Source organism: Bos grunniens, chromosome X (assembly GCF_055505025.1).
Source record: "Bos grunniens cultivar Pamir isolate PY7600 chromosome X, Bosgru_T2T1.0, whole genome shotgun sequence".
In the NCBI taxonomy this organism is placed as follows: Eukaryota; Metazoa; Chordata; class Mammalia; order Artiodactyla; family Bovidae; genus Bos; species Bos grunniens.
In genome coordinates, this window is record NC_141194.1 from 1652906 (window position 1) to 1797084 (window position 144179).

General features: G+C 48.4%; 1 protein-coding gene and 1 long non-coding RNA gene across 11 annotated transcripts; both read right to left on the bottom strand.

The window, feature by feature from the left end:
* Nucleotides 1-40484: 40484 nt before the first annotated feature.
* Nucleotides 40485-103505, bottom strand: PRKX (protein kinase cAMP-dependent X-linked catalytic subunit). 10 transcript variants are annotated; one of them, XM_086386177.1, is made up of 9 exons: nucleotides 103364-103505; nucleotides 77847-78015; nucleotides 65857-66120; nucleotides 57629-57748; nucleotides 52481-52576; nucleotides 50621-50678; nucleotides 48680-48757; nucleotides 46683-46831; nucleotides 40485-45681 (listed from the first exon to the last, which is right to left on the bottom strand). In XM_086386177.1, exons 1-8 carry the CDS (start codon nucleotides 103449-103451, stop codon nucleotides 46706-46708), a joined length of 999 nt encoding a protein of 332 aa, XP_086242303.1. In that variant the 5' UTR covers nucleotides 103452-103505; the 3' UTR covers nucleotides 40485-45681; nucleotides 46683-46705. The 10 variants fall into 10 exon arrangements, with proteins under 10 accessions (XP_086242303.1, XP_086242301.1, XP_086242302.1 ...); XM_086386175.1 differs by lacking the exon at nucleotides 103364-103505 and adding an exon at nucleotides 99931-100656; XM_086386176.1 differs by lacking the exon at nucleotides 103364-103505 and adding an exon at nucleotides 99931-100619 and having other exon boundaries at nucleotides 40485-45677.
* A 20206-nt stretch (nucleotides 103506-123711) lies between these two features.
* Nucleotides 123712-124540, bottom strand: LOC147339694 (uncharacterized). The gene is made up of 2 exons (XR_015158333.1): nucleotides 124302-124540; nucleotides 123712-123981 (listed from the first exon to the last, which is right to left on the bottom strand). It is a non-coding gene; the product is annotated as an uncharacterized LOC147339694 (long non-coding RNA).
* Between the last annotated feature and the right edge of the window lie 19639 nt (nucleotides 124541-144179).

A 144179-nucleotide genomic window follows, 5' to 3' on the forward strand; every position in this document is an offset into this window, starting at 1 on the left:
CTAAAACATCACCACCAGATTGAGATCCTATAGCTCTTTTTAAGTGTCTCCTCATGCCAGGAGAAAAAATGTTTAAAATCATCGAGGTTATTTACATATTTCTGACATGTTTTCACGAGGTTACACAGGATTTCATAAGAAAAATCGATGCTTCGTGTAACAGAATCATATGTAGATTGAAAAAAACAAACGTGTGTACATTTCGTGCGATGCCAAGGAACCCAAATTTGACATTCTCCTGAAATAAAAGGGACTCGAGAAATTCTTTTCTCCAAGTTTAGAAACCATTCAAACTTGATGAGTTTGCTGTTTTGATCATAATTTAAATTTCTTCCAGATTTGTACCCTTGTGGGGGGGGCGGAATATGGCTTCATGCTTTTAACTAAGAAAGATCAAAATAGTATATTAAATGCTCTCAGAAGACTTTTTTGTACATAGAAAAAATATTCAGTGAGTTAATACAAATCAGAAACAGGCTGATTCTCCCTGAGATTACACAAGCATTTCAGCGTTAAGAAAAGGAAGGGTAAAAAAAAAAAAAAAAAAGATCAATAAAAAAATATCAGCTACCCAAAGAGCAACACCTTCTCATCTTTCATGGAGAAGATCAATGAAAACATATCAAATATGCAAAGAGAGAGACCTCAAAAGCTTTCATTATGGTTCAGATGCCCAACTTCCAAACAAAAACCAAGGTGGCCATGTCTCTGCTCCCTACACAAGGTGAGATCATAATCATGCGTACATGGAGGGGAGACCTGGCTGGGTGAGCAGGTTGGATTAAGCCACAAAGTCATCTGATGACTTTATCCAAGTCAAGTGATAAACAAAATCTCATCTGAAACACGTACATTCCTTCCCCACAGTCCAACGTCCCCTAGTCTAAGGAAATCCCTCCAGAAATCGAAGCGGACCTTGGTTCGACTGTTCAACACGGCCACTTTGGAGAGACACGACCTCCCCTGAACGTACCAGCTTCCACCTGCCAACAGGCTTCCCAGGGCCATCATGACGTCCCTTCAAGACCAGTGGCGACTGCTCGTCCATGTTCGAATTAATTATAAACAGTATGTGAGTTGCTCAGTCGTGTCTGCCTCTTTGCGAGCCCATGGACTGTAGCCCCCCAGGCTCCTCTGTCCATGGGATTCCCCAGGCAAGGATACTGAGGTGGGTGGTCATGCCTTCCTTCAGGGGCGCTTCCCCACCCAGGGATCAAACCCACGTCTCTTTACATCTCCTGCGCTGGCAGGCGGGTTCTTAATCACAGCACCACCTGGGAAGTCCAACTATACTTGGACACAAATTAATTTTAAAAAGTCCTTGAAGCTCCATTCTAGATCAAATGTCCTCCAAAAACGGGAGGCATGAGAAACCGAAGGCAGGTGATTCTTACAGTTTTTTCCATTAAAACGTGGACGGCGCGTGCTTATCACACTAACTCTATTGAACTCATGATGCTCGTCCAAACGAAGGCAACGTGGCTCCCTGGGGAGGATTCGATTTTGCTCAAGGTACAGACGACGCACGCAGAGTCAAGTCTAGACTTTAGTCCTCCTTTTCTTGATCCTGAGATTCATGACACGACCAGTATGAGAGGAAACTCTCACAATTAGGTCTAACACAAAAACCAGAGGGCTCTTGAAAAAGAAAAAGAGAAGGAATACTGTGGGTTTTGTGAATTATGTGCCTGCTCAGTTGTGTCCGACTCTTTGCAACCCTACGGACCGTAGCCCGCCAGGCTCCTCTGTCCATGGGACTGTCCAGGCAAGAATACTGGAGTGGGTTGCCATGGGCCTTCTCCAGGGGATCTTCCAAACCCCAGATCAAACATGCGTCTCCTGCACTGGCAGGGGGATTCTTTACCACGGAGACACTGGAAGGGAAGCCCTTTGTCTAATACAGAGAAGGGATCTCTTTACAGGAGGTTAGACAGGAGCTGTCTTGAAAGAGCCTCCACGTGGCAGAGGGGAGTTGAACAGACAGGACTGCAGCAGCCGCTGTGCTGGGCTCATGGGTTGTGCGGACGTGCACAGCTCTCTACGTAGCTGAACCCACATTGTTGGCGACAGACAGGCTCCCCCTCCGTGGCAGCCTTCTGAGCGTTCATTTCTGCTGTGGAAGCGAAGCTGCTGCATCTGGGTACCACGTGTCCAGAAGAACGTAGAGACGGGCTCTGACCTGGATGGTGTCAACTGGTGGGACTCTGGGGCTGTCCTGTTAGCCACGAACATATGCAGGGTTCACAGTCAACTGCGCAAACGAGGTCCTAGAAGCTGGCAGGTAATAGCTGGGTGTGGGGTATATATATTAAAACCATGCACAGTGGGAAATGGAAATTGTCCAAGATGGGTCCACAGAGGAACGGCCGTTCACACTCAAGTGTTGAAAGCTGGGTTTCATTGGTAGACAAGACCCAGAGAATCAGCAGTGTGAGAAAAACTCATGCTGTGAATGACGCGAGGCATGAAATAACGTTTACGGAGAAGCAAAACCATCTAATTCAGGTGTCCCAGAGTGCAGGGGACTGCAATCATATGCTGTTCATACGAGGAATATCGTATGTCATATCACTGTCAATCATAATGACGAATGGATCAAGAAGAGAATACACAGACACAGCAGAATATTACTCAGCCATGAAGAAGGACAAGGTAGTGCCATATGAAGCGACATAAACATGTACCCACAGATTTTCACACTGAGTGAAGTCAGTCAGGCAGAGAAGGAGAAATGCCGTATGACATCGCTTATACGCGGAATCTAAAAAAGAAATGAGACAGAGGAAGGTGTTAGCGAGATAACAGAATTACATTTTTGGCTGACCAAAATAAAAACCGCCAGCCACAGACGTCAGTTTCTGCAAAAATCCACCAGTCAATGATGAGTTAACATGCCAATGTCTTCTCCAGATGTTATCTTCTTGAAAGACGTGAGAAAGACACGGTGCTTGTAAACTCATTCACACGTTCTATCCATTTGTTGCTTCTGTTTAGTCTCTAAGTCATGTTCGACTCTGTTGCAACCCCATGGACTGTAGTTCACCAGGCTCCTGTGCTCTCCACCATCTCCAGAGTTTGCTCAAATTCATGTCCATTGAGTCGGTGATGCCATCCAACCATCTCATCCTCTGTCGTCCCCTTCTCCTCCTGCCCTCAGTCTTTCCCAGGAGCAGGGTCTTTTCAGATGTATCAGCTCTTCGCATCGGGTGGCCAAAGGACTGGAGTTTCAGTTTCAGCATCCGCCCTTCCAATGAACATCCAGGGCTGATTTCCTTGAGGATGGACGGGTTGGATCTCCTCACAGCCCAAGGGACTAGGAAGAGTCTTCTCCAGCACCACGGTTGGAAAGCGTCAATTCGTCAGTGTCCAGCCTTCTTTACGTTCCAGCTCTCACATCTGTACCTGACGACGGTCTCTTCAGTCTCTCCCATGACACGGGGTTGATCAAATCCTAGTTCAATCAGCCTCCCGAAATATTTCAGGGGATGCTATCTGGCCAAGGCAGCTCTCTCGCTCTGCAGACAGGGATCCACATTCTTCCAGAGGGGAGGATCAATTGTGGTTTCCTGGGCAATCTGGAGCCTCACAGGATGTCGGATGAAGACAGTTGTGGGTTTCACACCCGGATGTTACAGCTGATGGGGAAACACAGATGGCGGGACTCATGCCGTTGTTAGGAAAATAAAGTCACTGCAAACAGCACAAAAGGAAATCAGAGTGCTGTTTGCAATCAGGGTGAGATGCTGGGTCCTTCTCCTTGCATATGGCCACTGACCTTTCCCAAGAGTGGTTTATAACAAAGTCAGCATGATGCCTTTTTCAGGACTGACCACACCTAACGTTTGCTAACTGGTGACTGTGGCTCGGCGGTCTGCAGAGGAGACAGCTGTTTGCCGTTAAAGGCATCGCCCGCATTTTCGGGGTGTCATCATGCTCCCTCAGGCTCCATTCCTGCAGCTCGTTTCCTCAAGTTTAGGGGCCAGCATGCAGCTTTCATGTCCCAGCACACAAAGGTCATCCCATTGGACACACACACAAAAAATTACATTTATACTGGATCAATTTGGAGAAAAGGATACTCTTTCCAAAAAAAAAGCCCTATTTTTAGTTTTCCTCTTTTTAGCAAACTGTTGAAGTAATCTCCTTCATTAGAGAAAGTAATAAAAGCAACAGTTTTTTATTAGCATCAGCATCTTTCTCCACAGAAGGATTTCATCAAAAACATGCTGCTTTTCGTCAAATACAAGGCTGAGGTGGGATATATTCCTGTTTGTTTGGTCCGCTGCTTACAAGGATATCTGCCTTTTTGAAGCCGAATTAAGAGACAAATAATAATATTTTTATCTCTTTTTAAAAAGTTTTATTATATATTTTTATTTTATATATTTAAATACACATATTATAAAATGACGGAGAAGGCAATGGCAACCACTCCAGTACTCTTGCCTGGAAAATCCCATGGACGGAGGAGCCTGGTAGGCTGCAGTCCATGGGGTTGCGAAGAGTCGGACATGACTGAGCGACTTCCCTTTCACTTTTCACTTTCATGCACTGGAGACAGAACTGGCAACCCACTCCAGTGTTCTTGCGTGGAGAATCCCAGGGACAGGGGAGCCTGGTGGGCTGCCGTCTATGGGGTCGCACAGAGTCGGACACGACTGAAGTGACTTAGTATTATAAAAGTTTTATTTAAAAGTATAGTTGATTTACAATACTGAGTTAGTTCAGATATATAGCAAAGTGAATTAGTAATATATAGATGTATAGATATATATATCACTAATTCACTAAAAACGAATACATATATATACACGCACATTCTCTTTTAGATTCTTTTCCACATACGTCATTACAGAGGATTGAGTAGAGTTCTCTATGCTATGCAGTAGTAGGTCCTTATTAGTTATCTGCTTTATATACTGTAGTCTGTACGTGTGGGCTCAGTCCCTCAGTCGCGTCCAACTCTTTGCAACCCCATGGACTGTAGCCCCTCCAGGCTCCTCTGCCCATGGGATTCTCCAGGCAAGAACACTGGAGTGGGTTGTCATTTCCTCCTCCAGGGGATCTTCCCGACCCAGGAATTGAACCCAGGTCTTCTTCACTGCAGGTGGATTCTTAACCAACTGAGTTACAAGGGAATCCCCATGCTATACGGTAGGTCTTTATCAACAATTTTATCAATCTATTGACATATTAATTAATTAATATATAGCGTGTATGTCAACCCCAATCTCCCAATTTATCCCTCCCCACTTCCCCTCCTTGGCAACCTTAAGCTTGATTTGTACATCTGTGATTCTATTTCTGTTTTGTAGATAAGTTCAAAGGACAAATAATTATCAAGCCTTGCCTCATCTTGGGCACAGTGTGGAATAAATGTAAGAATAGAAGTTGACATAATTTGTAGTGTGTGTGTGTGTGTGTGTGTGTGTGCACACATGCGCACTCAGTCGCTCAGTGGTCTCTGACTCTTTGCAGCTCCATAGACTGTAGCCCACCAGGCTCCTCTGTCCATGGGATCCTCCAGGCAAGGATCGTGGAGTGGGTTGCCATTTCCTCCTCCAGGGCATATTCCCGACCCAGGGATCAAACGTGCATCTCTTTCGCCTTCTGCATTGGTAGGGGGATTCTTCACCAATAAAGCCACCTGGGAAGCCCAATTTGTAATGTATATAGGGAGATAAGCGCTTTCCTGGTGGCTCAGCTGGTGAAGAATCTGCCTGCAATGTGGGAGACCTGGGTTCGATCCCTGGGTTGGGAAGATCCCCTGGAGAAGGGAACAGCTACCCATTCCAGTATTCTGGCCTAGAGAACTCCATGGGTGGTGCAGTCCATGGGGTCGCAAAGAGTCAGACACGACTGAGCGACTTTCGCTTTCATAGGGAGACGTTCCTAGGAAAACATCAACCAACTTCTACGTAAAATTTTAATAAGCACGAGTTTGGGTATACAAGCCTAAAGACCCTCAAATATCGAAGTGGGCAGAACTGCAACAGCCTTATTTCCAATATGCCAAAGAATTTACAGGGTTTAGAACTTGGCAGATAAAACTGTACACAAGGTGGTTTGGAGAGGCTGCAGAAAAGAACCAAGCATGGGGTGAACACGCAGACACCCAAAGGCTAGAACAGTGGTGTCTTCTATTGTTGCTACACTGGGTCTTTTTCCTTTGAGCAGGCTTTCTGTAGTTGCGGCAAGCGGGGGCTACCCTTCAGTTGTGATGCTCAGGTTTCTCTTTACAATGGCTTCTCTGGTTGTGGAGCACGGACTCCAGGCACACGGGCTTCAGTAGTTTTTGGACATGGGTTCAGGAGTTGCAGCTTGCGGGCGCTAGGGCGTGGGCTCAGCAGCTGTGGTGCACGGGCTGAGCTGCTCCGCAGCGTGTGGAATCTTCCTCGACCAGGGATCGAACCCGTGTTCCCTGCACTGGCATATGGATTCTTATCTGCTGGACCACCGAGGAAGTTCCTAGAATAGTGGTATGTACTTTCTGGGTGAAGATAGCCCTAACAAAGCTCCCTTGGCAACCAATTCTGTAAACAGAGGAAGAAAAACAAACAAACAAAAAAACACTCCCCATCCAAAGGAGAAGGGGTTGCTGAAGGACTTCAGAAGGTGAGAAGAATTGGTTACTTCTGCAACCCATCTACTGGAAAAGCATGAGAAATGTTCTGAGAATGGGATGGAGCACATGTACGCAGGCTAAGTCGCTTCAGTTGTGTCCAACTCTGTGCAACCCCATAGACGGCAGCCCACCAGGCTCCCCTGTCCACAGGATTCTCTAGGCAAGAATACCACAGTGGGTTGCCACATGAAAACCCAGACACTCAAAAATGAATGACCATGGAGCGGCACACATCTCAGATCACATCCTACAGAAAATCACCTCCGAGAGGCAGAAGACAAACTCAAATGAAAACGTACAACCCAAAGGAAATGTTTAATGCAGTGAAAATGGGAAGAGATTTGCTGCTATTTTGTTTGAATATAGAGAAGAGATTGAGCTCCTCCATGTAAGAGGAATCACTCAAGAAGACAAGCCTATTCAACCAAAAGACAGTCCAGGAAGCATAATCCAAGAAAATCTTCCTGAGTTGGCAGACATGAACCCACAGAAGACGTCCACTGAATTTTAAAAAGTGAGAAATAAGTAATCCATCAATTCTGCCCCACATCAGAGAGCTGTCCAGCCCCAAATGTCAGTAGTACTGAGGCTGAGAAAGCTTTACTGAGCATGAAGCCAAGATTTTATCTATCTAATCTATCCATCCATCCGTCTCTATTATGTATCCATTCATCCATCTATCTATCCATCCATGTCGATACATCCATCTATCCATCATCTATCTCTACTATCTATCTATGTAGCTATCTGTACCATCAATCAGCTATCAATATACCTAGCTGTACTATCATCTATCAATCTATCATTTCTATCAACCCACCCACCCATCAAGTATCTATCCATCCATCCACCCATGTCTACTATCCATGCATCATCGATCTCTACTATCTATCATCTACCAATCTCTACCACGTATCCATCATCTGTCTGTACTATCAATCAATCTACCATCTATCAAGCTATTTAGCTGTACTACCTATCATCAAGCTATCATTTCCATCAATCCATCCACCCATCATCTATCCATCCACCCATGTCTACTATCTAACGTCTACCTCCACTATCATCTATGAATCCATCTCTATCTACCATCTATCGACCTACCATTTCTATGAACCCATCCACCCATAATCTATCTACGCATTCAGTTATCCCGACTATCTACATATCCGTTCACCCATCGTCCACCTATCATCTCGCATCAATCTATCTATAAGCCCACAATCAACCTATCCATCTATCTGTGTGTACAACCTGCCAATCCATCATCTATCTCAACTATTTATCCACCGTCTATCTCTACTACCAACATACCATCTATCAATCGGTCTGCCTCTACCCTCTATCACCGACCAACCTATCTATCTGCACTATCACCTATCAATCTACCACTTCTGTCTATCAATCCAGCCACCCATCAACTATCTATCCATACATCTATCCACCCATTCAACCATCTGTCTATAATGTCTCTCTATCCATCCGTCCGTCTCTACTACCTACCTATTTCTACTATCAATCTATGTAATCTATCACCTATCCATTTGCCTGTCTCTACTACCTACTTATCTATATGTCATCTACCTAATATATCAATCTATCTATGTATCTCTCTATCATCTATCCATGTGTCTACCTATTTGTCTATTTTTATATCTATCTATGTGTCTATAGCTGTGGTTCTCAACTGGAGATGACCATGCCCCTCAGAGGACGTATGACAAGGCATGGAGACATTTTTTACTGTCAGAACTAGAACAGGGGTTTCCCCTGATACCTCATGGGAAGAGCTCAGAGATGCTGCTCCACACCCCACAACACACAGGACAGACCTTCCTCCCCATAAAGAATTATCCAGCCCCTAAACATTAGAGGTTCCAAGGTAGAAACACCCTGAACTAGATCTCTCATGCTATCTTAACCTCTCAACTCTTTTCTGCCTCCATTCTGCGTTGACCTGACTAAATGCCAGTTATGCATATATTTTTGTGGTTGTCATCAGTTGGACTACAGTCTCCAGAAGTGAAAGTGAAAGTGAAGTTGCTCAGTTGTGTCTGACTCTTTGCGACCCCGTGGACTGTAGCCTACCAAGCTCCTCTGTCCGTGGGATTTTCCAGGCAATAGTACTGGAGTGGGTTGCCATTTCCTTCTCCAGGGGATCTTCCCAGCCCAGGGATTGAACCCTGGTCTTCCACATTGTAGACAGACGCTTTACCGTCTGACCCACCAGGGAAGTCAATAGTTGAATGATCCTTTAAATTTTCCACCACTCAGAATGGAGATTTCTCAAAAAGCTAGGAATAAAACTACCATATGAGTCAGTAATCTCACTACTGGGCATATACCCTGAGGAAACCATTAACAAAGACATATATAATCCAGTGAAAAAGACACTGGATTGAAAAAGACATATACAATGCAATGTTCATGGCAGCACTATTTACAAGAGCTAGCACATGGAAGCAACCTAAATGTCCATTGACAGATGAATGGATAAATAAGATGTGGTACATATATACAATGGAATATTACTCAGCCATGAAAAGGGACACATTTGAGTCAGCTCTAATGAGAGGGATAAATGCAGAGCTTATTATAAAAAAGTGAAGTAAGCGAGAAAGAGAAAAACAATTACCATATATCAACACATATATATGGAATCTAGAAAGATGAACCTATTTGCAGGGCAGCGATGCAGATGCAGACACAGAGGACAGACTTATGGACATGCTGGGGGAAGGAGAGGGTGGGATGAAGAGAGACTAGCAGGGAAAGAAGGACACACAGCATCTGTAAAACACCCAGCCAGTGGGAAATTCCTGTATGACTCTGGGGACTCAAACCAGGGCTCGGTGACAACCTAGAGGGGTGGGATGGGGTGGGAGGCGGAAGGGGGGTTCAAGAGGGAAAGGACATGTGTATACCTATGGCTGATTCATGTGGATGGATGGCAGGAACCAACACGGTTTTGTAAAGCAATTAATTACGCTTCAAGGAAAATCAAGTAGATTTTTAAAACGGCCACCACCCGTGGCAAGATCATTCCCTTGTTGACTTGTCTTCAACCTTCACGTGATTCCTCCCGTCAGCCCACACAGCCTACGTTTCCCTCCCCCAGCCTTGCAGTCTGCTTGACACATGTCTTCCACGATGCCTGTGGCTTGTCAACCCCATCACACTGCTCTGCGAGGATGTGGTTCTCATTTATATAAATAGGATGGTGCTGTAAATCTGTGTTTGCTAAATGTCCCTCACTCAGCAAAATGCTTTTAGGACCTCATCACAGAGCCGAGCCTCCATCTGCGGGGCTCAACGTCCATCTGTAGTATCCGTCTAACACGCTCTGCGAGGGTCATGGGGTGAGGACCACCTCCAGGCAACCTGGAATTCCCTAAGCCATGGGAGAGACCTGAGATGTGTCTGTTAAAAATTCCTGAACACAGGTCTGTTAAGAATTCCTCTGTGCTTTACACCCACACGGGGTATGGCTGGGTCATGAGACAGTCCACTCGGGGGAAAATCTAAAGTCTGGCCAGAACGCTCTTTAGGAGGGCAGCTGTGATGCTGAGTGTCACTCTCAGCGTGGGGGTGTTCTCAGCTTCTCAGGCCCTTGAGAACATCAGATGTGTTTCCATTGTTCACATCTTGCAACATCAAGGTGCACAAAAATCTCTCTCGCTGTTGCTTTCCTCTGCAATTCTCTGCTCATTAACTCATTGAATAAGGCTTATTCTTTTGTGCAATGGAAACAGTGACAGACATTATTTTCTTGGGCTCCAAAACCACTGTGGATGGTGACTGCAGTCATGGAATTCAAACACACTTGCTCCTTGGAAGAAAAGCTATGATCAACCTAGACAGTGTATTAAAAAGCACAGATACTACTTGGCTGACAAAGGTTCGTCTACTCAAGGCTATGGTTTTTCCAGTAGTCATGTATGGGTCTGAGAGTTGGACTATAAAGAAAGTGAAAGTGAAGTTGCTCAGTCGTGTCTGACTCTTTGCAACCCCATGGACTGTAGCCTACCAGGCTTCTCTGTCCATAGAATTTTCCAGGCAAGAGTACTGGAGTGGGTTGCCATTTCCTTCTCCAGGGGATCTTCCCGACCCAGGGATTGAACGCGGGTCTCCCGCATTGAGGGGAGACACTTTACCATCTGAGCCACCTGGGAAGCTGAGCGCCAAAGAATTGATGCTTCTGAACTATGGTATTGGAGAAGACTCTTGAGAATCCCTTGGACTGCAAGGAGATCCAACCAGTCCATCCTAAAGGAAATCAGTCCTGAATGTTCATTGGAAGGACTGATGCTAAGGCTGAAGCTTCAGTCCTTTGGCCACCTCATGCAAAGAGCTGACTGACTAAAAAAGACCCTGATGGTGGCAAAGATTGAAGGCAGGAGGAGAAGGGGACAACAGAGGATGAGATGGTTGGATGGCATCACCGACTCGATGGACATGAGTTCGAACAAACTCCAGGAGATGGTGAAGGACCAGGAAGCCTGGCGTGCTGCACTCCGTGGGGTCACAGACGACTTGGGACACGACCAAGCGACTAAACAACAGTTCCTATACTTCACCTGTTTCTTTCTTTTCTTTTTTAATAGAGCTTCCAATGTGCTTTCCCCATTAATTTGCAGGAGTCTCACGTGTCTTCTAGATAAGAATCCCTTTTTCTGTTTTTATTTTTTGAGCTCATTTATTTATTTTTCATGGTGGTGCCACGCAGCCTTTGGGATCTTAGTTTCCTGACCAGGGATTGAACCCATATCCCCCCGCACTGGAAGCACAGTGTCCAAACCACCGGACCTGCAGGGAATCCTCCTTTTATATATTTGGATATCACAAATAACAGGTACCAACCACCCTCTCAACCAGCCACTAAACTTTGCTTATGATGCGCTTCACAGAAAGCCTTCATTTTAATTCAGTTCAGTTCAGTCACTCAGCCGTGTCCAACTCTCTGCGACCCCACGGACTGCAGCACACCAGGCCTCCCTGTCCATCACCAACTCCCGGAGCTTGCTCAAACTCAGTGCATCACGTCAGTGATGCCATCCAGCCATCTCATCCTCTGTCATCCCCTTCTCCTCCCGCTTTCAATCTTTTCCAGCATCAGCGTCTTTCCCAATGAGTCAGTTCTTCACATCACATGGCTAGAGTATTGGAGTTTCAGCCTCAGCATCAGTCCTTCCAATGAAGATTCAGGACTGATCTCCTTTAGGATGGACTGGTTGGATCTCCTTGCAGTCCAAGGGACTCTCAAGAGTCTTCTCCAATACTACAGTTCAAAAGCATAGCTTCTTTTTAACATGCTGTCTAGGTTGCTCATGGACTTTTTTTCCAAGGAGCAAACGTCTTTTGATTTCATGGCTGCAGTCACCATCTGCAGTGATTTTGGAGCCCCAAAATATAAAGTCAGCCACTGTTTCCACCGTTTCCCCATCTATTTGCCATGAAGTGATGGGACTGGATACCATGATCTTAGTTTTCTGAATGTTGAGTTGGATTAAGTGAAATGCCTCTGTTTTTTTTCTTTACTCATTACCTTTTTGTTATGATTTTGTTGATAAAATCCCACCAAGGGACTTGCCTGGTGGTTCAGTGAGTAAGACTCCAAGCTCGCAATGCAGGGGGCCGGGGATTCAATCCCTGGTCAGCGAACTAGACCTCACATGCTACAGGTAAAGGATCCTGTACGTTATAACTGACCCAGCTCAGTGAAATAAGTAAATATATTAAAAAAAAAAAAAAAAAAGGAAATATTCGCCTACTCCTAGGTTAGAAAGATTCTGCTCCTTCAATTTTCCAAGACTAATTTTTCGACCAAAGTACAGTCGATTTAAAACGCTGTTAATTTCAGCTACGCAGCAAAGTGAGTCAGATATATAAATATATACGTGTATTTTCACATTGTTTTCCACTCTAGGCGATTTAACAGATACTGAGTACAGTCCCCTGGGCCATACAGTACATCCTTGTGGGTTACTGTATACATTTGGTGTTTATTCTTTTTTAGCTGCTAAGTCATAGCTGACTCTTTGAGACCCCGCGGACTGTAGACGCGCCAGGCTCTTCTGTCCATGGGATTCTCCAGGAAGAATACTGGAGTGGGTTGCCATTTCCTTCTCCAGGGGATCTTCCCAACTCACGGATAGAACCCACATCTCCTGAATTGGCAAGTGGACTCTTTCCCACTGAACCACCAGGAAAGCCCATTTTATACATGCTCCCGATGTTCAGCTGCTAAGTCGTGTCCGACTCTTTGCGACCACACGAACTGCAGCACACCAGGCTTCCCTGTCCTTCACTATCTCGTTGATCTTATACAAATTTTACATATAGTGGTTTGTTTACATTAACCCCAAACTCCTAGTTTCTTCTTCTCCCCTCTCCCCTTCGGTAACCAAAAGTCTGGTTCCTATGTCTGTGAGGCTGCTTCTGTTTCATCAGTAACTTCATCTGTGTCATATTTTAGAGTCTGTTCTGGGACTCAGGACCGCAACAGCAAATAAAGTATGGGGACATCATAAATCCTAGAAAACCCGGTGTCCTCTGGTTCAGAAATGGCAGGAATGTAAGGTAATTAACCAAAAGGCGGACGGATCCCATTACTGCAGGCCCAAGCTTCCTGTCTGTTCATTTAAACCATGTTTTTGGTGTTTGAGCCATGAAATCCCTATGTCTCCCCGGTAGGGGATCTCCAAGAGAAGGCAGTTACAGAGTCCACTGCGGTCCCCAAGAAGGCATTTCAGCACATGCCTGTCTACAGAAAACCATCATGGGCAACGGTCATCCGTAAGGAGTTTCCCTGAATACAGAGCCTGGCCCCGCATGCAAAACTCTGAATCCTTCAACCCATGAACGGAAGTTCTCTCAGTGGTGACACTAACTGCCCCCTTGGCACATTCACCGTCCGCTTCCTTACGTTCATCCCACGAAATTCTGGATGTTTGTGAATCAAGACCGTCATGTTAACTAGACCATGAACTCTGTATGAGTATGTGTGTGTTAGTTGCTCAGTTGTGTCCAGCTCTTTGCGACTGCATGGACTATAGTGTCCCATGGCTCTTCTGTCCATGGGATTCTCCAGGCAAGAACACTGGAGTGGGTTGCCATTTCCTCCTCCAGGGGATCTTCCCCACCCAGCGACAGAACCTGCGTCTCCTGCATTTGTAAGTGGATTTTTTTTTTTTTTAACCACTGTGCCACATGGGAAGCCCCAGACCCTGAATACCTCTCACCAATATTTATCTCCTTTCCATTCCTTTTATTAAGAGCAGGAAGGTGGGCAGACAGACAATAGGAAGGTGCCTACTATTGTCTGGCTTCCCTGTTTCCTAGAATCTCAATGAAAACTTGATTGTCTCCAGAGTCCCGTGGATACACAGTTTTCTCCGTCCCAGTGATGTTGACTGCAAAGCAAACCAGAACAGGTAACCTACAAAATTTAGCAACCAGGACCTGGTGCATTTCTACTACGTTTGTTACAATGTAACAGCTGGATCATTAAGAAGGCTGAACACCAAGGAATTGATGGTTTTTCAGACTGAGGTGCTGGAGAAGACTCTTGAGAGTCCCTTGGACTCCAAGGAGATCCAAGCAGCCCATCCTAAAGGAAATCGCTCCTGAATATTCACTGGAAGGACTGATGCTGAAGCTGAAGCTCCATTCCTTTGGCCACCTGAGGCGAAGAGCCAACTCTTTGGAAAAGACCCTGATCCTGGGAGAGACTGAAGGCGGGAGGAGGAGGGGACGACAGAGGATGAGATGGTTGGATGGCATCACTGACTCGATGGACACAGAGTCTGAGCAAAGTCTGAGAGACGGTGAAGGACAGGGCAGCCTGGCTTGCTGCACTCTGTGGGGTCACAAAGTATTAAGAGATGACCTGTGTGCTTCTGGGTTTGCAGAGACGGTGCAAGGTGCTGGGGGTTTCGAGACAAAATGCTAAAACCGTGTGACTCAACACAGACTTTTGCTTTCGAGGCCGCTGCTTCATGAAAACAGAACATCTCAGAAGATGGAAAGCCTTCACATGTGTTCATTCAAAACGTTTTCCTTTGCCTGCAGAAACAACTCCCACCTGTGTAAATATTAGATGGCCAGGACACGACTGTTTACTTATCATTAAGAGAGTCTTCAGGACACCAAGAAGAAGAATGTTGAGTTTATTTTCCAACATGAAGTAACACTTGAAAGCCGCTGAGATGGCAGGATGAGACGAGAGAGTCTACGTGGATAGGAATAGTTACAAAATTGGTACCATAGCCCAGATGTATCATCTGGTATTCACTGTATATGATGTTGAAACCACTTTGGTTTCTCCTGGGTAGGACTGTGTTGGGCTCAGCGAACAGCTGGCCCCGACAGGAACTGAAGCCCAGCGAAATTTTTTTTTTTTTTTTTTTTTTTTGCTCTCTGGCATTCAGAGTGTTGCCGACCGGGGTAAACGCCAACTCACAGAAGAGAAGGAGATTGTCAGCCAAGAACCGTGAGGGTATCTTGGGTGGACTGACGATGTCATTTCTATTTTAAAGGACTCTTTCTTTCTCTGCCAGTCCCCTCTCTTGCGATGAATGGGAGCCTTGTTCTCTCACTTGTGAAGGTTTGTTTTAAGGCAATCCTACTGAGACTTCCTTCTGAGTAAAAGCATCTGGGGACGGCGACATGATTATGCATCTTGTCATAGACGATCAGCAGCAGGAGCGCCCTATACCGACGGCGGCTGGTTTCCCGTCCACGGGGGCGAGTTTGTCCCCGATACTGCATGTAGGACACACCAGCACTTATCAGCAGTGGTGACCACCAGTTAAATTTGAAGAGGAGATAAAACAGTGAACGATTTTTTTTTAAGCACGTATGTGAATCGGGGACAAACTTAGGATTTAAAAATTCATTCAAAGAGATACGGAGTTTAAGATGGACATGGACACACTGCTGTGTTTAACATGGAGAACCAGCAAGGACCTGCTGGACAGCACAGGAACTCTGCTCAATGTCACGTGGCAGCCTGGATGGGAGGGGAGTTTGGGGGAGAATGGATACGTGTTTATGTATGGCTGAGTCCCTTCCTGTCTACCTGAAACCATCACAACATTGATAATCGGCTATACTCCAATACAAAGTAAAAAGCTTAAAAATAAATCACTCACCATTTACCCCAACTTGAAACGTAAGCAAGTTTCTTGTATTTTTATTGAGCTCCCGTACTTCTATGAACTGAAAAAATACCTTTTCCTTTTACTTTTTCTGTTAAGAAGCAGATTTGTTGTTCAGTCGCTCAGCCGTGTCCACCTGTTTATGACCCCATGGAATCCGGCAGGCCAGGCGCCTCTGTCCTTCACCATCTCCTGGAGTTTGTTCAGATTCATGTCCATTGAGTCGGGGATGCTACCGAACCACCTCATCTTCTATCAGCCCACTCTCCTCCTGCCTTCAGTCTTCCCCACCATCAGGGTCTTCTCCAGTGAGTCGGTTCTTCGCATCAGATGGCAAAAGTATTAGAGTTTCAGCTTCAGCATCAGTCCTTCCAGTGAGTACTTAGGGTTGATCTCCTTTAGGATTGACTAGTTTGATCTCCTTACACTCCAAGGGACTCTGCTGCTGCTAAGTCGATTCAGTTGTGTCTGACTCTGTGCGACCCCATAGACAGAAGCCCACGAGGCTCCCCTGTCCCTGGGACTCTGAGCTAGATTCAAGTACACACATGGTTGTCCAGTGCCTAAGACTCCACGCTCCCAATGCAGGGGACCTGGGTTCCATCCCTAGTCAGGGAACTAGATCCCACATGCGTTAACTATGAGTTCATAAACCTACCTGCCAATGCAGGAGACGTGGGATCGATCCCTGGGTTGGGAAGATCCCCTGGAGAAGGAAACGGCAACCCACTCCAATATTTTTGCCTGGAGAATCCCATGGACAGAGGAGCCTAGTGGGCTACAGTCCATGGGGTTGCCAAGAGTCAGACACGACTGAGCATTCAACACAAGACATGCTGGACCTAAAGATCTCACGAGCCGCAACTGGGAGCCAGCACGGCCAGATAAATAAATGAATTACCTTAAAATTGAAAACAAACAAACACACACACATCTGATGACAGCCCCCACTGCAGAGCTTCCTGGAGGAGGTGAGGCAGCGATGGAAGTATAAAGAACTTGGAAGATGCCTTGTCCCCTTGAGCCTGGTTGCCATGGCAACCCATTCACAGCAGAGGGATAAAATCCGACCAAGGCTGGTTTGACGGGGACAAGAGTAAACAGACTCACGTCAGTTGATCTGCATTCTCTTCTTGGACCCAAACACATTAAATCATTTTGTCTGCTTCTGTGTATGGATGTGAGTGGGACTATAAAGAAAGCTGGGTGTCGATTAATGGATGCTTTTGAATGGTGGTGTTGGAGAAGAGTCTTGAGAATCTCTTGGACTACAAGGAGATCCAACCAGTCCGTCGTAAAGGAGATCAGTCCTGGGAGTGCACTGGAAGGACTGATGCTAAAGCTGAAACTTCAGTACTTTGGCCACCTGATGTGAAGAGCTGACTCATTGGGAAAGACCCTGATGCTGGGAAAGATTGAGGGCAGGAAGAGAAGGGGACGACAGAGGATGAGATGGTTGGATGGCATCACTGACTCGACAGACATGAGTTTGAGTAAACTCTGGGAGTTGGTGATGGACAGGGAGGCCTGGCGTGCTGCAGTCCATGGGGTCGCAGACCATAGGACACGACTGAGCCGCTGAAATAAACTGGACGGTGGTAGATCAAATAAATGGAACAGAGATACTTCTAATAAGCTTCTCATTCTTAAACGGGGAAACCCTCCTTTGGGCCTTCCAGGGGCAAGCTTTCTAGAATTGGATCCGATGACAAAGAGCAGATTTTTCGAATAAAACAGGGGAGAAATGGGGCTTTGGTTCCCGTCTTATATTGTTATATAATGACGTGGGCGAGATGTTGGGAACATGCGCCCAGCCACCACCAGCTAATCATCCAGTCCTGAGTGGAAGAAATATGCCTCGAGCCTTTTCTGGATTCCCAAAAGCACTGGAAAAAACCAGCATGTTGCCGACATTTATAAATAATGATAGGATATACTGGTGATGTTGAAATTATTTACTTATGTGCTGCCCCTAGCAGCCTGGGGCAGTTCCTTCAATTCCTGGTCACGGCTAATCCTTTTGAAATTAGCTACACAGACCTCTTGGGATCAGCCCTGTCCGTGAACCCCACAAACAGTGCACTGTTGTTTTATTTTTCAATAACTGTGATTCTGGTCTCTCTGACCGATGTTTGGTCTTTATTCTTTTGTGGGGGGGCGCTGTGCTGGGTTTTTGATGTTGCGCATGACTAGCTCTACTTGCAGAGAGCGGAGGCTACTCTCAAGTTTCAGGAGCTACTCTCTAGGTGCAGGGCAGGGGCTCAGAAGTCGTGCACCATCTTAGTTGCTCCACAGCATGTGGAGTCTTCCCGGATGAGGGATCGAACCCAAGTTCCTTCCCCTGGCAGGAGAATTCTTATCCACTGGACTGCAGGGGAAGTCCAGTCTTTGTTTTTTTGTAGCCAGTGAATGGGGCAGAAGAGAACTGTAGTTAGGAAGGTTCTTTTGCCCAGTGAAAGATGATAAATTCAATCATGGAAAGCTTTGCATATTCCTTTGGCTGGTAACAGCTCCCCTGATTGCTCAGTTGGTAAAGAATCTACGTGCAATGCAGGTGATTCGATTCCTGGGTTGGGAAGATCCCCTGGAGAAGGGCAAGGGTACCCACTACAATGTTTTGGGCTTCCCTGGTGGCTCGGCTGGTTAAGAATCCGCCTACAGTGCGGTTCGGTCCCTGGGTTGGGAAGATCTCCTGGAGAAGGGAAAGGCTACTGACTCCACTACTCTGGCCTGGATAATTCTGTTCATGGCTTCAGATACGACTGAGGGCTTTCACTTTCCCTTGGCTGGTAAATATTCTTTTGAAGTTGTCTTCATTGTCTACTGACTGTTAATTGCTCAGCTGGGCTTGGCTTAAAAAGAAAGGCTTTTCACCGACAACAGCCAAGACAATCTAAATGTCCGCTGACAGAGGAATGGATAAAGAAGACATAGTAGATATATACATCAGAATATTACTTGACCATTAAAAAGAATGAAATAATGCCATTTGCAGCAACATGGATGGATCTAGAGGTTGTCACGTTGAGTGAAGTAAGTCAGAGAAAGGAGAAATATCGTGAGGTATCCCTTATATGCAGAATGGAAAAAGAAATGATACAAATGAACTCATTTACAAAACAGAAACACAGTCACAGACTTAGAGAAAGAAATTTTGGTTGCCAGAGGAAAAGTGTGGGAGGAAGTGATAGTCAGGGAGTCTGGGCTGGACATGGACACACTGCTGGATTTATCATGGAGAACCAGCGAGGACCTGCTGTCCAGCACAGGCAACTCTGCTCAATCCTCTGTAATAACCTTATGGTCATCACGGTTAAGGATGGGGGAAGGGATAGTTAGGGAGTTTGGGATGGACATGGACACACTGCTGGATTTATCACGGAGAACCAGCAAGGACCTGCTGGACAGCACACAGAGCTCTGCTCAATGTCACATGGCAGCCTGGATGAGAGGGGAGTTTGGGGGAGAATGGGTGCATGTGTATGGATGGCTGACTCCCTTTGCTGTTCACTTAAAACCATCACAGCATTGTTAATCGGCTATACCCCAATACAAAATAAAACTTAAAAAAAAAATAATAACAAAGGCTTTTCTATCCAGTTCCCCAATGAGAGATACCGTGGAGCAATTACATACTGACATGTGTAAATTTCAGTCCCTTTCTCCAAGTAATAGTAACTCAGAAAGTGATCTCACATATTTTGTTTTTTTTTACACCTAAACCATGCGTGTGCTCATCTGCGAAAAAGGGTGGAATTCGGAATACGCTCAAGCCCAAGCCCACGTCAATTTTTCACTCACATCTCAGAGGGCTGGCTCAACCACTGCGAGGAGAAAACCACATCTTCCAACCACATGAGTGAAGGCTTGAGATGCAGTCAAACGTATTTCAGAAATATACGATGCCTTGGCGTTCCAGAATTTTCAGAAATAAATCAAACCATGCGACGTGTCTCACAGGCCACAGACACCACACTGTAACCTCTAAACAGATCCTACAACGGTCTGGGCAAGAGGCATTTATGAAATAATGAGCAGACTTGAGATGCGATGGCCCCATAAAAAAAATTAGAAATCGTAAAAACCTATAATAATAATTTTCTTTCGTGAGCCAAAACTCAGAATGGAATCACTCCCCACCCCCCGACAATTTGTAATAAGCGGGTTGCAAACCGTCTTCTCTTACGTGGAATCTGTCATTATTTGGACTGAAATTTTTAATAATAGTCATTTTCCTATTATTGTGATTGAAGAGGGGTCTGATGCCTATTTTTAAGCATTGTAATTTATCCTCTTTTTTTTAAAATTTCTTTGCGCATGCATGATTATAATGCCTAACACATGTGTGTCTCTCAATCTTTGCCCCCCACCCACCCCCCCCGAGAAGATGACAGGGCTGTAAAAAAAAAAAAAAAAAGTAGGTGTTCAACTCAACTCTGCTAACACCGAACAAAACAAGTCATCAAAGTAAATGCACAGGGTATTTTTAGAACGCACAAGGGGTTCCCAGCATGAGGCAGGGGCCACAGGGCTGAGAAGGAAGTGATATCTTCCGGGAAGAAGCTTTCAATCCGAGACAAAGAGCCCTCAAGCCAACTCCGAGAGAGAGACAGAGAGAGAGAGAGAGAGAGAGAGAGAGAGAGAGCCCGTCAGGGTCGTGGTGAAGGAGCCGCTGAAGGCGAGGGGGCGTATTTCAACACAAAGGGAGGCTTCATGGAAAAACGCGACAAATTGGAAAGCAACTGGACTTCAAGAAGGAATCTGGAAAGTGGCATGGACTGATCTACTTGTGGGACAGATGTGGAGATGCAGATGTAGAGAACAGGACCTTCTGGGGGAAGGACAGGGTGGGACGAATCCAGACAGCAGCATGCAAACATACACGGGACAGTGTGCAAAAGAGACAGCCGGGGGCATTTGCTGTCTGCCTCAAACCAGGGGGCTCTGTGCCCACCCAGAGGGCTGGGATGGGGAGGGAGCTGGGAGCGGGGCTCAAGAGGGCAGGGACCTGGGCCTCCCTGTGGCTGATGCAAGCTGGTGCATGGCAGAAGGCAACACCTATTACAAAGCAATTATCCTCCGATTAAAAACAAAGACACTCAAATTAAAAGGCAAGGAAAACGCTGTATCAAGAAAGGTTATCTACTCTTGGGAGATGACCAGGCACCAGCAGAGCTGCACTCTGGAATCCTACGTGCCAAGAGAAACGAATCCGCCAGAGAAAAACAGAGACGTGAAAACAGGCCCTTCGAAAATGCTACCACGGGCGGTATAAATTCTGGCGGGCGTATTTTAATGTGGGGTTTGCTTTCCAAACTCAAGCCACAGAGGCATAAAAGGGAATAAGCCAAGCATTTCTGTTTACGATTGCCTTCAATTTTCCCCTAGCTCCATGTGTATCCTCCTACATCTTCCCTACGGATCTGGGTCTACAGACACATCCTGCTATTTCATTTCCAGTCGGTAACTCATGTCTGACTCTTTTGCGACTCCATGCACTGCTGTAGCCCAAAAGGCTCCTCTGTCCATGGGATGCTCCAAGCAAGAAGAGTGGAGTGGATTGCCATGCCCTGCTCCAGGGGATCTTCCCCACCCAGGGATGGAACCCACGTCTTCTGCACTGCAGGCAGATTCTCCACCACTGAGCCACTCAGTCATGTCCAACCATCTTTGTGATGGCATGAGCTGTAGTCCATGGGATCCTCCAGGCAAGAATACTGAAGTGCGTAGCCCATTCCTTCACCAGGGGACCTTCCTAACCCAGGGATTGAACTGGAGTCTCCTGCTTTGCAGGTGAATTCTTTACCAACTGAGCTATCAGAGAAGACCGAGCCACCAGAGAAGCCCCCCAACCCCCATGCAGATGCTGAAAAATGTGTAGTTCCCAAAGACATATCACTGTTACCCCCAAACACTGCAGTCATTATTCTGCAAGTTGCCTGTTGACATACCAATATGTCTTAGAAATCTTCCCTCAAAATACAGGGCTTCCACCAATGTTTTTTTAAACTCTTGACGTTTATTCTGTACATTGGTTACACTCTGATTTATTTTCAAATCCCATCCTAATTGTATGATTATTTCTCAGGCCACTTTTTTCTTCTTTTGGTTGCTAGTCTATTTCTCAGTATGCTTGATACAAGAGTCGAAGAGCTCAAGCTCTACGGCGACTGCATTACAGAGACATTTTTGCTGCCGTTGTTAAAAATAAGTCGTGTACGCCCATGGCAAGAAAACTCCAACTGTATGGAATCCCTTCCTTATCATATGTTTTCCATACATCAATTATTAAGATAATTAACGGAAAGAGCAGATGGCTTTCCACCGATTTTAAAAGCCACATGAACAAAATTATATGTTACACATGGGCAGTGCGGTTCATCTAAAAACGTACGTCACGGAGGAGGAAATGGCAACCCACTGCCGTATTCTTGCCTGGAGAATCCCACGGACAGAGGGGCCTGGCGGGCTGTATAGTCAGTCCATGGGTTCACAAAAGAGTTAAGACGTGACTGAGCACACACACAGCAGAAGACAGGATCACAGAACGTGGGACAGTATGTCAGACGACATAGAAACTGAGTATGGTACGGAAACTGAGTAACAGATATCCGTAAGAATGGACAAACGGGAAAGACAATTCAGGAACACAGGGAGAAATAAAAAAGACCGCCCCTAACCTCCAATTAAAAGAAATAAATTTATATTAAAAAAAAAAAGACCCCCCCAAAACAAACCAAAGAAAGGACATCAGTGACTTGGAGGACACTGAATGAATGAAATGAGTCACAGACAAACGAGGGTCCCTTGGACTGCAAGGAGATCCAGCCAGTCCATCCTAAAGGAAATCAGTCCTGAATGTTCACTGGAAGGACTGATGCTGAAGCTGAAACTCCAATGCTTTGGCCACCTGATGGGAAGAGTTGACTCACTGGAAAAGACCCTGATGCTGGGAACGATTGAAGGCGGGAGAAGAAGGGGACGACAGAGGATGAGATGGTTGGATGGCATCACCGACTCAATGGACGTGAGTTTGAGTAAAGTCCAGGAGTTGGTGATGGACAGGGACGCCTGGTATGCTGTGGTCCATGACTGAGCGACTGAACTGACTGACCACGTATATGTGGAATCTAAGAAACACAAGACACTCATGAATAGAAGAGAAAAGCAGCAGACTCAGAGATACAGAGCAGAAACTCGCAGTGACCAGGGAGGAGAAGGAAGGGGCAGGGGCTACACAGCAGGAAGGGACTCGGAGGCACAAGTTACGATGTGTAAACTGCATAAGCTACAAGGATATACCTTGTATATCACAGGAAATACAGTGAGACACGTGCCTCACAGGAAACGGAGCCAATCTTCTGAAATAACTGTACGTGGAGCATAACCTTTAAAACTTGTATAAAATGTAAAAATTAAAATAGAAAGCACTTGAGAGAAAAATAAAAAATGGTTTTAAATGCCCATCAAGGGAATTTCCTGGTAGTCCAGTGGTTAGGACTCTTGTGATTTTGCTGACAAGAGCCCAGCTTCGATCTCTGGGTGCGGAATTTAGACCAATTCTGGAACAGAAGATTGTTATTGCTCCTCAGTCGTGTGCAACTCTTTGCGACCCCATGGACTGCAGCATGCCAGGATTCCCTGTCCATCACCGTCTCCCAGAGCTTGCTCAAACTCGCGTCCATTGAGTTGGTGATGCCATCCAACCATCTCATCCTCTGTCGTCCCCTTCTCCTCCCCCCTTCAACCTTTCCCAGCATCGGGGTCTTTTCCAATGAGTCCGTTCTCTGCATCAGGTGGCCAAAGTATTAGAGCTTCAGCCTCAGTCCTTCCAATGAATATTCAGGGTTGATTTCATTTAGGATGGACCGGTTAGAGCTCCTTGCAGTCCAAGGGATGCTCAAGAATCTTCCCCAAGACCACCGTTCAAAGGCAACAAGTCATGATTAACTGTACCTAAAACAATCCAGACGACGCTGGTCCGAGCACCGATGACCAATTTCAGGATGACTGTCAGAGCTGACTGTGCTGTTTCTGCAAGGAGCCCCCTACCTCTGCTGGTGGCCTGCCTGAAACTCCCCTTCAAAAGTTCTTGTCCACTGCTGGGCAGAGGGGAGATGGCTTTTGGACTTGAGTCTGTTTTCTCCCTGAGGTGGCCAGCATGCAAAATTAAACCAACGTTTCCTTCCAATGAGCACGTATCTCTTGAGTACTGCGTTTTGATCAGTGAGCCTGACTTCAGTAACACCCCTGTTACTGAATACAGGATCCTGTATTCTCGGTTCTTGAGAGAACCCACAATAATTACGTAGCGGGGGAGTATTTATGGCATTCCTTATGCAGTGGAAACAGTGTCAGACTTTATTTTTCTGGGCTCCAAAATCACTACAGATGGTGACTGCAGCCATGAAATTAAAAGACACTTACTCCTTGGAAGGAAAGTTATGACCAACCTAGAAAGCATATTCAAAAGCAGAGACATTACTTTGCCAACAAAGGTTTGTCTAGTCAAGGCTATGGTTTTTCCTGTGGTCATGTATGGATGTGAGAGTTGGACTGTGAAGAAGGCTGAGCGCCGAAGAGTTGATGCTTTTGAACTGTGGTGTTGGAGAAGACTCTTGAGAGTCCCTTGGACTGCAAGGAGATCCAACCAGTCCATTCTGAAGGAGATCAGCCCTGGGATTTCTTTGGAAGGAATGATGCTAAAGCTGAAACTCCAATACTTTGGCCATCTCATGCGAAGAGTTGACTCATTGGAAAAGACTCTGATGCTGGGAGGGATTGGGGGCAGGAGGAGAAGGGGACGACAGAGGATGAGATGGCTGGATGGCATCACTGACTCGATGGACTTGAGTCTCAGTGAACTCTGGGAGTTGGTGATGGACAGGGAGGCCTGGCGTGCTTCGATTCATGGAGTTGCAAAGAGTCGGACACGACTGAGAGACTGATCTGATGCCTGGAAAGCCACTACATGGTTTTCTAAATGTGATCAGGATGTGGCAGATGGTGGGGACTGTGGAAAAATAAATGAGGAACGAAACTCGCAGAAGCCTTCCAGGAAACACTCTTGAGTTTGTTGAAAGCTTCGGAAACCAAACCAGAAGACCCAAGACCTTCCCTGTAAATTTAGCAGGCAGCTGCCTCCCATGGGCAGCTTTCAGGTCAACAGAAAACAGAAGAGTCAACTCGAGAACAGGAATAGTCTCAATATAGAACAGAATACACTGTGAGCTCCATTGTTCGGAACAATCGGCAGGAACAACGATACCATGTCTGAAAACATCTGCTAGCCGACCTTCACACGTTATAGAAATATCTTAGACCTACGTCTGCTCACGTGTATTCAAACGCTGCTCATGGACTGTAAAAAGCTTAAAGTGGGTGCTAGTAATAAAAAAAAAATAAAATTAATACAAGTTTTATGTGGCATTAATAACCTAAAATAATAAGAAAGCCCCTTTCCATGGGATTATTTGCCAAGTTCAGAAGTTGAAGAAACAGGGAAAGGTGACTTTTATGACTTTTAATGATTTCTGTAAAAATTTTTTGCCCCAACGGAGAAGGAAATGGCAACCCATTCCAGGATTCTTGCCTGTAGAATTCCATAGACAGAGGGACCTGGTGGGCTACACTGCATGGGATGGCAAATAATTGAACATGACTGAGGCACTTGCAGTTTCATTCATTAAACTGGTTTTTACTATACTGACTTTCTTTTATGAATAACAGACTATCTCACGCTGCTGCTAAGTTGCTTCAGTCGTGTCCGACTCTGTGCGACCCCATAGACCGAAGCCCACCAGGCTCCCCCGTCCCTGGGATTCTCCAGGTAAGAACACTGGAGTGGGTTGCCATTTCTATCTCCAATGCAGGAAAGTGAAAAGTGAAAGTGAAGTCGCTCAGTCGTGTCTGACTCTTAAGTGACCCCATGGACTGCAGCCCACCAGGCTTCTCCGTCCATGGGATTTTCCAGGCAAGAGTACTGGAGTGGGGTGCCATTGCCTTCTCCCTTACTATACTGACTTTCTTTTATCAATTACAGACTATCTCATCAGATCAGATCAGATCAGATCAGTTGCTCAGTCGTGTCCGACTCTTTGCGACCCCACGGACCACAGCACCCTAGGCCTCCCTGTCCATCACCAACTCCCGGAGTTCACTCAGACTCACGTCCATCGAGTCGGTGATGCCATCCAGCCGTCTCATCCTCTGTCGTCCCCTTCTCCTCCTGCCCCCAATCCCTCCCAGCATCAGAGTCTTTTCCAATGAGTCAACTCTTCGCATGAGGTGGCCAAAGTACTGGTGTACCGTAAATTGGTCAATACACATTTTCTTTCCCCTTAAGGGAAAAAAAAAAAAAGACATATACTTATATTCAACCATATGAAAACACGGTTTTGTGTGTGAAATGTAGGCTATCTTTAAACTGACAGCAACCTATGAATCTTATGTTGAATAAACTTAAATGTAATTAAAAAAAAAAAATTTGCTCCAAAACAGGACTCCATTTGAGTGAAGAGAAATGAACTCTCAGATGTGTTAAGGGTACAGACTACAGACAGACTCATGGAAGCAAATACAGAGACTTAAATACTTTGGGAAGCTATAATGTGGAAAAAGTTGGTTCCTTACACAACAGGGAAAAGATGCACTATTTAGTAAGTGGATTGGGAAAATCCATCCATCATAAAAAAAAAAATCCCTACCATACTTCACCTATCAATGAATGACAAAGGCTTTAGCATTTTGATGTAAAAATAAATAAAACCAGAAAGCATGTTGAGCATAAAATAATTTGGATGAAACCCTAAGCAACGCCTGAGTGTGAGAAAAGATAAATTTGATGAAGTTAAATTTTTTAGAATTATATATGTTGTTACATGCATGCAGAGATACATAAAGATACATAAATATTTTGAGAAAAAGTATGTATATATATGTCATTGTTCAGTGGCTCAGTCGTGTCTGACTCTTTGAGATCCCATCAACTGTAGCCCGCCAGGTTCCTCTGTCCATGGGATTCTCCAGGCAAGAATACTGCAGTGGGTTGCCATGTCCTCCTCCAGGGGATCTTCCCCACCCAGGGATCGAACCTGCGGCCCATGTATTGGCAGGTGGATTCTTTATCGCTTAGTACCACCTGAAGACAGAGAAGGCAATGGCACCCCACTCCAGTACTCTTGCCTGGAAAATCCCATGGACGGAGGAGCCTGGTGGGCTGCAGTCCATGGGGTTGCAAAGAGTCGGACATGACTGAGCGACTTCACTTTCACTTTTCACTTTCACGCATTGGAGAAGGAAAGGGCAACCCACTCCAGTGTTCTCGCCTGGAGAATCCCACGGATGGAGGAGCCTGGTGGGCTGCCGTCCATGGGGTCGCACAGAGTCGGACACGACTGAAGCGACTTAGCAGCAGCAGCAGCAGCAGCAGCAGCACCTGAAGAAGTGAAGTGAAAGTCACTCAGTCATGTCCGACTCTTTGCAAGACTGTGGGCTATACAGCCCATGGAATTCTCCAGGCCAGAATACCGGAGGGGGTGGCCTTTCCCTTCTCCAGGGGACCTTCCTAACTCACAGATTGAACCCAGGTCTCCCTGCATTGCAGGCGGATTCTTTACCAGCTGAGCCACCAAGGAAGCCCAAGAAGACTGGAATGGGTAGCCTATCCCTTCTCCAGCGGATCTTCCCGACCCAGGAATCGAACCAGGGTCTCCTGAATTGCAGGCCGATTCTTTATGAACCGAGCTATCAGGGAAGCCTCGTACCACCTAATAAGTAAGTAATGAGAACCTACTGTTTAGCATAGAGAACTTTACTCAATGCTCTGTGATGACCTAAATGGGAAGGGAATCCAAAAAAGAGAGGGAACATATGAATATGTACAACTGACTTGCTCTGCCGCAGAGCAGACACTAACAAAGCGTCGTAAAGCCACTATATACTCCAGTAAAAATTAATTAAAAAAAAAAAAAAGAAAAGAGAACCCTCCCAGGCATGCAACACTCCAAGGTCTGCACAGATCTTCAGTGAGAGCTGGAGACCTCTCCTGGAGGGGCTGGCTGCCCCTTGGCTGTCCCCGGCCGCCAAGAGCTGACAAAGACCTTCCACCACCATAAGGAAGGCAAATCCATCCAACCAGTATCCCAGAGCGGGTCGTAAAACATTAACGGCCGCAGGCTGCGGCCCTGGCAATTTTGACCCAACGGTTGTAAAAGAAGGAAAAAAAAAAAAAAAACAGAACTAACTCCCCCCACCAAAAAAAAAGAAAAGAAAACCAACCCTGGACCAACTTTTGGTCAAAGTACCAATGTTGAGAGATTGTGAATACAGGCTGGAGAAAACCATGACTCCCCACAAAGACAGCACGGTCATAAACATGCTCTAAAATGCACAGATGACTGGTGCGTGTCACGGTGAAGAATGGGAATGAAGAGAAGAAAAGGATCACGTTTTTAATGCACAGATGTGCTGGAAAAGAGACCCTCGGTTGCCTTCTGCACGTATGCTAAGCTGCCAAAATCGTGTCTGACTCTTCAGCAGCTCCATGAACTGTAGCCCGCCAGGCTCCTCCATCCGTGGGATTCTCCAGGCAAGGAATACTGGAGTGGGTTGCCATGCCCTCCTCCAGGGGATGTTCCTGACCCAGGGATCGAACCCGGGTCTCCTGTACTGGCAGGCGGGGTCTTGACCACCAGTGCCACCCAGGAAGCCCGCAGCGTTCTTCGAGCCCCTCCCAACCATTCGGTCCCTCGTGAAACGGGAAACACAGAGCTTGGATTTTATGTGGGAAGAGAAAAAGATCTGGAGCAGTCACGTAGAGCATTGCCACAAACACAAACCAAGGTCCATGGCTGCGTCCGGAACGGTTCTGCCCAATGTGCCAAAGCGGTCTTTCACCGGGACCACAGTGAGAGGTCTGGAAAGCACGAATTACGGGTTCTCTGATAAAGGGGACGACGGAAAGAGGACATGGTTGGATGGCATCACCGACTCGACGGACATGAGTCTGAGCAAGCTCCAGGAGTTGGTGATGGACAGGGAAGCCTGGCGTGCTGCAGTCCATGGGGTCACAAAGAGTCGGACACGACTGAGCGACTGAACTAACAGAGCCCTGATTCTCTTTAAAATGACATTCTGAAAAACAGCCTAAAAGTCTCACTATTAGGATACCAGAGGCCCCCGTCCTCCGGGGTAGCAGGAAAAGACAAGAAATTCCAAGGAAAAAAAAAAAGCCAAGGAGCTAAACATCTGGCCACTGGAAGTGCAGAGCTCTTGGGTATCAGGATGTACTCTGCAAGAAGTGAATCCTACCCTCCTACCTTTCAGGCATCTGGGCCGAGATTCTCCACGTGGACAAAAATAAGCACAGTGCACAAGAAGTGCCAGAATTCAGAACTCATTGGGCCAAATTATTCTTTGTTCCTCCCTCACTTACTGGAATGACATCATTTAAAAAGCGCTGCCTTTTCTGGATTTCTTCCCCAACCCCCCACCCCCCCACACCTTCCTCTAAGACACTGGTGTTTAAACAGCCTGCACACAGACTCTGATTCATGAGGAAGAATGATTGTTCAGCCAGTGGCTTTCCAAGACACGGCCCTCCCGCCCCCCACCCCCACCCCAGGGGAACCGTAAACGCTGAATTTGCAGCCGGCTCCAAGCCAGACCTTTGTAACCCAGATACCAAAAGCTGGAGTCTATTCTCCACGATGTTCTTGAGAACTGAAAAAGGTTTCTGGGGAAATGTGAAACCCGGCCCCAGTGGTGGCTGCCAGGGTCAGCGGGTAGAGAGGAAAGGGGGGGGGGGGGGCGGGGGGGAGAACGGGTCACTCATATAAGGTTTCAGTTCTGAGTACAATGGATCCTCAAGAGCTGCTGGCCAACACACCGGTCTATGTAACAGGGAAGAGGCAAATCTGATTCCATATTAAATCTGTTCTTTTTTAACTTTTGTGTTTCCTCTGCTTTCTCGGGCTGTCTCTGCACCATCTGTAAAAGAATTCTGTCTCTAGCCTGAAATATACATAGTAGCACATCCTCAAGGCTCTTGACTTTCAGAGTGTAACAGTGTTCCACTCCTAAAGAGATAAAAAGTTGCAGAACAGACCATAACATTTGTCCCATTGGAGGTTTACAGGAACACGGGGCCCTGACCCACTGTGGACAGCCCCAAGAACAAAGGATTCCAACACCAAGACTTTTGCAACAAGTAAGCACACTGTCCCTTCCTCCTGCCTTTAAAACTGCTTTGCTGACACCATTCCAGGAGTTAGGGGGATTTTTTTGACCACAAGCTACTGGTCTTCTTGCTCAGCGCCACAATAAAACCCTTCTCAGCTCCAAAGTCTGACATTTTTTAGTTTGTTTCGCCTCACTACTCGCCGGGCACATAAACTTGTGTTCAGTAACATCTATACTTAACAACTGTCCATCCTAAAGGAAACCAAACCCTGAATACCCACTGGAAGGACTGATGCTGAAGCTCCAATACTTCGGCCACCTGATGTGAAGACCCAACTTGTTAGAAAACACCAAGATGGACACTGGGAAAGACTGAGGGCAGGAGAAGCAGCAGGTAACAGAGGATGAGATGCTTGGAAGGTATCACCAACTCAGCGGACGTGAGTTGAGTAAGCACCGGGAGATAGTGAAGGGCAGGGAAGCCTGGCTTGCCGCAGTCCATGGGGTCGCAAAGAGATGGTCACAAGCTACTGGCTGAACAACAACAAAATACGTAACACTCAACACTTTATTGAGGGTAGATCTCATGTGATGTGTTCCTTACTGATTCTTCCCTAAAATCGTAGGAACACTTCAGGTAATTTTAACTAGAAATAAGCAAAAATAAAAAACGAGGATATATTCAGACAGAGAAAGAGAAATATTGTAAACACTACGTGGAGTCTAAAAAGAAATTATACAAATGAACTTAGTTACAAAACAGGAACAGACTCACAGACTTAGAGAAGACCTTATGCTTATCCGGGGGAAGAGACAGTCAGGGAGTCTGGGATGGACATGGACACACTGCTCTATTTAACATGGAGAACCAGCAAGGACCTGCTGGACAGCACAGGGGACTCTGCTCAGTGTCAGGTGGCAGCCTGGAAGGGAGGGGAGTTTGGGTGAGCATGGATACATGTGTATGTCTGGCTGAGTCCCTTTGCTGTCCACCTAAAACTATCATAATATACTTAATTGGCTACACCCCAATTCCAGTTGAGCTATTTCAAATCCTGGAAGATGATGCTGTGCAAGTGCTGCACTCAATATGCCAGCAAACTTGGAAAACTCAGCTGTGGCCACAGGACTGGAGAAGGGCAGTTTTCATGCCAATCCCAAACAAAGGTGATGCCAAAGAATGCTCAAACTACCGCACAACTGCACTCATCTCACATGTTAGTAAAGTAATGCTCAAAATTCTCCAAGCCAGGCTTCAGCAATGCATGAACCGTGAACTTCCAGATGTTCAAGCTGGTTCTATAAAAGGCAGAGGAACCAGAGATCAAATTGCCAACATCCGCTGGATCATCAGAAAAGCAAGAAAATTCCAGAAAATCATCTATTTCTCCTGTATTGACTATGTCAAAGCCTTTGACTGTGTGGAAAATTCTAAAAGAGATGGGAATACCAGACCACCTGACCTGCCTCCTGAGAAACCTGTATGCAGGTCACGAAGCAACAGTTAGAACTGGACATGGAACAACAGACTGGTTCCAAATAGGAAAAGGAGTATGTCAAGGCTGTATATTGTCACCCTGCTTATTTAACTTCTATGCAGAGTACATCATGAGAAACGCTGGACTGGATGAAGCACAACCTGGAATCAAGATTGCCGGGAGAAATATCAATAATCTCAGATATGCAGATGACACCACCCTTATGGCAGAAAGTGAAGAGGAACTAAAGAGCCTCTTGATGAAGTGAAAAAGGAGAGTGAAAATATTGGCTTAAAGCTCAACATTCAGAAAACTAAGATTATGGCATCTGGTCCCATCGCTTCATGGGAAATAGATGGGGAAACACTGACTTTATTTTTCTGGGCTCCAAAATCACTGCAGATGGTGACTGCAGCCATGAACTTAAAAGACGCTTAATATTTGGAAGGAAAGTTATGACCAACCTAGATAGCATATTAAAAAAACAGAGACATTACTTTGTCAGCAAAGGTCCGTCTAGTCAGGGCTATGGTTTTTCCAGTGGTCATGTATGGATGTGAGAGTTGGACCACAAAGAAAGCTTGAGAGGCAAAGAATTGATGCTTTTGAACTGTGGTGTTGGAGAAGACTCTTGAGAGTCCCTTGGACTGCAAGGAGATCCAACCAGTCCATTCTGAAGGAGATCAGCCCTGGGATTTCTTTGGAAGGACTGATGTTGAAGCTGGAACTCCAGTACTTTGGCCACCTCATGCCAAGAGCTGACTCACTGGAAAAGACCCTGATGCTGGGAGGGATTGGGGGCAGGAGGAGAAGGGGACGACAGAGGATGAGATGGCTGGATGGCATCACTGACTCGATGGACGTGAGTCTGAGTGAACTCCGGGAGTTGGTGATGGACAGGGAGGCCTGGCGTGCTGCGATTCATGGGGTTGTAAAGAGTCGGACACGACTGAGCGACTGAACTGAACTGAACAACATAAAATAAGAAGCTTAATTTAAAAAGTTTAATCATATACACGTTACTGTACATAAAACAGGCAATCCGAGTCTACTGTATAGGCCAGGGAACTGTACTCAGTACTCTGTAATGGAAAAATAATTTTAAACAGTGGATACATGTTGAACAAAACATAAATCCTAAAGTGTGGCCTAATGGAAAAATTGTGGGTGGAACACAAAACCCTGTTTCTGTCCTTACCTCGCTCAATGACCCTCTTATTTTCACATCAAAAGCAGTATCCATTAAAGGCTGAAGTGTTAGGGAAGGGTTAAAACCATCATTGAAAATTTAAAGGAACAGGGGCTATTAATTCCCTCCAACAGTCCCTACAACACTCCTATTTGGGGTGTAAAAAAGTCAATTGATAAATGGAGACTTATTCAAGATTTACGAATAAGTAGGGTCTAATCTTTATTGTCTGAAATTCCTGAACGAGCCAAATATTTTTCATTCGCTGATTTGAAGCTTGCTTTCTAGAGTTGAACCTATACTAAATTACCCTGTACCTGTGACTTTTAAGACAATTGAGAGGTTTCTTGGGCATTATAGGCTATTGCTTCAATCCCCATGGAAAAGAAATGTCAAAAAGCAAAATGGCTGTCTGGGGAGGCCTTACAAATAGCTGTGAAAAGAAGAGAAGTGAAAAGCAAAGGAGAAAAGGGAAGATATTCCCATTTGAATGCAGAGTTCCAAAGAATAGCAAGAAGAGATAAGCCTTCCTCAGAGAACAATGCAAAGAAATAGAGGAAAATAACAGAATGGGAAAGACTAGGGATCTCTTCAAGAAAATCAGAGATACCAAGGGAACATTTCATGCAAAGATGGGCTCGATAAAGGACAGAAATGGTATGGACCTAACAGAAGCAGAAGATATTAAGAAGAGGAGGCAAGAATACACAGAAGAACTATACAAAAAAGATTTTCACGAGCCAGATAATCACCATGGTGTGATCACTCACCTAGAGCCAGACATCCTGGAATGTGAAGTCAAGTGGGCCTTAGAAAGCATCACTACGAACAAAGCTAGTGGAGGTGACAGAATTCTGGTTGAGCTATTTCAAATCCTGAAAGATGATGCTGTGAAAGTGCTGCACTCAATATACCAGTAAATTTGGAAAACTCAGCAGTGGCCACAGGACTGGAAAAGGTCAGTTTTCTTTTTTTTTTTTTTAATTTATTTTTTAACTTTACAATATTGTATTGGTTTTGCCATATATCGAAATGAATCTGCCACAGGTATACCTGTGTTCCCCATCCTGAACCCTCCGCCCTCCTCCCTCCCCATACCATCCCTCTGGGTCGTCCCAGTGCACCAGCCCCAAGCATCCAGTATCGTGCATCGAACGTGGACTGGCAACTCGTTTCATATAATATACATATTTCAATGCCATTCTCCCAAATCATCCCACCCTCTCCCTCTCCCACAGAGTCCAAAAGACTGTTCTATACATCAGTGTCTCTTTTGCTGTCTTGTATACAGGGTTATTGTTACCATCTTTCTAAATTCCATATATATGCGTTAGTATACTGTATTGGTGTTTTTCTTTTTGGCTTACTTCACTCTGTATAATAGGCTCCAGTTTCATCCACCTCATTAGAACTGATTCAAATGCATTCTTTTTAATGGCTGAGTAATGCTCCATTGTGTATATGTACCACAGCTTTCTTATCCATTCATCTGCTGATGGGCATCTAGATTGCTTCCGTGTCCTGGCTATTATAAACAGTGCTGCGATCAACATTGGGGTACACGTGTCTCTTTCCCTTCTGGTTTCCTCAGTGTGTATGCCCAGCAGTGGGATTGCTGGATCATAAGGCAGTTCTATTTCCAGTTTTTTAAGGAATCTCCACACTGTTCTCCATAGTGGCTGTACTAGTTTGCATTCCCACCAACAGTGTAAGAGGGTTCCCTTGTCTCCACACCCTCTCCAGCATTTATTGCTTGTAGACTTATGGATCGCAGCCATTCTGACTGGCGTGAAATGGTACCTCATAGTGGTTTTGATTTGCATTTCTCTAATAGTGAGTGATGTTGAGCATCTTTTCATGTGTTTGTTAGCCATCTGTATGTCTTCTTTGGAGAAATGTCTGTTTAGTTCTTTGGCCCATTTTTTGATTGGGTCATTTATTTTTCTGGAATTGAGCTGTAGGAGTTGCTTGTATATTTTTGAGATTAGTTGTTTGTCAGTTGCTTCATTTGCTATTATTTTCTCCCATTCTGAAGGCTGTCTTTTCACCTTGCTAATAGTTTCCTTTGATGTGCAGACACGTTTAAGGTTAATTAGGTCGCATTTGTTTATTTTTGCTTTTATTTCCAATATTCTGGGAGGTGGGTCATAGAGGATCCTGCTGTGATGTATGTCAGAGTGTGGTTTGCCTATGTTCTCCTCTAGGAGTTTTATAGTTTCTGGTCTTACGTTGAGATCTTTGATCCATTTTGAGTTTATCTTTGTGTATGGTGTTAGAAAGTGTTCTAGTTTCATTCTTTTACAAGTGGTTGGCTAGTTTTCCCAGCACCACTTGTTAAAGAGATTGTCTTTAATCCATTGTATATTCTTGCCTCCTTTGTCAAAGATAAGGTGTCCATATGTGCGTGGATTTATCTCTGGGCTTTCTATTTTGTTCCATTGATCTATATTTCTGTCTTTGTGCCAGTACCATACTGTCTTGATAACTGTGGCTTTGTAGTAGAGCCTGAAGTCAGGCAGGTTGATTCCTCCAGTTCCATTCTTCTTTCTCAAGATAGCTTTGGCTATTTGAGGTTTCTTGTATTTTCATACAAATTGTGAAATTACTTGTTCTAGCTCTGTGAAGAATACCGTTGGTAGCTTGATAGGGATTGCATTGAATCTATAAATTGCTTTGGGTAGTATACTCATTCTCACTATATTGATTCTTCCAATCCATGAACATGGTATATTTCCCCATCTATTAGTGTCCTCTTTGATTTCTTTCACCAGAAAAAGGTCAGTTTTCATTGCAATCCCAAACAGAGGCAATGCCGAAGAACTGAAACTACCGCACAATTGCACTCATCTCACACGCTAGCAAAGTAATGCTCAAAATTCTCAAAGCCAGGCTTCAGCAATATGTGAACTGTGAACTTCCAGTCATTCAAGCTGCTTTTAGAAAAGGCAGAGGAACCAGAGACCAAATTGCCAACATCCGGTGGATCATCAAAAAAGCAAGAGTTCCAGAAAAATATCTATTTCTGCTTTATTGACTCTACCAAAGCCTCTGACTGTGTGGATCACAATAAACTGTGGGAAATTCTGAAAGAGATGGGAATATCAGACCACCTGACCTGCCTCTTGAGAAATCTGTATGCAGCTCAGGAAGCAACAGTTAGAACTGGACATGGAACAACAGACTGATTCCAAATAGGAAAAGGAGTACGTCAAGGCTGTATATTGTCACCCTGCTTATTTAACTTATATGCAGACTACATCATGAGAAATGCTGGGCTGGAAGAAGCACAAGCTGGAATCAAGATTGCTGGGAGAAATATCAATAACCTCAGATATGCAGATGACACCACCCTTATGGCAGAAAGTGAAGAGGAACTAAAAAGCCTCTTGATGAAGGTGAAAGAGGAGGGTGAAAAAGTTGGCTTAAAATTCAACATTCAGAAAACGAAGATCATGGCATCCGGTCCCATCACTTCATGGGAAATAGATGGGGAAACAGTGGAAACAGTGTCAGACTTTATTTTTCTGGGCTCCAAAATCACTGCAGATGGTGACTGCAGCCATGAACTTAAAAGTCACTTACTCCTTGGAAGGAAAGTTATGACCAACCTAGACAGCATATTAAAAAGCAGAGACATTACTTTGTCAACAAAGGTCCATCTAGTTAAGGCTATGGTTTTCCAGTGGTCATGTATGGATGTGAGAGTTGGACTCTAAAGAAAGCTGAGTGCTGAAGAATTGATGCTTTTGAACTGTGGTGTTGGAGAAGACTCTTGAGAGTCCCTTGGACTGCAAGAAGATCCAACCAGTCCATCCTAAAGGAGATCAGTCCTGGGTGTTCATTGGAAGGACTGATGTTGAAGCTGCAACTCCAATACTTTGGCCACCTGATGGAAATAACTGACTCATCTGAAAAGACCCTGATGCTGGGAAAGATTGAGGGCAGGAGGAGAAGGGGACAACAGAGGATGAGATGGTTGGATGGCATCACCGACTCAATGGACATGGGTTTGGGTGGATGCCAGGAGTTGGTGATGGACAGGGAAGCCTGGCATGCTGTGGTTCACGAGGTCACAAAGAGTCAGATACGACTGAGCAATTGAACTGAACTGAAAGTTCCTAAGTTTACTAATGGGCAAAATCTTACCATACTGACTTCTCAAGATGGAAGTGGGATCTTCAACTCTCAACTTCAGAGCAACAATGTTCCACCTTTAAAGCTACTGTAACTCAAGGGGTGTGAAAATCTCTAGGAATAGAATATCATTTACACTGTTCCTGGAGACCCCAATCTTCAGGAAAAGCTAAAAAGGCTGATTACATGATTAAGAGGCATCTGTGTAAGCTAACTCGGGATACACAAGAAAGTTGCTTCCAAGTTTCACCAGTAGTTTTAATGAGGGCTCAAACTGTTCCTAAGAAGGGACTGTCTCTATGACACAACGCTTTCGTGAGCAGATATTGTCACAGATCCTGACGCCTTAAAATTAACTATGTGACTCAGCTTTCAGCTTTTCAACTGACCCATCAATTGAAGGCTTCCCATGGTGGGTTTCTGCACCTCAAGTAAAGGACTTTCCTCAACTCCAAGATGACATCTAACAATCCTAAGATATTGTACCTTACCTATGGATATAATGTAACTTTTCATTTTGATTATGTTTTAACTTGGCTTAATGACTACTTTGCCTTACATCTGTAACTGTATAATGTGGTTTGTTTGTAACTGAAAGCTTTGAAGTCACAAGTGGTTGTCCAGGCTCCTTTGAGTGCCACAACCTCCTTCAACTTATCATCTTGGGGTCCCTGGCTCAGAGACCCTCAACATGAGGGTCAGGAGAATATGTTGCCTCAACAATTTAGGGATGATGCCCCTCAACAGCAGGAAGCAGTTATGGAATGAAAACGACACCCCTTTCCCTTGGCAACATAATTCTCTTAAAAGAAAAGGGGGGATTGAGCGAGTCAATTCCTAGGCAGATTGATAAGTCTGGGGTCCCCAAGGAGGAGAAAGGTGTCGGGGGTCCCCAAGAAGGAGATGGGTCTGGGGCTTTCAAAGAGGAGACAGGGGTCTGGAATTCTCAGGGAGGAGGAAAGGACAAACGCCTTTTTTTTTTTTTTTCTACATTCCTTTGTCTTAGTCACATAAAACTAAGCTGGGAATTAATGGTTACACAACAAACAACTCAGTTTAATTCTGCTCTAAGGATTATATAAACCAGTGCATCCTGCTTGAGGACAGTCTCTCCTTCCTGAAAACCTTCTGACTAATCCTGAGATCTCAGAATGTGTATGATGGGAGTGGGTCTGGTAAGATCTTCCTATTGATAAGTTCCAATCCTCCCATCTTAAAAGGTAAAGTGTGGGAGTGGGTCTGGTACAATTTTTTTACAACCTTGAGACATTCTTTTGCTTTATTGTAATAACCAATTAAAAAAGTGTATAACTCCCTTGCTAACAGGAGCAAGGAGGGGGGCAACTCTCCATCCCCCTACTGATGTCTATGTCAGAAGCTTTCTCAGCCGCTTTTCATACTTTAATAAAACTCTGCTACCAACACACACACAGAGAGTGGATACATGTATAACTGATTCAGTTCTCTGGAACTACTGCAACATTGTAACTCAACTATCAGATCAGATCAGATCAGATCAGTTGCTCAGTCGTGTCCGACTCTTTGCGACCCCATGAATCGCAGCACGCCAGGCCTCCCTGTCCATCACCAACTCCCGGAGTTCACTCAGACTCACACTATACTCCAATTAAAAAAAAATTTTTTTTTCTAAGTTTCTCTGAACTTGTAGCTTTACCAGGTTCTAAAACGGCCTCTGGTCTATATTTTTGGAAGGTAATTTGCCGGTAATAAATGTGACCTGGGTTGACGGACCCGGGTTCCAGCAGCTCAGGGCTTTCTGCCTTAAGGCAAACCAAAGCGTGCAATTCTCCGTATCAGTACAGTGACTGGGGGTCTTCGGCGTCCAATGCCGAATACTGAGAACCTACTTTCTCCTTTCTTCATGTAGTATTTTTATTACTGAGATGTCGTGCGGTACAATGGAATGAGTGCGGATTGGATGGGAGTTTGAATCTCAGCTCCAAGCTCTATTAACTACGAGACTCTGCGTGACTAACTTAAGTCTTTCTCAGCCTCCATTTCACTACCTTTAAAGGAGACAGGGGGAGGAGAAAATAAGCATTTGTTAAATGTTAAGTCATAGCGTCCTCCCAGGAGTGGAATTGCTGGATCTCATGGTAGTTCTTGATTCCCCTGGAGAAGGAAATGCCAATCCACTCCAGTGGTCTTGCCTGGAGACTCCCGGGGACAGAGGAGCCCAGCAGGCTACGGTCGGTGGGGTCACAGAGAGTCGGACGTGACTGCACACATCAACGATACTTCTACTTTTAATGTTTGAGGCCCCTCCGTGCCGTTTTGCACCGCTCTACATTCCCACCCACGGCGCACGAGAGCTCCCTCTCCTCCACACGGTCACCATCATTTGTCACGTCTCGTCTTGGTGATAAAAGCCATTCTGATGGGTGTGAGTTAACACCTCACAGTGGGTTTGAGTTCCATTTGGAAAGAGAGATCTGGAGCCGCGTGTTCGTGGCAGCATGACTCACGACAGCCAAGAGACGGAAACAATCTCAGTGTCTGTACACAGATGCATGGATGAAGAAGACGCGGTAGATACATGCCACGGAATATTACTCAGCCATAAAAAGGAAATCCTGCCATTTTTCCACCGTGGAAATGGACCTGGAGGGTATTATTAACTGAAGTAAGTTAGACAGACAGACAAACACTGTATGATCTCATTTATACGTGGAATCTAAAAACGCTAATTAAAAAAAAAAAGACTGAAATGGTGGTTATCAAGGGTTCTGTGCCTACTGAGTGCCTCAGTCACGTCTGACTCTTTGTGACTCCACGGACTGTAGCCCCACCAGACTCCTCTGTCCATGGGCTTCTCCAGGCAAGAACACTAGAATGGCATGCCATTCCCTTCTCCAGGAGATCTTACCAACAGAGATAAAACCCAAGTTTCCTGCATCCCAGGCAGATTCTTTATGGTCTGAGCCATCAGAGAATCCCTGTGAAGTCTGATACTCAGCTGCAACAATGTGATTCAAGTGCTATAAATCACACACGGGTTTGACTTACAGTGAAAAAGGCAGGATTTTTTTTTTTTTTTTCAAACCAAACTGCAAAGGTGACTTGGACAGCTGGGTGTGAAGCCACGCTATGTGAGTGAGGAGAAGGAAATTTTAAAATACTTTTGTAATTTTTGTAATTTTGTAAATTTTGTAAACAATGAAGGAACACTTTGAACAAGCTGCAAAGGTGACTTAGTAAAGACACCACAGGCCACCAGATGAGAGGCTGGCAAACCCGGCCCCCCCAGCCTCCGTTTATAAATAAAACTTTATTTCAACACAGCCACACCCCTTCATTTTACACACTGCCTGAGGCTGGTTTTGCACACTGCACAGGGAATGCCAAAATTACTGGCCATCTGGCCCTCTGCAGAAGAAAATACAGTGCTGTATCATATACCTCCAGCTTGTTTTAAAGCAGTAGAAGGTGAAAGATCTCAGCACAAGAAAAACATTTTGTAACTGTGTAAGGGGATGGATGCTACCAAGATGTACTAGAATCTTTTTTGTTTCTCTGTTTTGCTTTATATACACATGTAGAATGACGTACGTTGTAAACCAGAAACAAAGATAATTTTGTGGTCACTTACATCTCAGCAAAACATAAAAATTTTTAAAGAAAGATTGCCACTGGGGGCTAGATGAAACCAGAGAAGCTATAGCTTTTCCCATGACCAAAGAAACAAACCAGAGTCAGACTTTTATCTTAAAAGATACAAAGTTTTATTAAACAAACCTGGAATCAATGGTATCATTCCATAAATTAGACAGCAGTAAAATCTTCCCAGGGTGTGTGTGTGTCTGTATATATGTATACACACACATACATACACAAATCACAGTGATTTTTCATTGTGCAAGGAATGGAGAGGTGTAGAAACAGGCTTTTTTATTTTTCTTTCTTTTTTAAACCACGAGAAGCTGAGACGATCAGGGCTGGGCTCCCAGTATGACTCGAGCAGGAAGGTGGCACACCAGCCCTGGATGCTTCATCCCTTGAGAAAGAAGGAATTTCCGACCGCCCTGTAGAGCCGGAGAAAGCATCTCAGGGAGCCAGGAAAGGCGGCTGGTGAGCAGAAATGCTTCTGATCCCAGTTGCACAACACCACACGTGCCGTGAGTTTTATTTAAATAACACAGGAGTCCACCATGGAACAGCAAAGAGAATATCAACACAGAAGGTCTCCAGACACAATAACTTAGAGGGAACGGTTCCAGAATATTTCCTTTTTGATTATCAAGGATTGCGTGTGGTGGTGACCACACGGGGTCAGCAGGAACAAGCTCGGTATGAAAACATGATGCTTGGTGGAAGCATCGGCCCACCACTCGACCTCCACCAAGACACAGACACACACACACACACAGACTCAAATATATTAATTAAGACAATCGTACACGTGCTTTTTCTCTTTGTTCTTGGTGAGTCAGCAATGCCCACGCGAGTTAAACCGATTAGTCAGAAACAGATAAGAAAGGGTACAGCGTACAAGATGTTTCAGGAGGTTTAGAACACACGCCAGGCAGATGGACCACTGGAAAAAAAAAGAACACGGGCACCTCACTTCAAATCTCCACTGGGAGCGATCAAGAGACTTGCACGATGCTGTCAATTTGTGATGCAAAATCAGAGGACTGAGGACAAAGAGAAAAATTTCCAATCTTTCCAGCACCTGAAGCTACAGCGAGGATTCTGTTGTTACGACGGGGAGTGAGTGCAGTCTGCAGGGTTCACCCAGGTGGGGTGGCCCTCGGTGCCTGCAGAGCAGGGCGTCGGGGTCCTGCATGAACAGGATGGAGCCAAATCTCACAGCTAACAGTGGTTTCCCATCGAGAGGCAACGTGGGTCGTAGGCAGAAACGGCGAACGCAAGTCGAATGACTCAACTGCGTGGGGCTGCCGGTGACTCGGATGGGTGGCAGGCCGGTCCTCAAATGCAGATGCAGAGAAGGAAACCAAACGTCGCCGGAGATGGTGAAAAACAGGTGATGTCAGACCTGCCCGAGGAGCAAGAATGGGAGGAGTTTTAAAGTATCATGATGGTGTGACGTGCGTGCCGGTTATCGGGGTTTTTTCCTTTGCGTATTTTGACAAATCGACAGCAGAAATCATGGGTTTTTTTTTTTTTCTTCCCATTGCTGGCCAATGATACAGGTCTGCTGAGCAGGATATCCCAACGGCCACGACCATAAACAATATGCCGTTATGACCGGCTAGCATTTTATCTCCTTGAGAGTTTTACAGATGGCTCTCAAACCAGGCTGGCTTTATTCTTCCCTGAGGAAAACAAGACCCACCCCGATCCACCTCTTGAAATCAATGCATTTCCTAAAGACTTTACAAGATATTTTTGGGGGGAGGGTGGGTGGAATAAGGACCATTTTTAAAGTCTTTACTGAATTTGTGACATTGCTTCTGTTTCATATTTTTGGCTTTCTGACAGTAAGGTTTGTGGCATCTCAGCTCCGCCAACCAGGGGTTAAACTCACATCACCTCCCCACCAACTCTTGAAGGTGAAGTCTTAACCACTAGGCCACCAGGGCGGGGGGTGGTGGGGGAGTCCCGAGACTTTTTAGAGTATTGTCACTTAAGGAGATATTGCCGACTTGTCAAACGGCAGCAAACAAAAAACAGATCTCTCCTTTTCCGGTTCGGAATGTTGTCACGGCGGCCGTGAACTGTCTTCTAGACCTTGCACACTCTGAGTACTTTGGATCCGAGACTCGAACAACACAGAATGCCTCCAGGCAGTGAACGCTTTTCTGGTTGCGTGCGGTGAGCCATCCATGTGTGCAAGACTCATTTTGATCGCGCCCAGCACTGCATGACGTCAGACCATTTAATCTACGGCCCAGCCACCAGCACATAATGCGTTCAATAACTAAATGGGTGGCAGGGGTGTGAAACGTGAGGTAAAGCCCGCCTGGCAGTGTTGGAATTCCTCTTCCTTCACAATGTGCTTTGCATGGCTGATGGTCAACGACCATGCTTTTATAAAGAAGCGAGCCATCTGTGGTATTTGAACCTTTGTTTTCCCTGCATACGTCTTCAAAATTAAGGCAACACATGTGCGTCCTTGTGCTGTTTTCATCTCATAAATTACTAGAGAGGAAGAACGAAGCCAAAAAAATATGCATCAGGATCAACATGTGTATTTACAATTTTTTGTATTGTGTTCAAGAAAGGTGTTTCATTTATTTCGTGTTTTCTCAAGCATAAGGCTCCAAAGAATACTCATTTATTTTTATAGTCAGAGGACACAGGACTGAATGCGTTTCCCCGTGGAGGCTGTATCTCTGCGCAGGTTCGCGCTGCTCATTTAACCTTCTAACATTCAGTGATGTAACAGTTCAGAAACGGCATGATAAAACTTTAGTCCCAGTTGGCTCACCGTTTAATCCAAAGAGCATGTGGTGATTGAAAAGTTACAGACTCAAAATAACAGTTCTCTGGGAACGTTTATCCAAGTGCACCCTTTGAAAGTAAATTTTTAATGAGCTGCCCATTGTAAGGTCCGTTTTAGTTAATCCTGGACTCACTCTCACCTACGGAATGGACCGCTCTTTGAAGATGAGGTCATTTATGAGAAGGGGGTGATTTAGTGCCTTCAGCTCGAAGCTTTTATAGGTGTCATTTTTCTTCACATCTCCTTCAAGCACACACAGCCCTTGTCTTCTGATCCAGGAGTTGCTGTTGTTGTTCAGCTGCTCAGTTGTGTCTTTCTGTGACCCACAGACTGCAGCACGCCAGGCCTCCCTGTCCATCACCAACTCTCAGAGCTTGCTCAAACTCATATCCATTGAGTCGGTGATGCCATCCAACCATTTCATCCTCTGTCGTCCCCTTCTCCTCCCGCCTTCAATCTTTCCCAGCATCAGGGTCTTTTCCAATGAGTCCGCTCTTCACATCAGGTGGCCAAAGGATTGGAGCTTCACCTTCAGCATCAGTCCTTCCAATGAACACCTAGGAAATCCTTTAGATTGGACTGGTTGGATCTCCTTTCGAATGGACTGGTTGGATCTCCTTGCAGTCCAAGGGACTCTCAAGAGTCTTCTCCAACACCACAGTTCAAAAGTAACCATTCTTCAGGGTGCAAATGGTCAAATGTGATAAATACATGTATGTCCTTTGACATTTGTGCTACGTTTAAAAAAAAAAACAAAAACGGATACTTTTCCCAAACATCAGCTCTCCACACCCCTAGATGTGCCTGCAGAAGCAGGGGAAGCAAAAGCTGGGAAAGACACACTTTTCTGGCCCAGCACAGGAAGGAAACAGTGTCGGCAGCAAAGAACTCACCAGGTGACCCAAGAATACCTGAGTTGCAGAGACCTGAGAAGAGTTGAAAGCTGAGGGCGCACCCAAGCCTTTCTAGCAACATATCCCGAGGACACACTGCCTGGAGCCCTGAGGTCCAAGGAGCTGAACCTTTCTGGGCTGGAAAAGGGACGATGAAGGGCTTGGGGGGAGGGAGGGGCCTGGGAGGTCTACTGACTGATCCCCTGCAGCCACTGAAGGCTCTAGAACCGACTGCTTAAATGCACAGACCTGCGCCGGGCAAGGGCATGGTTGGACCCTACGACTGGATTTTACACAACGGGTTTGAGCCACTCTTGCCTTTCCAGCTGAGTCCCGTTTAGCTTTTTTCCCACAGCAAAGGTTAGAATCAGAAAGCAGAAGGGAAAGAGGGTAAAGAAGGCAGTGAAGGAGGATGCCCAGCACCTCTGACCACGTCCTGCTTCTGGGAAGATGCAAACTTCAACAGCAACACTTGCGCACGGCCACACGCTCGACACCTGGCTTTCGTGATCGACAGGGTTCACGGTCCTCACCCAACCCTCGGACCCAAAGGGAAAGCAAAGCTCAGCCCAGGCTTGTCCGGCACAGGCCCGGCAGGTCTGTGAAACCAGAAGCATAGCGAACACTGCTGAAGAGAAATAAAACCAAGCAGAAACAAGGAGGGTTCAAACGGTTCCATCGTGCCCCTTCCGTTCCTTGCTTTTCCCAAAACCAAAGGGGAAAAGAAAATCATGTGCGTTAAGTTCCTCGAGCCAATGCTGAAAAAAGACTCTTCTGTATTGGGAGATGCAATTTTGGTCTAGGGATTGAACCTGGAATATGAATAGCTAGCCATCTCCCTACAGAGTCTGAAATTTTTTTTAATGCCACAGACAAAATACCTTGAGAAAAGCATTTGCGGTGAGCGGCTAGTCTTGGACTAAAATTCAAACTCACATCTCCTTCCTTTGCCTTCTGGTTTCAAGACCTCAGGCTACCAGACACAAAGCATTAAAAATCCTGCATACAGACTGTCGTAGGATATACCCATAAAATGCATAGAAGATGATAAAAAATGCATATATCATAACTTTTAAAATGTTGTCCAGCAAGAGAACAGATTCATAAAAAAAAAAAGAAAAGAAAAATCTGAAACATAAATATAATCTCTGGAAAGTAGGAACATGTACATCACAATTTCTGTGCTCCAAGCATACCGCCTTTTTTTTATACACAGACACGAGCAAACGTACAGACACACACACCATTTGTGGTTATATCTGAACAAGTTGAGATTAAACTTAAAAAGTCAAGTCTATGAGGGAAAAAAAAAAAAAAAACACGAAACCCAAGATATTCCAGTAGGAACACACAAGGCTAGAAAGAAGAAAACCTGCAACCAAACGAATGTTCAAAGTGTCCTACTGTGCAGCCGATTTCCAGTAGATTAAATAATTCCAGGGCCACGAAGGTCAACAGCTCTGCAGTCTCTTTACACACATCCAGGTGTATACACACGCAGAAGCATCCTTACTCCAAGAAGAAGACAGTTGCCTCCTCGGGTCGGCGTGGGGGCCACTGTGTATCCCAGGCAGGCTCAGATCACCCTGTGTCTGGCTTGAAATAAAACAGAGGATTCGGTTACTTTTCTAAATGTTTATTCTTTTTTATCTTTTGCTTGCGCTGTGTGGCACACGAGATCTTAGTTCCCCAAGTAAGGATTGAACCTGCGTCATTGGAAGCATGGACTCTTACCCACGGGACTGCAGGGAAGTCTGGGTTTTGTTAAGTTTTCAAAACACCTGGGCACCATTTGTCATCTTAACAGTAACAAAAACAACCGCAGCAAAAAAGAAGCCAAAGATTCCTTTCACACCCTTATTGCAAAGACCCACAAGCCTGAATTCTGTGGAGCGAGAATGCCGCATAAAGTACATTGAAAGATTCATTTAAAAGGTGGTGGGTTCTCCATGTTCCATAGAACTAGCCCAACCTCGTCCACAATTTGAAAAGAGACTCAGCCCAGAAGCAAGAGTGGGTCCCCGTTTCCTGGTACTCTGCCATAGGACCTCACCATCAGACAAAACATTTTACGATGAAGAAAAAACTGCAGGGTCCAGACCCGCAATCTAACTCTGCTTCTGTTTTGGAAAACAGTTCAATCCACAAGGACCCACCGTACAGCACAGGGAACCCTGCTCTCTACTCTCTTATAGCCGATATGGGAAAAGAATTTGAAAAAGAAGAAATACACGTATATGAAAAAATATATATACATATAAGAAACTTAAAAATAAACAGAATTCAACTGATACACGGCTTGCCGGGTGACTCAGATGGTAAGGAACCCGCCTGCCAATGCAGGAGACCCAGGTTCCATTCCCTGGGTTGGGAAGGTTCCCCTGGCGAAGGGCATGGCAACCCACTCCAGTATTCTCGCCTGGAGAATCCCATGCACAGAGGAGCCTGGAGGGCTACAGTCCACGGGGTCACACAGAGTCAGACACGACGCAGCGACTAACACTTTCACTTTCGTATACTTTCAAGTGATATCACGAATGCATGAAATAAAGGGTGCCTTGATATGTCAAAAATCAATACATAAAATAAAGATATACCTTCCAGGCGGGGAGTCCCGAGCTCAGAAATTCTTGAAGACATCCAGCTCTTTCTGTGACACCGGCGGGGCAGAAGTCCAGTCGTTCTCAGGATAGGCTTCAAAGTTGGAGGTATCGTCCTCACTGCACAGCTTGGGGATAATTGGGGGCTGAGGAATCAGCAGAGATACAGCGCCGTGGTTACAGAGGAACAGTGTTCACCAGTAATCTTACCTTCAGCCACGCTTCAGCTTTCCCGCAATTTGCAGATACTGTGTTTTTTTAATAAATCAAAGCTTTGCAGAAACCTTGCCAGTCTGCACCAGGAAGTTGTTACATTCAGGCAAGCCCAGTTTTATCACACTTTTAACACTGTATTTGTTCTCTTTTTTTTTTTTAATCAAAGCTTTGCAGAAACCTTGGATGGAGCAAGTCTGTATCAGGAAGTTATTACATTCAGGTACGCCTAGTTTTGTTACACTATTCAGATAACTATGTTTTGTTTTGGTTTGTTTATAAATCAAAGCTTTGCAGAAACGTTGCAGGCAGCAAGTCTGCACCAGGAAATTGTTACATTCAGGCACGCCTAGTTTTATTGCAGTTTATAGCTCAGTTGGTAAAGAATCCGCCTGCAATCCAGTTCCATTCCTGGGTTGGGAAGAACCCGTGGAGAAAGCATAGGTTATCCACTCTAGTGTTCTTGGGATTCCCTGGTGGCTCACACTGTAAAGAATCTGCCTGCAATGCAGGAGACCTGGGTTCCATCCCTAGGTTGGGAAGATCCCCTGGAGGACAGCATGGCAACTCACCCCAGTATTCTCGCCTGGAGAATCCCCATGGACAGAGGAGCCTGGTGGGCTGCATCCATGGGACTGCAAAGAGTCGGACACGACGACTCAGTGACTTAAGCGCACACACCGTACATACCCTTTTTTTGTTGTTTTTTATGTAATCAAAGTTTTGCAGAAACCCTGCACGGAGCAAGTCTGACCCAGGAAGTCGTTCCATTTAGGCATGCCTCAACCAGTCCATTCTGAAGGAGATCAGCCCTGGGATTTCTTTGGAAGGAATGATGCTGAAGCGGAAACTCCAGTACTTTGGCCACCTCATGCAAAGAGTTGACTCATTGGAAAAGACCCTGAAGCTGGGAGGGATTGGGGGCAGGAGGAGAAGGGGATGACAGAGGATGAGATGGCTGGATGGTCACATCACATCGATGGATGTGAGTCTGAGTGAACTCCAGGAGTTGGTGATGGACAGGGAGGCCTGGCATGCTGCGATTCGTGGGGTCGCGAAGAGTCAGACACGACTGAGCGACTGAACTGAACTGAACATTTAATTACACTTTGTACATACGGTGTTTTTTGCAAGCTGAAGCTTTGCAGAAACTATACATCGAGCAAATCTATCTGCATCCTGCCTCCAACGACACCGCCACACTTCTTGCTCTGTGTCACCTTCTGATAATTCTCACATTTCAAACTTTATGATTATACTTGTTGGGTTGATCTGGGACCACTGATCTTTGATGTAACCACTGACATTGGTATGTTTTGTTTTGTAATTTTTCAATTAAGGTATAGATGTTCTTGAAGACTCTTTGCCACACCATGGACTGCAGCATGCCAGGCTCCTCTGTCCATGGGATTCTCCAGGCGAGAACACTGGAGTGGTTAACCAGTCCCTTCTCCAGGGGAATCTTCCTGACCCAGGGATCGAACCGGGGTGCCTGTATCGCAGGTCTCTTTACCAACTGAGCCACCGGGGAAGCCCAACTCTTCAGCTCAGGTCTTCCCTCTCAACACTGTGAACTTCACTTATTCACGATCTGAATCACTTCATTAGGTACTCATCCTAAGGAACCAAGCCACAGACTCAGAGCCCGCGTCTGTGTCTGAATCACTTCATTAGGTACTCATCCTAAGGAACCGAGCCACAGACTCAGAGCCCGCGTCTGTGTACAGGAGAGCTTGAGGCTGCCCCGGGTGCGAGCCGCCAGACTGGACGAACGGCCGTACCTTCAGCTTCCTTTCGGGGACCGCGCCCCAGTCCACGACCCGGAACCATCGGTGCTGTTTGACGTCCTCGGCTCCGTTCTGCAAAAAGGAACAGCCGTCGTCAGCGCAGAGAAGGCCGGCAGGACAGGAAAGTGCGTAGCCCAGAAAAGCTCTGGATGATTCCACACAGAGAGAAACAGTGATTCGCTCTGACTCGAGCCTTTGTCCCCGGACAAACCACCAAGGAAGGCATGTGAGCATCATTATATGCTTTTGCTCATTATAGGAAGAAATGCAGTCGTGGTGTTCAGGCTTCCCTGGTGGCTCAGGGGTAAAAGAACCTGCCTGCCCAGGCAGGACACGTGGGTTCCATCCCTGGGTCGGGGAAGATCCCCTGCAGGAGGGCATGGCAACCCACTCCAGTGTTCCTGCCTGGAGAATCCCATGGACAGAGGAGCCTGGTGGCCTATACTCCATGGGGTTGCAGAGGGTCGGACACGACTCAGTGACCTAATAGCAACAATATGCTGTTCACGCGTATCCTGCTCTGGACCACAAAGACCAAAGGGTGATTATGGTTCAGGCCCTCCCCACATAAAGCGGTATTTTCACCTTGCCAATTTCCTGCAGCTGAAGCTTTGCTCATTGTGTGTGTGTGTGAGTGTGTTAGTCGCTCAGTCATGCCCAACTCTTTGCGACCCTATGCACTGTAGCCCTGCCAGGCTCTTCTGTCCATGGGGATTGTCCAGGCAAGAATACTGGAGTGGGTTGCCATTTCCTTCTCCAGGGGGTCTGCCCAACCTAGGGATAGAACCCGGATCTCCTGCATTGCAGGCAGGAAGCTTTACCACCTGAGCTACTCTTACAAACATATAAAAGGAGGTTCACAAAATGATGTCATTTGCTCACTTTGGGCCAGAGATTAAGTCATGTGACTACGATGCAAATCGAGGATGTCACACTTGAGACGTGGGTTTTGCTTTTTTTTAAAGACTTTGCAGCGAGTGGGATTTTTAATTCCCCAAGCCGGGGTAAGAACCGCATCGCCTGCAGTGGAAGCCTGGCCTCTTAAGCACTGGACCGCCAGGGAAGTCGGAAACTTCAGAGAACTGGTAGCTACAGGTTACTGGTTCTTTTGGAAGGAACGAACCTGTTCTTTAAAACTATGGTGATGAGTTCATCATTTTGCAAACATATCGCAAGCCACCCAACTGTCGGATTCAAAGGAGTAAACTGCATGGCGTGTGAATGACGAGAGGGAGGTTCAGGGGGAGGGGACATGGGTATCCCTATGGTGGATTCGGGCTGATTCGTGGCAGAAACCAACATAATATCGTAAAGCAATTATCTATCAATGAAAATTTTTAAAAATATTCAGAAACAAAAAAAAATATGTAAGTAAATAAAGAAAGCGACGATTAGTTAACTTATAGATCGCTGCTGAGTCACTGACTTCTTTGGAGAGACGAGGAGACTCGATTCTGGGTGAATCAAATCTGAAGTTTGGCCAATGAAACGGTAAGACTGTTCTGCCATTGTTGACACGTCTGAAGTCAGATGAGAGGTATTTAAAGTGAGTACCACTTAATACGTGCTGAGACACTCAGTCGTGCCCGACTCTTTGCAACCCCTGTGGACTGTAGCCCTCCAGGCTCCTCTGTCCAGGGGGATTCTCCAGGCAAGAACACTGGAGTGGGTTGCCTTTCCCTTCTCCAGGGGATCTTCCCAACCCAGCGACTGAACTGAGGTCTCCCACATTGCAGGCGGATTCTTTACCAGCTGAGCCACCAGGGAAGCCCAAGAACACTGGAGCGGGTTGCCATGCCCTCCTGCCGGGGATCTTCCCGACCCAGGGATCGAACTCCAGTCTCTTATGTCCCCTGCACTGGCGGGCGGGCTTTTTACCACGAACCTCACGTGGGAAGCTGCTACCGTTCCACACACAGGGATACAAACACTCACCTTCATATTTCCCAGTCTCCTTGTTCTGTCGGTAACAAGCAGTTTCCTGATGAGGTCTCTGTTTGGGCCGGGGGTGGGGCAAGGAGACAGAAACCAGACATGTTGATATGGACCCACGCAAACACCGCAGGTCAACAGCAATAAAACCCACACCACGCGACAAGGACACCCGCCCCGTGGTTCAGTCTTCACGATGGCTAAGCGTCTTCTAGCCTTTCTCACCACTTTTGAGTGCTAAGTCACTCCAGTCCTGTCTGACTCTCTTCGACCCCATGGACTGCAGCCCGCCGGGCTCCTCCGTCCATAGGATTCTCCAGGCAAGAATACTGGAGTGGGTTGCCCTCCTCCGGGGGAATCTTCCCCAACCCAAAGATGGAACCTGCGTGTCTTATGTCTCCTGAATTGGCAGGCAGGTTCTTCACAACTAGCTTCACCTGGGAAGGCCCTTTCTCACCATTATCTGTTTCTAAATAACCTAAACAATTTACGCGATGCAGAGTTGCAACCCAGCTAAGGCGCAGAGGTTGGTCAGATCATCGTAGAGATGAACAGCCTTTGAACATGAGCAGGAGAAACCCTGTCTGCCCTGGGGATGTCTGACCTTCATTTCAAATACACCAGCCAGGCCAACCCCAGCCAACTACACTACGTGTGATTCTATCAAAATCAGTCATCACGCTTTGCCCGGTGGGTCTGCTTATCTGTGGGATTCTTGTCTGGACTCCTTACCTTCCCAGAAGCAAGGCAAGTATTTTTGTGTGTGCTGGGTCACTGAGATTTCCCTTCTAAATAGCAGACGGTATCAGAATACTGACTCACTGGACATCAACCCTGAATATTCATCAGAAGGACGGATGCTGAAGCTCCAAGACTTTGACCACCTGATGCAAAGAACTGACTCATTAGAAAAGACCCCGATGCTGGGAAAGATTGAAGGTGGGAGGAGAAGGGGACGACAGAGGATGAGATGGTTGGATGGCATCACTGACTCGACGCACGTGAGTTTAAGTAAGCTCTGGGAGATGGTGATGGACAGGGAAGCCTGGCATGTTGCAGTCCATGGGGTCGCAAAGAGTCAGACATGACTGAGTGACTGAACAACAATAAAAAAATCACAACACAGAAAGATAGAGAAGCCTGCATTCACACAGCAGAGGAGGACTCGACACAATTGTGTCAAAGCGTGTTTCAAGAAATCATTTCCTTTTATTTCCCACTTAAAAATTTTATTTAAGTAACATAATCGCTCACAGTACTTACACATTATACAAGGGCTTCCCCAGTGGCTCAGCAGTATAAAATCTGCTTGCCAACGCAGGAGATGCAGGAGACCCTGGTTTGATCCCTGGGTTGGGAAGACCCCCTGGAGGAGGGCATGGCAACCCACTCCAGTATTCTCGCCTGGAGAATCCCACGGACAGAGGAGCCTGGCGGGCTACAGTCCATGGGGTCGCCGAGAGTCAGACACAATTGCAGCGACTTAGCATGCAAAGTCATCGATGCCCACACCACCCACCAAACTAGCTGGGAAGAACAAGGGCCTTCTTCTCGAATAACAAAGCTGCTTCCTTATTCAATATGATCACAAACAGCCTTTATTCACTGATGATAAATACACCACTATCTCAAAAGATGTAAAATACGGCTGCAAGTCACAAAGAGGTGAAGTGTCATCCCAGCAGAGTCATGAAAAGCTTTCCCCTTTTTGAGGGGGCAAGATGACCCAGCCAAAGAGCATCAGCTCAGCTCAGAGGAACAAACCAGGATGGGACCCAGCTGGGCAGGACGCCTGCACTTGGGGGTTTGCCACGGGCTTTAGAAATAAACACCTCCGATGACCAGAGAAGACAGCTGACTTACTTGACACTGAACTCCAGGTGTCTGGGGAAGTCTATCTTGCCAGCAAGAATCTTCTGATAGATGCCAAAGGCGTTGTCATCGAAAAACGGAGGAAACCTGTTAGAAAGATAAACACGTCTATTTTTAGTGGCCAGTGTGGGGGGAAAAAAAAAAACCACCCCCAGGCTTTATAAGGATGGCTTCCTTCCGCCTGCCATGGGCAGAAGAGAATTTTATTTTGCGGAGTGCGCTTTCTCCTCTCACCCTGGAGTCACGGATGACTCAGGACCAGCTATGCAAGCACGGTTCCAAGAAGCCAAGCATCAAGCACTTTGTCCCCACTACAGAGGACGGGCAAGTCTAGAAAAGGCCATGACCACGAGGCTACGTGACTAGCTAGACAACACACAGCCACTTGTGTGTTGTCTAGTCTCTGAGTCGTGTCCGAGTCTTTGTGACCCCATGGACTGTAGCCCCACCAGGCTCCTCTGTCCCATGGGATCCTCCAAGGCCCGAATACCGGAGTGGGTTGCCATTTCCTCCTCCAGGGGAATCTTTCCAAACCCCGGGATCCAACCTGCGTCTCCTATCTTGGCTGGCAAGTTCTTTACCCCTGAGAGCACCTGAGAAGCCCATTATGGTCTCAGAACTACAACTAACCTGGCCAGCTGAACTTCTAGAGTAACCAGCTTCCTTGGATCGCGAATCTGCCGCGGCCAAGAGACGCCCAGCCATCGGCGAGTGTGAACGCCTTGGAGTGAATAAACCCCCGAGTCGGCCCTCCGCCCCTGAGCCAGAAGCCAGTTCCAACAGCAGCCGGGGGTTCGTATCCCTGCTTTGGGCGGTGGCTGTGAATGAGGTTACGCGCGGGACGGTTTCCATTCAGAAACGGGCCCGGGAGAAAACGCGTCATACATTCCTCCACGGGCTCCCGGAGAACACGGCATACGGAGCCCCGAGGAAGCTGGCGTGAGACGCCGCCGTCACGGGAAAGGTATGCCAGCAGTGGCTTTAACGAGCGGAAAAAAGTCATCACGAGGCAGCGCTCACAGACGGAGCCCGAGAGAAAAACCAGACGGAACGCGCATCCGAGACGTCGGAGTGCGGAAAGCGGCCAAAGACGGCGCCCGGATCTCACGTCTGTGTTAGCCGCTCAGTCGTGTCCGACTCTTTGCCACCCCATGGACTATATATACAGTCCGCTATATATACAGTCCACGGGATTCCCCAGGCCAAGAATACTGGCGTGGGTAGCCTTTCCCTTCTCTAGGGGAATCTTCCCAACCCAGGCATCAAACCCAGGTCTCCCTCATTGCAGGCGGATTCTTTACCAACTGACCAATAGGGAAGCCCGCCCAGATTTGAAAGTTATCTTCAAGTGTCTATCTTTAATTCAATGGAAACCTTCGAATAATTTATTTATTGGCCGCATGGAACAGGATATGGGGTATTCCTTCCCTGACCAGGGACAGAAGGCACATTGCTCTCAGTGGAAGCTCAGAGTCTTAACCACTGGACTTCCAGGGAAGCCTCCCTCCTTCTAAGCCTTTTTTTTTTTTCTTTATTTGACTAATTTAACTGAAGGATGACCAACCTAGACAGCATGTTAAAAAGCAGAGGCATTACTTTGCCAACAAAGGTCCATCTAGTCAAGGCTATGGTTTTTCCAGTAGTCATGTATGGATGTGAGAGTTGGACTATAAAGAAAGCTGAGCGCTGATGCTTTTGAACTGTGGGGTTGGAGAAGACTCTTGAGAGTCCCTTGGATTGCAAGGAGATCCAGCCAGTCCATTCTAAAGGAGATCAGCCCTGAATAATTGGAAGGACTGATGCTGAAGCTGAAAGTCCAATCCTTTGGCCACCTGATGCGAAGAACTGACTCACTGGAACAGACCCTGATGCTGGGAAAGATTGAGGGCAGGAGGAGAAGGGGACGACAGAGGATGAGATGGTTGGATGGCATCACCGACTTGATGGGCATGAGTTTGAGCAAGCTCCAGGAGTCGGTGATGGACAGGGAAGCCTGGTGTGCTGCACCATGGGGTCACAAAGTGTCGGATACCACTGGGCATCTGAACTGGAGGATAATTACTTGACAATATGGCAACGGTCTTAATAAAACAGGTAGTGAGTGCCGTTCATGCACGTGGGCACGACTTGCACCTTGACATCAGCCGTGGTGAGCTGTAGACAGAAGGGATCACCTGTACTGCCCCACGAAGGCCAGCTCAAGAATGTCATCTTAGAAAATGCATGGCCGGGAACTTTTATGGCGGTCCAGTGGTTGAGAATCTGCCTTACAACACGGACGGCGCCAGTTCCATCTCTGGTCGAGGAACTAAGACCCTGGAGCAAGTGAGCCCGATGTGCTGGATCCACGGAGTCCAAGCTACATAACCAGACTGTCTTCAGGCCGCCGTGAAAGAGCTGGCAGGCTACAACCGACAACCAACCCCCAACTCAGCCAAAGAAGTGTTCTTTTTAAAAAATGCACATCAGGGCCTCCCCCGGTGGGTCAGTGGTAGACAATCCGCCTGCCAATGCAGGAGACACGGGTTCAGTCCCTGACCCGGGAAGATCCCACATGCCTCAGAGTATCTAACCCGTGCCCACCCGCCACAAAATACATATATATGCCAATTTTGCAATTTTTTCCCCCCCATCACCTATCCGTGATCTTTTTTTTATAGACATCTTTGACCTACCTCAATGTTCCTGGTGGCTAAGAAGGTAAAGAATCCGCCTGTCAATGCAGAAGACCCGGGTTTGAACCCTGGGTCAGGAAGATCCCCTGCAGAAGGGCATGGCAACCCACTCCAGAATTCTTGCCTGGAGAATCCTGTGGACAGAGGAGCCTTGCAGGCTGCGGTCCACGGGGTCGCAGAGTCAGACACGACTGAAGGTATACTTAGCAAACAGATAGCACACATCCTATTACGATACTCCCAGGATCAGTTCAGTTCAGTTGCTCAGTCGTGTCTGACCACTGGGATACAGTGTATTAAAATAATAGACTTCTAATAATCATCTTTACATAATAACTGCAATAATCATTCTAATATATCCTATATTATATTCTAATTCTACTCTCTTGTATTTTAATAATTTCTATTGTAGTATATTTGAATACACTATAGAATATGTAGGTTCCCACAGTAAAAGAACATAGCTGCTCAGTCGTGTCCTACGCTTTCTGACCCGGTGGACTGCAACCTGCCAGGCTGCTCTGTCCATGGGATCCTCCAGGCAAGAACACTGGAGTGGGTCGGCATGCCATCCTCCAGGGGATCTTCCCGACCCAGGGATCCAACCCAGGTCTCCTGCATTGCAAGCGGATTCTTTACTGTCTGAGCCACCAGGGAAGCCCCATATGTCCTAATAATATGCCATTATCTTCCAACAACATATCTTCCAATCGTATACTATATTGCAGCGTTATCTCTGCTACATTATTCCATATTCTTATATTCCGTGAAATTACATTTTTTCCCCCCGTAATAATACAGACAAAAAAAAAACCAGAAGACACAGGAAGTCCATTCTAGCAAAACGTCTTACGGGCAGCGGGATTCAATTCTCGGGCAATGCTACCCTCTGCTGCTCAGAAACGCTCAGGGAGGAACACAGCCACCCGTGGCTGGGACATGTTTGGAGCACTGATCAAACACAGGCGCAGAAACATGCACACTTCTTGCATTTCTTTTTACATCTTGCATTTCTGATACCGTAGGGAATGCATTTCAGTCTTGTGTTTCTGACCGGGAGTTCCTGGGCTGGGGTGCACGGGAAGGGATTTTTTTTTTTTTTTTTTTTTTGGTCTATGGGATTGACTACAGAGGGCAAAGAGACAGAGAGAACAGAAGAAGGGCAAGGGGACAGGGGAGGGGCAGGTGGGGGTGGGGAGGAGTCCTGGGCGGACACCGCCACCCCTCCCCTGCCTGCCGGCCAAGCACAGCACCCAACAGAAGAGCCCTGTGAGCACAGGACGGCCAGGAAGCAGCGGGTCCACGGACGGCTTCGGGGAGGACGCTTGCTGTCTGCCCAGTGTGGGGAAACCTGGTGTGCGTGCGTGCTCAGTCATATCCGACTCTTCTGCGACCCTGTGGACTGTAGCCCGCCAGGCTCCCCTGTCCGTGGGATTCTCCAGGCGAGGACACTGGAGTGGGCTGCCATTCCCCTTCTTCAGGGGAATCTTCCCGACCCAGGGACCGAACCCGCCTCTTTCTGCTCCTGCATTGCAGACAGATTCTTTACCGCCGCACGGAATTCCTAGTAACACCTCACGAAAATGCCAGACTTGAGTAGTTAATCATGCTGATACAGGGTGCATCTCTCTGGAATCTGGACCGGGGAGGTAAATGGAATTCCAAACATTCCCAGGCACGTCTGGGGTTTTCAGGAAAGAACGCAGTCTTTCATTTCTGTAGCGCTGTTCCTTCCAAATGTCCGAAAGAGCATTTCTTTATCCAACATGCCCGCTACCCAGCTCGGGGTTCCCTGGTGGCTCAGATGGCAAAGAATTTGCCTGCAATGCAGGAGACTGGGTTCCACCCCTGGGTCGGGAAAATCCCCTAGGGGAGGGCATGGCAACCCACTCCAGTATTCTTGTCTGGGACAACTCCACGGACACAGAAGCCCGGTAGGCTACAGTCCACGGGGTCGCAAAGAGTTGGACACAACTCAGTCACTAACATATACACCCAGTTCTGGGAATCAGTCCGGAGTGATCGGTGTGTGATGAATCGTATATTCTTGGCAGACAGGGACACTCAGAGACAAAAGATCTCAAGAGACACACCCTGCTGGTCCTCCAAGCTCCTGCTGTTTCTTCTTTTGAAAGCAAGCCAAATGGTCAGTTCATACCATCATCACCCACAGTGGGAAACTTTCGAAGACTCCACTCCAAGTATGTCCATCCCCTGACAATCCCTGCACCAAATCCTGGGGGCTGCGCACCCTGGGGAACTGTTGGAGACCCCACTCCAAGCATGTCCATCCCGACCCCCCGCACCAAACCCTGGGGGCTGCGCACCCTGGGAACTGTGGGAGACCCCACTCCAAGCGTGTGCATCCCTGACCCCCTGCACCAAATCCTAGGGGCTGAGCACCCCAGAGCAAGCGAACAGGACAGGGAGCTGCAGGCATCTTCCTCACAGAAGCGGTACTCACCCTGAGAGCATCTCGAATATCAGGATGCCAAGTGCCCACCAGTCCACCGCTCGGCCGTGGCCCTTGCTCTGAATGACCTCAGGGGCCAGGTACTCGGGGGTCCCGCAGAGGGTCCACGTCCTGTGGGAAGAAAAGAAGGAGGTGGGGTCCACAGAACTCAGCTGTCATTGGCCGATGCATGCACCTCAGGAGCGGGGAGGCTACATCACTGAATTAATCTACGTGGAGCCTTAGACCCCAACCCCATAGATAAACACGGCGATGCTGTCCTCTGTGATGCTGCTCCTTTTATAGACACTTTTTTTTCAATTTAAGGTTTTTAACTTTTACTCCGTATTAGCATATAGCCGACGAACGATGTTATGATGGTTTCAGGAGGACACCGAAGGACTCAGCCACGCATACACATGTACCCATTCTCCCTAACCCTAAGCCTCCACCCAGGCTGCCACGCGACACTGAGCAGAGGTCCCTGTGCTGTCCAGCAGGTCCTTGCTGGTTCTCCATGTTAAACACAGCAGTGTGTCCATGTCCAGCCCAAACTCCCAAACTATCCCTTCCCCCATCCTTCCCCCTGGGAACCATAAGCTTATTACAGAGTACTGAGCAGAGTTCCCTGTGCTGGACAGCAGGTCCTTGTCTTTATCCTACCCCATACATAAAGACAATAACCTTGTCTCCCCTGAGTTTCTTCCTTTTATGATCATGACGAAATGATGAAAGTCACTCAGTCACGTCCAATTCTTTGCAACCCCATGGACTGTGGCCCACCAGGCTCCTCTGGGATTCTCCAAGTAAGGATTCTTGGAGTAATTCTTCTCCAAGGAAGATTCTCTAAGTAAGAATACCAGAGCAGGTTGCCATTTCCTCCTCCAGGGGATCTTCCTGACCCAGGGATCGAACCTGAGTCTCCTGCATGGCAGCTAGATTCTTTACAGTCTGAGCCACCAGGGAAGCCCTGCTGCCTTTTATAAACACTAATTAAGCAAAACAGACTCGAAGTAACAGTCCCGTTATCATGGCCGTATGTTGTTCTTGGTGTTTCTCTTCGCTGCTCAGAAGCAAAACCCCCACAGTCCTGTTTTCCAATAAAACATTATGAAAACAGATTCAAGCCACTGACTCGTGAAGCCCGCTGTACCTGGGAGCGACTATCAGGAACCCATATGTCTGCTTTATAAATAAATGAACTGGTTCTCTTCTCCCAGAGGAAAAGCAAAACATCAGTGAAACATCTTTTCTGCCGTCTCTGCAAAAGGTCTGAAGTGTGTGCTGAGCTTTTGTGGGTTCACTGACACGTTAGTGTCAGCAGCGGCATTTAGACTCTTGAGGTTGAGGGGCTCTGGGATGTCTGGGGTAGAAACAGGGCTGAGAACTTTGGAACGGATTTTCTCCCCCAGATGAGCTGAGACCTGCAAAAAGTTAGCTTTTGGCCCCACCTAGAGGACAGCCAGGAAAAGACCCTGATGCTGGGAAAGACAATGCGGGAGAAGGGGGCGACAGAGGATGAGATGCTTGGATGGCATCACCGACTCGATGGCCATGACTTTGAGCAAGCTCTGGGGGTTGGTGATGGACAGGGAGGCCTGGCGTGCTGCAGTCCATGGGGTCGCAAAGAGTCGAACGTGACTGAGCGAGTGAACGACAACACAGCACATCAGGCTGAAAGCCGGAGATCCAACCAGCAAAGACGGACCCAGCAGAGAAACTGTCTCCCCTTAAGTCTGCTGCAGCAGCAGGCAATTTAAAAAAAAAACCACTATCACCACCTCATTGCTTTGGCTCACGAAATTCTTTAGTTCTGCTGGCCGATCCCGTCAGAGCTGGGTTTCCAGCCTGGGGGCACATCCAAGGTTGCCTGAATACGGCTGGAAGCCTGGGCCTCAGCTGTGAGGTCCAGACCAGCTGGAGGCGGTAGCAGGTAACTATACCCTTTGCCAGGGGTGGTTTCTCCGCTTACGCGTGGAAAGTTGAGTCTGTCTGGCTGCAACCTCAGGTGAGGGGCCCACACATCAAAGGCTGTATGACTTAGCAGTTTTCCAAGAAGACTCAGGTAGCCTGACACCTTTTTCTTTTTTTAGCTCTACCAGTTTATTGCTACCAACCCATCTCCCTCCAACCTCAGGCACGCGTGCTCAGTCAATGTAACCCCACGGACTGCAGGCCACCAGGCTCCTCTGTCCATGGGCCTTTCCAGGCAAGAACACTGGAGTGGGTTGCCATGTCCTTCTCCATATCTTTTTGAAGCAAAAGCTTTTTCCAAAAAGACTCCACGCTTCTTGGGAGCTAGAGAGGCATGAATTGCTAGAAAGAGCTTCAGAATAGAGCAAACCTTCTTAAAACTTTACATCTCAAAGCGGAATTGCAGTTCTGTGAAATGTTGCAACAGAATTTCCATAAGCCCCAGAAATGTCAGTCCTCACTTAATATCCCCAAAGAAAACTGAAAGCTGGGAGCTGAACAGACTTGTGTACACCCCCGTTCGTAGCAGACAGTTACTGAAAAGCGGGAACAGTTGTCTTCTTCTTTTAAGAGAATTCTCTTTATACTTAAAAAATTTTCCTAATCCTCTTGGGCACAGAGACGTACACTGTTAGAAACAAGCTTCTGATTGCAGGAAATATGGAAAGACACAGACAGACAGCTATCAATGCTGGTGGGAAAGTGCTGGTCCTGGCTGTGAATCATCAATGCTCTGGTGTTCTCTTTTTCACTCACTCAGCTCATGGAGAGAAGGCAAGGGGATATCCACCGGTGTTACTTTTCTCAGTGTTATCATTTCCACTAAGACATGGGGCTTCCTGGGTGGCTCAGACAGTAAAGAATCCGCCTGCAGTGCGGGAGACCCGGGTTCAATCCCTGGGTCAGGAAGATCCCCTGGAGGAGGGCATGGCAACCCACTCCAGTATTCCTGCCTGGAGAATCCCCATGAACAGAGGAGCCTGGTGGGGCTACAGTCCATGGGGTTGCAAAGAGTCGGACACGACTGAGCGACTAACACTTTCAGTGAGTAGGAGAGAGAAGTTGGTCTGTAAAACAGACGTCCAGCTGGTGGTACATTCATATTCCCAAGTGCCCACCATGGCATCCATATTGGGTTCAGCTGGGTTCCACCCAAAAGTCCTAACAAAAGGCTGAATGTGATCTTTCTTGGAACAGGGTCTTGCAAGATGTAATCAAGAGAAGACTGGGACTAACCCAGTGACTCGTGTCCCTGTAAGAAGAGGGAGGCGGGCAGAGATTTCTCTTTACCATAGGAGGACATGGTGAGAATGAGCCGGGAAGAGACGGTCATCAGGAACTCAGGTCAGCCAGCAGGCTGATCGTGGACTTCCAGAACCGGGGAGGGTAATAAACGGCTCACAGGGTCACACGTCCTGTAGTTCTAAGACCGAACTGCCATGACGTCACCTGACCTTAATTTCCCTTGCAACAAGACTATCTCCAAACAAAGTCACGATGGGGGGTAGAGCTTTAAGACATGGACTCTGGAGGAACATAAATGCAGTCCACAGCAAAGGAGGGTGATCACGATGCTGGTGGTGATGGTGGTGGTGATGTTAATGGTGGTGGTGATGATGATATGGTGATGGTGGTGATGTTAATGGTGGTGGTGATGTTGGTGGCGATGTTATGGTGATGGTGGTGATGTTAACGATGGTGGTGATGTTGATGGTAATAATGATATGATGGTGGTGATACTGAAATGATGGTGATGTTGATGATGGTGGTGCTGTTAATGCTGATAATGATATAGGCATGGTGATGACGTTAATGATGGTGGTGACGATAATGACGGCCGTGATGTTGATGGTGATGATGGTGCTGATGCCGATGACGCTGGAAGTGGTGATGAAAGCGAAGGTGACCATTGTGGAGATGACGTTGGTGCCGTGAGAGTGGACGTGATAAACTCAGAAGCACTGACTCTCTACTCGACATTCACGACCTGATCAGACTGTTTTTAGGAAACACTTTCCAATGAGCAGATCCAGCCATCCTTACCTGTCACCCTACAGGGTAGGAACAGCTCTCATTTCACAGATGAGATGAGCAACGCAAGGAACACAGGAGTGACCACAGCCTACGACACACTCAATCCAACCCTCTAGAAACGGGCAAACACACGAGTCCTACGCAGACAAGCAGTCCCCACAGCAAGCCTTCACTCCTCACGCCCCTCCGAGGCGCTGCCACCAACAGAGCCAAGCCTTCACCCCTCATGCCCCTCCGAGGCGCTGCCACCAACAGAGCCTCTTGGTAAGGGAAATAAACTTAACCTGAAACTCATAAAGCACTCTCACTTGGCAACCGTGGGAACACGGGCAGACCGTCTCACCTCTCAGAACCACAGATTTCTCAGCTGAGAACTGGTGCTGGTCGGGCAAACTGACCACCCAGCGAATCTGTGAAGCATTTTACTGACCGTTTGTTGCAATCAGGCTTCCAAACAAAATGACTTTGGGAAAAAAAAAAAGAAGACTTTCATGTTGATGTGTCAACACAATACTGGAGAGCCATTATCCTTCAACTAAAAATAAATAAATTTAAAACAATGAAATTCTGTAAAGCAAGTATCCTTCAGTTAAAAAATAAATCATGGAGAAGGAAATGGCCACCCACTCCAGTATTCTTAGCTGGAAAAGTCCATGGACAGAGAAGCCTGGCGAGCTGCAGCCCATGGGGTTACATGACTGAGCACGCATGCATGAGGGTTCAGGGAGATGGGTGGGGAGCAATAGACTGGTATAAACAAAAATAAATAAATAAATAGTTAAAAAATGAAATAACTAATTAAAAAACAAAAAGCTGGCCTCCCCTGGAAGTTCAGAGATTGGGACTCCACCGCTGGGGTGGTCACAGGTTCTCATCACCCCTGCTTCCTTGCTTTGTCCCCTGGGTCCCATCCCTGGTCCAGGAAGACTGCACATTACACAGGGCAGTGAAAAGCCCCCGTGCCCCCGTGAGTGAGCCTGCTCTAGAGCCCATCCTCCGCAACAGGAGAAGCTACTGCAGTGAGAAGCCCGCGGATCACAGCCGGAGAGGGGCCCCCTGCTCGCCACAACTACAGAAAAGCCTATGTGCTCTGCTCAGTCGCTCAGTCGTCTCTGACTCTTTGTGACCCCATGGACGATAGCCTGCCAGGCTCCTCTGTCCATGGCGATTCTCCAGGAAAGAACACTGGAGTGGGTTTCCATGCCCTCCTCCAGGGGACCCGCCTGATCCAGACATGGAACCCAGGTCTCCCAAATCGCAGGCAGATTCTTTACCATCTGAGCCACCAGGGAAGCCCAACAACACTGGAGTGGGTAGCCTCTCCCTTCTCCAGGGGAGGTTCCTGACCCAGGAATTGAACCGGGGTCTCCTCCATTGCAGGCAGATTCTTTACCAGCTGAGCCACCTAAGTACAGCAATGAAGACCCAGTACAGCTTAGAACAATTTTTTTTTTTTTTTAAAAAGGGTGGACTTTATACCCAACACTGCCAATAGGTGGCAGCACCGCTATCATCGACTAAAACCGAGGTTTAAAGCTACTTGTACTCTTTGGGACAGCGGAGCCTGGTGGGCTGCCGGCTATGGGGTCGCACACGACTGAAGCGACTTAGCAGCAGCAGCAGCAGCAGCAGTCTTTCTACATAAACTGAAAGTCACTCAGTTGTGTCCAACACTTTGTGACCCCACAGACTATACGGTCCATGCAATGCTCCAGGCCAGAATACTGGAGTGGGGAGCCTTTCCCTTCTCCAGGGAATCTTCCCAATCCAGGGATAGAACCCAGGTCTCCTGCACTCAGGCAGATTCTTTTCCAGCTAAGATACAAAGTACCCCATTTTATTCTTAGCCATGTAAGTGATGAAATTCTACAGGGGAAAAGGATACTGACTTTAACCGCATCAGAGAACGTAATCCCAGGATGGCCCCTGTCTAAAAGCCATCAGACATGAACTATTTAATGTTAAGTCAGTTCAGTTCAGCTGCTCAGTCATGTCCGACTCTTTGCGACCCCATGAATCGCAGCACGCCAGGCCTCCCTTGTCCATCGCTAACTCCCGGAGTTCACTCAGACTCATGTCCATTGAGTTGGTGATGCCATCCAACCATCTCATCCTCTGTCGTCCCCTTCTCCTCCTGCCCCCAATCCTTCCCAGCATCAGAGTCTTTTCCAATGAGTCAGCTCTTTGCATGAGGTGGCCAAAGGATTGGAGTTTCAGCTTCAGCATCAGTCCTTCCAATGAATACCCGGGACTGATTTCCAATGACTATTCAGGATTGACTTCCTCGAGGACTGACTTCCTTGAATGTAAAGCTGCTCCCCAATTGTTTGCCACAAACAGATGTTTCTGCAGCGTGAGGAACAGTACCCACGTGAACAAACCCCAGCTCGCCACAGGAATGGACACCACAGGCATGTGTTTCAGATCTAGCTTCTGATACGGGAGTCATCAGTTGCCCTTTCACTGCACAGAGTGAAATTCTAACCCGTTTTAATTTGAATTTAAATGTAACAACCCACACTCAATGCACGGACTGAAAATGCACGTGAATCTGCTTTCTCTCCAACTGTTTCAAGCGTCACGGGCAATATACACACATTTAGTGTTTCATATGGGAAATCAGTTCCCTCCTTAAAGACTCAACAAAAGAGAAATGGTGTTTGGAATTTCAAAACCTGAGTACCAAAGATTCACGGAGGACTTCCCTGGAGGTCCAGTGGTTCAGAGTCCACGCTTCCGAAGCAAGGGAGCATGCAGGTTCCATCCTTGACTGGAGAACCAACATCCCACACGCCGTGTGGTGCAGACAAAAAATATTCACGGAGAGTCTGTCAATGCTGATATGGACACTATGTTGAAATGGTCCCATCTGGGACATCCTAAATTAAATCAAGTTCTGAATGCAATCATTTATGCCTGGTTTGACTTTTTGAAACGAGGCTTGTTAAAAACGTGAAATAATACAGATCTGTGCTGAATTTGTTTTGGACAGCAATGCTCTCGATAGCAACGTTAGAAAGTTAAATTAGTAAAATCGTGCAGAGGAAGGGAACACACATCTTTGTCCTGGGAAATATGGTACTGTATGCTCCTCTGTGTGCTAAGGTGGGACCGACTCTTCGTGACCCCAGGCGGTGTCAGAAGGACTGGGCCCTGGGGCTGTCTGTAAGATTGTACTGGGCTTGTGGGGGCAAAATCACACACCTGTACCTCTTAAAAGTTCATCATCCTTATTACAGACAATAGCCAAGGACTGGAGACAACCTCACTGTCCATCAGCAGAGGAAAGGATAAAGGAGATGGAGTACAGATGAGATGGAATATTACTCAGCCATGAAAAAGAATGAAGGCATGCCATTTGCAGCAACATGGATGCCCCTACAGACGGGCACATGACGTGAAGTCCGTCAGACAGAGACAAAAGCTACACAATGTCAGTTATAAGGGAGAGTGTTAGTTGCTCAGTCACGGCTAACTCTCTGCCATGAATTGTAGTCTGCCAAGCTACTCTGTCCATGGGATTCTCCAGGCAAGCATAGTAGAGTAGGTTGCCATTCCATTCTCCAGGGGATCTTCCCGACTCATGGATCGACCCTGTGTCTCCTGCTTGGCAGGCAGAATCTCTACCACGGAGCCACCATGGAAACCCCATGTATATCTACATGTATATTGCTGTGTGTGCGTGCTCAGTCGTGTGCAACTCTTTGTGACCCCATGGACTATAGCCCTCCAGGCTCCCCTGTCCATGGAATTCACCAGGCAAGAACACTGGAGTGGGTAGCATTTCCCTTCTCCAGGGGATCTTGCGGACCCAGGTCTCCCGCATTGGAGACAGATTTTTTATTGTCTGAGCCACCAGGGAAACCCAAGAATACTGGAGTGGGCAGCCTTTCCTTTCTCCATGGGGTCTTCCTGATACAGGGATCAAACCCAGGTCTCCCACATTGCAGGTGGATTCTTTACTATCTGAGCCACTAGGAAAGCACAAGAATACTAGAGTGGGTAGCCTTTCCCTTCTCCAGCGGATCTTCCTGACCCAGGGATCGAACCGAGGTCTCCCACATTATAGGCAGATTCTTTACTGTCTCAGCCACCAGGGAAGCCACCCATCACTTCTTCTGAGATGCGGAATCTCAACAGAAAGGAACTCCCAGCACAGAAGATGGAGTGGAGGCTGCCAGAGGCAGAGGGAGAGGAAAAGGAGAAACATGGGGAGAGCAGCGGTCACTCACTTGTCCACCAGCTTCTTGGCGAACCCGAAGTCGGTGAGCTTGACATGGCCGTCTCTGTCCAGCAGGATGTTCTCTGGCTTCAGGTCCCTATAGACGATGTCCCGGGAGTGCAGGTACTCGATGGCACAGACGATCTCGGCCGCGTAGAACAGCCCGGTGTTGCTCGAGAAACGGCCACGGTTCCGCAGGTAGCTGAAGAGCTCACCGCCCGGCACGAACTCCATCAGCATGTACAGGAAGCGGTCGTCATGGCCCGTCCAGAACCTGCACCAGGGAAGGGGGGTGGATCACAGTGAGACTGAGCGCTGTGCCTCGGCTGGACGGACAGACGCTGAGGTGGGGAGAAGACTGAGTTCATGGTACACAAACAGGTCATGCGAAGAAACATCTATAGGGGCGGGCCAGCAGTCACGTGTGGATGTGAGAGCTGGACCAGACAGAAGGCTGAGAGTCTGAGAATTGATGCTTTCCAACTGTGGTGCTGAAGAAGACTCTTGAGACTCCCTTGGACTGCAAGGAAACCCAACCAGTCCATCCTAAAGGAGATCAGTCCTGAATATTCATTGGAAGGACTGATGCTGAAGCTGAAGCTCCAATACTCTGGCCACCTGATGCGAAGAGCTGACTCAACGGAAAAGACCCTGATGCTGCGAAAGATTGAGGGCGGGAGGAGAAGGGGGCGACAGAGGATGAGATGGTCGGATGGCATCATGGACTCAATGGACATGAGTTTGAGTAAGCTCCGGGATTTGCTGAAGGACAGGGAAGCCTGGTGTGCTGCAGTCCATGGGGTCGCAAAGAGTCGGACACGACTGAGCAACTAAACAACTTCCTTGGTTCTGCAAGTGCTGTCTTCATTACATAGGAGGGTGACAGACTCTAAGCAGAGGTGAGAAAGGCGTTGGACAAAGAGAGAGAAGAAAAGAACACACTGGTAGATTCAACAGCCAGCACAAGGCCCTCAGTCATGAGAAAACCAGGCGCTGCAGTCCCTGGGTGCACAAAGCACTGGACACGACTGACCAGCTGAACGACACACATGGTCAGAGACACGTATGTGTGTCTACATACACACGTCATGAAAAGTGAAGCCGCTCAGATGTGTCTGACTCTTTGCAACCCCATGGACTGTAGCCTGCCAGGCTCCTCCGTCCATGGGATTTTCCAGGCAATAGTACTGGAGTGGTTTGCCATTCCCTTCTCCATCTATTGGAATAAACACAATTGTATAAGATACGGCCCTGGAAAAGATACCCATAAGAAAGAGATGGTCATACTAAGTGAAGCCAGACAGAATCACAGAAATACTGTATGATGTTACTTATACGCAGAATCTAAAAAAGAATGATAAAGTCCCCTAAACAAAACTTTCATACGCACTGGGAAACCAAAAGCCTCTTGTGACTTGCTTTATGACACTCTCTGCTTTACTAAGGTGCTCCGCCACTGAATCCGCTCTCTCTGACGTCTGCCTATATAGTAAACTGTTACCAATATATACACAAAGCACTGGAGGAGATCGCGTGCAATGAACCAAAACGTAACTGGAAGGGAAGTCAGAAAGAAGAAATCAAGTGCAGTGACCTGGAAAGTACATGTGCATACTTGCTCAATCGTGTCTGACTCTTTGCGACCCCATGGACTGTAGCCCGCCAGGCTCCTCTGCCCATGGGATTCTCCAGGCAAGAATACTGGAGTGGGTTGCCATGCCCTCCTCCAGGAGATCTTCCCAGCCCAGGGATCAAACCCAGGTCTCCTGCACTGCAAGCAGATTCTTTGCCGTGTGAGCAACAGGGAAGTTCCCAGGGAAGTATAACTTTATGCAATAACAAAAAGATGAGGGAATTCCCTGGTGGTCCAGCGGTGAGGACCCTGCGCTTTCAGTTGCTGAGGGCGTGGGTTTGATGCCTGCTGTGAGAACTAAGATCCCACAAGCTGCACAAGGTGGCCAAATTAAAAAAAGAAAAAAGACGGGCTGCAGAGACGAAAAACTTTTCTATATCCAAGGAAAGCCTTTCAAAAAGAAAAAACAACATACGGTTCTGATGTTCAAATGAATGTCTATTTCACTCGTCACTGCGGTTATCAGTTAGAGCAAAGTATGGGTCCTGCATACAAGAGGCTTTCTCTAAGTGTGCATTTAAATGTGAAGACTCTCTGAGGCTAGCCTCAGACGCATACTTAGTCACTCACTCCTGTCTTACTCTTGGCAACCCTATGGACTGTAGCCCTCTAGCTCCTCTCTCTCCATGGGACTTCCCAGGCAAGGAGACTGGACTGCATTGCAATTCCCTTCTGCAAGTGGATCTTCCCAATCCAGGGATTGAACCTGTGTATCCTGCATCAGCAAGCAGCATTTCTTACCATCTGGGCCACCTGGGGAGCCCGCTACGCTCAGACAGAGCTGCTGTTACCATAAACGCAAGTCCCTCTGCCTGACATCCAGTGAGACCAAACAATACTAGAATACTGGAATTTGGAACACAGAAAAGTTTGTTACAGGGCCACACAAGGAGATGGGTGCATCAAGCCTTAAGAAACCCAAAGTTACTGGAAGCTTTCAGCAAAGCCCTTTTGTACTGAAGGTGAGGGATGGGCGTGGTTAGCTGCTGACAACTTCTTGGCTTCCCAGGTGGCTCAGGGGTGAAGAATCCCCCTGCAATGCAGGAGATCTGGGTTCGATCCCCAGGTTGGGAAGATACCCTGGAGAAGGAAACGGCAACCGACTCCAGTGTTCTCACCTGAAGAATCCCACGGACAGAGGAGCCTGGCAGGGTTACAGTCCACGGGGCCGCCAAGAGTCAGACACGACTGAGCACATTCACACGCACACACATCCTTTGCTCTTGAGGTCCCGTCACGGTCAGTGGACAAGGTTGCGCTAAATCTCTACCAGACACGTGTTATATTCTCTGTTCTGAAAACAAAGGGCCAGGTCACCAGGCACAGGTTTCACCCTTCAGGGTCCCAGGCCTGGCTCAGAAGGGACAGAGCTCAGCGGGCAGCTCCCTGAGGGCCAGGTCCCCAGACCCCGCCCAGCTGTCATCACTGAACTGACCCTCGGGCTTCTTAGGGTGCCCAGGTCAGGGGAGACGGGGTCCCTTAGGGATCCCTGACTGCATGGTAGCTAAGACAGACGCCCACTGTAGTTCGATCGCAGACCCAAGGATGGGGGAGACCTCCAGGCTTCTCAGTGTGTCCAGACGGGGGAGACGAGGTCCCATGGGGGTCCCTGACGGCAGGGTAGCCAGGACAGACGCCCGCTCTAGTTAGATCACAGAACCCAGGACGGGGGGAGACGGTCACCGTGGCCTGAAGCCCCGGGTCCAGACAGTGGGTGGCCCTGGCAAGCACCCTGGGGCCCCCCAAGCCATAATCCCCAGCTTGTTCCCGGGGCCCTGCGGGCTCTCCCACTGGACCAAGGCTGGGTGAGCTGGAGGGCCCCTGGGGGTAAGGCCAGGGCACGTATCTGGACTCTGCGTCCACCTGATGACCGTCAGTTCACACACCTTTGGATGAAAGCCCTAAGGGGCATTGAATGACAGCTGCTGGCCTGTGGGCGGGGCCCGCTGCAGTGCCGTCCAATGGCTGAGCAGCATCTCTAAGCGCTGTTCATTGACGCTTCCTTGCCAGTGGGTGGGGCCCACTCGGTGCCGTCCAATGGCTGAGCAGAACCACGAAGGGTCGCTCATTGGCAGTTGGCTGCTTGTGGGCGGTGTCCACTGCAGAGCCGACCAATGGCTGAGTGGAAACACGAAAGGTTGTTCACTGACAGCAGCTTGTGGGTGGGGCCCACTGAGGTGCTGTCCAATGGCTGAGCAGGACCACTAAGGGTCGCTCATTGGAAGTTTGCTTCTGGGCGGGTCCCATTGCAGAGATGACCAATGGTTGAGTGGCACCAAGAATGTTACTCATTGACAGTTGGTTGCCTGGGGACCACTGTGGCACTGCCCAACGGCTGAGCAGGACCATCACCAGGACTTCATTGGGAGTTGGTTGCTTGTGGGCAGGGCCCACTGAGGTGCTGGCCACTGGGTGAGCAGGACCACTAAGCGTCGCTCACTGGCAGTTGGTTGCTTGTGGGCGGGGCCTTCTGAGGTACCAACCAATGGAGGTGCAGTACCACTTACGGTCTCTCATTCATAGTTGGTTGCCAGTGGGCGGAGCTCACTGAGGCATCAACCAATGGCTAGGCAGGACCACTAAGGGTCACTTATTGACGACTGTTTCTGGGCTGGTCCTTCTGCAGCACTGACCAATGGCTGAGTGGGACCACTCACGGGCGCTCATTCATAGTTGGTTGCCGGTGGGCTGAGCCCACTGAGGCCTCAACCCATGCCTGAGCAGGACCACTCAGGGTCTCTTATGGACAGTTGGTTGCTTGTAGGCGGGACCCGCTGCAGAGCTGACCAATGGCTGAGCAGGACCTGTTGCCTAGTAACGGTGCAGGGTAATGATGTACATTGAGGGCTGCATGCTAAGTGATGTATTCTCCTCACTTTGTTACACTCCTATAAATCCCTTTCTTTCTGCATTGCTAGATTTCTGCCTCTTGCGGCCAGGGCTGCCCAGGGACCCCATCTTTAGGAGGCACAGTGGCAGCCTCTTCTAGGGGTTTCTCTTTCCCCAGTTCCCATTCCCAGTCTCAAGGCTCGAGATCTGCAGTGTTGAGATGTGACAGAAGATAGGAGGCAGGAAGAGGGCTTGGGGTGGGGTGGGGGTGGTTTGTGGCTGTTCTTACTGGAAAAGGAACAAAACCTGCCCTCCCCCAGTATCTCTCTGGCATGCAGATTATCTCCAGCTGAAATCAAACAAGGTCCAGCAGACGCAAGGGAAAACTTGGACCTCCTCCCTGAACTGCCTAAAAGAACATAGAGGAGTTGCTCCTGGACTCCCTAGTTTCAGCAGAGATGTCTGCATAGGATATGGGCCCCTCTGTGGTGGGGCAAACAAAGCCTGGAGACCAGAGTTCACAGAGTCTCTATCTCTCTCCTGGACCAGCAAACATTTATTTATAAAACTTTTGTTTTTTCTCCGTCTCTATGTCAACTGCCCTTCCTCCTCTTTGATATCTCAAACCACTACCCCCAACATCCTGTTTTTGTCTTCAGCTGGAGACGGTATTTAAGGGGAGTGTTAGGGCCATGTGGGGAGTCCCAGTTGGCTCAGGGGTAAAGAGTTCGCCTGCCGAAGCAGGAGACGCAGGAGTTCTATCCCTGGGTTGGGGAGATCCCCTGGAGGAGGACATGGCAATCCATTCCAGTATTCTGGCCTGGAGAATCCCATGGATAGAGGAGCCTGGCAGGGCTACAGTCCATGTGGGTCGTGAAGACCTGGGACACAAGTGAGCATGCAGGCTACACGTTGGGCCATTTTCAGGAGCGACTCCATTTTCGTAGCTCTCTCCCATGTATACGTGAGATTAAATTTTTGTGTGCTTTTTCTCCTGGTTCATCTGTCTCAGGTCCATTTCATTCTTAGACCAGCCAGAAGAGCCTGGAAGGATCAGGAACATGTCTTCCTCCCCGGCATCACTGTCTAGAGAAACCAGGTGACCAGACGCCCGTCTTTTTTCCATCATTTATAATCGAGACAAGTCTCTTTCTCTGGGCTGCACGCACTCCTTCTCTGGGTCACAGCATGACATGTCTGGGTCTAGCTAGCCTCTTCCTTGCCGTGATGCTCAAAGAGAAGCACACAGAATCCCAAAGGTATGACAGCCTCACTGTTCTTTCTTGGGAGAGCTTAGCACCCAGCGAGCGCTTTTCTGATGGGGAAATTTCTTCTAGGGTCCCAATGACACCTGACTGATGACCCTGCACAATGAACCTCTATAGAAACTCATGAGAAATGGAATCATTTCCAGCCATATCAGTAAACCAAGGATGTCACAGTCATGAGTGATTGCAACCACGATGGAGTGAGTCCATTAGCCCTGAAGGAACTCAGGAAACAACACTTGCCTTCTAGCAGCCACTCCCCATGGTGAGCCCTGAGGAAACTCACAAGGTGAACACACGGGACGCTGGCCCCAGGTAGCTGAGATGCAGAATAAAGGAATGACTTCAGTGAGTCCAGATTCTTGCATCTTCCTATACATCAGTTCAGTTCAGTTGCTCAGTCGTGTCCAACTCTGCAACCCCATGGACTGCAGCATGCCAGGCCTCCCTTTCCATCACCAACTCCTGGAGCTTGTTCAGACTCATGTCCATAGAGTCAGTGATGCCATCCAACCATCTCATCCTCTGTTGTCCCCTTCTCCTCCCACCCTCAATCTTTCCCAGCATCAGGCTCTTTTCCAATGTGTCAGCTCTTCGCATGAGGTGCCCAAAGTATTGGGAGTTTCAGCTTCAACATCAGTCCCTCCAATGAACACCCAGGACCGATTTCCTTTAGAATGGACTGGTTGGATCTCCTTGCAGTCCAAGGGACTCTCAAGGGTCTTCTCCAACACCACAGTTCAAAAGCATCAACTCTTCGGCACTCAGCTTTCTTTATGGTTCAACACTCACATCCATACATAGAAAAGCACTAAATTCCTTACATTCGGATATCTGATTTCCTTCATTAACAATCATCTTCTGATGTTCACACTACCTGCTCTCTGTTGCAAAACGTCTATATAACTCGGCTCCCTGCACCCCGTCCTGCTTCCTCAGAGCAGTTCTCAGGTTAATACAGATGCTGCCTCCTGGGCTTAAGTCCTAAAAATGTCAGCAGTGCTGAGAACACCTGTCATGGTGCCACTCTCAAAAGAACAGAAAGTGTTAGCCGCTCAGCCATGTTTGACTCTTGGCGACCCCATGGACTGTAGCCCACCAGGCTCCTCTGACTATTGGGGTTCTCCAGGCAAGGATACTGCAGTGGGTTGCCATTCCCTTCTCTAGGTGCCACTCTTGCTGCTGCTGCTGCTAAGTCGCTTCAGTCGGGTCCGACTCTGTGTGACCCCATAGACGGCAGCCCACCACGCTCCCCTATCCCTGGGATTCTCCAGGCAAGAACACTGGAGTGGGTTGCCATTTCCTTCTCCAATGCAGGAAAGTGAAAAGTGAAAGTGAAGGCACTCAGCCGTGTCTGACTCTTTGCGACCCCATGGACTGTAGCCCACCAGGCTCCTCTGACCATGGGATTCTCCAGGCAAGGATTCTGGAATGGGTTGCCATTCCCTTCTCCAATGCATGGAAGTGAAGAGTGAAAGTGAAGTCGCTCAGTCATGTCCAACTCTTCGCGACCCCATGGACTGCAGCCTTCCAGGCTCCTCCGTCCATGGGATTTTCCAGGCAAGAGTACTGGAGTGGGGTGCCACCGCCTTCTCTGGGTCCCACTCTTAGATGCCAGCAATTTCTATACAGCAGAAAGGACAGGGAGCAGACACAGGGTAGCCTTCTTCAGACAGGACCGAAGCCATCCTCCCCTGGGAAATCTTGACTGTGTCACAATCCTTCAACACCCTGGACGCTGAGTTACTCAGCTCTTCTAAAATTATCTCTCCGCTGGCTGCACTGACCTTCGGAATGGCTTTATTGCAGAACAGAAAAGTTCTGTCCTCTATCTATGTAGTGAACCTCCTGGCTGGCTTTCAGAAAAATGCAACCAGTAGCACTTCAAATCCCGAACTTGCTGATAACACCCTGGGCGAACGTGCCAAACCCGTTCAAGCAGAAGTTCAGACTGGAGTCTTCCTTCGGCATGATCTTCCGTGTTCCACACAGCTTCATGTAAATACAAGGAAAACCCACTCGGGGTTTCTGGACAGTGTTTCAAAAGGCAGATATTAGGAGAAGTGACTCACTTCCAAGAGAAAACTGCACAGCTGGGAGGATTCAACAGCTGCTCACCTCCTGGTTTTCTTCCCACTCAACTGCATGCTTCACCCCGTGGCCGCGGGCGTCCCCTGCCGTCTGTTCCCAAGGCTGGTCACACAGATCCCTCTCCCCACTGCTCTTTGTACGGGGACACATCCAAAGCCTGCTGGCCCTGGATCAACGCAATCCCAGTTTTCAAACACAACCTGGTCTCTGAAGTGATAATGCACGGAAAAACATCCCAAACCTCAAGGACCTTATAATAACACCCTCATGGGCTCAAAGACCTGCACTGAGCAAATTAGTAAGTAGGTATTCTGGGCTGGATGGTCAAAGTGTCAGTGACTCGGTCATGTCCTGAGCTTTGCGAGCCCACAGACCATAGCCTGCTGGGCTCCTCTGTCCATGGGATTCTCCAGGCAAGAATACTGGGCTGGGTTGCCATTTCCTCCTCCAGGGGATCTTCCCGACCCAGGGACTGAACCCGTGTCTCCTGCCATTTCAGGCAGATTTATATATATATATATACACCATCTGCATCACCCCAAATCCATAAATTGAACTGCTAACCCCCCAGGACCTAGGAATATGACTGTATTAGGAGATGGATCTTCAAAGAGAGGATAAAGGTGAAATGACGTCACTAGGGCGGGTCCTGATCCCAAAGGACTGGAGTCCATACAGAAAGAGGAGGTCAGGAGACAGGCACACAGAGAGGCACAGCTGTGTAGACTAAATTACAAGGGAAAACCCCCATCTCCTTCTCCTGGGATTCTTCCCAACCTAGGCCTCTTGGTATAAGGCCACCCATCAAATCGGATGACCAACACATTTCTACCTCAACAACTTAATTCTACCTGCAATGCCCCAATTTCCAAACAAGGTCACTTTCACAGGTACTTATGGTATATTTCTGGGCTTGGATGCTAGTTGCTCAGTCATGTGTGACTGACTCTTTGCGACCCCATGGACTGTAGCCTACCAGGCTCCTGTGTCCATGAGGTTCTCCAGGCAAGAACGTTGGAGTGGGTTGCTATTTCCTTCTCCAGGGGATCTTCCCGTCCCAGGGATCGAACCCAGGTCTTCTGCATTGCAGACAGATTCTTTACCGTCTGAGCCACCAGGGAAGACCCATCTTTTGGGGAGGCAGACACAATTAAACCCAGAACGAGGTGGGATATCCAGAGCTGGAAGCCCCCACAGCGCAAGACTCACAAGAGCATCACCCCAATGTTTCCTGAGTCCAGAGCACAAGCAAAGAGGTCAACTCAGCATCTCCACTCTGCCACTCCCAGCCCTGAAAAGAGCTTCTCCCACCGGCTTCTTGCCTCTTTTCCAAACTCTTGTCTTCTCAGCAACAACATCTCGGACTTTTCCTATTCACCATCAAGTCTATCTGCTTCTCTTCCATGTGTTAGTCGCTCAGTCGTATCCAACTCTTTGCGACCACACAGACCATAGCCCACCGGGCTCCTCTGTCCGTGGGATTGTCCAGGCAAGAACACTGGAGTGGGCTGCCTTTCCTTCTCTTGCTCCCAGCCCAGGGACTGAACCCGAGTCTCCTGCATTGCAGGCAGATTCTCTAACCATCACATAAGCTAGCACAGCAGCTCAACAGACCACTAGGTCTCCAGAACAAACAGGAATCCGGCCACCAGGAGGCCTGTCTTCCTGGGAAAACTGGGCCACGAAGCACCCTCGGGGACACACCCTGGGGTTCTGGTTTGAGGACTTCCTGTATTTGGTTTAAAAGAAAAAAAAAGGCTCAAGCCAGTTCTCCTAAATCACGTGAGAATGCCTTGGCCACAGACAGAGCAGTCCACATCTCCTTTATAAAAGATTCATCGAAAACCGCTGGGCAACAGGAGTGCCTTCCCAGAATCTCTGAGTTCACAGGAGAGACACCGTTAAGAAGAAGCTTTGTTTTGTTGCAGAGGAAGACACACACGCATTCCATTGTCTACAAGTCTTCCCGTCAGCCACCTGGAGGCTCAGACTTGACTGGGGTCAGGGGGTTGACTCCGATGCACCAATGACTTCTGTTCTGATGACTCAAAAGCACGAGGCTCTAGTGACCCGTCCACACGGGCCCCACACTGCCCTTCGGCTCCGTAAAAGGAAAGTCAGACACACGCACAAAAAAGCCAGCTGCTCCCTTCTGTCCCCCATCAAACATGCCTCTACTCGTCTGGAGACATTGCTCTGGTGGTTTTGAGTTTACGGGTGTTTTCGTCTGTGCGTGGGGGCGGAGGGGGGGACACCAAGATGCTCCGAGACCATAGTAAACGGTCCTGTGTCTGCTTGCCTGGGCGAGTGGATCGCAGAAGGCAGGTGTGGATGGCTGAGTTGGGAGGTGGTGAGGGGCAGGGCAAGGCAGAGGAGGCGAGCATCGCAGTGGAGGCGTGATCCTGGGCTGACCACGTGGCTGGCACCCCCACCTTCCACTGCGGTCACTGTGCTGGGATGATGGAGGGAAGGGCATCTCAAAAGGGTCACCGTGCCCGCGTGCTCAGTCACTTCTGTCGTGTCTGACTCTCTGCAACCCCGTGGACTGTAGCCGCCTGCAGGCTCCTCTGTCCGTGGGGACTCTCCAGGCAACAACACCGGAGCGGGTTGCCATGCCCTCCTCCAGGGGATCTCTGCAGAGCCGGGGATGGAACCCACATCTCCTGCACTGGCGGCTGGGTTGTTTACCCACTGAGCAAGGTGTTAAGCCCGAAAAACAGTCAAAGCCAGGGACAAAGCCAGAGCCCGTGACCACCCGTCTCGAGGACACCACTAAATAAAGCCCCTGGGGTCATTCTCTCCGGACCTGCAAACACAGACGCAGATGGCTGGCGAGGCGCGGCGTGGGGTGGGTGGACCCCGATGACTGCAGGGAAGCGAAGGGTGCCTTGTAAGCAGTCAGGTCGGGGAAGCCAGAACAGCTGTTAACTCCGAGCACAGGCTGGGCTGGGGGACAAGGGGGATTGAGAGGAATACAGTGCAGGCAGGAGCTGGGAGCCAGGAAAGAGCTTCCCCCACCTCCCCCAGGGATGGGGACAGACAGCCTGCTGTGGACGCCTACACGTCTGGGCCGTGGGCCAGGGTCGTACCTTTCAGTAGCAAAGGGCGTAGGAGAGCCGCTTTCCTGGTGGCTCAGTGGGAAAGACTCCACCGGCCCGTGCAGGGCAGTGAGTGAAAGTCACTCCGTCGGGTCCGACTCTTTGCGACCCCGTGGACTGTAACCCCTCCAGGCTCCTCTGTCCGTGGGATTCTCCAGGCAAGAATACTGGAGTGGGTCACCATGCCCTTCTCCAGGGGACCGTCCCAACCCAGGGACTGAACCCGGGTCTCCCGCATTGCAGGCAGATTCGGTACCCAATGAGCCACCAGGGAAACCCCAGAATACCGGAGTGGATTGCCATTTCCTTCTCCCTGGACTGTAGCCCACCAGGCTCCTCTGTCCATGGGATTCTCCAGGCAAGAATACTGGAGTGGGTTGCCACGCACTTCTCCAGGGGACCTTCCCAACCCAGGAATTGGACCCGGGTCTCCTGCACTGCAGGCAGATTCTGTACCCTATGAGCCAACAGGGAAACCCAAGAACACTGGAGTGGGTTGCCATGCCCTCCTCAAGGGGATCTTCCCCACCCAGAGATCGAACCCATGTCTCTCGGATCTCCTGCATTGGCAGGTGGGTTCTTCACCACCAGCAACACCTGGGTAGCCCAATAATCATGCACCTCAGCCCCCAAATCATAAATCAACCAATAAAGCAAACTTCAAAGAGTGTGGGAGACAGAGGCATGTATGCGCTGCATGCCGGGCACCATCAACTGGACAACGCCAGGATACATCCATGTGACGATACTCGAGACTCCACGAGACACCCCAGAGAGGATGGGAGTGGGCAGAGGGGAGCGGGTGACTGAGGTCCCAGGAAAACCCAGGACATGAGAGCTCTGGCGATGGGAGGCGGGGAGCCCACGTGGATGTCTTGCTGGGGCAGACAGGCACCCCTTCTCCCCACCGACCCTGGGCAGGCACTCGGTGGGAACAGCATCCTCTCTTGTGTTAAGATGGGGAGCCTGAGGTGCTTCAGGACCCAGCGGGAACATGCTCCGTCCCCAGCACACACAGGAGACTCCCACGTTGGGGGGTGCGGGCGAGCAGGCAGGCAGGGACCCAGAGCCAAGGACTTACAGTTTGACCAGGAAAGGGTGGTTGACTTCCTTCAGCACCGACTTCTCATTGTGCACGTGCTGCTCCTGCTTCAGGCGGATGATGTCGGGGATGGTCATCACCTTCAGGGCGAAGAAATGCTTGCTTGTCTTCTCCTGGACGAGCTGCACGCGGCCGAACGTCCCTGTACCTGCATGCGGAGGGCAGAGTGGGGGAGAGGCGTGCTCAGTGACCATGGCTCCCCCCACCAGGAATGTCGGACAACCTGGCAGGTCAGACGACTCCATTCCCTACGAGACACCAGGCGACAGACACTCCTCTGCAACAGTCAAGTTAAATTCGTGCACACACAGCATCACTTGACTACGACGAAGCTACCAAGAGTCACAGCTGTGGTTCTCCCAGGAGCGACGCACAGACGTGCGAGCTGCACCATAAGGAAGGCTGAGTGCACTTAAGCATTGATGCTTTCGAACTGTGGGGCTGGAAAACACTTGAGAGTCCCTTGCAAGGAGATCCAACCACTCCATCCTAAAGGATCAGCCCTGGGTGTTCATTGGAAGGACTGATGCTGAAGCTGAAACTCCAATCCTTTGGCCATCTAATGGGAAGAGCTGACTCACTGGAAAAAACCCGGCTGCTGGGAAAGATTGAAGGCAGGAGGAGAAGGGGACAACAGAGGAGGAGATGGTTGGATGGCATCACTGACTCGATGGACATGAGTTTGGATAAAGTCTGGGAGTTGCTGATGGACAGGGAGGCCTGGCGAGCTGCAGTCCATGGGGTCGCACAGAGACGGACACGAATGAGCGGCTGAAGGACAAGAAGCATAACTTGCCCCTGAATTGTCCTTTGATGAGAGTGACTGACCATCGTTTCTGGAAATGAGTCATCCCAGAGAAAACACACACGTAGGTAAAGGCAGAATGGGAAAGCACGCCAAATACATTCCTTTGACGTGTCTTTTTCTTGACACTTTTCTAAATCAGGACGAGACACAGAAAACAAACTTACGGCGACTGAAGGGGAAAGGGTTGGGGGAGCGTTAAATGCAGAGTTTGGGACGAACAGAGCACACACGACTACGTGGAAAACGGACAAGCAAGAAGCTACTACTGGATAGCACAGGGAATTCTCCTCCACATCTCGTAATGACCGTGTATGGAAAGAGAATGTAAAAAAAGAACAGGTACGTAACTGACTCACTGTGCTGTACACCTGAAACGAACCCAACACTGTAATTAACTCTCGCTGCCGAACTGACTCTTTGCAACCCCGTGGACTGTGGCCCGCCAGGCTCCTCTGTTCATGGGGATGCTCCAGGCAAGAACACTGGAGTGGGTTGCCATGCCCTCCTCCAGGGAACTTTCCCGACTCAGGGACTGAACCCCGGTCTCCTGCATTGCAGGCAGACTCTTTACTGTCTGAGTCACCAGGGGTGGTCGTAAACCCAAGGACAGGGTCCTCATAAGACACAGGACAGGAGAGACAGACCCAGAGGAGAAGCCACATGGAGACGGAGGCAGAGACGGGAGGGAGGTGGCCACCAGCCCAGGGACGGACGCCTGGAGACCCCAGAAGCTGGAAGAGGTGGGAAGGACCCTCCCCTGGAGCCTCTGCAGGGAGCTCAGCCCTGGGACACCCTGACCTCAGACGTCTGGTCCCCAGGGTTCAGAGAAGATGAATGTCTACAGTTTCAAGCTTCCCAGTTTGGTGGAAATTTGTTATGGCCGCACCAGGCGGTACGAATTCAACCAAACAATGCTCAGGAATTGTCCGAGCATCCTTGTTGTTTAATCACTTAATACCACACGTTCATGTCTTTGCAGATAGAACCTAACACAACTTTAATCTTCCTCCTGTTTGAGAACAGGTCTGGACATGGAAATGTACATGTTTCAAGTGCCCCAACGGAGCTCCGCTCAGGTCTCTGGATACGCTGACGTGGTCTGGGAAAATTTGGGGAAATTAAAGGCCAGTGGTGAGGACACCACGCTCAATTGTCTTTGTCCAGATTAACGCTGATGAGGACAAATGTGCAAGAAAGACAATGAGAAATCATAAAAAGAGAAGCCAGCCTGTTCTGGAAAAGTGATGAAGTTTGCAAAAGCTTATCAAAAGAAGTATGCACAAACAGTGTGTCTGCTTCTGGCTAATAATAACATTTTCTTGGCAAAGGAAACGCTGCTGAGTTTCTGCTACCCGTGGGGTAAGCTCCTGGGCAGTCCTTACTGGGAACACAGCCTGGCTAGAAAGGGGAATTACTCTCAGACTTCCTAAAAGAAGTTTCTCCAAAAAGACTGCTACAGTCCACGTTCCTTTTTATGAACTTCACTTGCACTGTACATTTTAATTAGTGGAAGGGAAAGGATTCCTCATGTTATAAGAAAATGTTTCTAAATGTACCTACGCATGGTATCTCATGCAGAAAATGGACACAGTAACACTTCTCTTAAGACATGAAGTCTTGCTTCCCAATAACTGTATTTTTTATCCTTGAGACTGCAGGAATCAAATATGTGATGACACTGTATCTTTCTTTTATTTTTAGATACCTCTGACACAATTTGGAAGAAATCGCATTGGTTTTAATGGTTCCACATCATGGAGACCACCAGTAGCATTTTCTTACATATTTCTCTCTTGCGTTTCTGAACGAAAAGACCCCGTCCTGAAGGACATATTCACTCTTTCATGATCAAAGTATAAGGAGACTAATGTAAGTGTTACTCGATCAGTCGTGTCCAGGTGTTACCACCCCACGGACCGCAGCTCACCAGGCTCCTCTGTCCATGGGATCCTCCAGGCAAGAATTGTGGAGTGGGCTGTCATGACCTTGATGATGAAAAGATTCGAAAGAAACCATCTGAAGACACATTTAAAAAGAAACATTATTTCACACATAAAGGAAAAGACGTGGTCAAACAACAGGATGATGGTAACAACCGGTGAGTTGAGAGTCCACATGGAAATCCCACCAAGGCAGAGGTTTACCAAAGCCTGGCTAAACGTACAAGAAGATCCTACACGGATGAATTTAATCTCCTGTGTTCTGCTGAAAAACAGGGAACTGGACTATGTCTTTCGCCTGATGAGAAATTACCTTTTCTTCCTGTTTCAGACATTCATAAGCACTGGGTGGACCAGAAAGTTCATCCTGTTTTGAGTAAAAGTGAAAAACATTTTTCATTTTCACCAAGAATTTTATAGAACAATCGGTTTGCTAGGCAAACGAACTTTTTTTGGCCAACCCCGATAGCCCTGGTTCCTTGAAAATGCCCTAGTTTGTGCTTTAAACGGGCTTCTCTGGTGGTTCAGAAAGTCAAGAATGTGTCTTCAATGCTGGAGACCCAGGTTTGATCCCCGAGTTGGGAAGATCCCCCTGGAGAAGGAAATGGCACCCCACTCCAGTCTTCTTGGCTGGAGAATCCCATGGACAGAGGAGCCTGGTGGGCTACAGTCCATGGGGTCGCAAAGAGTCAGACAGGACTGAATGACGGAGCACGCCCACACACACACACACACACACACACAAGATGCAGAAAATAGATTTTGAACAAGGACGTACTATGTAGCGCAGGGAACTCTATTCAGTACTCTGTAATGACCTATATGTGAAAGAATCTTTAAAAATAGAGGAGATATATGTATAACTGACTCACTTTGCTATATACCTGAAGCTAGCACACCACTGCATGTCAACAGGAGAAAAATGAACATAACAAAACAGAAAGAGATGCACGAGACTTAGAAAACAAACTCATGATTGCCAGGGCGAAGAGATAAGTTAGGGAGTGTGGGATGGACATGGACACACTGCTGTATTTAACATGAAGAACCAACAAGGACCTGCTGGACAGCACAGGGGACTCTGCCCAATACTCTGTAACAACCTTATGGTTCCAAGGGGGAAGGATGGGGGAAGGGATAGTCAGGGAGTCTGGGATGGACATGGACACACTGCTGTGTTTAACATGGAGAACCAGCAAGGACCTGCTGGACAGCACAGGGAACTCTGCTTAGTGTCACATGGTGGCCTGGATGGAGGGGAGTTGGGGGAGAACGGGTACATGTGTATGCATGGCTGAGTCCCTTTGCTGTCCACCTGAAGCCATCACAACATTGTTAATCGGCAATACTCCAGCATAAAATAAAAAAGATTAAGAAACACAGAATAAAAGTTGGCTTTTGGAAATTATGGCTGCAAACCAGTACCAACTCCTGTTTCACTGGGGGTGGGGGAACCTTCAGGAGTTCTGTAAAGAATGTGTGCTAACTTTGATTAAACTTAAAATCATGGAACTGGACCCTTCCAACAGGTGAATTTTATTGATTTGGGAATTCTCTCTTAATAAGCAAAATCTACCCTCAAAAAAATGTGTGCTTTGGATAAAGTCATGAAGTTTTTTTGTTTTTTTTTTTTAAGCTTGGAATCTTCAGCTTCAAAGATCAGCTGAATAAGCTGGACACAGTTCAGCTGGGCGCTGGGTGGGGCAGACCGCCCTTGTGAGTCCACTCGTCTAGACAGGCTTTCAAAAACAAAAACCAGTCATTCCCTCAAAATGCTGTGGAGTCAAGCCGCATTCCATTGCACAGTCACCTCCTTCGTTCTGTAAGATACTTATTTTTAAAAGATAAAAATAGAACAGATACTTCACAGCACCCTCCCAATTCTTCTAGTCACGGGCTATTTAAGTTATGCTGTCTCCTATCAAAGATACAAAGTGTGCAATCACAAAAGAAAACCAGGAACAAGAGAAGTTGCCAGCCCAACTCCCACTGCTAACAAATGTTACACAAGGAGATGCCTTGAATTCCTGCTCTTGCACTGGGCTCCCTGAGAGAAGATATGAGCTGCTCTGAACCTCGCCTGGTAACTCTTGACCCAGAGGCAAAGGTTGGTCTCTGTAATTTGATAACACGAGCTGGCCACTTTAAAAGTCGAAGCTGCATCCAGGGTGGGACGTGACAATGTCACGTGGTCCGTGCTTTGTCGTGTCCGACTCTTTACAACCCCATGGACTGCAGCCCACCAGGCTCCTCTGTCCATGGGATTCTCCAGCCAAGAAGACTGGAGTCGGTTGCCATTTCCTCCTCCAGAGGAGCTCCCCGACCCAGGGATCAAACCCAGGTCTCTCGCATTGCAGGCGGATTCTTTATCGACTGAGTCACCAGGGAAGCCCTCTCGGAGGCTAGACTTACATTTGGCTGTACTGTGCCTCAGTTTGAACACACAGTATATTTAGTAATGGCGTGTGGGATGTAGTTAGCTGACCAGGGATGGAACCTGTGTCCCCCTGCACTGGGAGCGTGGAGTCTTTAACACTGAACCACCCGGGAACTCCCAAGACACTGTCTTTGGAGGAAGCCAATCCTAAAGGAAATCAGTCCTGAATATTCATTGGAAGGGCTGATGCTGAAACTCCAATCCTTTGGGTGCCTGATGCAAAGAACGGACTCATTAGAAAAGACCCTGATGCTGGGAAAGATTGAAGGCGGGAGGAGAAAGGGACGAGATGGCTGGATGGCATCACCGACTAGATGGACATGAGTAAACTCCGGGAGCTGGTGATGGACAGGGAGGCCTGGTATTCTGCAGTCCATGGGGTCACAAAGAGTCGGACACGACTGAGCAACTGAAGTTTGCAGTGGAAACTGGGGAGGAGGGAGAAGACTGGAGCTTGCGGTCTAGTTGAAATGAGCGTTGGTGACAGCCACAGACAAGAGCTGAGATTCAAGGGGGCGGAGGAAACGCGGGCAGAGAAGGGCCGGCCTTTCGAAAGCCTTCCACCAAGTTCTTTGGGAGAGGCAGTTCCAGGAAGTCACGGGGCAGACACAGGGGAAGTGGCCTGGCTGATCTGAGCTCTGGTGTGTTTTCAGTTTGTTTCAGAGATTTCCCTGTGGCCACAGAAGGCAGCGAGAAGAACCGAAAAAGAGGAGCTTGCAAACTCAAAGAGAAAATGCTGCTTGGGAATCGGCGGGGATGGGGCTGGCAGAGGGAGCCAGGGCAGGGAGGACGACAGGGGGTGGGTGAAGCATCTGAGAAGGTCCTGACGGTCCCCTCGCAGATAGGGGAACCCTGGTGGTGTCCAGAGGGGTCTGCGGAGTTGCTTTGTTTTGGGGAGAAGCTGGCGACAAGTTCTGTGCTGGAGCCTCCGGACAAGCGGAAGGTGTGGGATATGGTGGCTGGAAGGTTGTCTGGGCCCGAAACAAGATTCCCGTCTGCCTGCAACACCCCCCCTTTTTTTTTTTTAATATTTATTTATTTTAATTTGGCTCAGCTGGTAAAGAATCCGCCTGCCACGCGGGAGACCCAGGTTCAGTCCATGGGTGGGGAAGATCCCCTGGAGGAGGGAAGGGCAACCCACTCCAGTATTCTAGCCTGGAGACTCCCATGGACAGAGGAGCCTGGCGGGGCTACAGCCCATGCGGTCCAGAGAGTCGGACGTGACTGAGCGACTAACACACACTCTTTTAATTTACTTGGCTGAAACTTGGTCACAGCTGCTGCATGTGGCAACTACTTCCCTGACCATGGATCAAACCTAGGCCCCCTGCGCTGGGAGCATGGAGTCTTAGCCACTGGACCTCCAGGAAGTTTCCCCCCTCCCCCGCCGCCAAACTTTAGAATGGGGAGTTACTTGGAAAGAAGGTATTTGCAGACATGATGGAGTGAAGGGTCTGAGATGAGGTTCCTCTTCGATGGGGGTGGCCCTAAACCCAAGAACAGGCTCCTTATAAGACAGAAGAGGAGAGACATGGACACAGGAGAAGCCACGTGGACACAGAGGCGGAGACGGGAGGGAGGCGGCCACCGGCCCAGGGACAGACACCCGGAGCCCCCAGAAGACAGAAGAGGCGGGAAGCACTCTCCCCTGGAGCCTCTGCAGGGAGCCCAGCCCTGGGACACCCTGACCTCAGACATCTGGTCCCCAGGACTCAGGGTTTCTGGTCCCCGGGACTCAGGGTACAGGGGGGATGGATGTCTGTAGTTTCAAACCCCAGGTTTCATCTGTTACTATAGACTATGGAAGGTCACGAAGGTTGCAACAGCCCCAGGGACGGACGCCTGGAGCCCCCAGAAGCTGGAAGAGGCGGGAAGGACCCTCCCCTGGAGACTCTGCAGGGAGCTCAGTTCTGGGACACCTTGACCTCGGACGTCTGGTCTCCAGGGCTGGGGGAGGATGGATGGGTGTGGTTTTAAGCCACCTGGTTACTAATGGTTTGTAACAACAGCTCCAGGAAGCCAACACAAGGGGACCCCTGGATGTTCACGGAGAGAGACGGACCCCCAGCAAGCACCGCCTTGCGGATACCCCCCCAAGCCCACAAGAGAAAGCTGTAGATGAAAGCGGTGCCTTTGGGAGCCCCCAGCTCCAGAACGAGAACAAAATTCACCATAATGAATAAGACCCTCCTCCTTTGTCATGTCCATCCAGCCTGCCAAAAACTGACTGTGACTTACTGCCACCTCCTGCTTTTGTTCAACATAGTATCTTGTCAAACTGCTCTGAAAATGGGACTCAAAGTGAGACTTGTTAAAAAAAAAAAATTCCTCTCAGGTTCCCCTCTTGGTTTTTATCGTCTCTTAGGTTCCCTGAATTCTTCGTCTGTTCTAGGATCCCAAGCCTTCTGCTATCTTGATGTCTCGGACAGTTGTCAACGTACCGATCACAGTTAGGTTGCTTGTCTTCTCCTTTTAAGGAGGCAAGAAAAAGGACTTCCCAGGTGTTTCAGTGGTTGAGATATCGCCTTCTAACACGCAGGTTTGATCCCTGGTCAGGGAACTAAGAGTGAAAAAGCTGGCTTAAAAGCCAACATTCAAAAAACTAAGATCACGGATTCCGGTCCCTTCACTTCATGGCAAATAGATGGGGAAACAATGCAAATAGCGGCTGATTTTATTTTCCTGAGGCCTGAAACCACTGTGGACGCTGACTGCACCCATGAAATTGAAAGACGCTTGCTCCTTGGAAGAAGAGCTATGACCAACCTAGACAGCGTATTAAAAAGCAGAGACATTATTTTGCCAACAAAGGTCTGTCTAGTCAGAGCTGTGGTTTTTCCAGTAGTCATGTATGGATGTGAGAGCTGGACTATAAAGAAGGCTGAGAACCAAAGAATTGATGCTTCTGAACTGTGGTGTTGGAGAAGACTCTTGAGATTCCCGTGGACTGCAATGAGATCCAACCAGTCCATCCTAAAGGAAATCAGTCCTGGGTGTTCATTGGAAGGACTGACGCTGAAGCTGAAACTCCAATGCTTTGGCCACCTCATGCGAAGAGTTGACTAACTGGAAAACACCCTGATGCTGGGAGGGATTGAGGGCAGGAGGAGAAGGGGATAACAGAGGACAAAATGGTTGGGTGGCATCACCGACTCAATGGACACAAGTTTGAGCAAACTCTGGGAGATGCTGATGGACAGGGAAGCCTGGCGTGCTGCAGTCCATGGGGTCGCAAAGTGTCAGACACTGGTTAGCAACTAAAACAAGAAAAGCAGAGAACCAGATGCCACGTGACTAGGAGCTCGCATGCCAGAGCTAAGACCTGGTGCAGTCAGATAAATACATAAATGAGTAATTTTTTTTTAAAGATGCTGAAGCACATTAAACAAAAAAGTCCCCCATGACCCCGGATAGGGTAAGCACCCAGCCTTCATTTTTGCCCGACGCATGCTAACTGTGTTCTGGGCAAGCCCATGGGATCCGTACATCTATGAGGCAAAACAAACAGCAATGTGTCTCCAAACGCCCCTGGCTGGAGCCAAAGAGCGCAGTCATCACCAGGACACACACACTGTTCTGCAAGCCCAGGCACGGCGGGTTGGTGCAGAGTCTGGACACGCCAGAGGTCTGTTTTCAAAGGGCGATGCCACGCCAAGCCACTTGGGAAAGTCAAGTTCAACACCGGCAACTAATAAAAAGCCACTGAAAGACGACATCTCCATTCCTCAAGTTTACCGAAAATGTGTGCTGGTTTGCTCAGTCGTGTCTGACTCTCTGCGACCCTGTGGACTGTAGCCCACCAGGCTCCTCTGTCCGTGGGATTCTCCAAGCAAGAATCCTGGAGTGGGTTGCCATGCCCTTCTCCAGGGGATCTTCCGAACCCAGGGATTGAGCCCAGGTCTCCTGCGTGCTTGGATATGTTACCCCTAGAACCACCCCAGTCATTCCTCAAGAGTCCTAATAAAACCTGGTCACTGCATCTTCAAAGCCCACCTGTCAATCTGCCTTCCTATAAGAATCCACCTGCTCTCAGTGTGGCTGGGTGGTTCGTGGGCTGGGCTGACATCCTGCCACTGCCGCTAAGTCACTTCAGTTGTGTCCGACTCTGTGCGACCCCATAGACGGCAGCCCACCAGGCTCCACTGTCCCTGGGATTCTCCAGGCAAGAACACCGGAGTGGGTTGCCATTTCCTTCTGCAATACATGAAAGAGAAAAGTCAAAGTGAAGTCGCTCAGTCTTGTCCGACTCTTAGCGACCCCATGGACTGCAGCCTACCAGGCTCCTCCGTCCATGGGATTTTCCAGGCAAGAGTACTGGACTGGGGTGCCATCACCTTCTCCGGGGCTGATATCCTAATTTTACACTAATGCAGTCTTCTGTTCTCGTATCACTGCGAGATGTTTGAAACCATTCACTGGCGTCTTTTCTGGGCTGCGAACGCATTTGAAACCATTCACTGGCGTCTTTTCTGGGCTGCGAACGCAGAAGCCTGGAACCCCGACTCTCAGAGGTCACGCTGCTTCCAAACTAAGACGTTCTAAAGAGACAAATAACAACCCACCTTCCGGGGCAGGTTTGGGACTGTCTACCTGGGAACTTGCCTGGTGGCTTAGGTGGTAAAGAATTCGCCTGCAATACGGGAGACCTGGATTTGATCCCTGGGTTGGAAAGATCCCCCTGGAGAAGGGAAAGGCTACCCACTCCAGTATTATGGCCTGGAGAATTCCATGGACTGTACAGTCCATGGGGCTGCAAAGAGTCGGACATGACGGGGTGACTTTCACATACACACACACACACACACCTGGGAACTACCTGCCCAGGTAGGAACTACCTTCGAGCTGACTCAACAGTCAAGCCAGGCACTGAGTCCCAGAGCAGAGGATGGGTTTCCCATCCTAAGAGGCAGCGGGCTTCAGGTTTAGTCCAGAGTTATTTGTCAACATGCAAAGAACCGTTAGGGAAGTTGGGGACTGTTCTGCACGCCACCCCCACCCCCCCTTGGCCAGAAACCTTCCTACGTATACGGGTATGTGCTCCAACTCGTGTGGGCAGAAAGAAAAGCCCACGAAATCGCTGGACAATGAAAAGCAGCCGCTTTCTTCCTGCACAAAGGCAGACCTTACCCAGGAGGTCGAGAGCCAAGTCCACCCGACCACACACCCAGCCGTGAACAGCATCCCAGGTGCCAGACGGCGATCCTAAGGGTCGTGTCGAAAGCAGTCATCCCGGGCAGTTTTACTTTTGCTTTTAAAGGAAGCCGTGCCAACTGTCCCGAAATGGACACCTCTTAGAAACAGGCTTCTGGGAGAACACTAAGAAGAGCCCTAAAAAAAAAAAAAACTAGGAATACAACGAGTCAACACAACAAATACCCCAAAATCTGTTACCCAAAAAAAAAAAGCTAACTAATCTTTTTGAGGATCAAGTAAATGAACGTCTTTGTGACTAAAATCACATCCCAACAGTAACTATTTACATTCAAGCATCCACGTAATCCTCTGACTCCTTGGTGGGTTTTTTTTTTTTAATAACAAACGGTAAATTTGCTTTTTTTTTTATGAAGGTGTTAAGGATAAATGGAAACTGTCACTCAAGTAGACTTTCCAAAAAATGAAACCGTAGTTTCCCATGTTAAACACAGCAGTGTGTCCATGTCCATCCCAGACTCCCTGACTATCCCTTCCCCCATCCTTCCCCCCGGGAACCATAAGGTTATTACAGAGGATTGAGCAGAGTTCCCTGAGGTGTCCAGAAGGTCCTTGCTGGTTCTCCACGTTAAATATAGCAGTGTGTCCATGTCCATCCCAAACTCCCTAACTATCCCTTCCCCCATCCTTCCCCCTGGCAACCGTAAGGTTATTACAGAGTATTGAGCAGAGTTCCCTGTGTTATACAATTGGTCCTGAGGCAAAGAGCTGACTCACTGGAAAACACCCTGATGCTGGGAAAGATTGAGGGCAGGAGGAGAAGGGGACGACAGAGGATGAGATGGCTGGATAGCATCACCGACTCGATGCACATGAGTTTAAGCAAGCTGCAGGAGTTGGTGAAGGACACGGAGGCCTGGCGTGCTGCAGTCCATGGGGCTGCACAGAGTTGGACACGACTAAGCGAGTAACACTTTAGTTTACTTTAGACTCCAAGCTTGAGTTTTCAACCTGAACTAAATAATTTTATTTTTTTGAGGCGGGGGAAGGAATTGCTCCCAAACATAAGCCAGTTCCCTGTCCACCTCTTCCCTGCTTCCTGCAAGCCTCAGGGCTAAGCATGCGCGCGCGCGCACACACACACACACACACACACACCGCTCAGGAACACAGAGCCCTGCTTCCATCTGTCCCTCCACACTCAGACTCCGGGCGCCCTCACCACTACAAAGGCCGGCTTTCTCTGCAGCTGGAGCCCCGCTGGCCACACCCAGCCTCAGATGCGCTGGCTCCTTTGTTCCGCGAAGAGGCTCCCCAGAGAAGGAACCAGCAGGGTGAAGCCATCCGTTCAAGTCATCGTCCGCCTTTTCACAGGAACCCCAGGGAGGCTTCCCTCCAAACTCCTCCCCTTCGATGAGCTGCTTCATCAAGCAAGTGTCCACATGAACCATAAGGAGAGAATTCAGAGACCAGCAGAAACCCAACTACATTCAGCAACACGGAACTGAACCCCATTTCTCATACAAGGTTAAAAAGCACACTGTATTTCCTTCCTGACCACATGCCCAGTCCCCGGCTCTTGGAAAGAGACACGCTTGAACTGAATTATTTCATCTGATGGATGACTCACAATTATGACTTTATTGCTACTTCTCTCTTGGGTATTCCTTCAGAAAAGGGGTGTCGACTCACGTATTCTAATGTATTGTTTACAGATTGTAAGATAAAGTCAAGCATAGTGTACCTGCTGATCATTCCTCACCTCATACTTAGAAATGTCTCCTCAGTTCAGTTCACTCACTCAAGTCGTGTCGGACTCTGCGACCCCAGGGACTGCAGCACGCCAGGCCTCCCTGTCCATCAGCAACTCCCGCAGCTTACTCAAACTCATGTCCATCGAGTCAGTGATGCCATCCAACCATCTCATCCTCTGTCCTCCCCTTCTCCTCCAGCCTTCAATTTTTCTCAGCATCAGGGTCTTTTCCAATGAGTCAGCTCTTCACATCAGGTGGCTCAAGTGTTGGCACTTCAGCCTCAGGAATTTAGCAAAAGATGCCGCATTCTGTCCACCCAATCCACCGTAGCATCGGAGATCCCAGCCCTGAAATGTGGGGAAGGCTATTTCTGCAGTTAAGAGTAGCTTACAAGCATTCATTAATCTCCCTTGTGGCTCAGACCATAAAGAATCCGCCTGCAAAGGCAGGAGACTGGGGTTCGATCCTTGGGTCGGGAAGATCCCCTGGAGAAGGGAATGCCTGGAGAATCTCATGGACAGGGGAGCCTGGTGGGATACACTCCATGAGGTCGCAAAGAGTGAAACACGACTGAGCCACTGACACAGAAGCACAAGAGTATCTGTAGTGTTGGTTTGGTTATTCTTCAAAGGGTAGCCTCAGAAAAATAAAAACAGCCTGAGTTTGCCGATGGACATGAGTTTAAGTAAACTCGAGGAGACAGTCAAGGACCGGGAAGCCTGGAGTGCTTCAGTCCACGGGGTAATAAAGAGTCAGACAGGACTTCCCGACTGAACAAAGCTTACCAAAAAAAAAAAGGGAAGTAAATGGACTCGTGATGTTCAATCAAGCGACACTATAAAGGCTCCTTGCGAACAAGCCTCCCCTCCATCAGCCGCGTCTCTGCTGCCCGGCTGATACGGATACGAGCGTGGTTTCCGGGATTCCACGCAGCAGCCTGCCCAACGTCCCCACTCCAAGACCCATGGCTCAGAGCTGCGTGTCTAAAGGCGCATCCCAGAGCCAGAAGCTCCTCCTCAAAGGGAAGGTTTTGCGTCTTGTCCAGGAGCAGTCCTGGGGCTGGGGCCCTCCTGTAACATTCAGAACTGGTTCTATTTGTCCAGCACCAGCGAGGGGCCTGCCTGGTGGAGGTGGCAATTAGTGGACACTCCAGTACAGCCCGACAGCCTCAAGTGGTCATGAATACCTTCCCCACTGCGCACACACGCACACCTCCAGCCCCATCTTTTGGTCATCGTGTTTCCCATTTGTCGTAAGGAAGAGCTTTTTTTTTTTTAAGTATTTATTTATTTAGCTGCAACGGGTCTTAAATTGTCCCAAGGCTTTCCCCGGTGGCTCAGATGGTAAAAAAATCTGCCTGCAATTCAGGAGACTCAGGTTCCATTTCTGGGTCGGGGAGATCCCCTGGAGGAGGGCATGGCAACCCACTCTGGGATTCTTGCCTGGAGAATCCTACGGACAGAGGAGCCTGGTGGGCTACAGTCCCTGGGGTCGCAAGAGAGTTGGACACGACTCATCATCCTGGTGGGACGGTAAACGGAGATGAAATCTCTAAGGAGTAACGATGTCCTTAGGGTGGAGCCCTAATCCAGGAGGGCCCGTCTACATGTCCTCAGAAGGGGAGACCCCAGAGATGACACTTCCTTCTCTCTGTAAACACAGCACGAACACAGCTGTCTGCCAAACCAGGAGCCACATGCTCTCATCGCAAACCCCAATCAGCTCACATCCTGAGCGTCTGGGGAAGACACCCCGAAACGCCCTGGTCGCCTCCCTTTCCTCCCAGAGACTCCCATGAAAATCCAGGGAGATGCCTGTGGCCTTCCCTGGGACCGGAGCTCTCAAAGAGTGAACCTTGCTTTTTCCGGGTATTGACTGGTTCTTCCCGGCAAGAAAAAGCACTTGCAGTTTCAGCGAAAAGAGGACAAAGGGAAACATTTTCGAATGCTCTGAGGGTGGTGACATGTGGGTGTCTAAAAAAAAAAAAACTTGGGGAAAATACCAGGAAAGCCCCACGGCGCGATGCCCAAAGCGAATGAGGAAGGTTTCCTGAGAATTGTGAATGCGGCTGTTTTTTTTCTGTTCTCTCCCCAACAGGAAGGACAAGGTGGTTACAAGGCTCAAGTGACCCAGGGAGGGGATGGTCACGCCTGTGCCACATACTCTTCTGGCCCTTTCCTTAGAGACAGACGCGACCTCCTCGGTGGTACCCATCCCAGGAGCAAGGCTGACATCAGCATCACCCACCGTGTCCTGATGTACCGGATGACCCGGGAGGGCGTCAAGGAGGCTTTGTCCCCAGCCCCAGGGGGACAAGTGTTCTCCTGGGAGGATTCTAGGATGTGACAACGTGAAGGTGCTGCTGGAGACAGCCACCTGTAGCCCCAAAGGCAGGTCAACCTTTGACGTCAAGGGAAGGTAGGTCAACATGCCGGGAGACGTCAAGCCCGGTCTTGTGGACTGAATGTGCATGTCCGCTCAGGATGCTCAGGTGGAAGCCCAAACACCACCCACACACACACCCACACACCCACGGACACGTGATGGTGTCTTGAAGTGGCTCTCTGGGAGGGGATGAGGCTGAGAAGAATTCACGAGGATGGGATTACCATCCTTAGAAGAGCTTCCTGCTACCCAGCACCCTTGAGGACGCCGCTGGAAGCCAACCCAGGAGACATCTCAGAGCAAAATCCAACCACCCTGACTTTGAACTCCCAGCCCCCAGAACCATGAGAAGCTGATCTGTGTTGCTGATAAGATACCCCATGGATGGTGTTCCTGGTGGGCCCATGCCCCACCAAGACACCAAGGTCGGCACGGATTCAAGATGGTACCGGTGGGCCTGACCACACAGGAAGCTGGTGGAGACTCTGCCCCATGGAGTTCTGCCAAACAGTGAATGAGGGACGCCTCATCCTCTGAAGGGGCTTCCCCAGGTGGCACTAGTAGTAAAGAATCCACCTGCCCATGCAGGAGACGTCCGGGACGCGGGTTCCATCCCTGGGTCGGGAAGATCCCCCTGGAGAAGGAAACAGCAACCCACTCCAGTGTTCTGGCCATGCAAAGAGGTCACCTGGCGGGCTACAGTCCACGGGGTCCCAAAGAGTCGGACATGACTAAGTGACTGAGCATGCACGCACAGTCCTCTGAAATGAACACGTGGATTTCTGGCTTCAGACACCTTCTCCGTGGGATAAAAATAACCTTGGAAAACACTCGTCTGACATGGAACCGGGGGTCCTCGACCTCCAAGGATTCAGCCTAACTCATTTTTCACGGACTGAGCTCCAAAATCACGTAGAAAGCTACTCTGCAGTCCTTTCTGGTAGTTGTATGAGCTTCCTGGGGCTCCTACAACGTGGGGGCTTAGCAACCACACACATACACCCGGCCCCAGCCCTGGGGACCAGACGTCTGAGGTCAAGGTGTCCCAGGGCTGAGTTCCCTGCAGAGGCTGCAGGGGAGGGTCCTCCCCGCCTCCTCCAGCTTCTGGGGGCTCCGAGTGTCCATCCCTGGGCTGGTGGCCGCCTCCCTCCCGTCTCTGCCTCCGTCTCCATGTGGCTTCTCCTCTGCGTCCGTGTCTCTCCTCTTGTGTGTCTTATAAGAATCCTGTCACTGGGGTTTAGGGCCACCCCCATCCAGGAGGACCTCATCTCAGACCCTTCACTCCACCACGTCTGCAGAGACCCTGTTTCAAAGTAAGGTCCCATTGTGAGGGGACATGATTTGTGTGTGTGTCCGTGGCCGAGGGTCTAGCCTACCCAGGAGCACAGGCTTTGTGTGGACATACCTGTGGGTTGTTAATTCATTCCTGTCCCCCTCTTTCCCCGAGTGAGAACGAGAATGCAACTGTTTTTTGTTGCACATTTCTACTCCTGGATGGTCCTCCCATTCCGGTATTTTTGTTTCCTCAGGCTAGTTTTCCTTTTCTTTCTCCCAAACAGGGAACCATCGCCTCTGCACCTCCCAAGCTTCTCTTGAAGCAAAGCGTCAGTCGCTCAGTCATGTCTGACTCTCGGCAATCCCATGGACCGTAGCCCACTGGGCTCCTCCATCCATGGGATTCTCCAGGCAGGAATACTGGAGTGGGTTGCCATTTCCTTCTCCAGGGGAATCTTCCCGACCCAGGGGTCGAACCCGGGTCTCCTGCATCGGCAGGTGGCTTCTTTATCCACTGAGCTACAACCCTTGGAGATGAAAAGTTTACAAAGGCCCCGCTCCGCAGAGATGGAACCTGACGAAACAGAGTCTGTGTGAAGATGACAACACGGAACAGGCAAAACCATGGAGACAGACAGCAGACAGGGGGTTCTCAGCAGCTGGAAGAGCAAGAAATGGCTGGGGTGTGGGGCGGGGATGACTGGGAGAGAGTCTCCTTTGCGGGGGACAAAAATGTTCTGCAACCTCACAGAGGCGAGGGCCACGCAACTCTGAATATGCAAAAGGCCAGTGGACAGTTCTCTTGAAAACAGTTCCTTTTATGTCACATCAATGTCACTGCAGTCTTTAAAAAAAATGAGAAGAAACAGAGACTTCCCTGGTGGTCTAGGGGTCAAGATGCCATGCTTCCGACACAGGGGGTACAGGTTCGATCCCTGGTCGGGGAACTAAGATCCCACAAGCCACACAGCATGGCCAAAGGGTAAAAAAAAATTAATAAATCAACTTTTTTTTTTTAATGAGGACAAAGAGCCTGCAGGACTTCTGTAAGAAGCAATATTTTTTTTCTGGTCTGTTACCTAGCTTGCGAAGTTGCCGTGATGCTCTCAGAATGAAACTATCATCCGCACCCACGCAAGGTGAGTTAAGATTAAAAGGGGCACACGAACATTATCGTGGGACAAGAAACCACAATCCCTCCTAATGGCAGCTCCTGTCAACACCTCCCGGACAAGGAGTCATTCACCAGCATGGGAGATCTCGCCCGGCAGGATTCCACCGGCCACGGAGGTTATGTTTGTGTTGTGGTTTGGGAGCAGGAGCTCGTCCATGTGGGAGGGAGAAAGAGTACGGTCGATTCTGGGGAACCAAGAGGCGTAGCAGTTGAGAGGAAAACAATCGTAAGAGAGAAGAGTACGGGTTTAATTATTCACTACGGAAGGACTCCCAGATGGTAAGAACACACGGCTTTCTGACAGTGTGATGCTACGCTAAAACGAAAAAAATAAAAAAAAAGTCAGGTGTGAGCACACTCCCGTGCTCAGGGAATGAGTTTTGTGCCTTGATCTCGATCTCAGACATGGGAGGGGGCTGCCCAGACGGACGCACAGGATAAAACTGCAGAGAACTACACACACACACACGCACACACACACCCTCCTCACACACTCAAAAGAGCTTCCGTGAAAAGTGGGCACAGTGATCGGGGCTATGCTCTCTCAACACAATATGGAACCCATTCCAACATCCTGGTTCATTTTCTAAAAAAAATAAAAGATAAAAAGCTTTATATTTTTTACTGGAATATAGCTAATCAACAACATAGACAGCAAAGGGACTCAGGCATACATATACAAGCATCCATTCTCCCCCAAACTCCCCTCCCATCCAGGCTGCCACATGACATTGAGCAGAGAGTTCCCTGTGCTGGACAGCAGGTCCTTGTTGCTTATCTACTTTAAATATAGCCGTATGTACAGCCAACATCCTGGTTTTAATATCGTATGATAGCTAAAGAAGATGTCACAGGAGGCAAAGCTTTGTGATTGATACACGAGCCTAGGTGTGGGTTTTGGGAATCCCCTGCGCACCTGCTATTATTCCAAAACACTTCTTTTTAATAGAACCACTGTTTGTGCTCATGGCAAGAAATCAAGCGTAGCTGCAAACCATTCCTGCTGTACCTGAGCCTGAGTTTCCCCATCCAGGAAATCAGTTTGGCCAAGATGGTACCCCACCCCCACCACTCCAAGCCCTTTAAAAAATGCCCTTCATGGACTTCCATGGGGGTCCAGTGCATAAGACACCACACTCCCAATGCAGGGGGCCCAGGTTCACTCCTTGGTCGGGGGACTAGATCCCACGAGCCACAGCTAAAACCTGGTACCGCCAAATAAACATTTTTAAAATAAATAAAGAAAAATGCCCTTCGTGAGATTTTTCACCAATACTAGCTTTCTTCCAAGCTGTTTGAATTCGTGGAGAACTTGTCAACAATTCTGGACAGTTTCCCAGAGAGGGTTTATCCAGGAGCACAGAACAAGAGCATCTGATCACTGACTGTCCTCCTTAGTCAAGCTCTCCAAGATGTTGTGGACTCCCCAAGAACTGGGCCGTCTGCTGCCAGCTGGCTTCTGAGGTCACGGTCCCTCCGCCCAACACCGGGGAGGCTGGGGGGTCAAGGAGGGTGTCCCACCATCTGAGAAGCCCTGGCCCCCCCCTTTTTTTTTTTTGCTAAATCAGGATGAAGCACACCTGTGCCCACCTGCCATGTTCCACCTGCACTGAGAGATCAAACGTCAGCACAACCAGACTTGGGGGATGGTGAGTCAGAAATTCAGTCCCACAGGTCACTCCCCCGGGGCTCAGCCCACAGGTGAAATGAAAAGATGGAAAAAAAAAAAAAGTGTGTTGGTAAGAAAACAGAAGAGCTGACCCACTGGAGTGGACACGAGACCAGTTGAAAATGCCTCCCTATGCGAAGCCTGGGCGCTAATACACCCTTCAGGGTGGTGGCTCAGTTGGTAACGAATGTGCCTGCCAATGCAGGAGACCCGGGTTCAACCCCTGGGTCGGGAAGATCCCCCTGAAGAAGGGAGTGGCAACTCACTGCAGTATCCTTGCCTGGAGAATCCCCCTGGACAGAGAAGCCTGGTGGGCTACAGTCCACGAGGTTGCAGAGAGTCGGACACAACACAGCGAGCGACACATTCAGGCTGGGGAACAGGTCCGGCCACCCTGACTCATTCTGGAAGTTTCCGAGGGGGTGGGGCCCGTGATAAAGGCTGAGAGGCTTGTGGGAGCGGTTAGTTTGTGTTTTGTGTGTGGGTTCCTTTCATGGCATGCAGAAAGGCCTTCCTCAGCTGGGAGAGTGCGCACAGACAGTTCATAGACACCAGGGGAGCCAGTTTGTGATGGGGGCTGGTGAGGCATGGGTCCGTGACCACTGAAAAGGGAAACTGTACTTTCCCCAAGTGGAAACTTGGGATGAAGAGACAGCAGGCTAGTCTGGACTGCATTCTAACAGCAGGCAGCCTCTCACTTTTGTCCCAGACACCGTATGATATCAAGTTACTGGAAACTGTGACACCTCCGGAGGATTTAGGACTTTTTCAAGCTCATTCTGACTTTCTTAGCATCTCAGGCAGTGTGTCTGCCTGACTTTTCTTTAATGTTAAAAGATTCTCAAAAAAAAAAAAAGATTCTCTCACACGAATCTTTTTTAACATTAAAGAAAAAGGTCTTGGCAAAAGGTGATTTCGAAACAAAAAGTCAGCAATATACCAATAATGGCTGATTCAAGTTGAGGTTTAACAGAAAACAACAAAATTCTGTCAAGCAATTATCCTTCAGTAAAAAAATTAATTAAAAAAAAAAGTCAGCAAAGCTCCAAAGCGACACACACACACACACACACACACACACCCCCTGGTTCCACACCTGAGCTAGTCCAACATCCTGAATATGGATGACCTGGCTCTCCCTTCATACCCTTGGAGCCCACAGGAAGTTATCCTTGAAGCATAAGCATCTTCTTCATTAAGAAAGGCAAAGAGAGCTCGTCTTACCCTACCTGGCCCCACTCCGTCCCCAGAAGCGGTGGCGCTCTATTTTTAAGGACCAGATGACTCACCGGGGCTCCCCATGCCCACCAGGCAAGCGCCCAGAGTGTCCCCAGGGGGCTGCAGACACCAGGCTACGTCACGGCCCGCAGTCCACCCACCTGCCCCCAGGGGGCCCCCGCCGGACGCCCTGGCATCTTTCACGAGAGACTGGCTTCAGTGCCCCAAACAGATCCAATTGCTAGAGCTGTGTGCCAAGGGGCCGGCGGGGCCTCCACTAACTTTCCATTGCTGGTGTGTGTTTTAGCTAGAGGGGGCGGCGGGGGTGGGGGGATGGCTGCCCCTTGATCTGGGGTTTCTCACCTCCTCTGCTGCCTGCAAAAAAAAAAAAATAACATGGGCAGCTTCTTAAATCAGCCCAGTGGAGTGCCCCAGAGAGAGGAAGAGAGAGAGAGAAGACAGAGAAGGTGAGAGACACAGAGAGTGAAAACGGGAGAGAGATGAAATTGAGGAGGGACAGAGACAGGAAAGGGAAGAGACAGATGGAGACAGAGAAGAAGGAAGGAGCAAGAGAAGAACCGGGCAGACAGGGAGAGGAGGTGAACGGCAGGACAGACGGAGGGTGCCATCGATTCACTCTATCCCAAACCAGGCTTCCTGGGGACCCTTTCCTCACTGCTGACTACACATGGCCAAGAGGTTTCAGATAAAAGGGGAAGTTTCAAGGCCACTCTGGCTGTGCCCTTTGGTCTTATGAAGCCTCAAGCGTGACCCTGAACTCAGTGCTTCCTCCCTTGAAAAAGAGGGTGGAGATAGTGGTGGGTGTCGAGTTGCTAAGTCATGTCTGACTCTTTGGGGGTGACCCCATGGACTGCAGCACACCAGGCTCCCCTGTCCTTCACTGGCCAACCACTCCACTATTCTTGTCTCTCCACAACGCCACAACAATATGAAAAAAAGGCAAAAGAGGGACAGGTTGGCACAAGGCCCTTAGCAACAAAGAGTTGTCAAGAAGTCACAGGCTGGCTTGAGCCCCCGGGGCTGAATGAAGCGCCCTTGTGGGGTTGGGACATTCTAACCACTCGGGGGCGGACTCCAGAAACCAACATGTCTGGGGACCGAGGCACAACCTATTCAGTTGCGTGGGAGTGGTCAGGTACAGAGGTGGAGGTGGAAAGTTAGTGTTGCATTAAAAAAAAAAAAAGAAATGCCAAGTTTCAAAGGTACACAGGAAAAGTACCACGGCTGTCATCTACTTCCAGTGCCATCCAATGCCCCCCCAACTTCACGGGCCACCCCAGATGTTCAAATGCACACAGGAAAAGAACTGCGATGTAAGGAACTTCCCCCCAGAACGCCAGGGAGGCACCCCAGAATTCTAAAGTCCAAGCGGGAGCATCCTGCTGCTGGACAGGGGAAGAGGAGACTAATCAAAGTGAAGTCGGCAGGTGTCTCCACAGAAGCTGCCTGTGTGCCCAAGAGTCCCGACCCGGGTGGGCGGCGGGGTGGGGAGGGCCCGCGCGAGACCACCAGTGTGAACTGATCCCCGGCAGGCTTTGTGACGTCGGGATGGGGGGGCGGGTGAGAGCGGCCAGACAAGGAGATGGTTGCTGGGGGGGCACCGCGCGGTGCTGGGGCGGGGGTGGGGGGGGGGGTGCCGGAAATCTCAATAAAGAGACTTTGAAAGATCGAGAGAGTGCGCCCGCAGGTGCGGAGACGAGATCTCAAGGGGCGGGGTTGGGGGGGAGCCTTCTAAATCTATGAGTGCTGGGGAGACAGTCCAGAGAAAGGAATGGTTGCTGGGGAGGTTGGGGGGACGGGTGTACCCGGCGGGAAATCGCAATAAAGAGACTTTGAAAGATCCTGAGAGAGTGCCCGCAGGTGGAGTGGCTCTTAAGGACCAAGGCGGGTAGGCCTTCTAAACAGAGGAGCGCTCGGGAGGTAGGGGGGCAGTCCAGACAACGGCAAGGCTGCTGGGAGGTGGGGGGCTCTGGGGGGTGGGGAGAGATGTAAATAAAGAGAGTTTGGACGATCCGGAGAGAGGGAAGGCTCTCCAGGACCGGGGGGTAGGGGGGGCGGGGAGAAGCTCTCCAAGTGTAGGGGCGCTCGGGGACCCCCACGTAGGCAGACGGGGAGGGACCGCGCCAGAAGGGCGCGCCCGGGGAGGCGGCGCTAGAGGGGCGAGCGCACGCGACCCTTTTGTGTGCCGGCCCGAGTCCCCCCCGGGGGCGGCGGCGGCGCACAGAACTCACCCACGGTAGCCCGCATGTGGAAGTCGTCCGGCCGGTAGGCGAGCGGCTCGGGCTCCGGCGCGCCCGCGGTGGGCTCCGCGGGTCCTTCTCGGGGGCCGGCGGCGTCCGCCTCGGCCAGCGCGCGCGCCTCCATGTGGGGCGCGCAGAGATCCCGGGGGTCGCGGGGCGCGGGGAGGGGTCCGCGCGGGGCCGGGCTCCTGCGGACGCAGCCTCGGAGGGCGGCGCGGAGGCGGCGGCATCAGCCGGGCCCCCCCATGCGCGTCCCGGGGGGCGGCCGAGCGCGCCGGGGACAAAGGCGCGGCGCGGCGCTCAGTGCAGGGGCGGCTGGAGGGAGCAGCCCCCGGCCTCCAGGGGCGGCGGGGGCGCGGCCGGGGCGCGCGGCGGCGGCGGCGGTGGCGGCGAGGCGGGGTCCCGGAGGCCTCGGGAGCCGGGCTGCGAGTGCATTCCTCGGGGCACGCGAGCGCCGCCCCCAACCCCGGCCGCAGCGAGCGCGCTACTCGGAGGGAGGGAAGAGCCGGCGGAAGAGGGCTGGGCGGGGCCGCGACCGCGCTCCCTGAGCCCGCCCCGAGCGCCGGCCCCGACCCTGCTCGCGCGGCTCGGGCGTAGGCCCGCCTCGGCTGGCCGCGCCTCCGTTAGCCACGCCCCTTCCTACCCTATGTTGGCCTGTGGTCCGGCTCCGCCACGACCCGACTCCGCTAAGCCACACCCCTTCCTACTCTACGTTCGCCTATGGCCCGCCTCCGCTGGTCCCGCCTCCGGTGAAAACGCCTCCGCTAGTCCCACCTCCCCTGGCAACGCCCTGCTAAGCCCCGCCCCCTCTGCGCTCGGTTTCGGCCGGTCTCTGCTAGCCCTGTCTCCGACGGCCACGCCTCCGCTGGCCACGCCTCCCATAAGCCCCGCCCCTTCGTACTGTACGCTCGGCTATGGCCCGCCTCCTCTAGCACCGACTCCACTGGCTCCACCTCCGCTAAGCCACGCCTCTGCTAAATTACGACCCCTCTGCCTACGGCTACGCCCCGTCACCCTCCCCCCGACTACGTCGATCCGACCCTGCGCGCGCGGCTCGGGCGTAGCCCGCCTCCGCTAGCCACGCCCCTTCCTACTGTACGTTCGACTACGGCTCGCCTCCGCCCCGCCCCACCGCCGCTGGCCACGCCTCTGCTAGCCACGCCCTCCGGCGCCGCCCTCCTCTGCGCTCGGTTACGGCCTGTCTCTGCTAGCCACGCCTCCGCTAGCCTCGCCCCGTCCTATTCTACGTTCGTCTGTAGCCTGCCTCCGCCCCGTCCCACCTCGGCTAGCCCCGCCTTCGCTAGCCCCTGTCCCCTGTCTGCGCTCGCCTATGGCCCGTCTCCGCCACGCCTCCGCCTCGCTATGTCCCCCCCCTCTGCGCTCTGCTATGCTCCGCCTCGACCACGCCACGCCCCCGACAGGCCCCGCCTCCGCTAAGCCCCGCCTCCCCTGCGCCTCCACGACTCTCCGCCACCGACAAGTCTCCCCTAAACCCCGCCTCTGCCTCGCCCCTCTTCCTCCACGCCCGGTCCCCGGCGCTCTGCTAAGCCCCGCCTCCGCCGCTGCGCGCCTCAGCTAAGCCCCGCCTCTTCTACACCCCGCCTCCGCCCCGCCCAGACGCTGGATACCACTCCCTCCCCCGCTGCCCACGCGACCCTCCACAGCAGTGGAAAGGCCGCTTACGTCCATGTACCTATGTTAGTCTCTCAGTCATGTCCGACTCTTTGCGACCCCGTGGACTGCAGCCAGGCCTCACCAACTCCAGCAGTTTGCTCAAACTCATGTCCATCGAGTTGGTGATGCCATCCAAGCATCTCATCCTCTGTCGCCCCCTTCTCCTCCCGCATTCAGTCTTTCCCAGCATCAGGGTCTTTTCCAGTGATTCAGTTCTTCACATCAGGTGGCCAAAGCATTGGAGTTTCAGCTTCAGCATCAGTCCTTCCAATGTATATTCAGGACTGATTTCCTTTAGGATGGACTGGTTGTATGTCCTTGCAGTCCAAGGGACTCTCAGGAGTCTTCTCCAGCACCACAACTCCAAAGCATGAATTGTTTGGTGCTCAGCCCTTTTTTATCGTCCAGCTCTCACATCTGTACATGACTATTGGAAACACCATAGCTTTGACTGTACGGACCTTTCCAGACAAAGTAATGTCTCTGCTTTTGTCTACAAGTCTGTTTTGTCATTGCTTTTTTTCCAAGGAGCAAGCGAGAGCAGGTGTTCATAGGGGGAGGTGTGTACTTGGCCTCCACATCCCGGGGGACCCCAAGGGTGGAGTCCCTGCCAAGCTCCACTGGGAGACTCGTGGGCGTGAGAGGTGTCACCGGCCCAGGAGTCTGAGGGTGTGGTTCAAAGTTTAAAAAAAATAACTTTTTTGAAGAGCTTCCCTGGTGACTCCCTTGGCATTCCCTTATAGCTCAGTTGGTAAAGAATCTGTCTGCAAGGCAGGAGACATTGGGTTTGATTCCTGCATGGAAAAGATCCCCTGGAGAAGGGAATACCAACCCACTCCAGTATTCTTGCCTGGAGAAGTCCATGGACACAGAAGCCTAGTGGGCTACAGTCCACAGGTTCGCAAAGAGTTGGACACGACTGAGCGACTATCACTTTACACTAAAAAATAAAACTGGAGTTGACTGAGTGCTCAGCTGACTACGCCATGCCCATTAGTCCACAACAGGCAGTAGACAGATCCAGCGAGTAATCAGCGGGGCTGGGGTGAGTTCAGCCCAGCCTTGCCAGACAAAAGTGATGTTATAAAGATGTGCACAGTGGGGGAAGCGCGGAGCTGCACAGGGACCTCTCTTGAGGGTTTCTTGGCAGCTTCAGATAAATCTTTGTTTTTTTTTAATTTATTAGGCTGCTCCAGGTCCTTGTTGCAGCATATGGGATCTAGTTTCCTGACCAGGGGTCAAACCCTGGTCCCCTGCATTGGGAGCACAGCGTCTTAACCACTGGACCACCAGGGAAATCCCTGATAAATCTTTAATTATTTCAAAAGAACTATTTTTAAAAATACTAAGAGGCAGATAATAGAACAAGCAAGAGCAGTGCATGGGAGCTGATGGGCTGCTGGTTTAAACACACCTGAGATGATTTGGGGAAAGACATGCAAGATGATCAGATACATTAAAATTTCAGACACACAAGGATAGTTTTTGTTCTCTTTTCTTTTTCCCTAGTGGAAGTCTGTCTCAGGCCATCTGTGATTATAGCTATACCACTTGTACCAGCCAGCCAGTTTCTCTGGTTGTTATTCAGTCGCTCAGTCCTGTCCAACTCTTTGCAATCCCGTGGAGTGCAGCACACCAGGCCTCCCTGTCCATCACCAACTCCTGGAGTTTACTCAAACTCAAGTCCATTGAGTCAGTGATACTATCTAACCACCTCACTTCGCCCTCTGCCGTCCCCTTCTCCTCCCACCTTCAATCTCTCCCAGCATCAGGGTCTTTTCCGATAAGTCAGCTCTTCGTATCAGGTGGCCAAAGGATTGGAGTTTCAGCTTCAGCATCAGTCCTTCCAATGAACATCCAGGACTGATTTCCTTTAGGATGGACTGGTTGGATCTCCTTGCAGTCCAAGGGACTCTGAGGAGTCTTCTCCAGCTGCAGCTCGGCTGGCCCAACTAGAAACGCCTCGAATGAACCTTTCTGAGCCGTCCCCGCCGCACCCTCACCCCCAGGCCTCCGCCAACCCGGCTCAGCCGGCCGCAAATCCGCGGCCCACAATCTGAGCACCGTGCCAGTGTATAGTTTGGCGCAGTTCCAGCCCTTCCGCCCTAGGAAGGGAGTGTCCTGCCCCTGCGTCCTGGGGGTTGGGGTGGGGACCGCCTATCGCAGGGGTCGGGATGGGGACCGCCCATTGCAGCGGCAAGAACTTCAGAAAGGAGGCGTGGGCCCGCTGGGAGCGCGAGGCAGGAAATCAGATCCGACTCTGGGTGTGGCTTTTCTGCCGGCCTCACCTCAGCCCTGTTGTTCCTTTTGTGGGTGGCTTTTACCTCCGGGCGTGACGCCTGCTCTGGTCAGGTTGCCAGTCCTTGGGCTGGAATGCAAAGAATGCGCTCCGGGAGCGGGCGGGGCGAGGGGAAGGGCTGCTCGCCCCCGCGGCTGGTTTAGACAAAGGCCGGTGCCCCGGAGCTCAGACCACCCGCCAGGTTCTGTCCCGCAGAGGGATCGCCTGGGGGTCTGACTGGCTGATGAAGGTCGGTGGTCAAGGCTGGGGTTTTACACCCAGGGAAAGGCACGCCTTCCCCTTCTGAGTCCAAGCTTTCTCTGCTTAACGGCTGCTGCTGCCAAGTCGCTTCAGTCGTGTCGTACTCTATTCGACCCCATAGAAGGCAGCCCGCCAGGTTCCTCTGTCCCTGGGATTCTCCAGGCAAGAATACTGGAGTGGGTTGCCATCTCTTTCTCCAGCTCAACGGCAGGACAAGTCAGTGAATCCGAGCGAGGAGGTGTTGAGGCAAGAAGCGACTTTAAATCTGGGAGCCGGGAGATCTAGAGGAGGGCAGGCTAGCGCCTCCAAATAAGCATCTTATTGGGGTCTGGATGCCAGGTTCTTTTATAGATCCGAGAGAAAGAAGCAATCGGGAGCTAAAGTAAGAAGGCAGCACGGAGGGAGAGGCACTGGGGAAGTCAAGAGAAAGGGTCTTCAGTCTTGCAAAAACATCTCCAAGGGAGGGGTGTGTTCATCTCATCTATTGAGAGAGTCCCCGGGACTGCGAGGAGATCCAACCAGTCCATCCTAAAGGAAATCAGTCCTGAATATTCACTGGAAGGACTGATGCTGAAGCTGAAACTCCAATCCTTTGGCCACCTGATGTGAACAACTGACTCCTTGGAAAAGACCCTGATGCTGGGAAAGACTGAAGGCGGGAGGAGAAGGAGATGACAGAGGATGCAATGGTTGGATGCCATCACTGACTCAATGGACATGAGTTTGAGTGAACTCCGGGAGTTGGTGATGGACAGGGAGGCCTTGGCGTGCTGCAGTTCATGGGGTCACAAAGAGTCAGACAGGACTGAGTGACTGAACTGACCTGAACTGAATCTCACGTATTCACAGGTGGGCAGAGACAAACCATGTCTTGCTGAGCTGAACAAAAGCACTTTACTTTCCAGTCCAGCAGAGGGGCAGGGTCCTCCAGGCAAGCTCCTGAGTATGATTATAATAATTAAAGCAAGTTAGACAAACAGGTTTCCAACCTGGAGTCAGAGGTGGCTTTCTCCCTGCAGCAGTGATATCCCAGGAGGAAAACTGTTAACAGAGACACTTTGAGGATTAAAGTCTGGGTTGCGGGTTGGATCTGACCCTTGCTCTCCGGTCCAGGGGAGTGATCACGGACCTACCTGTTGCTATAAATATCCTGGGCAGGTCTCATCACACCTTGAAAACAAAGCAGCTTTCATGTGCACGGTTCATAAAAATTCAGCAACCACAGCAAAAAGAGAGGGGGTGGGGGGGAAGCCTTTTAAGCAAGGCATTATACAGTCATAACCACCTTTGTGATGAGCTTGAGGTTGTGATCGGGGACAGGGAGTTACTGAGCTTTGTAATCAAGAAGGAATGACAGCCACCTCTAGCAAGGATGAGGTGTCAATTCAACACCATAACAGGTGTAGGCAGTGTTGAAGAGAGGAGAGAGACAACGGGTGGTCTGGGAGTGCAGCTGGACACTTCTCTCAGGATGGCCTGCATGCTAAGTTGCTCAGTCTTGTCTGACACTTGGCAGCCCCATGAACTGCAGCCCTGAGACTGAGTGAGCTTCCCCGATGGCTCAAATGGTAAAGAATCTGCCTGCAGTGACCTGGGTTCGATCCCTGCCTTGGAAAGACCCCCTAGAGGAGGCAATGGCAACCCCGTCCAGTAGTCTTTGCCTCGAGAATCCCATGGACAGAGGAGCCTGGTCCATGGGGTCACAAAGAGTTGGATACGACTGAAGCAACTTGGCAAGGACTGCAGGCCACCTGGCTCCTCTGTCCGTGGGATTCTCCAGGCAAGAATACTGGCATGGGTTCCCATTGCCTTCTCCGGGAGATCTTCCCAACCCAGGGATTGAACCCAGGTCTCCCACACTGCAGGCAGATTCTTTACTGTCTGAGCCACCAGGGAAGCTCATGGAGTATTATAGTCATCCACATTTTCTAACAGACTCTGATCTTCATTGTATAACAAGAAGACTCACCCACCCAAAAAGTAGGAAAATATCCAAAAAGTTTTATCTGGATTAGAAAAACCTTTACAGTAAATTTTCTATTGTGCAGATTATCTGATTCTGAGGACACAGGTTTTGGAATACACAAGATTTCACAGGAGATACAGATGGAAAACGCTTGGAAACCTGCTTTTTTATATATTTTTTTAAATAGTGATGGATTAGAGTTATCTTCAGGTCTTTTTCAGAAACTGTGGTTCTGTAGTTTATCTTAACTTCCAGGAGGGACATCAAGAACATTTATTAATCCTTATCTGAGAAAGATTGTTGTCACTGGTCATCAGTATTTAATGGGTACAAAGAGGAAACTTAAAAACTCCTAAAGGATGTGAGGAAGATATGACTAAGTAGAAACAGTCCCCAGACCTTGGAGGAAGGCATCTGTGGCTAGAATTCTCCCTTCATACATGATTCAGGCCAATGCCACAGACCACCACAGTAATTCCCTCAGAGGTTTGGTGGTTAAATGAAAATGAAGAGTCAGTTGCTCATTCGTGTCCAGCTCTTGCAGACCCTGTGGACTGTAGCCCACCAGGCTCCTCAGTCCATGGGATTCTCCCGGCAAGAAGGCTGGAGTGGGCTGCCATTCTCTCTTCTCCAGGGGATCTTCCTGACCCAGGGATCAAACCCGGATCTCCTGCATTGCAGGCAGATTCTTCCCCAACTGAGTCACCGGGGAAGTCCATGAAATGAAACTATTTCTTGCTGTATTGGTGAGCAAGAAAGGTCACAGCCATGAGTGATTCCTGGCCTCCAAACGTGAATGAGGGCTCCCAAAACGCTACACAATGCCTTCGACCAAACGAATGCTGTCCCCTAGCCCTGCCCTCCCCAAAGTGATTGCTGATGACCAGGGGGCAGGGGGGAGGGTAAGATGGAAAAAGCAGTCATCTGCCATCTCTGCCACTCCTCCAGGTGAACTAGAGGCTTCCTACTTGGTGCTAGTGGTAAAGAACCTGCCCGCCAATGCAGGAGATACAAGAGACTCCGGTTTCATCCCTGGGTTGGGAAGATCCCCTGGAGCAGGAAATGGCGGCCCACTCCAGTATTCTTGCCTGGAGAATCCCATGGACAGAGGGGCTTCGCAGGCTGCAGTCCATGGGGTCACAAAAAATCAAACATGACTGAGGTGACTGAACACACGTAACATATATAAAATATACAACTTATGCCTATACATATTATATGTTATACATACATTGCACATGTATAACTGAATCACAGATGTACAGCAGAAATACAACATTCTAAATCAATACACTTCAATTTAAAAAATAAAATATGAAGAAAGTTTTCATATTTCATATTTGAAATATAATATGTTCAAATTGCAGAGAAGGCAATGGCACCCCACTCCAGTACTCTTGCCTGGAAAATCCCATGGACAGAGCAGCCTGATGGGCTGCAGTCCATGGGTCGAGAAGAGTCGGACACGACTGAGCAACTTCACTTTCACTTTTCACTTTCATGCATTGGAGAAGGAAATGGCAACCCAGTCCGGCGTTCTTGCCTGGACAATCCCAGGGACGGGAGAGCCTGGTGGGCTGCCGTCTATGGGGTCACACAGAGTTGGCCAAGACTGACGAGACTCAGCAGCAGCAGCAGCATGTTCAAATCGTGGTGCTGGAGAAGACTCTTGAGAGTCCCTTGGACTGCAAGGAGATCAATCCAGTCCATCCTAATGGAAATCAGTCCTGAAGAATTGATGCTGAAGCTGAAGCTCCAATACTTTGGCCACCTGATGGGAAGAACTGACTCACTGGAAAAGACCCTGATGCTGGGAAAGATTGAAGGCAGGAGGAGAAGGGGACGACAGAGGATGAGATGGTTGGATGGCATCACCGACTCGATGGACATGAGTTTGAGCAAACTCTGGGTGATGGTGAAGGACTGGGAAGCCTGGCGTGCTGCTGTCCATGGGGTCGCAAAGAGCTGAACAGGACTTAGCGACTGAAGAAGAACAAGAAAACTACACCCAGACCCATAATTAGGACAATTTGTGTTGTTCCTACGATTTGGTCTGTATGTATGAATTAGATGGAGGCAAAAAAAAAAAAAAAAACACCTGAAATAAAGACAGGGTATAAAACCACCTAGTCCATACTGGATGCATTTAATGCTCTTGTGGCTCTAATTTTGTATTTTTTATGATTTCTCCTGTATAATTAGGCCAACCCACTTGAGACCCAAAATGATGGGCTATAAAAAATCATGCCACTAATTGCTGTTTATTTATTTTTTTAATTTATAAGCACAGCACATAAGATGCCTTGAGATGGAGGATGGGAGAGAAGACACTCACAGAGAAATAAATAAACTGGGGGCTCTTCATGTCTTTCTAAGGAATATATGTGGCTGGTTTTTAAGGTAATACCCAGCTCTGTACTTGGGAAAGAGAGTCAAGAACTGAACCCTTTATGCCATTTCTGGGATGTGGAACTGAACTGAGAAGATATGGGAAACTTTTGAAAGTATCCAATGTTTGTTCCATTAGAACAGGGCTTTGCTGGTTTCTGGAAGCTGCCAGATAAGAGATGTGTGTGTTAGTCACTCAGTCGTGTCCAGCTCTTTGCGACCCCCTGGACTGTAGCCCCCCAGGCTGCTCTGTCCATGGGATTCTCCAGGCAAGAACACTGGAGTGGGTTGCCATTTCCTTCCCCAAGGCATCTTCCCTACTCAGGGATCGAACCTGGGTCTCCTGCATTGTAGACAGATTCTTTCCCTTCTGAGCCACCAGGGAAGCCAGATAAGAGACAGGAATGGGATTCTGGAACTCTCTGTGAAAGGAGAAGTCTTGGCTTTTGTTTCTGGTTGGTTGGTGGTTTTTTGGCCGCACTGCAAACAAAGCACATGGGATCTTCGTTCTCAGACCAGGAATTGAACCCATGTACTCTGCATTGCAATGGTAAGTCACTAAGTCACGTCTGACTCTTTGCGACCCCATGGACTGTAGCCCGCCAGGCTCCTCTGTCCATGGGATTCTCCAGGCAAGAATACCAGAGTGAGTTGCCATGCCCTCCTCCAGGGGAATCTTCCCGACTCAGGGATCGAACCGAGGTCTCCCGCACTGCACGTGGATTCTTTACCATCTGACCCACCAGAGAAGCCCAGAAAATGTGCATAGACTTGAATAAAAACAGGTAATGTACTCCAAAAGAAACATTCAGACATCATATCCCATAATGCGGAGGAACAGAGTCTTCGATCAGTTCAGTTCAGTCACTCAGTCCTGTCTGACTCTATGTCACCCCATGGCCTGCAGCACGCCAGGCTTCCCTGTCCATTACCAACTCCTGGAGCTTGCTCCAACTCATGTCCACTGAGTCAGTGGTGCCATCCAACCATCTCATCCTCTGTTGTCCCCTTCTCCTCCTGCCTTCGATCTTTTCCAGCATCAGGGCGTTTTGCAATGAGTCAGCTCATCGCATCAGGTGGCCAAAGGATTGGAGCTTCAGCTTCAGCATCAGCCCTTCCAATGAATAATCAGGACTGATTCTACATGTCTCCAGAAATCAAGAATGCCAGCAACACCTGATGCCTGGAGTTAACATGAAAGATCTGTGCGCAGGATAAAAGACACCCCAGGTCATATCCATCACGCACAGATGGGGTCTGTCTGGGGCCACCGTCCCCAGCACAACCACTTCACGACAAAGTGTATAATGAACCATGGAACTTTATGACAAAACAACAGTTTTTTTTCCAGTGTTTAGAATTTTGCTCAATTGATGGCTGCCCTCTCAGAGAAGACTCTTGGATAGCAAGGAGAACAAACCAGTCCATCCTAAAGGAAATCAGTCCTGAATATTCATTGCAAGGATGGATGCTGAAGCTGATGCGAAGAGCTGCCTCATTTGAAAAGACCCCGATGCTGGGAAAAATTGAAGGCGGGAGGAGAAGGGGATGACAGAGGAGGAGATGGTTGGATGGCATCACCGACTCAATGGACATGAGTTTGAATAAATGGACAGGGAGGCCTGGCTTGCTGTGCTCATGGGAAGGACTGAGGCTAAAGCTGAAGCTCCAATACTCTGGCCACCTGATGCAAAGAGTCGACTCATTGGAAAAAAAACCCTGATGCTGGGAAAGATTGAAGGCAGGAGGAGAAGGGGACGACAGAGGAGGAGATGCTTGGATGGCATCACCCACTGCATGGACATGAGTTTGAGCAAGCTCCGGGACTTGGTGAAGAACAGGGAAGCCTGACATGCTGCGGTCAATGGGGTTGCAAAGAGTCGGACACGACTGAGCGACTGAACCTGAACTCTCAGTGGAACACAGAGATGATGCAAGTGTGGCTGATAAGCCTGAGGGTAAATACAGAGAGAAAACGACCTTCGTGGGATAGGGACCTCGAGTGGTGTGGAAGCTTTGAGGGACACAGAACCGACAACAAGTTAGAAATGAATCTGATGTGCTGTGTTGACTTAGGCTGACCTGGAGTTCACTGAATTTCAGACATAGTGCTTTAGTTTTATATATATATATATATACACAAATTTATTTATTTATTAGTTTAAGGATAATCACTTTGCAGAATTTTGCTGTTTTCTGTCAAACATCAACATGCATCAGCCATGGGTATACATATGTCCCCTCTGTCTTGAACCTCACTCCCTTTTGAACCTCCTTCCCAAGCTCTTTAAGTTTTAAAAGTGAGGACTAGATGTGTGGGCTTGTCCAGAGGTGGAGCAAAGAGTTTCACATTTCCAAAAGAAACTATATCCTATGGCCTGGGATAAGCCATAACCAGAAAGAACACATATATACATTCTGGGGTATACATATGTGTATATTGGCCTTCCCTGGTGGCTCACATGGTAAAGAATCCATCTGCAATGCTGGAGACCTGGGTTTGATACCTGGGTCGGGAAGACCCCCTGGAGGAGGGCATGGCAACTCACTCTAGTATCCTTGCCTGGAGAATCCCATGGACAGAGGAAACCTGTGGGCTATCGTCCACGGGGTCGCAAGGAGTTGGACACGACTGAGCAACTAAGTGTCTCACTTTTTTCTTGGAGGCGTGGGGAGATAAAAACAGGAGCACAGGAGGTGTCGGGTCACCTCTGGAGCACGCAACCCACTGCAGACCTCAATCATGGGTGTTTCTCAGGGACCGTGGAGAAAGATGAGGTCGTCCGTTGGAAGGAGTCCACTGAGATGCATCGCGTCGACCAGGACGTACCAGGGAAGCCACGGCGGGCATCTGATACCCTTTGCTTCTTCATAGCGACAACCTCACCTGTCAGAGCACTCGGACCACCCACACCCAGCCCCGCCCCTGACATTCCCTGCTTTGGTTTGCAATCAAAAGCTATCGGGATGTGTTTCTAAATCTGCATGTGTCAACAGTGTGTGCTCTGAAGTTGGAGGGGTTCGGGAGGGGCTTTTGAAAAATATGTTTTGTTGCCATTAAAAAAAAAAGGAAAAGCAACATGTTGCCATTTGCAACAAGAGGGACAGACCTGCAGGGGATGAGGCTGAGTGAAAGAGATCAGAGCAACAAGAGGGACAGACCTGCAGGGGATGAGGCTGAGTGAAAGAGATCAGAGCAACAAGAGGGACAGACCTGCAGGGGATGAGGCTGAGTGAAAGAGATCAGAGAAAGACCCAGGGTATCCCTCAGGGGACACTTGAGGGTATCCCCTGCATGTGCAATCCAAAAAAATACTGCAAACTAGTGACTATACCTAGAAAAGAAGCTGAGTCACAGGGGATGTTCCCGACCCAGGGATCAAACCTGGGTCTCCTGCATGGTAGGGAGATTCTTTACCACTGAGCCGCCAGGGAAGCCCAAGAAACGAAGAACAAAGTAGTGGAGACCAGTGGGGAGAGGGGAGGCGGAAGAGGCCCCTGTGGGAGGGGAGGAAGACGTACAAAGTGTTATCTTGGTAACAAATAAGCTACAAGGATGTGTGTTGCGGCACAGGAAGTATAGCCAATATTTTATAGGAACTATAAATGGAGTATCAGTTTTAAAAACCTGTGAATCACCATGTTGTACAGCTGAAACGAATGCAGTATTGTACAGCAGCTATACCTCAATTTTGGTGGTGTTGTTCAGTTGCTCTTTGCATGTCTGACTCTTTGCGACCCCGTGGACTGCAGCACGCCAGGCCTCCCTGTCCATCACCATCTCCAGGAGCTTGCTCAAACTCATGCCCATTGAGTCGGTGATGTCATCCAACCATCTCACCCTCTGTCGCCCCCTTCTCCTCCCGCCTTCAATCTTTCCCAGCATCTGGGTCTTTTCCAGTGACTCAGTGCTTCCCATCAGGTGGCCAGAGTATTGGAGTTTCAGCTTCAGCATCAGTCCTTCCAGTGAATATTCAGGACTGATTTTCTTTAGGATGGACTGGTTGGATCTCCTTGCAGTCCAAGGGACTCTCAAGAGTCTTCTCCAACGCCACAGTTCAAAAGCATCAATTCTTCGGCACTCAGCTTTCTTTGTGGTCTAACTCTCACATCCATATGTGACTAGTGGGAAAACCACAGATTTAACTGTACGGACCTTTGTTGGCAAAGTGATAGCTTTTTAATACACTATCTAGGTTTGTCACAGCTTTCCCTCCAAGGAGCAAGTATTTTTTGTATGTTTTTTGTAGTTTCTGTATGTGCCTGTGTTAAATAGGCTTTGACAGATAGGTAGTTTGATAGATGAATAGATAGATGATAGATGGAAGGTTCTTGCGTGTGCTAAGTTGCTTCAGTCATATCCAACTCTTTGCGACCCCATGGACTGTAGCCGGCCAGGCTCCTCTGTCCATGAGACTCTCCAGGCAAAAATACTTGAGTGGGTTACCATGCCCTCCTCCAGGGGATCTTCTAGCCCCAGGGATCAAATCCACATCTCCTGCATTGGCAGGTGGGTTCTTTACCAGTAGCACCATCTGGGAAGGTGGATAGAGAGAAATTATGTTCAGACATTTATTGTATAATAATAAGACAAATTAGATAGGTAGATAGATGGAGTGACGGGGGGAGGGTGGGTGGGGAGCCCAAAGTTGTCTTTTTAAATTTGGCTGCAGTGTTCTCTCTGTTAATTTTTTTTTTTTTTAATTTATTTCCTGGGTTTCACCTGCTCTTTGTTGTGGTTTTGGGACCTAATTCCCCGACCAGGGCTCAAAAGCAGGCCCCCTGCATTGGAAGCATGGATTCTTAGCCACTGGACTTCCAGGAAAGTGCCTTGCAATTGGCATTTTGGGGGGAAAAAAAACTGTAAAATTTATTTGTCTCCATTTATTCTTAAATAATGATTCTACTGACTTAGCTAGTAGCCCCGTATCTGCCCTCAGACAATAAAAACTCAATGAAGTATTTTATTCAGGGTGTTTTAGGGAGGCGGGCAGACTTCTCATGCTCTGAGAGACTCTCCAGTTTGAAAGACGCTCCATGTAGGGAAGCTGAAATATTTCCATAGAAGACAGTACAGCTAGAAATCCAGTCGGAAATCACAGTGACCAAAACCAACAAACACAAGCACTTAATCCATCCATTTTTTTCCTCTTTATAGTGGGATACCAGGGGTTCAATCCCTGTGTTGGGAAGATCCCCTGGAGAAGGAAATGGCAACGCACTCCGGTATTCCTGCCTGGAGAATCCCATGGACAGAAGGGCCGGGCGGGGTACAGTCCATGGGGTCACAAAGAGTGGGACACAACTGAGCAACTAACGCTCTCACTTTGCCTTCACGTGAACAGCTTAAAATGAGTTTGAAGCCAGATAACGATGACTGTTACAAAATACTTAGACACTGGTACTCACTTTTGAGGCATTTTAAAATGTTTCCGGGACTTCCCTGCAAGGTCAGTGGTCAGAACTTCACCTTCCAAGGCAGTGAGTGCAGGTTCGATTCCCGGGTAGGGCAGCTAAGACTCCCCCGTGTCTCAAGGCCTAAATACGAAAACTTAAAATGTTGGAGCTGAGCACCCCTAAGGCATCCGTAGATACGCCCATATTCTTTTGGTTCGTGGTGTTTGGTTTAAATGGAGCCACCGGGACTTAAAGGGAAAAGTGTGCTCCGTCTATGGAATTCTAATCTTATCTGTCTGACGAGTCTCTGCCTCTCCTGGGGGTTGAGAGGGTTTATGTCAGCTGATCTTACTGTTCCTGACATTAGGGCTAAACTCACAGTGACTCAGAAGGGAAAATCTAGGATCAGGAGTCTGACTCACAGGTTGTTGATTGACCTGGAGGTCCTTTTAACAATGGAAAAAAATTTTAAAAAATGGAGAAAGTCCAGTTGTATGAACAGAGAGATGCTGCCGTATTCATTTAATATGAATGCATTTAATCTTTTATTAAGAGTAAATATTCTAATGAATATTACATTAATTTAATATTCATTTAACTTAAATGTTCATTAAAGATCCACTGGAGAAGGGTTAGGCTACCCACTCCAGCTTTCTTGGGCTTCCCTGGTGGCTCAGCTGGTAAAGAATCTGCCTGCAATGCGGGAGACCTGGGTTCGATCCCTGGATTGGGAAGATCCCCTGGAGAAGGGAAAGGTTACCCACTCCAGTATTCTGGCCTGGAGAATTCCATGGACTGTATCATCGTTCTGACTCTTTGCACTCTATCTGACTCTATGGACTGTAGCCCTGCCAGGCTCCTCTGTCCATGGGGATTCTTTAGGCAAGAATACTGCAGTGGGTTGCCATGCCCTCCTCCAGGGGATCTTCTCAACACAGGGATCGAACTGGGGTCTCCTGAATTGAAGGTGGAATCTTTACTGTCTGAGCCACAAGGGAAAAATGCCACTGGCTTTCTTTTTTATACACTGTGATGTGTATAGTTTTTAAAAGGAAGAGGAATCAGCTATGTTACGTTGATTGTTTTCATAAAGGGTTTTTAAAAACATGAGACAATGTGTCAGTACATCTGTACTATTTAAGTGGAATTTTATGAAGACACAGGTGAGCTGGATGTTTTCCTAACCATTGTCCTTAGTGTTGTTCAGTTGCTCAGTCGTGTCCGACTCTTTGCGACCCCATGGACTGCAGCACACCAGGCTTCCTTGTCCATCACCAACTCCCGGAGCTTGCTCAGACTCATGTCCAGGGAGTCGGTGATGCCATCCAACCATCTTATCCTCTGTCGTCCCCTTCTCCTCCTGCCTTCAACCTTTCCCAGCATCAGGGTCTTTTGCACTGAGTCAGTTCTTTGCATCAGGTGGCCAAAGTAGAATTAGCAGCTAAAATGAAACCTCCTTTATTGATTTAAGTTGGAATTGAAATATGCTGTCATTTCAGTGCTGAGCTTAGCTTTCATCCTCTCAATTTTCCTGAGATACCTGAGACTGCTGTGTTTATTCCGTAGTGTCGAATAGCCTCTGATTCTCCTAAGGGGTCTGATCTGCTATTTTTACCTAGAGAAATACAGTCATGAGCTCTACTCCCGAGGCACTTACCTGTATTACAAAAACACACTGGCAAACCCAAATGCATTTCCTAAAATACTGTGGTGTTGGAGAAGACTCTTGAGAGTCCCTTGGACTGCAAGGAGATCCAACCAGTCCATTCTGAAGGAGATCAGCCCTGGGATTTCTTTGGAAGGAATCATGCTAATCATGAAACTCCAGTACTTTGGACACCTCATGCGAAGAGTTGACTCATTGGAAAAGACTCTGATGCTGGGAGGGATTGGGGGCAGGAGGAGAAGGGGATAACAGAGGATGAGATGGCTGGATGGCATTGACTCAATGGACGTGAGTCTGAGTGAACTCCGGGAGTTGGTGATGGACAGGGAGGCCTGGTGTGCTGTGATTCACGGGGTCACAAAGAGTCGGACACGACTGAGCGACTGAACTGAACTGAACTGAACTGAAAATATAGTTTGGATATTGGAGTGGAATAAAATGCTTCAAACAAATGAAGCCAAAAATAATTTTAAAAGGTCTAAAGTGTAAAGGACAGGGAAGCCTGCAGTCCACGGGGTCGCAAAGAGTCAGACGCGACTGAGCGACTGAACTGAACTGGAAGGATACATCCTTAAGAACTGAAATGTGAAGTATGCTTGTATGGTCCATTTGAAAGGTGTTTTACGATTCCGTGTTTGTTCTCTGGCAAGCGATAGAGAAAATTTCGCAAACGTTTTATTTCTGGACAAGAAGATCTAAAACAGAGTGCTTGCTTAAGAGATGAGACGTGAGCCCAGAGAAACTGTCTGTGGCTCATTCCCCCTGCCCCCAAACCAAAATACACTGATGTGACCGCGTGTGAAATCACTCTTCCCTAACCTCAGCCTGTCTGATGTCTGGGGCTGGATGAGTCTCTGCTGTGGGGCGTCCGTGGGCCCTGTGGGGTGTGGAGGAGCGTCCATGGCCTCCACTCGCCACGTGTCAGGAGCACCCCCTCCCCCAGTTTTGGAAGCTAAAAATGCCTCCGGATATTGTCATATGTCCCCTCAGGGCAAAGTCGTCCCTGGTTGAGAACCACATCCATAGCAGATAAATGGATGGGTGGATGGATGGATACGTAGATGGATGGATATATATAGACAGATAGACGGATAGATAGACTCAGTGGATAGATAACCAGACAGTCTCTTATGCTAGTTCAGGACTTCTCAACCTCACTGTGATGGATGGATGGATGGATGGATAAATGGATGGGTAGAATAAGTAGATAGATAATGAGACGGTCTCTTATGCTAACTCCAGATTTCTCAACTTCATCCTAGTGGATGGATGGATAGATGGATGGATGGGTGGATGAATGGGTGGATGGATAGATGGATAGATGGATGGATGGGTGGATGAATGGGTGGATGGATAGATGGATGGATAAATGGATGGATGGATGGAGGCAGGTATGGATGGATGAATAGATGGATGGATAGATAGATGGATAGATGGATGGATAGAATAAATGCTGTGCTTACTTGCTCAGTCATGTTTGATTCTTTGCAACCCCATGGACAGTAGCCCGCCAGGCTCCTCTGTCCAGGGGATTCTCCAGGCTTGAATACTGGAGTGGATGGCCATGCACTTCTCCAGGGGATGTTCCCAACCCAGGGATCGAACCCAGGTCTCCCACATTGCAGGTGGATTCTTTACCATCTGAGTCACCAGAATAACTAGATAGACAATTCGACAGTCTCTCATGCTATGTTGGGATTTTTCAGCCTTACTCTGAAGGATGGATGGATAAATGGATGGAAGAATATGGATAAATGGAGTTGGGTGTGACTTAGTGACGGAACAACAACATGCTTTACCAAGAAAGGGAACTCTGAGCTACATTTCAATTCTTTTTAAATAGCTGTTTTTTTGTTTTTTTGTTTTTTTTTTTTTCAGAAACAACCACGCTTGAAAAGGACTTTTTAAGGACATGGGGGAGAATTGATTTAACATCTATGTTTTTCAAGGAACATCGGCTCTGTGTTGTATCACTCAGCCCCACCAAGCAATTACATGGTTTTGATACAGACTGAACCGGTTGCTATAATTATGCTAACCATCTAATCCAGTGCATAATAAAAGTGCCATTACAAGCCTAATTACTATATAGTTAAGTATAATCTGAAGGTTTCCAGCTAATGGGACCACATTCTTTGCAAGGAAAGGAATGTGTGTGTGTATGTGTGTGTCTGTGTCTGTGTGTGTGTTTGCATTAGTAATTATAGTGCTATTACAGTGGTTTGGAAAAAAGAAGGTGGGTTTTGTTGTACTTTGCGTGTGTGCTAAGTTGCTTCAGCTGTGTCCAACTCTTTGTGACCCTGTGGACTGTAGCCCGCCAGGCTCCTCTGTCTGTGGGAGTCTCCAGGCAAGAATACTGGAGTGGGTTGCCATGCCCTCCTCCAGGGGATTTTCCTGACCCAGGGACCAAACTTGTGTCTCTTATGTCTCGTAGTAAAGAACTTGACTGCCAGTGCAGGAGACATAAGAGACGTGGGTTAGCTCCCTGGGTCGGGAAGATCCCCTGGAGGAGGGCACGGCAATCCGCTCCAGTATTCTTGCCTAGAGCATCTCATGGACAGAGGAGCCTGGCAAGCTAGAGCCCAGGGGGTTACAAAAGACTTGGACACAACTTCGCAACTTTCTCGTCACTTCATATTGTACGTCTGAGAGTTAGATTGTACATAACTATTTTGTTGTTGTTCAGTCACTCAGTTGTGTCCGATTCTTTGCGACCCCATGGACTGCAGCACGCCAGGCTTCTCTGTCCTTCACCATCTCCCTGAGTTTGCCCAAGTTCGTGTCTATTGAATCCGCCATCCAACATTAACTATACCTCAATTAAAAAAAAATATATATATATTTAAAGAGAAGGGGGCTTGCGCAGGGAGGGACACTGTCTCAATCACCCTCCGTCTTCAAAATCAGCACAAACAAGCCACCATCTCTTCCACGCAGAAGATTCTCAGAAGCTTGTAGCATCTTTCATGAATCATGCCATCTACGTGCAAAGACACAGGCGTGAAAACGAATTCCCTTCCATGCTTTCCCTCTGGGTCTTGTTTGTGCTATTTTGGGTCACCTAGTCACACGGTCACAGATGCTTTTAGCAAGGGCAAAAGGAAGGGAGATCTGCCTGCCTGCTTCTTTTGTTCAAAAAATACAGGTCTCCCCTAAGGGGCTCAGGGAATGTTGTCGATTCAAAGTGTGGTGCTGGAGAAGACTCTTGAGAGTCCCTTGGACTGCAAGGAGATCAAGCCAGTCAATCCGAAAGGAAATCAGTCCTGAATGCTCATGGGAAGGACTGAGGCTGAAGCTGAAGCTCCAATACTCTGACCACCTGATGCAAAGAGTCGACTCATTGGAAAAGAGCCTGATGCTGGGAAAGATTGAAGGCGGGAGGAGAAGGGGATGACAGAGGATGAGATGGCTGGATGGCATCACCGACTCAACGGACATGAGTTTGAGCAAACTCTGGGAGATAGTGAATGACCAGGAAGCCTGGTGTGCTGCAGTCCACGGGGTCGCAGAGTCGGAACAAGACTGAGCAACTGAACAACCACACGTCTCTTATAGTGATGCCTCTCTATTATAGAAATGAAAAAAAGTATCTGTTCTTTCCAAACTTACCGCCGAGAAGAGAGAAGAGAGTGACCTTCACATGGGGCAAATGTTTGTCCTTGGAACTCAACTGCGCCCATCTCTTTCCTGGGACAAGCTCGTTTTCCTGAGAAAACATCTGGGAGTTCCATTTTTGGCTACTTGGTGCCCACGTGGACGGTTTAGAAGCCGTGGGACGCACACAGGTCCCGTGGAAAGGTCCAGGCTTTGTGTCAGGAAGGGAGAACTGGCGTCAGAAAGAAGAAAAGAGAAGAGTCTGACCTGTGAGGTTGCAAAGAGTACAACAGAACACACATCCTGGGAACAGAAAGGAAAGTGAACAGCAGTGTACATTATGTTAAATAATAATAAAATAAGACCAAGGGGAGGAAGCAGAGGGCGGGACTGAAGGAGAGAGGAACTTGAAAGCATATACTCTCCCACAGGTGAAACGGATAACCGATGGGAATTTGCTGTTTGACACAGGGATCTCAAGCAGGAGCTCTGTAACCACCTAGAGGGTGGGATGGGGTGGGAGGTGGGAGGCAGGTTCAAGAGACAGAAGATACACGTATAGCTGTGGCTGACTCATCCCGACGTATGTCAGAGGCCAACAGAACATTGGGGAGCAATTATTCTTCAATAAAGAATAAGTAAATTTAAAAAATAATCAAATCATCCTCGTGGTCAACATTAAAAGCCTTTAAAATTTTTTACTAAAATCCACTGAAAGTGAACATTGAATTTTGCTACAATTACTGTTATTTAAGAATGCACTTGTAACACATTCGTTTAAAGTTTTATCTGTTTATATATTATTTTGATGGCACCATAGGACTTGCAAGATCTCAGTTCCCCAAAAAAGGATTCAACCCGAGACCCCTGCATTGGAAGCACACAGTCCTAACCATTGGGCTACGAGAGAAGTCCCTCCAATAAAATTAGAAAATAATAATAGTAAAGGCAATGTCAGATGATGCAGATCAATAAATGAAACAGGCACACGTATCTTAAAGTCAGCATGATCTGTTCTTTCTTATTACTTCCTTGTAGAAGACTGGGGCCTAGAGTAAGGATCACAAAAATAACAAGTGAATTCATTTCTACCGCACGCCCGCACCATTCAAGCTGGTAGTTCCCTTTTCTCAATATTAAAAAAAAAAAAATGCACATTTCCGTTCAATCCTGCCGGGTCCTAAAGGGGACGTTATCTGTGCCTTTGTTCTCTTTTTTCTGAATGCGGGTCATCGCCACATCCTGTTGACTGTGGTCTTATCAGGTCCTTCAGATGGAAACCTTTCTCCCCTAATCTCCGCCATCAGCCTCCCAGCTGGGACTGCGAGGGGCCCATACCTGTGTGCCGGCCACAGCCATCCTCTGGGGTTCTCTTTGGACTGTCACACGCCCTGATGAAACAGACTGAATGATTTTTCTTAGATAGTGCTATTCCATCCATGGATGGATAGATGCTCATCCATCCATCCACCATCCCATGCATCCATCCGTCCACCAACTCATCCATCCACCTATCCATCCATCCATCCATCCATCCGTCCGTCCATTCATCCATCCATCCACCCATTCATCCATCCACCTGTCCATCCTTCCACCAACTCATCCATCCATCTATCCATTCATCCACCCATCCATGCATCCATCTATCCATTCATCCACCAACCCATCCATCATCCATCCATTGATTCATCCACCCTTCCATCCATCTACTCATCCATCCATCCATCATCCATCCATTCATTCATCCATCCATCCTCCCACCTATCCATTTAGCAACCCGTCCATTGATCCATCCACCTATCCATCCACCTACCAACCTATCCATCCATCCACCTATCCATCCATCCACCCATCCATCCACCTATCCATCCATCCACCCATCCATCCACCTATCCATCCACCATCCATCCATCCATCCATCCATGTATCCATCCACCTATCCATCCATCCATCCATCCACCAACTCATCCATCCATCTATGCATTCATCCACCAGCCCATCCATCCATCCATCCACCTATCCACCCACCAACTCATCCATCCATCTATGCATTCATCCACCAGCCCATCCATCCATCCATCCACCTATCCACTCATCCACCCATCCATGCATCCATCCACCCATCCATCCAGCCATATACCCCTCCATTTATCCACCCATCCATCCATCCATCCACCAACACACCCATCATCCATCCATCCATCCATCTACTCATCCATTCATCCATCCATTATCCATCCATCCATCCACTCACCCATCCATACATCCACCACCCATCCACCCATCCATCATCCATCCATCCATCCATCATCCATCCATCCATCCACTCACCGATCCATACATCCACCAACCCATCCATCCATCCATCCATCACTCATTCACCCACCCATCCATCCATCCATCCATTCATCTATCCATCTTTTATTCTCTGTCTTTGTGTATCTTGAAGCCAAAACTGAATTTAATGCTCCTTTCTTTTCTGCTGACCAGGGAAGGTGGAGATAGTTTACGATGGAGAAATGCAAACACTTTTTCTCCCAGGTGAAAGTTCCTGTTTGTAAACATATCCTCTGGCTTCCTGAAAGTTCTTCTCCTTTTCCACTGATTCTGCAAATTTACACTGCTCTCCCCAAGGCACATATCAAATCCCTCATAAGACCCAGAATAACATCAAGATTTCTGTTCAGGGAGAGTCCCTTTTCTTTGACCACCCGACGCTAAGAGCTGACTCATTAGAAAAGACCCTGATGCTGGGAAAGATTGAAGGTGGGAGGAGAAGGGGACGGCAGAGGGTGAGATGGTTGGATGGCATCACCAACTCAGTGCACATGAGTTTGGGTAAACTCTGTGAGTTGCTGATGGACAAGGGAGCCTGGCGTGCTGCAGTCCATGGGGTCACAAAGAGTCAGACATGACTGAGCGACTGAACAACAACAACCTCTTAAAATAGGTGTAGTTATAAATGCATACGTGTGTGTCCGACTCTTCGCAACCCCACGGACTGTAGCCCGCCAGGCTCCTCTGTCCATGGGATTCTCCAGACAAGATACCGAAGTGGGTTGCCATTTCCTTCTCCAGTGGATCTTCTTGACACAGGGATCGAACTCAGGATAAATAGCATTTTTTTTTTTTTAATCTTTTGACATGCAGGATCTTAGTTTCCTGAGCAGAGATCGAACCTGTGGCCCCTGTATTGACAGCTCAGAGTCTAAACCATTGGACTCAGAGAAGTCCCAAATAGCAGCATGTTTTACATTGAATGTGTATGTTTTTATCAGACTGTCAAGGCTAAGAAAACTGGCCTTCAAGCCCAACCAGCCTGACGTTGCTTCCTGGCTACAAACCCATGTGATGCAAACAGAACAAGATATTTCCTGTAAAGAGCTTATGATAACGTCTGATGTGTAGTGAGTAACCAGAAATAAACATTGCTTAACAATAACGATAATAATCTGTTTTGTGGTACTTTGCACACTGAATAATAATAATAATACTTACAAATTTCATGTTTCGTACACTGCTTGATGGGCTTCCCTGGTGGCTCAGTGGAAAAGAATCCGGCTGCCAATGCAGGAGAGGTGGGTTTGACCCCTGAGTTCGGGAAGATTCCCCTGGAGGAGGAAATGACAAGCCACTCCAGTATTCTTGCCCGGAGAATCCCATGGACAGAGAAGCCTGGCGGGCTAGAGTCCATGGGGTCAAAAAAGAGTCGGACACAACAGAGCAACTGAACAACATCATGGGGTTAAAGAAGCCTGGCAAAGAGGCTTATCTGCTCGGGGTGATTGTCGTAGAAAGGGAACAGGCAGTGGCTCGTTTGGTTCTGCAGACCTTGATGGTTAAGGTCCAAGGTTCTAGAACGCAGGGCTGTAAGAGCAGCCAAGAGATGGTGCAGGGAAGAGTCGCCCTGGTTTGCAGAGTGATGAAGTTCAAGGAGAGAGAGAGTGGGTTTCATCTGGAGGGTTCTGACCCGCTGGCAGAACCAGGCAGTGGGGGTGGGGCTGGGCTGATGACTTGCTTTCAGCACAAGCCAGAAAGAAGGGCATCACGGATGATTCCTTAAATAGAGCTAAGATGAGTTGTTCATTTGTGCATTTGAAATTTTTTCCTCTTACCCTGGCTTTAAAGCTCTGTCTGGAATCCAAAACTGATTTTTTCCTTTTTTTTTTTTTAAGACATCCTTCCATAGTGGCTTTGTTATAGGAAAAAAAAAAAAGAGGGGGGAGAAAGAGAGAGACTGAGGCAAATCAGACTGGAAGAATCAGTTTTATCTGGGAGTTTCCTAGAGGCTGTTTAGCTGAGACCTCTGTGTTGGTTCCCTGGTGGCTTAGACAGTAAAGAATCTCTCTGCAGTGCAGGAGATGCGGGTTCCATCCTTGGGTCAGGAAGATCCGCTGGAGGAGGAAATGGCAACCCACTCCAGTGTTCTTGCCTGGAGAATCCCATGGACAGAGGAGCCTGGAGGGCTGCAGTCCACGGGGTCACAAGGTCTCGGATACGACTGAGCAGCTAAGCTCACACACACACTGCATTGGTCCAGACTGTGTATGCATTTTTTTAGCTTAATTTTTATTTCATATTGGAGCAGAGTTTGATGTACAGTGTTTTATCAGTTTCAGCTGTACAGCAAAGTGAATCGGTTATACATATACCTATATTCATTCTTCCTGTATGGATTTTAAGAAGCAGAGTCCCAGGCAGTCTTCCCAGGAGGTCCAGTGGTTAAGACTGCTCCTTCCAAAGCAGGTGGGTGGGGGTTTGATCCCTGGTCTGGGAATAAGATCCCGCAGGCATTGCAGTCAAAAAAAACATCAAAACCTAAAAGAGAAGCAATATTGTAACAAATGCAGTAAGTGGTGATGGTTTAGTCGCTAAGTCCTGTCGGACTCTTGCAGCTCCCTGGACTGTAGCCCTCCAGGCTCCTCTGTCCATGGGATTTCCCAGGCAAGGATACTGGAGTGGGTTGCCATTCCCTTCTCTAGGGCATCTTTCCAACCCAGGGATTGAACCCAGATCTCTTGTATTGCAGGCAGATTCTTTACCATCTGAGCCACCTGGGAAGCCCCAAGAAATTCAATAAAGATTAAAAAAAAAAAAACACTCCACATCTTAAACAAAAAAAAATATTGGAAGCATACCTGAGCACAGGCAAGTTCCCTTCGACAGGTTTTACTTTAATTGCTCAGTACGAAAAGCTTAGAGCTGGAAAGTTCAGTTGCTGGTGATGATCAGGGCGTTGTCTTGGAAGGCTTCTGTGGTCAGTAATGCAGAAGGCAAAGAGAACAGCAAAGTGCTTCCTTGAGAATCTCCAGACTTTTCCATATTAAGAATTTAAATGGATTTGTGATCAAGCTCTGGTGTGAGGCAGAGATTCGTACTTTGAAAATAAAATGGAAAATGTAACTGAGTGGGAAATAGATGATCTACATGAAGTTCACATATCAGCTGTAAGCTCTCAGTAAACTCTTAGGAGTGGTTGCATTACTCTAGGTCAAGCGTCTGCAGGCTATGAACTGTGGGCCAAGTCCGGCCCTCGGTCTGCTTTTATAAATAAAGTTTTATTGGGACACAGCTGCATACATTCATTTGTAGATGGGTATGCAATAACCTGTGGCTATTTCCTGTTACAATGACGGAGTTGGGTATTTTTGAAGGAGATGGTATGGTCCACAAAGCCCAAAGTGTTTATTCCCCCTTTTTTTTTTTTTTGCTGTTCATTTTGTTGTTGCAGAAAACATCTGCTGGCACTTCCTTGGGGGTCTACTAGCTGAGAACTCACCTTCTAAAGTAGGGGGTATGGGTTTGATCCCCGGTCAGGGAACTAAGATCCCAGCTTCCTCACTGCCCAAAAAACCAGAACATAAACAACAGAAGCAATATTGTAACAAGCTCAAAAAAGACTTAAAAGAACAACAACAACAACAAAAAGAAAACATTTCTCTATTTGATCTAACTTCACTGCCTTTCAGACAGAACCCTCTGTGTCCACGGCTTTGGAGGTAAAAATGAGCAGTTGGGAAATCTTCCCTTTCTGTGTGTAAAGCTTGGACAGATATATTCACCTTCCCCACTCCACTCCCAATATTTCCCACACTTACTTGGCTGCAATGAGACGCTATTATAATGCAATGGTTAAATGCCATGAAACATGGAAAGTGCAACTGAAGGACTGAGTTGTTTTAGTGGTTCATTCCAGATGCAAATACCTGAAATAGCCATTAATTTTTGCCAACATGCAAGGCTTCCTTTCCCAAATCAGCCTCTTTAAATAGCAGCTTTTCTACTAAAGGACGATGCTTCAGTTTGCACTAATTTCTCCAGTCTGAAATATCTCATGATACAGCAAGAGTTCTCCTAGGTACCCTCAGCTTAGTTCAAAAATTTCCAGTCCTGGGACTTCCCTCGTGGTCCCGTAGCTAAGACTTTGCTTTCCAATGCAGTGGGGTGTGGGTTTGATCCCTGGTCAGGGAGCTAAGATTCCACATTCTTTGCTGCCAAAAACCCAAAACATAGCCTTGAAGCAATGTTGCAACAAATTCAATAGACTTTAAAAATGATCCACATTAAAAAAAATCTTAAAAAAAAGAAAAGAAAGTTGCGACTCCCTGCCTGTGACCCATTGGTCTTAAAAACCAAACTAAATTACAAGAGCATGACTGTAGAAATTATTCTTTATTCCCTGCAGTGAGCATTGTACTATCAAGTCCATTCGTAATGACAGGTTTCACACAGCATGTAAAATAAGGCACGGGGCTGTCCGCGTCCATCAGACATTAAGTCCTTTTCTCGTCGAGAGTCTCCCATCAGTCATTTGAAATCCACTCTTCAAACATCATCTCAAATCACCTAACGGCGTTTCTGTGGTCGTTGAGATAGTCAGAAAGAAACCGCGGTCAACAGGCTCACCCGCAAACGGGGCAGAAAATGAACATGTTGACAGTGGGCGGGTTTCATATTTCGGGGTTACGGTCACGTAGAGCAGTCGACGTCTGAACACGGAAGCCAGCCAGCAAGTTTGCTTCCAAACGTGGGGGACGCTTAAGCGGGTGGGCCGGGTTGGAATACACAGGAGCCTTGAGTTTTGCGATCTGAGGATGACTTGTAAACAGGAAATTCATTTGAAAAGTCTGGGAAAGACACGGGCAAGAACGCACGAGACTTACCTGCTGGTCCTGCGGTTACGAGTCTGCCTTGCAACGCAGCGGACGCGAGTTCAATCCCCGGTCGGAGAGCTAAGATCCTACATACTCCGGAACAGCGAAGCCTGTGTACCACAGCTAGAGGGCTACGTGCCACAAGCAAAGATTCCCGCCTGTGATGAATGAAGGCTCCACGAGGTGCAAATAAGACCCGGAAAGCCAAATACATTTTAAAAAAAGGAGTCACAGTAAAAGGAAGGAGTGGCGTAGATGATCCAATCTGAATGTAGCTTTGAAATGAGTTATGAGACCTGTCGTGGACTTCCCTGGTGGCTCAGATGGTAAAGCGTCTGCCTACAATGTGAGAGACCCAGGTTCAATCCCTGGGTCAGGAGGATCCCTTGGAAAAGGAAATGGCAACCCACTCCAGTGTTCTTGCCTGGAGAATCCCATGGATTGAGGAGCCTGGTGGGCTGCAGTTCATGGGGTCATAAAGAGTTGGGCAGGACTGAGCGACTTCACTTTCACTTTCATGAGACCTGTCAAAGAAAAAGGTAAATGTATATCAGGGAATAACCAACTATTAAAAAAAAAAAGAATGCCAAATTTGCGTCACGAAGGGCTTTGTCTTCCTGGGAGGAAGAAGGGTTCCCAGAACCTGGAGGCTTAGAGGGCTGTGTGGTCAACACCCCCCCCCCCAATCTGCTCTCACCTTCCTCTCTGCTGCTGGGAAACCCCTCCTTTCTGACTCACTGGAAACCAGAGGGCAGGAAATCGCTCCAAGCTATCCACTCAGGTCACTCTCTGTTGTTGCTGTTCAGTGCCTCAGTCCTGTCCCACTCTCTGGAACCCCATGGACCGCCAGGCCTCCCTGTCGATCACCAACTCCCGGAGTTTACCCAAACCCATGTTCATTGAGTCAGTGATGCCATCCAACCATCTGATCCTCTGTTGTCCCCTTCTCCTCCTGCCCTCAATCTTTCCCAGCATCAGAGTCTTTTCAAATGAGTCACCTCTTCGCATGAGGTGGCAAAGGATTGGAGTTTCAGCTTCAGCATCAGTCCTTCCAATGAACACCCAGGACTGATCCCCTTTAGGATGGACTGGTTGGATCTCCTTGCAGTCCAAGGGACTCTCAAGAGTCTTCTCCAACACCACAGTTCAAAAGCATCAATCCTTCTGCGCTCAGCTTTCTTTATAGTCCAACTCTCACATCCATACATGACTAGTGGAAAAGCCATAGGTTTGACTAGACGGACCTTTGTCGGCAAAGTAATGTCTCTGCTTTTTCATATGCTGTCTAAGTTGGTCATAAGTTGACTTCATGTAGCATACTGTCCTCCAGGTTCATTCTAGTTGTTGGAAATGTCTGAACTTTCTCCTTTTTTAAGGCTGAATAATACTGCATTGCATATATGCACATACATACATACACCAAAATTTCTTTATTGATTCATCCATCAGTGGACACTTAGACTGTTCCATGTGTTAATGACTCATGTTAATAATGCAATGGGGACTTCCCTGCTGGGACAGTGGATAAGAATCTGCCCGCCAATGCAGGGGACACAAGTTCGATCCCTGGTCCGGGAAGATTCCACCTGCCACGGAACAGCTAAGCCTTAGAGCCACAACTCATGCCCTAGAGGCTGTGATCTGCAGCAAGAGAAGCCTCTGCAAGAAAAAACTAGAGAAACTAGAAAACTAGAGACAGCCCAAGGGCAGCAAGGAAGACCCAGGGCAGCCAAAAATAAACAAAGAAATGATGCTGAAGTGGATATCAGAATGCAGAAATCTCTTTGAGACACACGTTTCATTTTCCCTGGGGATGTGCGGGTGTGTGTTAGGCACCCAGTCGTGTCCGACTCTTTGCGACCCCGTGGACTGCAGCCCGCCAGGCTCCTCTGTCCTTGGAATTCTCCAGGCAAGAAGACTGGAGTGGGTTGCCATTTCCATCTCCAGGGGATCTTCCTGACCCAGGTATGGAACCCAGGTCTCCTGTATTGGCAGGCAGGTTCTTTACCACCCGAGCCACGAGGGAAGCCCTTCCTTGGGGACACATGCATTTTATTCATTTAAAATGAGGGACGGTCACCCACGTCAAGTTAGGATAGCCACACCAGGTGAGGTCTGATGGTTAGCACCCAGGGAGAAAATGGTATACAGGAGGTCATATCCATGACCGTACCTGATAACCCTCCACCCTCCAAATCCCCTCATAGGCAAGTTCAAGGCAAACATGTCATGTTCAAGATGATGCTCCGTACCAGAAAGGCAATTTCTCTTGTCTCAGGATTAGAGACAAGCTCATCCATCTTTGCCTAAACACGCTGGCTCCCTGCTGGCAGTCTGGGTTTTGTTTTGTTGTTTTTTTTTCCTTCATCTCATTAGACACACAGACGTCTGAGCCATTATCTCCAGAATGGTTTCTGCTCATTGTGGTTTTGGCTGTATTGGAACAGTAATGTGATTCCGGAAACCAGACCCCAAAATATGATATGAACCTACTTACGAGAACGGGACGCCTGACGCGGTGGTTCTCGAACGTCAGGGTGGTTCAGAAAGACGCGGGATGTGTGAAAAGCTTTTTTTTTTTAAGTCATTTTAATTACTTATTTCTGGCTGTTTACTTGTTTGTTTGGTTTTGGCTGCGCTGTGCCTTCGTTGCTGGATACAAGCTTTCCTCTAGTTGCGATGAGCCGGGGTTCATTGTTGTGGGTTCATTGCTCATAGCTGTGGTTCCTCATCGCAGTGGCTTCTGTTGCTGCAGAGCACAGACTCTAGGCCACACCAGATTCAGCAGTTGTGACTCCCAGGCTCTACAGCACAGGCTCAATAACCGTGGCCTACGGGCTGAGTTACTCCAAGGCATGTGGGATTTTTCCAGCCCTGGGATGGAACCTGTCTCCTGCGTTGCTAGGCAGATTCTTTACCACTGAGCCACCAGGGAAGCCCTGAAAACAGGTTTTGTTTCAATGGGTCTTGTGGGGTGGTTTGTATTTGGCTTGAAGACTTGAATTTGGATCAAGTTCCTTGGTTGCGTTGATGCTGTTGATACAAGAACCGGCTTTGAAAACTACGGTCTTAGACGCATTTGTGAGTCTTATTTAAGCACTCTGATGGGATTGTTCAGTGAGCTCATGATTGGGTGGGTTTTGTTGTTGCTGTTCCTTGGCTCAGTCAAGTCTGACTCTGAGACCTAATGGACTGCAGCACGTCAGGCCTCCCTGTCCATCACCATCTCCCGGAGCTTGCTCAAACTCACGTCCATCGAGTCAGTGATTCCATCCAGCCATCTCACCCTCTGTCGTCCCCTTCTCCTCCCGCCTTCAATCTTTCCCAGCATCAGGGTTGTATCCAATGAGTTAGCTCTCCACATCAGGTGGCCAAAGGAATGGAGCTTCAGTTTTAGCATCAGTCCTTCCAGTGAATATTCAGGGTTGATTTCCTTTAGGATGGACTGTGGTGGGTTTTGATTCTCACCAATAATGAAAATACACCCAATCTGTGACAGCAAGGTTTCCCAAACGACAGTGTTTGCTGGTACTGATACTGTGTTTCCCTTCTGGTCTGTTCTCTACAGCGTTGGGTACAACAAACTCACATCTAGAATCTGAGCTTTTATTTCTTTAACTTTTTATTTTATATTGGGGTATAGCTGATTAAAAATGTTGTGATAGTTTCAGGTGGACAGCAAAGGGACTCAGGCATACATTCACATGTATCCCTTCTCCCCCAAACTCCCCTCGCATGCAGGCTGCCACACGACATTGAGCAGAGTTCCCTGTGCTGTCCAGCAGGTGCTTGCTGGTTCTCCATGTTAAACACAGCAGTGTGTCCATGTCCATCCCAAACTCCCTGACTATCCCTTCCCCTATCCTTTCCCCCAGCAACCATAAGTTCCTCCTCTAGGTCTGTGAATCTCTTTCTGCTTTGTAAATCAGTTCATTGGTATCATTTTGGATGGAAGCTTCATCCTGTGACCTGCACAGCTGGGAGTATGTAAGACCCCAGACTGTGCAAGAACGTAACTGCTTCCTTGGAGGGGTCAGTCAATGAGTTTCCTCCACGTTTATGTTTCAGCGGTGGAAGCAGCTTATGAGCTGTTGCCGTGCGTTCAGACAACGTGTTTTCGGCCGTGTCATCTATTTCCCAGAGGTCAGAGGAGGAGGAATGATGAACGGATGACAGCAGCTGGAGGAAGTACCGGAATCTGATCCTGCATAAACCTGTCTTCTCATTTATCTTTATCAATAATATTTCAATTTTTTTTTCATAGACATCTTATGTATCTGTTTGTAATTATTCCCATCGATGTAATTTTTTTGGTGCTATTTTTTATTTTTATTTTTTTAATTTATCTGGCCATACTGCACAGCATGTGGGATCTTAGTTCCCTGGCAAGGGATTGAACCCACTGCACCCTCCATTCGAAACACAAAGCTCTAACCACTGGGCCACCAAGGGAGTTCCGCTGATGCTCTTTTAAATTGCAATGTTTTTTCTTTTTGTAATTATTATTATTTTGCTAAATAGATACCGGGTCTTCCGTTGGCTTTATTCGGAGAAGCTCAGCGCTGCCAACTCTGGTGACGCTTAGAAAACGTTTCTCTTTTTATGCAGTCTTTTTTCACTTTTAACACTTTTTCTTTATGGGAGTGTATGTGACTCAGTGTTCCTCTGTGAACATTTGGGTGAAGTAAAAAGATTTCTCAGGGACTTTCCTTGCTGGTCAGGGGGTTAGACTCTGTGCTTCCAATGCAGGAGGTGTGGAGTCCATCCCTTGTCAGGGAGCTAAGATCAAACTCGGCCTGCCGCTAAAAAGCCAAAAATGTAACGGAGAAGCAATATCGTAACAAATTCAGTGAACACTTTGCAGATGGTCCACATAAAAAAAAAAAAATCTTAAAAAAAAGAGATTTTTCAACAACTCATACTGGTGTGTAGACACCAAGGAAGGTAGATATCACATGTTTCCCTGTGAACTTGTGGGTGAATTAAAATGGTTTTGGAGGGACTTACCTCATGGTCCAGTGGTTAAGACTTTACCTTTTAATGCCAGGGGTGTGGGTCCGACCCCTGGTCAGGGACCTAAGATCCCACACGCCTTGAGAACAAAGAACCAAAACATAAAACGGAATCAGTATTGTTACAAATTCAATAAAGACTTTAGAAATGGTCCACATTAAAAAAAAAAATTCTTAAAAAAAAAAAAAAATTTCTCAGCAACTCATACTGGTGTGTAGATATCAAAGAACGCAAAACAGAGAATGCCCCCCGTGGGCACGTTTCATTCAGGAGCTGATGGCTGCTTGAGGACGTTCGTGTCGTAAGCAGTCGAAAGCTTGCCTGAACCGACAAATGACTTGCCTCGAACAGATGAAAGAAGACTTGGAGAGGACTTCCCTGGCTGTCCAGGGGTTAAGATTCTGATTTCCGCTGCAGAAAGAGCGTGAAGAAGACCAATTTGAAAGAAGCTTTCGAATTGTGGTGTTGGAGAAGACTCTTGAGAGTCCCTTGGGCTGCAAGGAGATCCAACCACTCAGTCCTAAAGGAAATGATTCCTAAAGATTCCTAAAGGAATCTTACCTCTGGTCTGGAAGGTAAGACGGCAATGCCTTGTTTGGTGTTTTTCAGTCACTCAGTCGTGCTCGACTCTTGGTGACCTCGTGGACTGCAGCACACCAGGCTTCCCTGTCCTTCATTATTTACCAGAGCTTGCTCAAAGTCCTGTCCATTGAGTCGGTGATGCCATCCAACCATCTCATCCTCTGTCGTCCCCTTCTCCTCCTGGCTTCAATCTTTCCCAGCATCAGGGTCTTTGCCAATGAGTCGGCTCTTCCCATCAGGTGGCCAGAGTACTGGAGGTTCAACTTCAGCATCAGTCCTTCCAATGAATATCCAGGACTGATTTCCTTTAGGACTGAGTGGTTGGATCTCCTTGCTGCCCAAGGGACTCTCAAGAGTCTTCTCCAACACCACAGTTCAAAAGCATCAATTCTTTGGTGCTCAGTCTTCTTTATGGTCCAACGCTCACATCCATACATGACTACTGGAAAAACCACAGCTTTGACTAGACGGACCTTTGTTGGCAAAGTACTGTGTCTGCTTCTTAATACAGTCTGCTGCTGCTGCTAAGTCGCTTCAGTCGTGTCCCACTCTGTGCGACCCCATAGACGGCAGCCCACCAGGCTCCGCCGTCCCTGGGATTCTCCAGGCAAGAACACTGGAGTGAGTTGCCATTTCCTTCTCCAATGCATGAAAGTGAAAAATGAAAATGAAGTCGCTCAGTCGTGTCCAACTCTTCACGACCCCATGGACTGCAGCCCACCAGGCTCCTCCATCCATGTTATTTTCCAGGCAAGAGTACTGGAGTGGGGTGCCACTGCCATCTCTTAATACAGTCAAGGTTTATCATAAAAAAGAAAAGAAAAGAAAAAAATCTACTGATTAAAAAAAGGAAGACTAGCAACATCGTGTACAGAAGACATGAAGGGTGCTTTAATCTCTCAGTCATGATTCTCCAAGGTTACAATTCTCAGTAGGAAAAAGGCAGAACCGCCCAGGGAGCATTTATGAAACGATGTTTGCCACAAACCTCTTCCTCTTCCATTTGGTTCAGAGTATGTTCCCCCACAGCACAATACATAGAAAAATCAATAAAGTGCTCCTGTGAAGGAAATCTTAATTATCATCTGCTTCCTGTGGAGGACCCTCCTTGCCTCCACAATTCTTCCCTGGTGCCCAGGGTGGCTGGACTCTACTAAAGGGATGAAAGAGAATTTCTCTTGACGTGCGCTCTGAAAAACACAGGAGAAATTAAATTTCTCTCTAGAAGAAGCAGCGATAGATCAAACCGGCCCTCAGCTCGATGCATCTCTGTAATTGCCAGGAAAGAGCTGTCGCTATTAAAGTGTATTATGAGTAAGTAATCATCTGGGTTTCTTCACTGTTCCAGTTATAAACAGAGCGGCATTTGTACCAACCGGAAGGTATGCCGTAGACACAGATTTTCAATGAAATTTTGAAAATGTGCGTTGTTCTCATTTAGGATTTCTCACCAAGGTAATTGGTCCTGATTCTCTATGTCTCCTTTCCTTGACTACAAGAAGCCAAGCAACGGTCCCAGGGACAGAGAGACCTTCATTTGGGGTTTGGGTTTCGATGAAAACAAGAGGGAAACAACGAAATAGGTTCAAGTTACACCTGAGGCTGGGCTTCCCAGGTGGCACTCATGATAAGGACTTGCCTGCCAATGCAGGAGACACAAGAGATGTGGGTTCAATCCCTGGGTCAGGAAGATCCCTTGGAGGAGGGCATGGCAACCCACTCCAGTATTCTTCCTGGGGAATCCCATGGACAGAGGAGCCTGGCGGGCTACAGTCCATGGGTTCACAAAGAGTCGGACACGACTGAGCGACTGAGCACATACACACAGGGAACTGTATCTGATATCCTATGATAAAGCATCACGGGAAAGAATGTGAAGAAGCAAATGTGCATATAAAAGTGAATCACTCAGCTGTAAATCAGCCAGACGTCAATAAAGTAAATAAAAACTTAGAGCAAACGAGCAAACAAACAAAAACGGAAAAAAACGAGGTGCTGGAGACAGAAGACCAAAGGGACTCTAGGCTCAGAAGGTTTCATGGACCAGTCTCCCCACAAATTCTGTTCACACACCATCAGAGACCCTGCCGTACAGCGAGAGACCACGGGTCTTAGTCTATAAGCAAGGGAGATGGCCACCTAAGGTATATTTAGGCTTCAGATAATAAAATATTCACTGGCAGGACTGAAACTATGAAGCTAAAGCTTCAGTACTCTGGCTACCTGATGAGAAGAACCAACTCATCGGAAAAGACCCTGATGCTGCAAAAGATTGAAGGCAGGAGGAGAAGGGGACGACAGAGGATGGGACGGTTGGATGGCATCACCGATGCAATGGACATCAATTTGAGCAAATTCCAGGACATAGTGAAGGACCCTGTCTTGTTTGGGGTCGCAAAGAGTCAGATACGACTGAGCGACCTAACACAAAGTCTCCACTAGCCTCCTCTAGCATGTCCTGGGTTGGTTAGGTCTTCCAGGGCCATGAAGTGAATTCAACATTGTTCTGTCCCCAGAGAGACAAGATGCTCAATCCGTGACCACTGTCACTCAACGACTGCTTCAAATGCCATTGTTTTGAGGCTTGCTAATTTTTTTTTTTAAAGCTACCATTTAACCCACAGTGATTATATTTTGAATAAGGGAGGGAGTCAGGGTGCTTATCCATTTGGGGATCTTGTTTCCTGCTCTTGGGGGTGGGTGTTTCAGCTCTTAACAGTTTTCTGAGATCTTTTTTTTTTTTCTTCAGTTCTTAGAAATGATCTGGGGCAGAGATATCAGGGCTTATCTCTGGACAAAGAATGACTTAGGGACTGCATGGGTCTGCTTTTAACATCTGGGCAAAATGACAGGAAAAAAGGCTGGTTTCTGTTGAATTGCAATTAGTTTAAGAGTTTGCATTTAATGTACACACAGTCAGTCAGTTCAGTCGCTCAGTCGTGTCGGACTCTTTGCGACCCCATGGACCACAGCACGCCAGGCTTCCCTGTCCATCAGCAGCATGCTGAAAGTCATGTCCGTTGAGTCAGTGATCCCATCCAACCATCTCATCCTCTGTCATCCCCTTCTCCTCCTGCCCTCAGTCTCTCCCAACATCAGGGTCTTTTCCAATGAGTCAGTTTTTCCCATCAGGAGGCCAAAGTATTGGAGAGTCAGTTTTAGCATAAGTCCTTCCAGTGAATATTCAGGGTTGATTTCCTTTAGGATAGTCTGGTATGATCTCCTTGGTAGTCCAAGGGAGTCTCAAGAGTCTTCTCCAACATCACAGTTTGACTGCATCAATTTTTTGGCACTCAGCCTTCCTTATGGTCCAACTCTAACATCTATACATGACTTCTGAAAAAAAACCTTGACTTCTTTGTACGGACCTCTGTTGGCAAAGTGATGTCTCTGCTTTTTAATACGCTGTCTAGATACGGCAGGAAATGTTCCATTTCTCAAATCCCATTTCAAGCTTAACATGAAATAAAACCTTTTATGCAGGATTGATGTCCCGTGACAAAGCCAATTTTAAATATGGGAGCTATTTGAAAGACACTTTAGAACCGGCCAGGAAAGCACTTTCTGGTGTGCGCAATTGACGATGAGCTTGACTTTTTTTCTCCCCCACTCCTCCCCTCTGGCCGTGTCCTTAAGTGTGTTCTCTACATCTGTTTCTCCATTGCTGCCCTGCAAATAAATTCTTCAGTCCCATTATAAACGGAATCTAGAAAAACGGCACTGAACTTGACTCTGACGTTACCAGTAGGAAGGGTGAGTGAGCAGGAGAGGAAGCATCAGGGACCAGAGTAGCTTCGTCCCCTTGGCGACGTCTCCTTGTACGCTGGAAAGCTTACTTAATTCGCAAAGAGGGACGTGGGTGTGAATCGCGCCCGGAATGACCCCTGGGCGAGCTGAGTGCTTCGCTGGAGGAATTTTCCACACGCGTTGGCCTGTTTCCCCTCGTAGGAGATAAACAGATATGAGAAAGGAACTTCAGGGTTGGCTCAGATCTCAGGTCTGATGCTCTCGGAGCCTCAGGAGTGAGCGGGGCGAATCACTCGGGGGGCCGCGGGGGGGGCGTGGCTGGTTTTGCCTTTCCTTTCCGTCGCGTTTCACGAGATGAAAGGGGAAGACACAACAGCCTGAGCTCCTGATTTCCCTTAAGTGTTTTTTCACCTTCTCTTTCTCGCCAGCGCTCTGTAAATTGATGCCACAGTGGCGCCTCCCTTAGAGACCACTCCAAAGGCCTGAAAAAAAAAAAAGAGAGAGAGACGGGAGGGACTGTGGGAGAGACCTGGTTTCTCTGAGCCCCTTAGGAGTTCTCCCAACAAAGCTGGGGCGCCCTGGATGGAATCCAACCCCACAGGGGTCCTGAAAAAGAGGACCTGTGACCCCACCCCTTCCCATCCCCGCTGCCAACCTTTCCGGCTGATCCTTTTGAAGCCTGACTCCAGTGCATCTGTCTGCTAAAGGCTCTGCCCCAGATGGAGCCACAGGAGGTTTGCAGACAGGCGTCCTCCCACCGCCCCCATCCCTGCCCCCCAGGGCTGTGAAGAGAACAATGACCCCCCTCTGGCAGGGGGTGGGGGCGGGGCCAGCTCCCCCTCCACCTCCGCCCGCCCCCGCAGCGCCTGTAAGGAGAGTTTTCTTTGGCTCTGAGCCATGGCTGTAAGGGGTTCTTTTTTTCAGTTGGATTTTCTTGTAGTGGAGAAAAGGGGCAGTTTGGGGGCAATTTGGGCTTCCCTGGTGGCTCAGCGGTACAGAACCTGCCTGCCAATTCAGGAGACACAGTAGACACGGGGTCGATCCCTGGATCGGGGAGATGCCCTGGAGGAGGAAGTGGCAACCCACTCCAGTATTCTTGCCTGGAGGCTTCTATGGACAGAGGAGCCTGGTGGGCTACAGTCCATGGGGCTGCAAAGAGTCAGACAGGACTGAGCAGCTGAGCATGGGGTTGGGGGAAGCATAAGGCAGGGAGCTGTGGACTGAAAAAGTGTTCTCAACCTAAAAGCTGAGAGTTATGTGTGTGTGTGTGTATAAACTCAAAAATTTTCAAAAATTCATGTATTACGCACACTATTTATATGGGCTTTCCAGCCAAAAAAAAAAAAATGTCTGTGGAAGTGTCCCCATGGGGGCAGAGCCACTTCTGGTTGAGAATAGGCACTAGACCACAGAGTTTGAGCACATTTACGAAATGCCCTATAAGTTAAGGCTTTCGCAATCATTAACCTGCAAAGGGATCACTTGCAGATTGTATTCAAGGGCAGAGGCTGAGTTCAGAAGTCTGGGTGGGAGGTTTCTTGTCCTAACCAGCTCGTGGGTGATGCTGGCAGCTTCAGAAGCTTGGCCCGCGGTCAGATTTCATGCTGTGTGAAATGTGATAAACAGAGAGGTAGGTTAGAGGCAGGGCCGAGGTAGAATCACGGGCTGTTTCCCTTCCCCCTCCTTTAGAAAGAGGACATCAAATGCCTGCTTGTTCCCAAATGTCATATTCTTTTGGGCAAGGGAATTCCTTGGCTGCTCAATGCAAGTCCTTGGGTGACTTCATATTTTCATCAGGAACCCCTCTCTCCAGTACAGCACAGCTAAGCTCATGTTCTTCTCCAAAAGGCAGTTTTCTTGCTGAAAGAAAGGTGAGGGGTCAAAGTGTTCGCCGCTCAGTCGTGTCCCGACTCTCTGCATGGACTGCAGCCCGCCAGGCTTCCCTGCCTATGGAAGTCTCAAGGCAAGAACACCGGAATGGGTTGCTGTGTCCTTCCCCAGGGGCTTTTCCTTTTCCGACCCAGGGATCGAACCCGAATCTCCTGTATTGCAGGCAGCTTCCTTACCGTTTGAGCCACCAGGAAAGAAAGGGAGGCCCCAAGGGTTGAACTTGCATCAGCCCTTCTTAGCTTGTTTCCAGCATCATCCAGACTGCCTTTCTCTGGACAAGCTAGAAGAAGAGAATGAAAATTTCCTTACGTCAAATGGGTGCATTCTAAAAATCTAATCGTTTAACCCTTGAAGTGTTGGTTAGTTAAGTGGCTTCTGGTCACTTTTGAAAAGTACTGGGGTGCCAAGTTTTCAGTCTCTCCATGTGGACATGTGTCTCTGATCACCCTTGAAGCATTAGTTCCTGCTCAGTTGCTCAGTCGTGTCTGACTCTTTGCAACCCCATGGACTGTAGCACGCCAGGCTCTTCTGTCCTTCACCGTCTCCCGGAGTTTGCTCAGATTCATGTCCATTGAGTAGGTGATGCCATCCAACCATGCCATTGACCTCTGTCACCCCCTTCTTCTCCTGCCTTCAATCTTTCCCAGCATCAAGGTCTTTTCCAATGAGTTGGCTTTTCACCTAGAGGGCCATATTTTAAAGCTTTCTGCACAGTGGTTGGTTTCTGATCACCCTTGAGGTATTGGACTGACATATTTTAAATCTTCCCACATGGTCACAGGTCTCTGATCACTCTTGAAATATCGTGGTGCCGTTTTTTAAAGCTCTCTGCATGGAGACAGGTTCTGATATGGGAACTGTGTTTATTTCATATGTAGAGTCGTACACGACTGAAGCGACTTAGCAGCAGCAGCAGCAGCTGCAGGCTAATCGAGAGGTTCGCCTGGGAGCCCTGAGGGATTAAGAAGGAAAATCACACCTGTTTCATCGTCCTGGTGGTGAGAGAGCATCCCCGCTCCCAGGAGAGACCCTCTCCTTGGAGACTCAATTATCAGTCCGACCGATGACGTAGTATCAGCCATCTGAGTCCTGGGGTTTTGCCAGTATTAGAGCTGCCAGATACCAGCTCCTTTTAGCCTAAGAAGGCTTTCCACCCAGTTTCAGACAGAAGCAGTTCCTTCCAGTCACCGGAGAAACGGACTTGTATGGTCTTGCTCCAGCAGACAGCTTCCTGGTTAACAAGAAGGGATGGTTGAGGCAAAAAAATAATTATTTAAGGGGTTTGGGGGAAGAAGCCAAATAACATGAAGGAGGCGTGTATCACGCAGCTTGTGATGGGATCGGGGCATTGCAGCGGGGGGAGGTGATAAGACAAGACAATTTCCCGGGAATGCCTGAAATCAGAGGTCAAGGATAAATCTAGCTCTGCAAGTATGTGTGTTTTAATTGAGTTAAGATACACTTGACAAAAACTTCCACGTCAGCCCTTTTTTGGTGCACAGTTTCGGAGGAGGCATTAAGCATATTTACATGGTGGTGGAACCATCAGCACCATCATCTCCAGAACTTTCTCACCTTCACAACTAAAAGAGCTGTGTGCTCAGTTGCTCAGTCGTGTCCAACTCTTTGTGACCCTGTGGACTGTAGCCCGCCAGGCTCCTCCGTCCATGGGATTCTCCAGGCAAGAACACTGGAGTGGGTTGCCATGTCCTTCTCCACGGGCTCTTCCCGACACAGGGATCCAACCCACGTGTTCTCCACTGGCAGGCGGGTTCATTACCACTGTGCCAACTGGGAAGCCAACTCTGTCTACATCAAATACCAACTCCCCATCCCCTCTCCGCCCCCGCTGCCCCCAGCCTCTGGGAACCAGAATTCTACTTTCTAAGTCTATGAAGTTGCCTATTCCAGGAACCTCCTGAGTTGATTTACTTTAGACCTGTTGTTTGCAAATACGATGCTGACATCTGCCGGGCATTTATCATGATGATGGTGCTGGCGGGGATGATGATGAAACGGTGCGGATGGTGGTGCTGGTGATGGTGGCGATCATGACGGTGGCGATCATGAGATGATGGTGGCAACCATGATAATCGTAACAACGATGATGGTGATGATGGTGGTGATGACGGTATTGATGAGATTATGAGCACAGTGATGGTGCTGATGACAGAAGCTGCTTCTCTGCTCTCTGCTCTGGGACCTGTGTGTGTGCACACAGCAGAGTCTGCATTTGCCTGAGGCACCATTTGGCTGCTGCGTGGGAGAGGAACACTGTTGGGCTTTCTGCTTTTACCGTGTAGGATTCATCACGCTCTCTTTACATTCATAAAAATCCTTCAGTCATCTCATCTCAAACATTGGCTTCATTCTCCTTTCTCTCTGAGAAAACAATAAGGGTTTTGACTACCAAAGAAGTCCTAAGACTGCAAGAAAACAAAGTCTTTAATCAGCTGCCCTCTCCGCAATCGAGGAGAAATCAATTTTGCGACAACAATACCCCTCGGATCCCCCCCACAGGACCACTTTGCTTGGTCAACATGTTTTAACTACAGAAGCATAATTAACACAAAAGCAACAGATTTTCCCTGGGTTCCTGGGTAGCTCAGACAGTAAAGAATCTCTTTGCAAGGCAGGAGATCCGGGTTCAATCCCTGGATCTGGAAGATCCCCTGGAGAAGTGAATGGCTACCCCCTCCAGTATGCTTGCCTGGAGAATCCCATGGACAGAGGAGCCTGGCGGGCTACAGTCCATGGGGTCACAAAGAGTTGGACACAACTGAGTGACTAACCCTTTCACTTCCTTCTTTACACTTTCCCAAGGAGAAAGATCCAAATGTTTTGTCTGTATGAGAGAAAGGTTGCATCCCACCTGTATGCAAGGAGATCCGACCAGTCCATCCTAAAGGAAATCAGTCCTGAATATTCACTGGAAGGTGTGAAGCTGAAACTCCAATCCTTTGGCCACCTGATTCGAAGAACTGACTCATTGGAAAAGCCCCTGATGCTGGGAAAGATTGAAGGTGGGAGGAGAAGGGGATGACAGAGGATGAGATGGTTGGATGGCATCACTGACTCAATGGACATGAGTTTGAATAAACTCCGGGAGTTGGCGATGGACAGGGAGGCCTGGCTTGCTGCGGTTCATGGGATCACAGAGAATTGGACACGACTGAGCGACTGAACTGAACTGAATTGATTGAAGAAAGGTCCATCCACTTGAGGACATGGAAGGGAATGCAACTTGGCAGAATTAATTTGGCGCTGTGCTTAGTCACTCAGTCACTCAGCCTCTCTGAGACCTCATGGACCGTAGCCCGCCAGGCTTCTCAGTCCATGAGATTCTCTAGGCAAGAACATTGGAGTGGGTTGCCATGCCCTCCTGGAATCTTCCCAACCCAGGAATCCAGCCCGGGTCTTCTGCTTTGCTGGCAGATTCTTTATTGACTGAGCTACAAGGGAAGCCCATACTGTCTCTAAATGCCCCCATTTCCATAACTGCCCTCACAATGAAATTTCTAAGGAATTTCTAAGGTTTTGATGTTTACTGCTTGATTCTGAATGCTGTTTCACTTTGTAATTTTTTTTTTCTATCCCTGATTTGGTATTCTCTATGCAGAGGCTGCTGATGACAAAGACTCTCGTGAAACTCAGGAAGCTCTGGTTCATCTCAGTAGGGGTGTTGCTGCCAATCAGAATTAAACGTTAGTTAATGGAAACACAGAGCAAAATGCTATCAACAGAATTGAATTTGTGAACTCCTCACAGCGTCCAGGGCTGTTTAGAAACAATGACATCACCAGCCCATGTAGCTGTCAATTTCCTGAAGGGCCAGGGGAGAGAAATCCATGACAAAGCGGATGTTCAGGGTCTGACACTGCTAATAAGGAAAGGACTGACTGAAAGGTGTCATATCCTTGTAGGCTGAGAAGGATGCTCACGGAGATCCGTGCTCATCTATAGGGCGCTCTCTCGAGACCATCAGTGTAGAGTCCTTTGCTGTTCAGTCGTGTCCGACTCTTTTCGACCCCATGGACTGCAGCACCACAGGCCTCCCTGTCCATCGCCAACTCCAGGAGTTTACTCAAACTCATGTCCATCGAGTCAGTGATGCCATCCAACCATGTCATCCTTGTCGTCCACTTCTCCTCCTGCCCTCAGTCTTTCTAAGCATCACGGCCTTTTCCAGTGAGTTGGCTCTTCACATCAGGTGACCAGAGTATTGGAGCTTCAGTATTAGTCCTTCCAATGAATATTCAAGACTGATTTCCTTTAGGATGGACTGGTTGGATCTCCTTGCCGTCTAAGGGGCTCTCAAGACTCTTCTCCAACACCACAGTTCAAAATCATCAATTCTTTCGGCGCTCAGCCTTCTTTATGGTCCAACTCTCACATCCATATGTGACTGTTGGAGACTAGCTGTGATTTCAGTTAAAAAAAAAAAAAAGACCAATCTGAGTTGTTGTTCAGTCTCTTAAGTCGTGTCTGACTCTTTGCAATCCCATGGACTGTAGCACTCCAGGCCTCCCTGTCTATCCTTCACTGTCTCCTGGACTTTGCTCAGACTCATGTCCATTGAGTTGGTGATGCCATTCAGCCATCTCACCCTGTGAATTACTGAGTTACTCAGTTTCGATTCTTTTCTGCATGGACTACCATACCTGTAACATTGCTCTGCAGAGTGGTTATAGTTCCGTGACTGTCACTGCCCTGCATTGTGGGTGCTCTTGCTCTGGTTAGAGAAGTTTTATCCAGAATTGTTTTGGTCCACAGTCCAGGGATTCCTTTTGAAACTGTCGACCTCAGATTGCAATGACATGAGATAGTTAGCATCACCGACTCAACAGACATGAGTTTGGGTAAACTCCAGGAGTTGGTGATGGACAGGGGAGCCTGGCATGGTGCAGTCCATGGGGTTGCAAGAGTGGGACACACCTGAGTGACTGGAGTGAACTGAAGCAAAGGATGTTGCCACTCACAGCCCCTTCAGTCACATTCAAACGTGCACCCTTAGGGCTCTCTGGAAGACAAAGAACAGGAAACTGGTCCCAGACAGCTGAAGTGCATATCAAAGGAACGAGTTCAGTAAGCAAAGACTTCCCATCTTTCCAAATGTGTTCAGTGGCTCAGTCCTTCCTGTCTCTTTGCAACCCCACAGACTGTAGCACATTAGGCTTCTTTGTCTCTCACCATCTCCCGGAATTTGCTCAAATGCACGTGATACTATCCAGCCATCTCATCCTCTGCCGCCCCCTTCTCCTCCTGCCCTCAATCCTTCCCAGCATCAAGGTCTTTTCCAATGAGCCAGCTCTTCGCATCAGGTGGCCAAAGGATTGGAGTTTCAGCTTCAGCATCAGTCCTTCCAATGAATATTCAGGACTGATCTCCTTTAGGATGGACTGGTTGGATCTCCTTGCAGTCCAAGGGACTCTCAAGTGTCTTCTCCAACACCACAGTTCAAAAGCATCAATTCTTCTGCAGTCAGTTTTCTATACATGACCACTGGAAAAACCATACCCTTGACTAGACAGACCTTTGTCGGCAGAGTAATGTCTCTGCTTTTTAATATCCTGTCTAGGTTTGTCATAGCTCTTCTTCCCAAACTTTGAAAAGCACTCAATTCATTAACGTGAGATGCCTGGTTTCCTTTAAGTAACAATAATCTGTTGATGTTCCCACTACTTGTTTGATGTTGCAAAAACTGCTGTTCATCCTGTCTCCTCCCTTTCCTGTTAGGAGGGGTCCCTCAGAGCTCTCTGAGAGGCTGCCTCCGGGGCTTGAGTTTGAGTCGTCAGAACGCTCGCAGAATAAAGCAGAATTCTCCGTGGACTTTTTTCAGTGGACACCATTAAACCAGATATTCTTTTAATTAGAAAAAATGCTAGTGTCCACATTTCGAGCGCGTGTTCCACGATCATTTCTGGAAAAAAAAAAACGATTTTGTGTTTCACTGATTTTGAAACGGTTCCCTACAGCTCCCCTGGTGGTCAAGTGGTTAAGACTTTGCCTTCTGCTGCGGGGGTTCTGGTTTTGATGCCTCCTCTCGGAGTTAAGATCCCACATGCCTCGAGGCCAAAAAACCCCAAAAACGTAAAACAGAAGCAATATTGCAATAAGTTCAATGAAGATTTTTAAAAATGGTCCACGTCAGGAAAAAAAAAAAAAGCCTTAAAATTTTTTTTTTCTTGCTTTCCTTCTGAGAATATAGAAGTGGCGTCATTGCAAAACTCTCCCGCTAGGTGGCGTCAAACACCACCATAATTTTTTTTTTTTTTCTTTCTATTTCACTCAGAAACATTATTTTAGACACATCTTAAAGAGTTTTAAAAAGCTCGTTGGAGCCAGCAGGTAGGTGGAGACGTGAACTGGTAATAGTTTGGAATGGGAAGCTCCACCTGGTTCATGGACCCCCAGCTACGGCATGTTTATCCTGTCCCCCAGCTGTGTTTAGAATATGAGAATAAACAGCCTTAACACCTCCAAGTGAGGTCAAGCAAAGGGTGAGTAAAGGCTTTATTATCGCCTGCCGGGGGCGATTCTGTGCAGGAAAGACAGGAGGCAGGTGGAAAGCTGGAAGGCATAGCTGTACCGGGACTTCCCAGGTAAACACTCGCGGTAGAGAACCCGTCT

Bases quoted from the DNA above. Each gene is read 5' to 3' on its own strand.
- PRKX (XM_086386171.1), bottom strand. From the start codon at position 89,654: ATGGTTCATGTGGACACTTGCTTGATGAAGCAGCTCATCGAAGGGGAG. The intron at 66,121-77,846 runs GTAAGTCCTTGG...TCCCTGGTGCAG, and splicing joins CACCCTTTCCTGGTCAAACT to GTTCTGGACGGGCCATGACG. The intron at 48,758-50,620 runs GTGAGTGTTTGT...TCCTTTTTGCAG, and splicing joins GGAGACTGGGAAATATGAAG to AACGGAGCCGAGGACGTCAA.